The sequence below is a fragment of the Medicago truncatula genome, chromosome 2 (genome assembly GCF_003473485.1).
Source record: "Medicago truncatula cultivar Jemalong A17 chromosome 2, MtrunA17r5.0-ANR, whole genome shotgun sequence".
Classification (NCBI taxonomy): Eukaryota; Viridiplantae; Streptophyta; class Magnoliopsida; order Fabales; family Fabaceae; genus Medicago; species Medicago truncatula.
Window position 1 is genome coordinate 33,709,473 of NC_053043.1, and position 144,179 is coordinate 33,853,651.

The following is a 144,179-nucleotide window of genomic DNA, read 5'->3' on the forward strand; positions in this document are numbered from 1 at the left end:
ACCCTGTTTTTGGACCTAAAAATACTGGGCCCAATTTCATTTCAAACTTTGTCAATTATCAAATTTCAACTGCATAGTTCAAATTGTCTCTGCCTCGCAGTATTTTCAATCACAATTTTACCTGTGTTTTTCTTGCATAAAACCTTTTGAAATGTCTTTACTTGTCTTGTAAGTCATTCAAAAGTGTCTCTGAATCATTACATTGTTTTTACCTCAGTTTATTTCAAAATTTGCAAAAAAGTCATACAGAAGGGTATTTTGGTCATTTCCTGCAGTGGGACCCATTTTCATCCTTGTGACTGTCTCTGAGTCTTTTCAAATTCATTTTTAACATTTCATCTCAAGTTTGCATCTGAGTCAGTGTCAGAGTCTGTTTGAGTCAGTTTAGGTCATTTTTAGCCCTAGGGGCATTTTGGTCATTTCACCCAAAATTTTGGCATAGAGAGGTTACTTTGAAGTACCTCATTTAGGCCATTGGTTCGTTTTAGTCCGTTTGTTGATTTTATTTTAGGTTCACTTTACGTTTGGTCAAAATTACAAATTTTAATTCATTTTATTTTTACTTTGCATTTTAGTCCCTTAATTTTGTTAAAATTGCATTTAAGTCCAAATTGTCCAATTTTTATATTTTTTAGTTCTGTTTTTAAAATTGCAGTCCAGTTCCATATTTTACAAAATTGCAGGGAGGTCCTCAAAGTCCAAAATTACAAGGCAGCGCCCAAATCACAAGTCCAGGACATGTGTCAGTTTTCCATTGGCCAGACAGTACACTTGTCAGCTATAAAAGCAACACAGTGGCAATGAATTTCACACGTTTTCCAATCACACGCCAACTCATAAACACAATCAGATTCTCTCTCTCCATTCAGTTGGATCAGAAACAGAAAATTTCTCAGAATTTCTCAAGAACACCAAGAACAAAAAACCCTAACCGTTTTCCAGAAACTCAAAAATTCATCAGAATCAACAATTTTCGCATCAATCCTCAGAGATTCGTGTGAATCTTCATCACCGGATTGAAGAATTCTCCTACAATTCAAAGTGCGAGCTCACATTGAAGCAAGCTCAAGCACTGATCATAGGGATTTTTCACGCAGATTCAAGGAGTATTGAAGCAAGCTCAAACACGAAATCACAGAGAGAGAAGTAGAGGAAGAATCAGAGAAGATGAAGAAGCAGAACCGGTAAACCGATTTATTTTCGGTCCAAAAGCAAGCAAAATCATCAAAATCATCAAGAACAGAATCAAAGTTTTCCAAAGATTTCCTCCGTTAAAGGTTTCAACCAAAACCTTAGGTAAAACTCATAATCTCTTTTCAAGAAGTGTTAATCATAGTTTAAACCGGTAAAAAAATCACGCAAGCAAAACAGATCCAAAATTTCCAGAATTCAAAGAAAACCGTAACCGTAAGCACGAAACCTAGATCCGTAAGGATCTAAGTTTTGAAAACAAGAACAAGCACCAGAGAAGCAGTAAACAACGAAACGATGTAGATCCATGAAGATCTAAACCTTTTCTTTCAAAAAATCAAAGAAAATCAATTTTCAAAACCGTACGAAATTTTCAGATCTACATCGCATCAAGCTGTGTTTGGGAAAATGATTGCTGGATTCGTGTTTAGGGTTAAAGGACGAATCAAAAGACGTAAAAATCTTTAAGTTCTGGAAATTTTTCACCGGAAACTGCATGAACTCACCGGAAACTGCATGAACTCGCCGGAGAAGATGAAGTTTCCGGCGGACCTTCAAGGTCTCCGCCGTAGCTTCATCCTCGCCGACGGCGAGGTTAGAGAGAGGTGGGAGATGAGAGAAGAGAGAAGAATTTAGAGAGAGAAAGGAAAGTGGGAAATGATTTAAACCGGTCCCCCTTCACTTTTATAGCCAGTGAACCGGACCGGTCCAGAACCGGTCCATTCCCCTTTGATTCCTGGCCGTTTGATCTAGGGTTTCAGGATCCTGGATCAATCGTGTGGCTCCTGTGCATCCGGACCCCTTTGTGTGTTTGGGCCTTGGTTTGGGCCTCGTTCAGTTTATTTTCTTGTTTTTTTGCTACTTGCACCATACTTGCCTGCTGTTTGCACCCTTTGTTCATGTTAATTTTTATCAATAAATTCCAAGAAATTTACCATGTCATTTTACTATTTTTCTTGATAATTTTCAGTGGTATTTTGCTTGGAAAAGTTGGTAAAAATTTTAGTGTTGTTTTGTCAAGGGTTTTTACTATTTTAAGTCACTTTTCTCGCATTTTTACCTGTTACTTCATGTGCATAATGTTCGTGTTCGTCATGTTTGATTTGCATACTATTCCATATGAATTTTGCTACTGTTTGCTATGCATATGTCACTGTTTTGATGTGTTGAGTTTTGTTCTTGCATCATGTGCATTATTCATTACATGTTTCCGGCTTATTTTCATCGTCACTTTACCGTTTTATGCCGTACTTTCTTCCATCGCTTCATGCCATATTCTTTCTTTTTTTACCATTTTCTACTAACATTTCCTTTCATATTGATCACTTCATAGCACTTCACCATCTTCACTATTGTCTCCATTAGTTTAGTTTTCTTTTTTTGCAAATTGTAATTCATTCGGTGATGTAATATTTTACCATTGGTTTGTAGCTTGGCAAAGGGGCCATAGAATGTATTTAGGGAATTTTTGTAATATGGACTATGGACACTATGACGCACCGGCACGCACACACTCACCTTAGATGTATGCATAGGATTGTATGGTTAGATAAGCGCTTAGGCTTAAACACTTAGAAAAAAATCAACTTTTCCAAGACATGCAAATAACCTCACTTGAAAACTTTTTAAAAAAAATAAAATGGAGTCAAAACTCCTTATTTCCCTTTATTTTCTTAAGTAAATTTTCCAATAAATCTTAATCCTCCTTGGACTTTATTTTTGCAAGATGACTAATTCCACCTCACACTTTCTAAATCTTATGCCCTTGAGGCCTCTCATCTCTATTCTTCAAAATCTCTTTTCAAACTTAAAATCAACCAACAAAAACAAAAACCATTTTTGAGAATGAACTACGAACGGTTTTGATCCCTTAAAAGGGTACGTAGGCAATGAGTCAAAACTCATCCAAGCCGAAGTAAAAATCAAATTCTGCTTCTTCTCACCCCCATTCTTCACTAATCATACCTCCCCTTTTTTACAAATAAGCAATATAATTAAAGCGTAGAAATAAACTTAGGAGAGCGGTTCTTATTGAATACCATAATCGCTCCGGGTGCCTAACACCTTCCCGTAGCGAAAACGACCCCCGAATCTAGAACTTTTTAAGGGTTTTTCTCCTTTTACCCTTCCCAAGAAAAAAGAGAGATATCAACGGTCAAAAGGTTCAAGTCCAATTAATGGCTTGGCACCCAAAAACCATGATAACAGAAATGGCGACTTCACTGGGGATTCTTTTTAGCAGGTCGCGCCTAGTTTTCCTTAGTTTATATTTACGCTTTGTTTTATTGCTTACATATGTGAATGCTTGTTTACTTTCATTTAACGTGTGGGGTGAGAATATCAAAAGTCCTAACCCGGGCTGAGTGAACTTATGTTTAGGTAGAGATATAATCGACAATTCGATCCGGGGGTTGCCTCGTGTATTGGATTATGCGATCAATCTCACATAGCTGAGGCATTTTGAAGGTGATATTGTCGGCGTGTGTTGTCATGCTTAGGCACTTCACTTTCAATTGTTCGACGAAGCTATGAACCGTAGTTACCAAACCCATCCTAGCCTTTTTAGGACGTAGTGCGGTGGCTAAATTGAGTGTTGTCTCAAACTTTAGTCGTCACGCGATACTACACTCAAACTAGACCTTCTCACAAATAATCATGGAACGGGTGTCGTCCTGTACTACCATGATATATGTGAGAGAGGTTGCAGTTTGGGAACTGTGTTAGAACCTTGGTTGCTACTATCCAAAGCCTTAGTTCACCGGACGCCGTGTCCATCCGTGGCCCTGTTACTTTGAAACTCAACCCACTTTATTCTTTAACAACACAATCATGCATACATGCATTCATGCATAAACATTTTTTCATGCATTCATCGAAGGGCTTAAACAAATGGAAATTTTTGTAAATAACCACAGGTATGAAGAAGACTAAGTGCTACAAGTTCAAGGAGGTGGATTTGGTTAGTTTGAGAGAGTTGGCACTCAAGGTCAAGAGTCAAACAGGGTTCCGACTCCGGTATGGGGGATTGCTTACTTTGCTCCGAACCGATGTGGACGAGAAGCTAGTGCACACTCTAGTGCAATTTTATGATCCAAGCTTCCGTTGCTTCACTTTCCCGGACTTCCAGTTGGTTCCTACTCTCGAGGCTTACTCCAATCTAGTGGGTTTACCTATAGCCGAGAAGACGCCTTTCACCGGTCCCGGGACTTCTCTTACTCCTCTGGTTATTGCTAAGGATCTCTACCTCAAGACTTCCGACGTCTCCAACCATCTTATTACCAAGTCTCACATCCGGGGGTTCGCTTCGAAGTATCTTCTTGAGCAAGCTAATCTCAGTACTACTCGTCAGGATACACTCGAGGCTATTCTTGCTTTGCTTATCTACGGGCTCATTCTCTTTCCGAACCTCGACAACTTCGTGGACATGAATGCTATCGAGGTCTTCCATTCCAAGAACCCGGTTCCTACTTTGCTAGCAGATACCTACCACGCCATCCATGACAGGACTCTCAAGGGCCGTGGGTATATTCTTTGCTGCATACCTCTTTTGTATAGGTGGTTTATTTCGCACCTTCCGAGTTCCTTCCATGACAACTCGGAGAACTGGTCCTACTCGCAGCGGATTATGGCCCTCACTCCTAATGAGGTGGTCTGGATCACTCCCGTCGCTCAAGCCAAGGAAATTATCATGGGTTGTGGAGACTTTCTCAATGTACCTCTTCTTGGTACCCGTGGAGGAATCAACTACAACCCCGAGCTTGCCATGAGACAGTTTGGTTTTCCTATGAAATCGAAGCCCATCAATCTTGCTACATCTCCAGAGTTCTTCTTCTACACGAATGCTCCTACCGGACAAAGGAAAGCTTTCATGGATGCTTGGTCTAAGGTCCGAAGGAAGAGTGTGAAGCATCTAGGTGTGAGATCCGGTGTTGCTCATGAGGCCTACACTCAGTGGGTGATAGATCGAGCTGAGGAGATTGGTATGCCTTATCCAGCTATGAGATACGTGTCTTCGTCTACTCCATCTATGCCTCTACCTCTGCTCCCTGCGACTCAGGATATGTATCAGGAACACCTAGCCATGGAGAGTCGTGAGAAGCAAGTATGGAAAGCTCGGTACAATCAAGCCGAGAATCTAATCATGACTTTGGATGGTAGAGATGAGCAGAAGACTCATGAGAATCTAATGTTGAAGAAAGAACTAGCTAAGGCCCGGAGGGAATTGGAAGAGAAAGACGAGCTGCTTATGAGGGATTCCAAGAGAGCCCGAGGACGACGACACTTCTTTGCCAGATACTGTGATTCAGATTCCGAGTCCGACGATGCTCCGACTACTTCCTAGGCTTGAGGGCCTCATTCGTTTATCTTGTTGAAATTTCAAAGTCTTTCTTTTGAGAATACTATGTAGTTTTGATTATTTGTAAGATTTCTAATTTGTTTAAAAATCCTTCGATGAAAAAAAAAAAATATAATAAGTCTTTTGCATTTGCATTTGCATATCATGCATCATATGCATCATGCATTGGTCACAAAGACTTCCAAGTGCTCACTATCTCCTGGTTTCTCTGCCTCAGTGTGAAAAGTGGCTCGTGCTCAGAGAGTTTATGAACCTGATAGAACCGATCGAACCAGAGAATACAGAAGAAAGAAAAGGGCTATGGAAGAAGAGAACACGCAGCTTCGTACTGAATTGGCATCTTTAAGGGAGGAATTGGCCAAAGCTCATGATGCTATGACTGCTCTGTTGGCTGCTCAGGAACAACCAGTTCCTGTAGTTTCTACAGCTGCAAATGTGACTCCTACCGTAACAACTGATCCCCGCTCTATCATGCCATCCGGGTATCCTTACGGACTTCCGCTGTACTATACTGCTAATACAGGGGCAGGGACCTCTGGTACTACCAACAATGGCCCAATCCCAGGGGCAAACTTAACTCCTGTTAGTACCGCTTTGACTCAAGCTGCAACAACTGTTACCGAGCCCATTGTGAATGCGGTGCCTCTATTTGTCCATGCTAATGCGCACCACGGGAGTATTGCCACAACCGGAACTATGGAAGAGAGAATGGCAGAACTTGCCAAAGAGCTCCGACGGGAAATTAAGGCCAACAGGGGAAATGGAGACTCCATTAAAACCCAGGATCTCTGCTTAGTATCGAAGGTAGATGTTCCAAAAAAGTTCAAAGTCCCGGAGTTCGACAAGTATAACGGGCTGACTTGTCCTCAAAATCATATTGTCAAATACGTCCGGAAGATGGGCAACTACAAGGACAATGATTCCCTTATGATCCATTACTTCCAAGACAGTCTGATGGAAGATGCTGCGGAGTGGTATACTAGTCTGAGCAAGGACGATGTCCATACTTTTGATGAACTAGCCGCTGCTTTCAAGAGCCACTACGGGTTTAACACTCGATTGAAGCCGAATAGGGAGTTTCTTAGGTCCTTATCTCAGAAAAAGGAGGAAAGTTTCCGTGAATATGCGCAAAGGTGGAGAGGGGCAGCTGCCCGTATCACTCCTGCTTTAGATGAAGAAGAAATGACCCAGACATTCTTAAAGACCTTGAAGAAAGATTATGTTGAGAGGATGATCATCGCTGCCCCGAACAACTTTTCGGAGATGGTCACTATGGGAACCCGTCTTGAGGAAGCCGTCAGGGATGGAATCATTGTGTTTGAGAAAGCTGAATCCTCTGTGAATGCGTCGAAGAGATATGGTAATGGACACCACAAGAAGAAAGAAACGGAAGTGGGGATGGTGTCAGCTGGAGCCGGTCAATCAATGACTACTGTTGCTCCTATCAATGCAACTCAAATGCCTCCGTCATACCCATACATGCCGTATTCTCAGCATCCTTTCTTCCCACCGTTTTACCATCAGTACCCCCTGCCACCGGGTCAACCTCAAGTGCCCGTCAATGCAATTGCCCAACAGATGAAACAACAGTTGCCGGTTCAACAACAACAACAACAACAACAACAGCAGCAGCAATATACCAGACCAACTTTTCCTCCTATACCGATGTTATATGCTGAGTTGCTTCCAACTTTACTCCAGAGAGGACACTGCACGACTAGGCAGGGCAAGCCTCCACCGGACCCTTTACCTCCAAGGTTCCGCTCTGATCTTAAATGTGATTTTCATCAAGGTGCCTTAGGCCATGATGTCGAGGGGTGTTATGCTTTGAAGTATATCGTGAAGAAGCTCATTGATCAGGGAAAGCTGACTTTTGAGAATAATGTCCCACACGTCCTCGACAATCCTCTTCCAAATCATGCCGCTGTGAATATGATCGAAGTGTGTGAGGAAGCTCCTAGACTTGATGACCGCAACGTCGCAACTCCTCTGGTGCCTCTACACATCAAGCTGTGCAAAGCTTCTCTGTTCAGCCATGATCATGCCAAGTGTCTAGGATGCCTCCGTGATCCTTTGGGTTGCCATGCTGTTCAAGACGACATCCAAAGCTTGATGAATGATAATCTTCTGACTGTCAGTGATGTTTACGTGATTGTGCCAGTTTTTCACGATCCGCCTGTCAAGAGTGTACCTTTGAAGAAGAATGCTGAACCTTTGGTGATAAGGCTGCCAGGACCAATTCCTTATGTTTCGGACAAGGCAGTGCCATACAAGTACAATGCTACTATAATAGAAAATGGAGTAGAGGTGCCTCTAGCCTCCTTTGCCACAGTAAGCAATATTGCCGAAGGGACTTCTGCAGCGCTAAGAAGCGGGAAGGTTCGTCCGCCATTATTTCAGAAGAAGGTAGCTACGCCGACCATTCCACCAGTTGAAGAAGCAACTCCAACCGTGGTTTCACCGATTGCTACAGATGTGAACCAGCCAGGCAAATCTATAGAGGATTCGAATTTAGATGAGATTCTGAGAATAATAAAGAGGAGCGACTACAAGATCGTTGATCAATTGCTGCAGACTCCTTCGAAGATATCAGTCTTGTCATTACTCTTGAGCTCTGAGGCTCACAGGAATACCTTGTTGAAAGTGCTGGAGCAGGCGTATGTTGACCACGAAGTTACGGTAGATCGTTTCGGTGGCATAGTGGGAAATATTACGGCTTGTAACAACCTCTGGTTCAGTGAAGAAGAGCTGCCGGAAGTGGGAAAGAGTCACAATCTGGCTTTGCACATCTCGGTGAATTGTAAATCAGACTTGATATCAAATGTGTTGGTGGATACCGGTTCCTCTCTCAATGTAATGCCCAAGACAACTCTAGACCAGTTGAGCTACCGTGGGACCCCTTTGAGGAGAAGTACTTTCTTGGTCAAAGCTTTTGATGGATCTCGAAAGAATGTGCTGGGGGAGATAGACTTGCCAATAACCATTGGCCCTGAGAATTTCTTAATTACCTTCCAAGTGATGGACATTAATGCATCCTACAGTTGTTTGCTGGGAAGACCGTGGATACACGATGCGGGTGCGGTAACCTCCACCCTACATCAGAAGTTGAAGTTCATAAGGAATGGAAAGCTTGTTACCGTTCATGGAGAAGAAGCATATTTAGTCAGCCAGCTGACTTCTTTCTCTTGTATTGAAGCAGGGTCTGCTGAAGGGACTGCTTTCCAAGGTTTGACCATTGAAGGTGCAGAGCCTAAGAAAGCTGGGGCTGCTATGGCTTCATTGAAAGATGCTCAGAAGGTTATCCAGGAAGGTCAGACTGCCGGTTGGGGCAAGGTGATACAGCTCTGTGAGAACAAGCGTAAAGAAGGTCTCGGGTTCTCCCCGTCATCAAGGGTTTCCTCGGGAGTCTTCCACAGTGCTGGGTTTGTTAATGCTATCTCTGAAGAAGCCACTGGATCTGGTCTCAGGCCTGTATTTGTTACACCAGGAGGCATTGCGAGAGATTGGGATGCCATTGACATTCCTTCAATCATGCATGTTTCTGAGTAATGTGTCTTGTTGCTTTAATGCTTTGTTTTCAAAATAACGATCCTCTCGCTCTGCCCAAAGCGAGAGTGATATTTTCTGTAAGGGCATGTTTGTTTCGGCATTGTCGTTGATTAATAAAACTTTGTCGTTTCTTCCACGACTACTTTTTTTAGTGCTTTTTCCCTTGGAAATAATGGTAATGCCAGAAAAAACCAAAACGTCTGTATTTTCTTATTAATTTCAAAAATCTGCATGAAAAAAAAAAACTCTTTCTAAAATCATCCAATCATTATATGCAGGTTGAACCATAATAAACCCGTTGAACACAGTAATCCTACGGTTCCTCCAAATTTTGAATTCCCTGTGTATGAAGCCGAAGATGAAGAAGGTGATGACATACCATATGAGATCACTCGGCTACTTGAGCAGGAAAAGAAAGCCATTCAGCCTCACCAGGAAGAGATTGAGCTTATCAACATAGGTACCGAGGAAAACAAGCGAGAAATCAAGATTGGTGCTACTCTAGAGGAAGGGGTTAAACAGAAGATCATCCAGCTCCTCCGGGAATATCCGGATATTTTTGCATGGTCCTATGAAGATATGCCAGGTCTAGACCCTACGATTGTGGAGCATCGGATCCCCACCAAGCCTGAATGTCCTCCCGTCAGGCAGAAATTGAGAAGGACTCATCCTGATATGGCTCTCAAGATTAAGAGCGAGGTTCAAAAACAGATTGATGCAGGTTTCCTAATGACAGTTGAGTATCCTGAATGGGTTGCCAATATTGTGCCTGTGCCAAAGAAGGATGGTAAAGTCCGGATGTGTGTTGACTTCAGAGACCTGAATAAAGCCAGTTCAAAAGACAACTTTCCATTACCTCATATTGATGTGCTTGTTGATAATACTGCTCAGTCTAAGGTGTTCTCCTTCATGGACGGTTTCTCCGGTTATAATCAGATCAAAATGTCTCCTGAAGATAGAGAAAAGACATCTTTTATCACTCCATGGGGTACTTTCTGCTACAAAGTGATGCCATTCGGTCTAATTAATGCTGGTGCTACCTACCAAAGGGGAATGACTACTCTGTTTCATGACATGATTCACAAAAAAGTCGAGGTATATGTGGATGATATGATTGTGAAGTCAACAGACGAGGAGCAACATGTTGAATATTTGACGAAGATGTTTGAAAGATTGAGAAAATACAAGCTTCGATTGAATCCCAACAAGTGTACATTCGGCGTCAGATCCGGGAAGTTATTAGGCTTCGTTGTCAGCCAAAAGGGCATTGAAGTCGATCCTGATAAAGTCCGGGCCATCCGAGAAATGCCAGCTCCACGGACAGAGAAGCAAGTCAGAGGTTTCCTCGGGCGTTTGAATTACATCTCCCGATTCATATCTCATATGACCGCAACCTGCGGGCCGATTTTCAAGCTGCTTAGAAAGAACCAGCCTATTGTATGGAATGATGAATGCCAAGAAGCTTTTGATAGCATCAAGAATTACCTGCTGGAACCACCTATCCTTGTCCCACCCGTGGAAGGAAGGCCTTTGATCATGTATTTGGCAGTATTTGATGAATCCATGGGATGCGTGCTTGGTCAACAAGATGAAACTGGAAAGAAAGAGCATGCTATCTACTATCTAAGCAAGAAGTTCACCGACTGTGAAACTCGGTATACAATGCTTGAGAAGACTTGTTGTGCCCTAGCTTGGGCTGCTAAACGCCTGCGTCATTACTTGGTGAATCATACAACTTGGCTGATATCCAGAATGGATCCGATAAAGTATATCTTTGAGAAAGCGGCCGTTACTGGAAAGATTGCACGCTGGCAGATGCTTTTGTCTGAATATGATATTGTGTTCAAAACTCAAAAGGCAATCAAAGGTAGCATTCTTGCCGATCATCTTGCCTACCAACCTCTTGATGATTACCAACCAATTGAGTTTGATTTCCCCGATGAAGAGATCATGTATTTGAAATCCAAAGACTGCGAAGAACCGTTGATTGATGAAGGTCCAGATCCCAATAGCAAGTGGGGTTTAGTCTTTGATGGTGCTGTCAATGCTTATGGTAAAGGAATCGGGGCAGTCATTGTATCCCCGTAGGGGCATCACATTCCTTTTACCGCCAGAATTCTGTTCGAATGTACCAACAATATGGCTGAGTATGAAGCATGTATCTTTGGGATCGAGGAAGCAATTGACATGAGAATCAAACACCTCGACATCTATGGAGATTCTGCGCTCGTCATCAATCAGATAAAGGGTGAATGGGAGACCCACCATGCTAAGTTGATTCCTTATCGTGATTATGCGAGACGTTTGCTGACATATTTTACAAAGGTTGAGCTGCACCATATTCCTCGTGATGAGAACCAAATGGCTGATGCTCTTGCTACTCTATCCTCCATGTTTCGAGTAAACCATTGGAATGATGTGCCAATAATCAAAGTGCAACGCCTTGAAAGACCTTCGCATGTGTTTGCTATTGGGGATGTGATCGATCAGGCTGGTGAAAATGTGGTTGACTATAAACCCTGGTACTACGACATCAAACAGTTCTTGCTGAACCGTGAGTATCCGCCAGGTGCTTCCAAACAAGATAAGAAGACCCTGAGAAGATTGGCCAGTAGATTCCTGTTAGATGGAGATATTCTGTACAAGAGAAACTATGACATGGTATTGTTAAGATGTGTTGATGAACACGAAGCAGAGCAGTTAATGCATGATGTACATGACGGTACCTTCGGGACCCACGCTACAGGGCATACTATGTCAAGGAAGTTGTTACGAGCAGGTTACTACTGGATGGCCATGGAGCATGATTGCTACCAATACGCCAGAAAGTGCCACAAATGTCAAATCTATGCTGATAAGATTCATGTGCCTCCGCACACTCTCAATGTTATGTCATCCCCATGGCCGTTCTCAATGTGGGGCATCGACATGATCGGAAGGATTGAACCGAAGGCTTCAAATGGTCATCGTTTCATCTTAGTGGCAATTGACTACTTCACCAAATGGGTTGAAGCAGCATCTTATACCAATGTGACCAAGCAAGTGGTAGCTAAGTTCATCAAGAACAACATCATCTGTCGATATGGTGTTCCCAGCAAGATTATTACCGACAATGGTACCAACCTGAACAACAATGTGGTGCAAGCTCTTTGTGAAGAATTCAAAATTGAGCATCATAACTCTTCTCCTTATAGACCTCAGATGAATGGTGCAGTTGAGGCCGCCAACAAGAATATCAAGAGAATTGTCCAGAAGATGGTAACCACTTACAAGGACTGGCATGAGATGTTACCCTATGCTCTGCATGGCTACCGTACTACTGTGCGCAGTTCAACCGGGGCAACCCCTTTCTCTCTTGTATATGGTATGGAAGCAGTTCTTCCTTTGGAAGTGGAGATCCCGTCTCTCCGTGTGATCATGGAAGCAAAGTTATCAGAGGCTGAATGGTGCCAAAGCCGGTATGACCAGTTGAATTTGATTGAGGAAAAACGTATGGATGCCATGGCTCGTGGACATTCATATCAAGCAAGAATGAAGACTGCCTTTGATAAGAAAGTTCATCCTCGAGAATTCAAGGTAGGGGAACTTGTATTGAAAAGGAGGATAAGCCAGCAACCCGACCCAAGGGGCAAGTGGACGCCTAACTATGAAGGTCCTTACGTTGTCAAGAAGGCCTTCTCTGGTGGTGCTTTAATCCTTACACACATGGATGGTGTGGAACTTCCAAATCCAGTGAATGCCGATATAGTCAAGAAATACTTTGCCTAGAAATATGAAAAGAACAGCGTGGTAGGTCGAAAACCCGAAAGGGCGGCCTAGGCAAAAATGCGCTTCCCGGTGGATCGAAAACCCGAAAGGGCGGTCCAGGCAAAAATAAGGGACAAAAAAATATATGAAAAGCTCGCTGAGATTGTACACAACTCAGGCAAGAATGTGCGTCTCGATGAGCCGAAAACCCGAAAGGGCGGTTCATGCAAAAATGAGATTGAAACAAAAGGCAAGTAACTATATCTGGCCAACCACCGTCCCCCTTGGGGCATCTGCTGCTGTTAATGACCATCTTCATCAAAAGCTCTTATGCTTGCGAATTCAAAGTTTCTAGGAAATGTCATGATTACTGTGTTCAATGTACCACCAACCAATAAAATTACCATTTTCCAAGCTTTGTGAATCCGTGGAGTCATGCCTTTGGCTGACCACCACTCTTATACATCAATTTGAGCCTTTGCTTTTGTTTGAAAACTCTATTTTTTTCTTCTACTTTCAAAGCTATATACAAAACATTTTCTTTCTATTTTGATAATGACAATGCTTGAAACAAACATTTTGAAAATTGAAAACTTTTTGTCTATTTTGAAAAGCAAACCTGAGCAACAGGTTACATTCAAATGAAACATGCATGAGTGAGAGTATGTTGATGTCTATTTCAATATGTGTTACAAGCAGGTTCTCCTCCAGGATAGTCTGTGGTCAATGGCAAGAATGAAAAAACAGAATGAAAATGCATGAAAATGAAAAGGCTCGCTAAGTTGAAAACCCGGAAGGGCGGCTTAGGCAAGAATGAGCACCCCGCTGGATTGAAAACCCGAAAGGGCAGTTCAGGCAAAAATGGGGCATTGAAAAGAATTTATTTCCCCGGTGGATCGAAAACCCGAAAGGGCGATCCAGGCAAAAATGGGATGCAAAAAATGAATGAATGAAATTGAGAATATAACATGCAAAAAGCATTGACCACAGATGCAATGTCTACAACATACCCAGCACTGAAATGCCCAGCACAACGGCATTTTCCCCAGTCAGGTCTTCCAAGATTCTATCTCCAGCAAGTTGCATATCTACCTGCCCTCAGCTATGGTTCCGACACGTCTCCCAACGACGTCATCTCCAAAGAGGATTTCCAAGAATGTGTAATATAGCACGAGCCACTACGTGCCCAATACTCTAATGTCTTGTCTTCCCCGTGAAGCCGTGCCTACAAACTGCCAACAGTCATGCATTACAAGCATTCATACATGCATAATCATGCCTATTGCGTACCCATGCATTTAATGAAACTGTTATATCATCCATGCATATCGCATTTCCAATGTCAACATCAGTCTCAATTTCTACCTTTCAAATCAAATCGACGTCAAGTCAATCTCAATCTATATTTTGTCAAACAAACTAATCCCCAGTGAATATGTTTCTGTTTGGTCAAGTGGCTAGTTCAAGTCCAAGAACAGCTTGTACCTATCAATTTGCTTATGTTATCGGTCGAGTGCCCAGCTCAATCCAAGAGCAGCTTGTACCTGTCAATATGTTTCCGTTTGGTCAAGTGACTAGCTCAATCCAAGAGCAGCTTGTACCTGTCTATCTGTTTCTGTCCGGTGGAGTAACCAGTTCGCATCCAAGAACAAGCTCGCACCTGTCTATTTGCCTTGCTTTCAGTCGAGTCACCAGTTCGAATCCATAAGAACAACTCGTACTTGCCAATTTTCTCTTTTTTCCAGTCGGGTCACCAGTTCGAATCCATAAGAACAACTTGCACTTTCCAACATCCCCAAGTGAGTTACCAGTTCGAATCCATAAGAACAACTCATGTTTGTCCTGTAACCTCTATCCCCTGTGAGGTGACCAGTTCGAATCCATAAGAACAACTCGCAGTTGTCTGTTTGTTTCATTCCCGGTCAAGTGGCTAGTTTGAATCCAAGAACAGCTTGTACCTGTCCAACTTGTTTCTAGTTTCCCGTTACTCTGCTATTCACTATCTTTGTCAATGTCTACCAATCCCGCAATGGATACGACATATTTTGTTAATTCCAATCCCCATGAGGTCTTGCATTCATAATCCAAATGATGCATGGCATGCATATTTTTTGAAAATGGGTAGGCGTATTTTTACGTCCAAACACAGTGCAAATGCTAATATTTAAGTATCTTCGTCCTGTCAAGCCAAAGACTCCGTCTCTTGACTCTCCAGACAAAGAAACTTAAATAGGGGCAGCTGTTATACCCTGTTTTTGGACCTAAAAATACTGGGCCCAATTTCATTTCAAACTTTGTCAATTATCAAATTTCAACTGCATAGTTCAAATTGTCTCTGCCTCGCAGTATTTTCAATCACAATTTTACCTGTGTTTTTCTTGCATAAAACCTTTTGAAATGTCTTTACTTGTCTTGTAAGTCATTCAAAAGTGTCTCTGAATCATTACATTGTTTTTACCTCAGTTTATTTCAAAATTTGCAAAAAAGTCATACAGAAGGGTATTTTGGTCATTTCCTGCAGTGGGACCCATTTTCATCCTTGTGACTGTCTCTGAGTCTTTTCAAATTCATTTTTAACATTTCATCTCAAGTTTGCATCTGAGTCAGTGTCAGAGTCTGTTTGAGTCAGTTTAGGTCATTTTTAGCCCTAGGGGCATTTTGGTCATTTCACCCAAAATTTTGGCATAGAGAGGTTACTTTGAAGTACCTCATTTAGGCCATTGGTTCGTTTTAGTCCGTTTGTTGATTTTATTTTAGGTTCACTTTACGTTTGGTCAAAATTACAAATTTTAATTCATTTTATTTTTACTTTGCATTTTAGTCCCTTAATTTTGTTAAAATTGCATTTAAGTCCAAATTGTCCAATTTTTATATTTTTTAGTTCTGTTTTTAAAATTGCAGTCCAGTTCCATATTTTACAAAATTGCAGGGAGGTCCTCAAAGTCCAAAATTACAAGGCAGCGCCCAAATCACAAGTCCAGGACATGTGTCAGTTTTCCATTGGCCAGACAGTACACTTGTCAACTATAAAAGCAACACAGTGGCAATGAATTTCACACGTTTTCCAATCACACGCCAACTCATAAACACAATCAGATTCTCTCTCTCCATTCAGTTGGATCAGAAACAGAAAATTTCTCAGAATTTCTCAAGAACACCAAGAACAAAAAACCCTAACCGTTTTCCAGAAACTCAAAAATTCATCAGAATCAACAATTTTCGCATCAATCCTCAGAGATTCGTGTGAATCTTCATCACCGGATTGAAGAATTCTCCTACAATTCAAAGTGCGAGCTCACATTGAAGCAAGCTCAAGCACTGATCATAGGGATTTTTCACGCAGATTCAAGGAGTATTGAAGCAAGCTCAAACACGAAATCACAGAGAGAGAAGTAGAGGAAGAATCAGAGAAGATGAAGAAGCAGAACCGGTAAACCGATTTATTTTCGGTCCAAAAGCAAGCAAAATCATCAAAATCATCAAGAACAGAATCAAAGTTTTCCAAAGATTTCCTCCGTTAAAGGTTTCAACCAAAACCTTAGGTAAAACTCATAATCTCTTTTCAAGAAGTGTTAATCATAGTTTAAACCGGTAAAAAAATCACGCAAGCAAAACAGATCCAAAATTTCCAGAATTCAAAGAAAACCGTAACCGTAAGCACGAAACCTAGATCCGTAAGGATCTAAGTTTTGAAAACAAGAACAAGCACCAGAGAAGCAGTAAACAACGAAACGATGTAGATCCGTGAAGATCTAAACCTTTTCTTTCAAAAAATCAAAGAAAATCAATTTTCAAAACCGTACGAAATTTTCAGATCTACATCGCATCAAGCTGTGTTTGGGAAAATGATTGCTGGATTCGTGTTTAGGGTTAAAGGACGAATCAAAAGACGTAAAAATCTTTAAGTTCTGGAAATTTTTCACCGGAAACTGCATGAACTCACCGGAAACTGCATGAACTCGCCGGAGAAGATGAAGTTTCCGGCGGACCTTCAAGGTCTCCGCCGTAGCTTCATCCTCGCCGGCGGCGAGGTTAGAGAGAGGTGGGAGATGAGAGAAGAGAGAAGAATTTAGAGAGAGAAAGGAAAGTGGGAAATGATTTAAACCGGTCCCCCTTCACTTTTATAGCCAGTGAACCGGACCGGTCCAGAACCGGTCCATTCCCCTTTGATTCCTGGCCGTTTGATCTAGGGTTTCAGGATCCTGGATCAATCGTGTGGCTCCTGTGCATCCGGACCCCTTTGTGTGTTTGGGCCTTGGTTTGGGCCTCGTTCAGTTTATTTTCTTGTTTTTTTGCTACTTGCACCATACTTGCCTGCTGTTTGCACCCTTTGTTCATGTTAATTTTTATCAATAAATTCCAAGAAATTTACCATGTCATTTTACTATTTTTCTTGATAATTTTCAGTGGTATTTTGCTTGGAAAAGTTGGTAAAAATTTTAGTGTTGTTTTGTCAAGGGTTTTTACTATTTTAAGTCACTTTTCTCGCATTTTTACCTGTTACTTCATGTGCATAATGTTCGTGTTCGTCATGTTTGATTTGCATACTATTCCATATGAATTTTGCTACTGTTTGCTATGCATATGTCACTGTTTTGATGTGTTGAGTTTTGTTCTTGCATCATGTGCATTATTCATTACATGTTTCCGGCTTATTTTCATCGTCACTTTACCGTTTTATGCCGTACTTTCTTCCATCGCTTCATGCCATATTCTTTCTTTTTTTACCATTTTCTACTAACATTTCCTTTCATATTGATCACTTCATAGCACTTCACCATCTTCACTATTGTCTCCATTAGTTTAGTTTTCTTTTTTTGCAAATTGTAATTCATTCGGTGATGTAATATTTTACCATTGGTTTGTAGCTTGGCAAAGGGGCCATAGAATGTATTTAGGGAATTTTTGTAATATGGACTATGGACACTATGACGCACCGGCACGCACACACTCACCTTAGATGTATGCATAGGATTGTATGGTTAGATAAGCGCTTAGGCTTAAACACTTAGAAAAAAATCAACTTTTCCAAGACATGCAAATAACCTCACTTGAAAACTTTTTAAAAAAAATAAAATGGAGTCAAAACTCCTTATTTCCCTTTATTTTCTTAAGTAAATTTTTCAATAAATCTTAATCCTCCTTGGACTTTATTTTTGCAAGATGACTAATTCCACCTCACACTTTCTAAATCTTATGCCCTTGAGGCCTCTCATCTCTATTCTTCAAAATCTCTTTTCAAACTTAAAATCAACCAACAAAAACAAAAACCATTTTTGAGAATGAACTACGAACGGTTTTGATCCCTTAAAAGGGTACGTAGGCAATGAGTCAAAACTCATCCAAGCCGAAGTAAAAATCAAATTCTGCTTCTTCTCACCCCCATTCTTCACTAATCATACCTCCCCTTTTTTACAAATAAGCAATATAATTAAAGCGTAGAAATAAACTTAGGAGAGCGGTTCTTATGGAATACCATAATCGCTCCGGGTGCCTAACACCTTCCCGTAGCGAAAACGACCCCCGAATCTAGAACTTTTTAAGGGTTTTTCTCCTTTTACCCTTCCCAAGAAAAAAGAGAGATATCAACGGTCAAAAGGTTCAAGTCCAATTAATGGCTTGGCACCCAAAAACCATGATAACAACGTATCTTCATCCACTCCATCCATGCCTCTACCTTTACTCCCCGCGACTCAGGATATGTATCAGGAACATCTAGCTATGGAGAGTCGTGAGAAGCAAGTGTGGAAAGCTCGGTACAATCAAGCCGAGAATCTAATCATGACTTTGGATGGTAGAGATGAGCAGAAGACTCATGAGAACCTGATGTTGAAGAAGGAGCTAGCTAAAGTCCGGAGGGAATTGGAAGAGAAAGACGAGTTGCTTATGAGAGATTCCAAGAGAGCCAGAGGACGGCGAGACTTCTTTGCCAGATACTGCGATTCAGATTCCGAGTCCGATGATGCTCCGACTACTTCCTGTGCTTGAGGGCTTCATTTGTTTATCTTGTTGTAATTTCAAAGTCTTCCTTTTGAAAATGCTATGTAGTTTTGATTATTTGCAAGATTTCTAATTTGTTTAAAAATCCTTCGATGAAAAAATAAGTCTTTCGCATCTGCATTTGCATAGCATGCATCATATGCATCATGCATCGGTCACAAAGGCTTCCAAGTGCTCACTATCTCCTGGTTTCTCTGCCTCAGTGTGAAAAGTGGCTCGTGCTCAGAGGATTTACGAACCTGATAGAACCGATCGAACCAGAGAATACAGAAGGAAGAAAAGGGCTATGGAAGAAGAGAACACACAACTCCGTACCGAATTGGCATCTTTAAAGGAGGAATTGGCCAAAGCTCATGATGCTATGACTGCTCTGTTGGCTGCTCAGGAACAACCAGTTCCCGTAGTTTCTACAGCTGCAAATGTGACTCCTACAGTAACAACTGATCCCCGCTTTATCATGCCATCCGGGTATCCTTACGGACTTCCGCTGTACTATGCTGCTAATACGGGGGCAGGGACCTCTGGTACTACCAACAGTGGCCCAATCTCAGGGGCAAACTTAACTCCTGTTAGTACCACCTTGACTCAAGCTGCAACAACTGTTACCGAGCCCATTGTGAATACGGTGCCTCTATTTGTCCATGCTAATGCGCACCACGGGAGTATTGCCACAACCGGAACTATGGAAGAGAGAATGGCAGAACTTGCCGAAGAGCTCCGACGGGAAATTAAGGCCAACAGGGGAAATGGAGACTCCATTAAAACCCAGGATCTCTGCTTAGTATCGAAAGTGGATGTTCCTAAAAAGTTCAAAGTCCCAGAGTTCGACAAGTATAACGGGCTGACTTGTCCTCAAAATCATATTGTCAAATATGTCCGGAAGATGGGCAACTACAAGGACAATGATTCCCTTATGATCCATTACTTCCAAGACAGTCTGATGGAAGACGCTGCGGAGTGGTATACTAGTCTGAGCAAAGACGATGTCCATACTTTTGATGAGCTAGCCACTGCTTTCAAGAGCCACTACGGGTTTAACACTCGATTGAAGCCGAATAGGGAGTTTCTCAGGTCTCTATCTCAGAAAAAGGAGGAAAGTTTCCGGGAATATGCGCAAAGGTGGAGAGGGGCAGCTGCCCGTATCACTCCTGCTTTAGATGAAGAAGAAATGACCCAGACGTTCTTAAAGACCTTGAAGAAGGATTATGTTGAGAGAATGATCATCGCTGCCCCGAACAACTTTTCGGAGATGGTCACTATGGGAACCCGTCTTGAGGAAGCCGTCAGGGATGGAATCATTGTGTTTGAGAAAGCTGAATCCTCTGTGAATGCGTCGAAGAGATATGGTAATGGACACCACAAGAAGAAAGAAACGGAAGTGGGGATGGTGTCAGCTGGAGCCGGTCAATCAATGACTACTGTTGCTCCTATCAATGCAACTCAAATGCCTCCGTCATACCCATACATGCCGTATTCTCAGCATCCTTTCTTCCCACCGTTTTACCATCAGTACCCCCTGCCACCAGGTCAACCTCAAGTGCCCGTCAATGCAATTGCCCAACAGATGAAACAACAGTTGCCGGTTCAACAACAACAACAACAGCAGCAGCAATATACCAGACCAACTTTTCCTCCTATACCGATGTTATATGCTGAGTTGCTTCCAACTTTACTCCAGAGAGGACACTGCACGACTAGGCAGGGCAAGCCTCCACCGGACCCTTTACCTCCAAGGTTCCGCTCTGATCTTAAATGTGATTTTCATCAAGGTGCCTTAGGTCATGATGTCGAGGGGTGTTATGCTTTGAAGTATATCGTGAAGAAGCTCATTGATCAGGGAAAGCTGACTTTTGAGAATAATGTCCCACACGTCCTCGACAATCCTCTTCCAAATCATGCCGCTGTGAATATGATCGAAGTGTGTGAGGAAGCTCCTAGACTTGATGTCCGCAACGTCGCAACTCCTCTGGTGCCTCTACACATCAAGCTGTGCAAAGCTTCTCTGTTCAGCCATGATCATGCCAAGTGTCTAGGATGCCTCCGTGATCCTTTGGGTTGCCATGCTGTTCAAGACGACATCCAAAGCTTGATGAATGATAATCTTCTGACTGTCAGTGATGTTTGCGTGATTGTGCCAGTTTTTCACGATCCGCCTGTCAAGAGTGTACCTTTGAAGAAGAATGCTGAACCTTTGGTGATAAGGCTGCCAGGACCAATTCCTTATGTTTCGGACAAGGCAGTGCCATACAAGTACAATGCTACTATAATAGAAAATGGAGTAGAGGTGCCTCTAGCCTCCTTTGCCACAGTAAGCAATATTGCCGAAGGGACTTCTGCGGCGCTAAGAAGCGGGAAGGTTCGTCCACCATTATTTCAGAAAAAGGTAGTTACGCCGACCATTCCACCAGTTGAAGAAGCAACTCCAACCGTTGTTTCGCCCATTGCTACAGATGTGAACCAGCCAGGCAAATCTATAGAGGATTCGAATTTAGATGAGATTCTGAGAATAATAAAGAGGAGCGACTACAAGATCGTTGATCAATTGCTGCAGACTCCTTCGAAGATATCCGTCTTGTCATTACTCTTGAGCTCTGAGGCTCACAGGAATACCTTGTTGAAAGTGCTGGAGCAGGCGTATGTTGACCACGAAGTTACGGTAGATCGTTTCGGTGGCATAGTGGGAAATATTACGGCTTGTAACAACCTCTGGTTCAGTGAAGAAGAGCTGCCGGAAGTGGGAAAGAGTCACAATCTGGCTTTGCACATCTCGGTGAATTGTAAATCAGACTTGATATCAAATGTGTTGGTGGATACCGGTTCCTCTCTCAATGTAATGCCCAAGACAACTCTAGATCAGTTGAGCTACCGTGGGACCCCTTTGAGGAGAAGTACTTTCTTGGTCAAAGCTTTTGATGGATCTCGAAAGAATGTGCTGGGGGAGATAGACTTGCCAATAACCATTGGCCCTGAGAATTTCTTGATTACCTTCCAAGTGATGGACATTAATGCATCCTACAGTTGTCTGCTGGGAAGACCGTGGATACACGATGCGGGTGCGGTAACCTCCACCTTACATCAGAAGTTGAAGTTCATAAGGAATGGAAAGCTTGTTACCGTTCATGGAGAAGAAGCATATTTAGTCAGCCAGCTCACTTCTTTCTCTTGTATTGAAGCAGGGTCTGCTGAAGGGACTGCTTTCCAAGGTTTGACCATTGGAGGTGCAGAGCCTAAGAAAGCTGGGGCTGCTATGGCTTCATTGAAAGATGCTCAGAAGGTTATCCAGGAAGGTCAGACTGCCGGTTGGGGCAAGGTGATACAGCTCTGTGAGAACAAGCGTATAGAAGGTCTCGGGTTCTCCCCGTCATCAAGGGTTTCCTCGGGAGTCTTCCACAGTGCTGGGTTTGTTAATGCTATCTCTGAAGAAGCCACTGGATCTGGTCTCAGGCCTGTATTTGTTACACCAGAAGGCATTGCGAGAGATTGGGATGCCATTGACATTCCTTCAATCATGCATGTTTCTGAGTAATGTGTCTTGTTGCTTAAGTGTTTTGTTTTTCAAAAATAACCATCCTCTCGCTCTGCCCGAAGCGAAAGTGATATTTCTGGAAGGGCGTGTTTGTTTCGGCATCGCCGTTATTAACAAAAATCGTCGTTTCTTTCACGACTTTTATTTTTTAGTATTTTTTTTTTTTTTTTTCTTTTCTTTCTTTTTTTCTTGGAAATAATGGTAATACCAGAAAAAACCAAAACATCTTTATTTTTCTTATCAATTTCAAAGAACTGCATAAAAGAAAAAAAAAACCATTTTCTAAAATCATTCAACCATTCTATGCAGTTTGAACCATAATAAACCCGTTGAACACAGTAATCCTACGGTTCCTCCAAATTTTGAATTCCCTGTGTATGAAGCCGAAGATGAAGAGGATGATGATATACCATATGAGATCACTCGACTGCTTGAGCAAGAATCAGCCTATTGTATGGAACGATGAATGCCAGGAAGCTTTTGATAGCATCAAGAATTACCTGCTGGAACCACCTATCCTTGTCCCTCCCGTGGAAGGAAGGCCTTTGATTTTGTATTTGTCAGTGTTTGATGAATCCATGGGATGTGTACTTGGTCAACAAGATGAAACTGGAAAGAAAGAACATGCTATCTACTATCTGAGCAAGAAGTTCACCGACTGTGAAACTCGGTATACAATGCTTGAGAAGACTTGTTGTGCTCTAGCTTGGGCTGCCAAACGCCTGCGTCATTATTTGGTGAATCATACAACTTGGTTGATATCCAGAATGGATCCGATAAAGTATATCTTTGAGAAAGCTGTTGTTACTGGGAAGATTGCACGCTGGCAGATGCTTTTGTCTGAATATGATATTGTGTTCAAAACTCAAAAGGCAATCAAAGGTAGCATTCTTGCCGATCACCTTGCTTACCAACCTCTTGATGATTATCAACCAATTGAATTCGATTTCCCCGATGAAGAGATCATGTATTTAAAATCAAAAGACTGCGAAGAACCGTTGATTGATGAAGGTCCAGATCCCAATAGCAAGTGGGGTTTAGTCTTTGATGGTGCTGTCAATGCTTATGGTAAAGGAATTGGGGCAGTCATTGTATCCCCACAGGGGCATCACATTCCTTTTACCGCCCGAATTCTGTTCGAATGTACCAACAATATGGCTGAGTATGAAGCATGTATCTTTAGGATCGAGGAAGCAATTGACATGAGAATCAAACACCTCGACATCTATGGAGATTCTGCGCTCGTCATCAATCAGATAAAGGGTGAATGGGAGACCCATCATGCTAAGTTGATTCCTTATCGTGATTATGCGAGACGTTTGCTGACATATTTTACAAAGGTTGAGCTGCACCATATTCCTCGTGATGAGAACCAAATGGCTGATGCTCTTGCTACTCTATCCTCCATGTTTCGAGTAAACCATTCGAATGATGTGCCAATAATCAAAGTGCAACGCCTTGAAAGACCTTCGCATGTGTTTGCTATTGGGGATGTGATCGATCAGGCTGGCGAAAATGTGGTTGACTATAAACCCTGGTACTACGACATCAAACAGTTCTTGCTAAGCCGTGAGTATCCGCCGGGTGCTTCCAAACAAGACAAGAAGACCCTGAGAAGATTGGCCAGTAGATTCCTGTTAGATGGAGATATTCTGTACAAGAGAAACTATGACATGGTATTGTTAAGATGTGTTGATGAACACGAAGCAGAGCAGTTAATGCATGATGTACATGACGGTACCTTTGGGACCCATGCTACAGGGCATACTATGTCAAGGAAGTTGTTACGAGCAGGTTACTACTGGATGGCCATGGAGCATGATTGCTACCAGCACGTCAGAAAGTGCCACAAATGTCAAATCTATGCTGATAAGATTCATGTGCCTACGCACGCCCTCAATGTTATTTCATCCCCATGGCCGTTCTCAATGTGGGGCATCGACATGATTGGAAGAATTGAACCGAAAGCTTCAAATGGTCATCGTTTCATCTTAGTGGCAATTGACTACTTTACCAAGTGGGTTGAAGCAGCATCTTATACCAATGTGACCAAGCAAGTGGTAGCTAAGTTCATCAAGAACAACATCATTTGTCGATATGGTGTTCCCAGCAAGATTATTACCGACAATGGTACCAACCTGAATAACAATGTGGTGCAAGCTCTTTGTGAAGAATTCAAAATTGAGCATCATAACTCTTCTCCCTATAGACCTCAGATGAATGGTGCAGTTGAGGCCGCCAACAAGAATATCAAGAGAATTGTCCAGAAGATGGTAACCACTTACAAGGACTGGCATGAGATGTTACCCTATGCTCTGCATGGCTACCGTACTACAGTGCGCAGTTCAACCGGGGCAACCCCTTTCTCTCTTGTATATGGTATGGAAGCAGTTCTTCCTTTGGAAGTGGAGATCCCATCTCTCCGTGTGATCATGGAAGCAAAGTTATCTGAGGCTGAATGGTGCCAAAGCCGGTATGATCAGTTGAATTTGATTGAGGAAAAACGTATGGATGCCATGGCTCGTGGACAGTCATATCAAGTAAGAATGAAGACTGCTTTTGACAAGAAAGTCCATCCCCGAGAATTCAAGGTAGGGGAACTTGTATTGAAAAGGAGGATAAGCCAGCAACCCGACCCAAGGGGCAAGTGGACGCCTAACTATGAAGGTCCTTATGTTGTCAAGAAGGCCTTCTCCGGTGGTGCTTTAATCCTTACACACATGGATGGTGTAGAACTTCCAAATCCAGTGAATGCCGATATAGTCAAGAAATACTTTGCCTAGAAATATGAAAAGAACAGCGTGGTAGGTCGAAAACCCGAAAGGGCGGCCTAGGCAAAAATGCGCTTCCCGGTGGATCGAAAACCCGAAAGGGCGGTCCAGGCAAAAATAAGGGACAAAAAAATATATGAAAAGCTCGCTGAGATTGTACACAACTCAGGCAAGAATGAGCGTCTCGATGAATCGAAAACCCGGAAGGGCGGTTCATGCAAAAATGAGATTGAAACAAAAGGCAAGTAACTATATCTGGCCAACCACCGTCCCCCTTGGGGCATCTGCAGCTGTTAATGCCTATCTTCATCAAAAGCTTCTGTACTTGTGAATTCAAAGTTTCTAAGAACTGTAGTGGTTACCGTGTTCAATGTACCACCAACCAATAAAATTACCATTTTCCAAGCTTTGTGAATCCGTGGAGTCATGCCTTTGGCTGACCACCACTCTTATACATCAAGTTGAGCCGTTGCTTTTGTTTGAAAACTCTATTTTCTTCTATTTTCAAAGCTATATACAAAACATTTTCCTTCCATTTTGATAATGACAATGCTTGAAACAAACATTTTTGAAAATTGAAAACTTTTTGTTTATTTTGAAAAGCAAACCTGAGCAACAGGGTACAATCAAATGAAACATGCATGAGCGAGTGTATGTTGGTGTCTATTTCAATATATGTTACAAACAGGTTCTCCTCCAGGATAGTCTGTGGTCAATGGCAAGAATGAAAAAACAGAACAAAAATGCATGAAAACAAAATGAGCTCGCTAAGTTGAAAACCCAAAAGGGCGACTTAGGCAAAAATGAGCACCCCGCTGGATTGACAACTTGAAAAGGCAGTTCAGGCAAAAATGGGGCAATAAAAATTTATCTCCCCGGTGGATCGAAAACCCGAAAGGGCGATCCAGGCAAAAATGGGATGCAAAAAAATGAAAATGAGAATATGACATGCAAAAAGCATTGACCATAGATGCAATGTCTACAACATACCCAGTACTGAAATGCCCAGCACAACGGCGTTTTTCCCAGTGGAGTCTCTCAAGATTCTATCCCCAGCAAGTTACATACCTACCGGCCCTCGGCCATGGTTCCGATACGTCTACCAACGACATCATCTCCATAGAGGATTTCCAAGAATGTGTAATATAGCACGAGCCACTACGTGCCCAATACTCTAATGTCTTGTCTTCCCCGTGAAGTCGTGCCTACAAACTGCCAACAGTCATGCATTACAAGCATTCATACATGCATAATCATGCATATTGCGTACCCATGCATTTAATGAAACTGTTATATCATCCATGCATATCGCATTTCCAATGTCAACATCAGTCTCAATTTCTACCTTTCAAATCAAATCGATGTCAAGTCAATCTCAATCTATATTTTGTCAAACAAACTAATCCCCAGTGAATATGTTTCTGTTTGGTCAAGTGGCTAGTTCAAGTCCAAGAACAGCTTGTACCTATCAATTTGCTTATGTTATCGGTCGAGTGCCCAGCTCAATCCAAGAGCAGCTTGTACCTGTCAATATGTTTCCGTTTGGTCGAGTGCCCAGCTCAATCCAAGAGCAGCTTGTACCTGTCAATATGTTTCCGTTTGGTCAAGTGACTAGCTCAATCCAAGAGCAGCTTGTACCTATCTATCTGTTTGTCTCCGGTGGAGTAACCAGTTCGCATCCAAGAACAAGCTCGCACCTGTCTATTTGCCTTGCTTTCAGTCGAGTAACCAGTTCGAATCCGTAAGAACAACTCGTACTTGCCAATTTTCTCTTTTTCCCAGTCGGGTCACTAGTTCGAATCCATAAGAACAACTCGCACTTTCCAATATCCTCAAGTGAGTTACCAGTTCGAATCCATAAGAACAACTCATGTTTGTCCAGTAACCTCTATCCCCTGTGAAGTGACCAGTTCGAATCCATAAGAACAACTCACAGTTGTCTGTTTGTTTCATTCCCGGTCAAGTGGCTAGTTTGAATCCAAGAACAGCTTGTACCTATCCAACTTGTTTCTAGTTTCCCGTTACTCTGTTATTCACTATCTTTGTCAATGTCTACCAATCCCGCAATGGATATGACATATTTTGTTAATTCCAATCCCCATGAGGTCTCGCATTCATAATCCAAATGATGCACGACATGCATATTATTTGAAAATGGGTAGGCGTATTTTTACGTCCAAACACAGTGCAAATGCTAATATTTAAGTATCTTCGTCCTGTCAAGCCAAAGACTCCGTCTCTTGACTTTCCAGACAAAGAAACTTAAATAGGGGCAGCTGTTATACCCTGTTTTTGGACCTAAAAATACTGGGCCCAATTTCGTTTCAAACTTTGTCAATTATCAAATTTCAACTGCACAGTTCAAATTGTCTCTGCCTCGCAGTATTTTCAATCACAATTTTACCTATGTTTTTCTTGCATAAAACTTTTCGAAATGTCTTTACTTGTCTTGTAAGTCATTCAAAAGTGTCTCTGAATCATTACATTGCTTTTTCTACAGTTTATTTCAAAATTTGCAAAAGGTCGTACAGAGGGGTATTTTGGTCATTTCCTGCAGTGGGACCCATTTTCATCCTTGAGACTGTTTCTGAGTCTTTTTCAGATTGTTTTTTAGCATTTCATCAGTAAGCCTTGTTAAATTCATTTCAAACCTGCATCTGAGTCAGTGTCAAGTCAATTTGAATCTGTTTAGGTCAATTTTAGCCCTAGGGGCATTTTGGTCATTTCACACAAAATTTCGGCATAGAGAGGTTACTTTGAAGTACCTCATTTAAGCCATTTGTTCGTTTTAGTCCGTTTTGTCAATTTTATTTTTGTTTCGCTTTACGTTTGGTCAAATTGCGTTTTTTATTCAATTTTATCTTAATTGCATTTTGGTCCCTCAATTGAGGTCCCAAAATTGCATTTTTTGTCCAAAAAAGTTTTTAATTTCATTTCAGTCCTTATTTTCTTTTTTTTTCAGTCCAGTCCCTATTTCTTTCAAAATTGCAAACAGGTCCTTCAGGTCAAAAATTACAGGGCAGCGCCTCTTTTTTTTTCCAATGCCACATGTCAGCTTTCTAATGGTCCAATCACTCACACATGTCAGCTATAAATACTGTTCACAGTGCCACATGGATCAGATCCACTCATTACAATACACATCACCAAAAAACAAATTCCCATTTTCTCTCTCTTTTCTGTTAGATCAAAGCAGAAAATTCCTCAAGAACACAAAGAACCCTAACTGAAATTCATCATCAATTCTCAGAGATTCGTGTACGAATCTTCATCATCGAATCGATTCCACCGCAATACAAGGTGCGAATTCCTCACCGGAAGTGAAGAACTCAAGCACCGATCACGGTAGAGGCAGAAGAAGGAAAACCGAATCTGCACAGAGAAAGGGGAAGAAGACAGAGCCAGCAAACAAGCAAGCAAAACGCGCACGCAAGCAAGCACGCGCGCAAGCCAGCAAACAAGCAAGCAAAACGCGCACGCAAGCAAGCACGCGCGCAAGCCAGCAAGCAAGCAAGCAAACACGCGCGCAAGCAAGCGAAGACGCGAGCAAGCACGCGAAGCACAAGCAGCAAAGGCCGTAACAGAAAACAAGAAGAGGTAAGCATCCTCTTCGTTCGTTTCTCTTCCTTTTTTCCACCGTTTCTTTACAAAAATTTCATCAAGATTCAAACTCAGATCTACTCCGATTCAAGCTTTTTTCGAAAAATCTAAGTTCGGATTCGAGAAGTATATAAAAAAGGATATCTAAAAATGTGAAAATTTCTCGAATCGGAGCAGTTTGATCTTCCGGCACGGTGGCGCCGCCGCCATCCGCCGCGCCGGAACGGAGGAGCTGGCCGGAGAAGATGACCGGAATCTTAGAGAGAAGTGAGAACTTCTCTCACTAGAAGAGAGAAGGAAAAGAAAGAAAAATGAAAAAAACCGGACTGGACGCATTTATATAGAGCTTTGAACCGGTCCGGTTTATTTTCGGTTTTTTCCTTTCTTTCTCAGCCTCTAGATCAATCCAACGTCCCCTGCGCTTTCCTGTGTTTTGAATATGGGCCTTTGGTTTGGGCTTTGTTTTTTTACGTTTTTGTTTATTTTCCTGCTATTTGCACCATATTTCTTTGCTGTTTGAACCCCTGCATGCTTGAAATTTTCTCTAAAAAATCTCCAAAAATTATCACATGTTTCTTGACGTATTTTCATGACTTTTTTATACTTCTCAATGGTTTTAAAATGATAAAAAAAAAAAAGCATGTGATATTTCTTGGTTAACTAGTGTGTTTAGACCTAAACTTGTGCATTTTTTAGTAGCATATCCCTCATAAATTGTTGACATGTGATTTGAACCTTTGGAATGCAATTTTGTGATAAATTTGTTGCTGATTATATGTTTGATTTGCTGCTTGTATGTCTCAATTTCATCTCCATTCTTGGCTTGCAATTAGTATGCATTTTCGCTAGTAAATAAAGTGCCACAATATTTTGAAAGTGTGCTATAAACTTTAGCATCAAATATGTTCCATTTTTTTTCACATTATGGCACAAAACAAGACTTCTAAAAAATGCCATGATGAAGGGATTATGGGTCATATCTATGCTAGAGCCTTATGACCATTCTCATGCACATTTTGTCACTTTACTAGTTTCTTTTATGTCTTTCCTCTTAATGATTTTTTGTGCACTCCTTTTACTCTATGCTTTATTTTACTAACTATTTCATCTCATGTGCCATACATTTCATAGCATTTCACTACCTCCTCCACTTTCTTTAGCTTAGCATTTATTTTTGCAAGTATTAATTCATTTAGAGGTGTAATTTGTTATCATTGGTTTGTAGCTTGGCAAAGGGGCCATAGAATGTATTTAGGCAATTTTTGTAATATGGACTATGGACACTATGACGCACCGACACGCACACACTCACCCTAGATGTATGCTTAGGATTGTATGCATAGATGTATGGCTAGGATTGCATGATTAGATGAACGCTTAGTTTCGAACACTTAGAGAAAATCCAATTTTTTCCAAAATATGCAAATAAATTCACTTCAAATATTTTTATAAAAATGGAGTCAAAACTCCAATAACTTTTCCCTTTTATTTTCTTAAGTAAAACTTTTAATGAACTTTAACCATGCTTAGACTTCATTTAGCAAAACGATTAATTCCACCTCACATTTTCCAAATCTTATGCCCTTGAGGCCTCTCATCTCTATTCTTCAAAAGCTCTTTTCAAACTTAAAATCAAGCAACAAAAACAAAAAACCATTTTTTGAGAATGAACTACGAACGGTTTTGATCCCTTAAAAGGGTACGTAGGCAATGAGTCAAAACTCATCCAAGCCGAAATAAAAAATCAAATTCTACTTCTTCTCACCCCCATTCTTCACTAATCTTACCTTCTTTTTACAAATAAGCAATAAAACTAAGGCGTAGAAATAAACTTAGGAGAGCGGTTCTTATGGAATACCATAATCGCTCCGGGTGCCTAACACCTTCCCGTAGCGAAAACGACCCCCGAATCTAGAACTTTTTAAGGGTTTTTCTCCTTTTGCCCTTCCCAAGAAAAAAGAGAGATATCAACGGTCGAAAGGTTCAAGTCCAATTAATGGCTTGACACCCGAAACCATGATAACAGCTATGTTTCAGGTACACAGCAATAAAGGCCTTCATGCGCAAAAATGACGGAATTCAGTGAGAAAACAAAGAAGGAAAGAAGTCTTAAGGAATTCTGCTTCAGGGTGACGGCCGTCACACTCTGTGACGTGCTGATCGTCACCCTCCAACTCGACCTGGCTGTCATCAGCATCCCAGACCGTCACCACCCCGTGACGAGCAGATCGTCACACCCTGTGACGTCCGTCACGGGTTCGGAAGAAGCAGTCTCCCCCATTATCTGAAACGGTTTCCAGATTTCTCTCCCACTCGCTCCACCTGCAGAAGCACGATCAGAGCACGTTTCCAATGAAGCTTGGCCTATAAATAGACCCGGAGAGGAGTCCTGCAGGACGGACGCTTTCAGTTTTAGCTTTAGATTTTCAGAAAATAGCTTATTTTCCATTTTAGCTTAAGTTAGTTTTTCACAAGTTTTACAATTCCGATTTGAGCAAGAATTATATCCACAGATTTGTAAACAGATTTCGGTTCATTATGTGAAGAAATAACATCCAGACTTGTCTTCTAAATTTTGTGTAATTTAGTCCCTGAGCTCTTCTGTTTACGTTTCTTCACCATTGTTCCTGTTTCTCTTTTATTTCTTGTTTATAATTCTTTTTCTGTTTAACTACTGCATATGCAAGCTGCTGCATAGTATTGCTTGTTAGTAATTTGTGTTTTGCAGCGGAATGCTTATTCAGCAGTTTGCATAGAACCTGTTTGAACTTACACTCAGTTATAGTGGTGAATATTGCAGCTGCTCTTTTACTCGTTTTTAGTTGCCATCTGATAACAGGTTAGGTACTTTCAATATTTATTAGCTTCCTCTTTAGCATGAACTCAGTAGAAGGATATTTAGTGTTTAATTTAATTATGTCTGAGTAGATTTCCATAGAGTCCGGAATGTGATGAATGTCGTACCAATGGTGCTCTGTTAATTTGTATGATTAGAAATTGTAACAGGAATTATTTTTAAAGTCTAAAAATTCTGACTTTAAACAATTAACATTTACAATGAAAGTTGAAATACAGTGATACCGGTTTCATATCGAAAGAGTGAAACCTGTATCTGACCGTAGAATTTTTAGGAATTGATTTTGAAATACAGCGAAAGCGTTTTCTTTAATTAATTTAGAAATTTCAAATTTTCAAAAAGGCTATTTTAAACTTGCGGTCGTACATGCGAAAGCTGACGCTTGTGAGTTTAAAATACGGTATCGGACGTACGAAAGTCGACGGTGCCTTTAAATTTGTTCTTTTTACACGTGAAAATATTGTCATGTTACAATAATAAAATACAATTTAGCAAGCATCAACGGACGATACGAATTATATTCCGGGCTCTCGTCATTCAAAAGTAATTAAAAACAAGTTAATTTCCCAATTTGCAACCAAATTAATCTGCATCGCCTTAGATAAACAACGTAACAATTAATTACGATACTTGACATTGGTCTCTGTGGGTTCGACAATCTTTTATACTAAAACCGATATTTCCGTGCACTTGCGGACCTATCAAGTTTTTGGCGCCGCTGCCGGGGACCAAATAGGCAATATCGTAACACCGTTGTTACACCGTATAGACTAAGGCATTTATTTTCCTTTTTTTTTTTATCTTTATTCGTCTATTATATGCCAAGTACTCGATCCTCTGAGGACAATCTAGAGCGACCAATCGACGAAATCGAACGTTTTTTACATATCAGACGCCAAGTTGAACGAATTCACGCTGAAATGGAACTAGCTCATAACGCGAACCGTCCTCTTAAGGACTTTGCCGTCCCATCCCAGGACGAGCCTCACTCAAGTATTGTTAACCCGACGATTCAGGCTAACAACTTCGAGTTGAAACCTTCTCTGTTGCAAATCGTGCAACAAAACCAGTTTTCCGGTAATTCTACGGAAGACCCGAATTTGCACCTATCCGTGTTCGTGCAATTCGCTGATACGCTTAAGTGCAATGGCGTCGCTCCCGAAGCCATTCGCCTGCGTTTATTCCCTTTCTCCCTCAGAGACAGAGCCAGAGCTTGGCTGCAGTCTCTGCCGTCAAATTCCATTACGACATGGAATGAATTGAAAAAGGCGTTCCTAGCAAGATATTTCCCTTCTAGTAAAACTGCCCAGCTTAGGAATCAAATTACCTGCTTTAGGCAGACAGACGGCGAATCGCTTTTTGATGCGTGGGAGAGGTACAAAGAATTAATGAGAGCTTGTCCCCACCATGGACTAGAACAATGGTTGATCATTCACACATTTTATAATGGCGTTCTCTATAATACGAGGATGACCATTGATGCCGCAGCTGGCGGAGCCCTAATGGACAAGCCTTTCAAGGAGGCATACAAGCTTATTGAGAATATGGCGCAGAACCATTATCAATGGGGGAGCGAACGCACTCCTGTAGAGAAATCTCAATCCAAGGGAGGTATGCATGAAGTCAGTAACCTTGACCATATGAACGCCAAAGTGGATGCGTTGTTCCATAAGTTGGATAACCTAAAAATCGCTCCACCAGCTACTGTTGCTGCCGTAACTCCCAATTGTGAAATATGCGGAACCCCAGGACATGTTGCTGTCGATTGTCTGTTGTTAGCAGAAACTGATCAAGTGAATTACGCGCAAGGAAACCCGTACGCTAACACGTACAATCCAGGATTGAGAAACCACCCAAATTTCTCTTACAAAAATAACAATCCTACCTTTGCGCCAAGTCCTGCACCTACAACACCCCCCGGTTTCCAAGGACAAAGAGGAGCCCCTGTTGCTCCGAAAAAGTCTAACCTGGAGCTCATGATGGAAAACTTTGTTTTAACTCAAACTCAGCAAAACAAGGAGTTTATGAATCAAAACGTTCATACGAATGAATTGATTAAGCAGTTGGCGCACAAAGTTGACTCCATGGCCACTCATAATAAAATGCTTGAGACACAAATATCCCAAGTGGCCCAACAACAAGCAGCAACATCTGCCCCAACCGGAACATTTCCGGGCCAACCGCAACCAAATCCTAAGGGACATGTTAATGTTGTAACACTACGTAGTGGAACAGAATTAGACAACAGACCTGCTGCTGTGAGAGTTAAGAGCCGAGACGAAGGAAAGGCTAAAGACCCTATGAGTGAGCCAGTTGACATCGGAGAGACATCTAAGTCTCAGGAGGTAACAGAAACAGAAAAAGAAAAAGAAAAACCTTATGTACCTCCTCCACCTTATAAACCTTCAATCCCTTACCCTCAAAGACTCGCGAAGTCTAAAACTGAGGGCCAATTTAAGAAGTTTGTAGAACTTCTAAAATCTCTTCATCTCAGTATTCCATTTTCGGAGGCGATTACTCAAATGCCTTCGTATGCCAAATTCTTGAAGGAAATTCTAACTAACAAAAGGAAGATTGATGATAATGAGACCGTAGCACTTACTGAGGAGTGCAGCGCTATTATTCAAAATAAGATGCCACCCAAGTTAAAAGATCCAGGGAGTTTTTCAATTCCTTGCGTTATAGGCAGCCACATCATTGATAGAGCCTTGTGTGATTTAGGGGCTAGTGTGAGCCTGATATCACTATCCATTTGTAAAAAGCTAAACCTAGGGGAGTTGAAACCAACTAGAATGTCTCTGCAATTAGCTGACCGATCAATTAAACATCCAGTCGGGATTATTGAAGATGTCCCTCTTAGAATCGGTCAACTATATATCCCCACTGACTTTGTAGTCATGGACATTAGCGAAGACTCTCTTACTCCCATCCTCTTAGGAAGACCTTTTCTGGCTACCGCGGGTGCCATCATTGATGTAAAGAAAGGAAAACTCACATTTGAGGTTGGCGAAGAGAAGATTGAGTTCATTTTATCTCAATTCATGAAAAGCCCCTCCATAAACGATACATGCTGTTTTGTTGACATAATAGATGCATGTATCAAGGAGTTTTCAACTGAAGATGAACCATCTGAGGAAACAATTGAAGATCCGATCGAGGAAGTAAAAGAGATGGAAGAAGTAAGTGATGAGGAGGCCGAAATTTCTCGCATTCTTGAATGCCTCGACCAAACCACTAACCCATCTCCTGAGCCAGATCACCCCAAGATCGAGCTAAAGGAACTTCCTAAGAACCTCAGATATGAGTTCCTAGATAAAGAACGTAATCGCCCCGTGATAGTTAGCGCAGAGTTAGGGAAGGAAGAGACGGGTAAACTCCTCGATGTTTTGAAAAGATATCCTGATGCTATAGGGTATAAGATTAATGATCTCACCGGGATCAGCCCATCTATGTGCACACACAGAATTTTGCTCGAAGAAGACTCTAAAACCTCTAGAGAGCATCAGAGGAGGCTAAACCCCATTATGAGCGAAGTGGTCAAAAAGGAAGTTATGAAACTCCTTGATGCTGGGATCATATATCCTATATCCGATAGCAAGTGGGTAAGTCCAGTGCACGTAGTGCCAAAGAAAGGCGGGATGACTGTAGTTCAAAATGAGAAAGGTGATTCAGTCGCCAAGCGGACAGTTACGGGATGGAGGATGTGCATCGACTACAGAAAGTTGAACACAGCTACTAGAAAGGATCACTTTCCTCTCCCGTTTATTGATCAAATGCTCGAGCGTCTTGCAAGGCACTCATATTTCTGTTACCTTGACGGTTATTCGGGATTCTTTCAAATCCCCATCCACCCGGATGACCAAGAAAAGACCACATTCACATGTCCCTACGGAACATTTGCTTATCGGCGAATGCCATTCGGACTATGCAATGCACCCGCCACATTCCAAAGATGCGTGATGGCAATCTTCGCCGACTTCCTAGAAGATATTCTAGAAGTTTTCATGGACGATTTTTCTGTGTGTGGGTCTAGTTTTGAAGACTGTCTTGGTAATCTTGAGAAAGTTCTGGAGAGGTGTGTGAAGGTCAATCTAGTACTTAATTGGGAAAAGTGTCACTTTATGGTCAGGGAAGGCATAGTACTTGGACATGTGGTGTCCAATAGAGGAATTGAGGTTGACAAAGCAAAAATAGAAGTTATTGAGAATTTACACCCTCCCAAGTCTGTAAGAGAAGTTAGGAGTTTTCTTGGACACGCCGGTTTTTATCGACGATTCATCAAAGACTTCTCGAAAATTACCAAACCATTGACTGGCCTTCTGATGAAGGACGCTGAGTTCATTTTTAATGAACAATGCCTTAAGTCCTTTCAACAGTTAAAACACGCATTGATCTCAGCCCCAATAATGCAACCTCCAGACTGGAGTCAACCTTTTGAGATCATGTGTGATGCTAGTGACTACGCAGTAGGCGCTGTTTTAGGTCAGCGAAAAGATAAGAAACTCCATGTTATCTACTATGCGAGTAGGACCCTCGATGAAGCTCAAATAAACTATGCCACAACTGAAAAGGAGCTTCTAGCCATCGTCTTTGCAATTGATAAATTCCGTTCCTATCTAGTGGGATCGAAGATAATCATATACACAGACCATGCGGCTATCAGGTACCTGCTTAGCAAAAAGGATGCAAAGCCGAGGCTGATTCGGTGGATATTGTTACTGCAAGAATTTGACATGGAGATCCGCGATAAAAAAGGGACTGAGAATGTAGTCGCAGACCGCTTGTCAAGAATTCAGGATGGTCAGTTGGAGGAGGTACCCATAAATGATTGTTTTCCCTACGAAAGATTGGTGTCTTTTGTGAAAGCGGAGTCACCTAGATACGGTCACCTCATAGATTTTCTAGAAGAGCGGAGTTCAGGCATCAAAAAGATACCAGAAGAAGCAAGTGCTCTAAGCAATACAGCTACCCCATGGTACGCTGATATCATAAACTATTTGGTTGCTGGAATTCTACCTCCCGACATGACCTATCAACAAAAGAAGAAATTCTTCCACGATCTTAAGCAATACTACTGGGATGATCCCCTCTTATTCAAAAGAGGAGTGGACGGTATTTTCCGTCGATGTATCCCTGAAGAGGAAATTGAGAGTGTCATCACACATTGTCACTCCTCTCCCGTTGGAGGACACATGAGTAGATCGAAAACTGCAGCAAAAATTCTTCAAGCTGGGCTTTATTGGCCCACCATCTTTCGAGATGTTCATGTTTTCGTTTCAGAATGTGACCGGTGCCAGCGATCCGGAAACATCTCTAGCAGGAATGAAATGCCACAAAAGTTTATCCTAGAGGTGGAAGTTTTCGATGTCTGGGGAATTGACTTTATGGGTCCTTTTCCTTCATCTATGGGAAATAAATACATACTCATTGCTGTAGATTACGTGTCAAAATGGATCGAGGCCATTGCCTCTCCTACCTGTGATACAAAAGTAGTGGTAAAGATGTTTAAAAACATTATATTCCCAAGATTTGGTGTCCCCAGACTAGTCATCAGTGACGGAGGATCTCATTTTATTTCTAAAATATTTAAGAATCTCCTAACAAAGTATGGGGTACGTCACAGAGCAGTTACTCCCTATCACCCCCAAACGAATGGGCAGGCAGAAATCTCTAATCGAGAAATTAAGCAAATCCTAGAGAAAACTGTCTCTGTCTCAAGAAAGGACTGGTCCTTGAAGCTCAACGATGCATTATGGGCTTATCGGACCGCCTTTAAAACACCCATTGGCACTACTCCTTTCAAGCTCGTTTATGGAAAATCGTGCCATCTCCCGGTTGAGCTCGAGCATAAAGCTTATTGGGCCATCAAAGCCCTAAACATGAATCATAGCGAAGCTGGGGAGAAAAGGATGCTGGATCTTCATGAGTTAGAGGAGTTGCGGCTCGATGCGTATGAAAATGCCTTGATCTATAAAGAACGAACAAAGAAATGGCATGACAGACGCATTATAAGACGTGAATTTAATGAAGGTGAGGTAGTGTTGCTGTTTAATTCTAGGCTAAGGCTGTTTCCTGGAAAGCTTCGCTCTTGATGGAGTGGACCATTTGAAGTCACTAAAGTAAATCAATCAGGTGCCATTGAGGTCTGGAGCGAATCCACTGGTAAATTCCTAGTGAATGGCCAAAGATTAAAACACTACCACCCAGCAGCGAAAGTAGGACATGTCGCTACTCTTGTTATGTGTCCTCCTTGAATGTTGCCACTCTGAACTGTCGAGCTACCGACATAAAACGAAGCGCTGCATGGGAGGCAACCCATTCTTTTTCTTTTTTTTTTCTTCCAGCTTGTTTTTAGTTCAATAAGTTTCAATCGTTTGAATGAGGTTTAGCGTTTTTCCAAAGTCAACGACGGGTTGACCGTCATCGTTTGTGACGACCGTCATGAATTCCAACCGTTTGAATGAGGTTTGCTGGTCACTTTCGGTGACGCCCGTTACTCTGTTTGACGATTAGACCGTCACCCTTCGTGACGCCCGTCATCTTGTAAAGAATTTGAACAGCCCGTGGGTCCCACACCCTTCCCCCCACTTAACACCCTTTCATTTTCTTTTCTTCCCTCCTTCTCTCACAATCATACCCTTTTCTTTCTTTTCCCCTTTCATTTTCTCTTCTTCCCATTGCATGCAACATCCATTATCCAACTCTTTCACCTCTCATCAAATTCTTACCACAAAAATCCCAAATCCAGCACATAAAACTTGACCCATTTTCTTGTTGATTTTCGCAAAGTTTGTCTGAATGATGCGGTGAGTTCCTTAGTTCTGTTTGCATCAGAGTCTCTGTCTGTTGGGTTCGATTTCGCGTTGCTCCGGTCATGGCTGCTCGGAATCCGCGCATTGATTACATGGGAATTGAGTTTAAGGATGAAGCGCAGCAAAAATTGTTCGAAAAGCTGTCCAAACGCACAATCACGGCGACAAGGTATGCTGATGAAACTTGTCTCAGATCTTTAGGATTATTTGATAGCGTAAATTGGATGTTTAACCAAATCGGGTGGGGTCACTTTTTGACTCTGCGGCACCCGACGTATGAGCGCATAACTCTAGAAATTCTTAGTTCTCTTAAGTACACTTATGCTCAGAGAGTTCGTAAAGGTTTCGGAGGCACTAGTTTTAGACTGTTTGGCCAGGATTTCTTGCTTAGTCATAATGAAATAGGAAATTTGCTTCAATTCCAGACCTCCCTTCAATCCTTTGATGGGGTTCCATCTCAGGGACCTTGGACTACTGAGTACGGTCAGTTTTGGAAGAGACTTACGGGCGCTTTGGCCACTTCTGCAGAAGGCAATAAAGCGTCCCGCATCCATAACCCCGCCATTCGCTATTTTCATAGAGTACTCGCGCACACTATTTTTGGGAGAGGGGATAGCACAGGGGTAGTCAATTTAAGAGAACTCTACTTTATTCATTGTGTTTTTGCTCGCAAGCAAGTTAATTCAGCGGCTTTTATGCTCGCTCACATGTTCAAGATGGCCACCTCCGGTAATGGACCCATTGCTTTCGGTGGCTTCATCACCTCGATCGCTTATGCGTTAGGTTTTAGTGAGCGTATCGTACCGTTATCCCCTGTGCAGGGCAACACGTTGATTGACTTGAGCTCGTGCCTCGCACAAAATCTCGTCAAGAGAGAGGGTGAGATGTTCTGTTTAATGATCCGTAATGAGGTCGAGAACCGTATTAAGCTTCCAAATCCCACCATTACCGATGTTAGGGATGAGGAAAATTGGATTTATGTTTTCCCGGATGAGGAAGGAGAGGATACCGATGCGGAGATCGAGCGTCAAACTAGGCTTTCTCCCCCGCGCACACATGCACCTCATTCTCACATGTCCGGTGCACCTCACACACACACACACTCTGACCCACCCCCTCCCCCCCATTTCGACTCTGATTATTTTGCAGGTACCTCTACTTCCCATAGCAGCATTGAATATGAGCTTAACGCTCTACGTGATGAGGTAGCAGACCTACGTGCAGCCCAACAAGAGAGGAATGACCGTGAAGCAGAACGGGACCACCTTATGCGTGTCAACAGCCACATGATACGCCAGATGTACACTTGGATGACACAACAGGGTATGCCTCCAAACAGCCCCGAGGACGATTGAGCAGGTTATGTTTTCTTTTTCATACTATTATCAGACCATTGGGGACAATGTCTGGTTTAAGTGTGGGGGAGGAAACTTATTTTCTTTTCTTTAGTTATTTCAGTTAATTTAATTGCTTTCTAGTTTTAGTATTTTCCTTTGGTAATAAGAAGGGTTACTGTCAACTGCATGCACTGTCGAGTCACTATCTTTATGTATTTGCTATGAATTATTCGATTCTCCCACTCTTGAACCAATGAAATTTTTTTTTTTTTTCCAAAGTTTTAAAGAAGTGCTTAGTTCACATAGGAAGTAATTGGTTTGCGAAGTTAGAGAGATTGTGTGTTAAATAAATTTGGTAAAACTAACTTTGACTAAATTGATATTGTCCCCACACCCTTGGTCTCCCAATTATGTATGCAAATTCAGATACCTATTGTGCCATAGTCTCTAACTGTTGTTTCATAATCCTCAAGTAGTTCATTTAGCCAGTCAGACACCATCTAAATAAATCACACATTAAGTAGGTTGGTCGATGAATATAAGCGCAAATTTAATAAAGGGACCAATAATGGTTAACCTTGAGAAAAAAAAAGGGGCAAACTAGCTAACCTTGATTATCTATTTATAAATGCATCTATGTGCAAAATGTGCAAATTCAAAGAAAGATGTGTTAAAAAGACGCTAACCGGTTTTCCTACCATGTGTGTGATAAGATAAAGGGTCTTAATGTGATTGTCTAGAATGAAAGAGGATGAATGAAGCCCAGATTAGAGACTAAGGTACAATGGCATGATCTGAATTTGTATGTTAGGAGGGAGACCTTTGCCCGCTTAATGCGGTATGTGTTGTTACAATGTCTTTAGAGTTGATTTTAGTACCAAGAGTTTTAACACTCAATCATTCCGATTTCTTAAACCACTTGCAACCACTTATGATGCTATTTCTTCTTAAATTCTGTCTGTATGAATTGCTGCAATTTATTTGATAATGCAAGCTAAAATTTGCTTGAGGACAAGCAATGGTTCAAGTATAGGGGAGTTTGATAACATGGAAAATACAACATCATTTCAGCTCGTTTTGTGTGTAGTTTAGGCCTAAATTCTCTGGTTTTGTCTATGTTATGCTGGGTTGTATGGCTATGTTTCAGGTACACAGCAATAAAGGCCTTCATGCGCAAAAATGACGGAATTCAGTGAGAAAACAAAGAAGGAAAGAAGTCTTAAGGAATTCTGCTTCAGGGTGACGGCCGTCACACTCTGTGACGTGCTGATCGTCACCCTCCAACTCGACCTGGCTGTCATCAGCATCCCAGACCGTCACCACCCCGTGACGAGCAGATCGTCACACCCTGTGACGTCCGTCACGGGTTCGGAAGAAGCAGTCTCCCCCATTATCTGAAACGGTTTCCAGATTTCTCTCCCACTCGCTCCACCTGCAGAAGCACGATCAGAGCACGTTTCCAATGAAGCTTGGCCTATAAATAGACCCGGAGAGGAGTCCTGCAGGACGGACGCTTTCAGTTTTAGCTTTAGATTTTCAGAAAATAGCTTATTTTCCATTTTAGCTTAAGTTAGTTTTTCACAAGTTTTACAATTCCGATTTGAGCAAGAATTATATCCACAGATTTGTAAACAGATTTCGGTTCATTATGTGAAGAAATAACATCCAGACTTGTCTTCTAAATTTTGTGCAATTTAGTCCCTGAGCTCTTCTGTTTACGTTTCTTCACCATTGTTCCTGTTTCTCTTTTATTTCTTGTTTATAATTCTTTTTCTGTTTAACTACTGCATATGCAAGCTGCTGCATAGTATTGCTTGTTAGTAATTTGTGTTTTGCAGCGGAATGCTTATTCAGCAGTTTGCATAGAACCTGTTTGAACTTACACTCAGTTATAGTGGTGAATATTGCAGCTGCTCTTTTACTCGTTTTTAGTTGCCATCTGATAACAGGTTAGGTACTTTCAATATTTATTAGCTTCCTCTTTAGCATGAACTCAGTAGAAGGATATTTAGTGTTTAATTTAATTATGTCTGAGTAGATTTCCATAGAGTCCGGAATGTGATGAATGTCGTACCAATGGTGCTCTGTTAATTTGTATGATTAGAAATTGTAACAGGAATTATTTTTAAAGTCTAAAAATTCTGACTTTAAACAATTAACATTTACAATGAAAGTTGAAATACAGTGATACCGGTTTCATATCGAAAGAGTGAAACCTGTATCTGACCGTAGAATTTTTAGGAATTGATTTTGAAATACAGCGAAAGCGTTTTCTTTAATTAATTTAGAAATTTCAAATTTTCAAAAAGGCTATTTTAAACTTGCGGTCGTACATGCGAAAGCCGACGCTTGTGAGTTTAAAATACGGTATCGGACGTACGAAAGTCGACGGTGCCTTTAAATTTGTTCTTTTTACACGTGAAAATATTGTCATGTTACAATAATAAAATACAATTTAGCAAGCATCAACGAACGATACGAATTATATTTCGGGCTCTCGTCATTCAAAAGTAATTAAAAACAAGTTAATTTCCCAATTTGCAACCAAATTAATCTGCATCGCCTTAGATAAACAACGTAACAATTAATTACGATACTTGACATTGGTCTCTGTGGGTTCGACAATCTTTTATACTAAAACCGATATTTCCGTGTACTTGCGGACCTATCATTCATCCATGCCCATCTTGCATTTTCATTTGTTTCACCTTCATCATGGTCATGGTGCTCCTCATCATGGTGCATTTGTGCACCTTCCTCTTCTTCATTATGCTGTTCTATGTGCACCTGTTGGTCATCATTAACATACAACAAATTTTCTTCCACCTCGGTGTTAGTCCGAGATGGGTTAGGCAATAAAATCAAAGTGGGCACATTGAGCTTGAGTGTATAAACAAAGGGGATTCGAGTTTTTATGAAATTCATAGAGATAAGGGTTTCTATGTTTAGCCTATTGTTACCCTCGATCTTGTTTATCCCTTGGTCTTCACTCACGCCTAACCGCCTAGCTATGTATGTTATGATACCACCAACTACGATTTCTCCCCTACTATCGGACCTATTTCCTATAAGGGAAAGGTAGTCAAGCAAGTAAAAACAAGTGTTAACGGGGTGGTTGTGCAGCATAGCCCAAAGCATGAAGAGTTCATCACTCCTAGTGTTCCCTAATTCACTCCTTCCCCAAATAGTGCAAGCCATAACCCTTTGAAGGTACCTAAGTATGGGGTTGTGAATGTTGCTAGCTTTGTTGGCACGTGTGTTAAACTGGTCAAGACCTGTAATTCGCTCCCAAAAGGCGGCGGGTTGATAGTCAACCGGTTTTAAATTTTGATCCCAAGAGTCGTGGATGAACCCCGCATTTGCGAAGCCCATCTCATCACAGAAGTGTTGAAGAGACATCTCATAATCAATATTCATAAGCCGGAAAGAAACTCTATGGTTAGGGTTATCAAAATTCAACCTATCTTTCGTAAAAACAATATAACTTAAAAATTCATAGGTGAAATTCTCATACCCTCTCATAGGTCTCAACATATAAACCCATCCTAACCTTTCTAGCAGATTAAACACATTACCTTTAATTCCTAGCTTATTCAAGTCATGGTTATCAGGGTACCTGCATGGATGTAAAGGTTTAGAGATTAGAATTTTGTACCTATCCCTTTGCTTGTTGTCCCTGAAGGTGATGCCATGATTCTTGACTTGCGCTTTCTTCTTTGGGGGAGGTCCCCCTGATGAGCTTCCAACTTCTTTTCCACTTCTCTTTGAAGCCATTACCTTGTGATGAGTCATTTATATGCTATTTTAATATACTTTTTAGTTTAGTTTTATTTAGATTTTATATAATTTTATATTAGTATTATTTCCTTTTTAGGATAGTTTACTTTAAATTGCAATTTATTATATTTCAGGGAAGAATATTGGATGGATTGAGTCTTGGAGCAAAAGAAAGGGATTTGGAGCAAATTGGACACGAAAATACGAAGATTGGGAAACAAAATATATCTCCCACAAGTCAGAAGCCTGGCACGGCCCGTGCTAGCCTTGGCACGGCCGTGCCACCCTCCAGAAGACCTTTTGCTTGGACTCCAAGCTATTCTATTTTGGCGCACAATCTACCGAGGAATATTCTTGGAATATACTTGCTTAGATTTTAAGTCAATTGTGTACTATAAATAGAGTAGCTAGCCATCACAAATATTCATCTTTTCTTGGAATACAATATGTGACAATTGTCTTTCTAATAAAAGTTCATTTTACTTTATTGTTATTTACTTTTATGCTTTCTCTCTTCTTCCCCTTGTCTACGATGAACATTAGTGAGTAGACTTCTCTTGTCTTGGGATTGTTGGATAAGTCTAATGACATAATCCTAATCAAACCAAGCTTTAAACCTTAATCTTATGTAACCCTAATTCCTTATCTAAATTCACCGCTTTAACATGGATCAACCATTATCAAACTGTGGAAACGAAAGTGGAGGGTTTGATAATTGTTTATCCATCATCTCAAATATCAATTCATAAAACGAAAGTGGAGCTTTGATATTCGAACAAGTGAATTTAGACAAGGATTGCAAAGTCAGCGAAATAGGCTTTGCAATCTTTGAGACATATAGTTTCGATCTTCAAGGGAACTAATAACAATCAAGTCAGCGAAATAGGCTTGGTTGTTAGAGGAACCAAAATATAATAGTAATCAAGTCAGCGAAATAGGCTTGGTTGCTAGAGGAACAAAAGAGAAACTGTCTTGAGAAATTAGGTCTAACATAAAGTTATAAGTTTAATAGTTTGGTTTGAGAAGGACTTGTCGTTAGGATGAACCAATAACCCCAAGGCTTTTATCTTTTATTTTATTATTTACTTTCAATTAAAAACCCAAAACTTTCTCCCTTATAAAACTTTAATTCTAATCATTGTTAAAAGATAATTGAATTCATAACTCCCTGTCGGAACGATACTCTTATTTTACTACTTTGATAGGACCGTGCACTTGCGGTTTTATCCCATCACCTTGACCTTGGTGTGATGGCGGTGAGGGTTTGTGTATGGGTTGTGTTGGTGGAAAAAGGTTGGTTTAGTGGTTTGGTGAGGGTTTAAGTGAGTTTTAGGGGTTGGGTTATGGAGATTGGTGAAGAATTTCTGGTTTTTGGGTTAGGTTTATGAGGGTTACGAATTTGGGTGATGTTGTTTGGATGGATGAAATTGGTTTTTGAATTGTGGGTTATGATTGGAATGGTGTTTGTGATTGATTGGTTGGAAAAATTTTGGGAATTGGTGAGATTTGGAGGGGGGGTGTGGAGGTTTGAGGTTGTATGGTTATGGAGGTTTTAGAGAGAAGGGTGAAGGTAGAGAGATGTTTGTGTTGGAGAGTGAAGGAAGAAGAGGGCCAAAAGGTAAGATTAAACTTACCTGATATCGGGCACGGTCGTGCCAAGCTTAGCATGGGTCGTGCCAACATTCTGGAACAAAGGCTGGTTTTGGTTTGTCAAGGTCTGGCACGGCCGTGCCAATGTGAGCACGGGCCGTGCCAAGGTTCTGGAGGACGAGGCTTCAAAATTTTCTGTTTTCTTGAATTCTACTCGAACAATTACCTACAAAATAACTTAAAATAACAAAAACAAAACAAAACAAAAGCAGTTAAATGCGTGGGTTGCCTCCCACGAAGCGCTTCTTTATAGTCATTAGCTTGACGTTTAAAGAAAGTGTCCATTAGAAAGGGTCAAAGATGTTGTATTGTGTAGATGACGCTAAAAAGCGTTCTTTCACATCATGTTCTTTGACCATATTGCAATAATAAAGGGCACCTTCCTTGATGTTCTCAAACTCAAATCCTACCATGTCTTCACTCACTTGAAAAACTATCCTACCACTCTTAACATCAACTATAGCACCCGCAGTGGCGAGGAAGGGTCTTCCTAGTATCATAGGGCAATTGTGGTCTTCCTCGATGTCAACAACCACAAAGTCAGTTGGGATGTATATCCCTTCTATCTTAACGGGGATGTCTTCAACATATCCGGCTATTGGGATGACCGAATGGTCAGCCAATTTTAATATCATCTCGGTAGGTTTCAACTCTCCTATTCCCATCTTTTTAAAGAGGGATAGAGGCAAAAAACTAACACTGGCTCCTAAGTCACACAAGGCTTTGTCAACGGTCTCTTTCCCTATCACACAAGGGATGGCAAAACTACCTGGATCTCTAAGCTTTTGGGGTTGCTTCTTGACGATTGCACTACTTTCCCTAGTTAAAGCTATTGTCTCTTTATGATCTACAGCCCTTTTCTTTGAAAAAATTTCTTTTAAAAACTTGGCGTATAGAGGCATACGAGACAAAGCTTCAGCAAAGGGAATCTTAATGCAAATCTTTTTAAGTATGTTTAAGAATTTAGCGAATTGAGCCTCCAAGTTGAGCTTAGTAAGCCTTAATGGGTTAAGGTTTTTGTTCTTATCAAGCGGTTTCTTTATCGTATCCCTTTCACCTAGAAGCTTAACATTCTTTCCCTTGAGACTTTTGGCTTTAGTAACGGTCTCTTCTAACTTACTGCCCCCGAGAGAAATAGCATTGACATGGGCTTTGGGGTTTGTTTCAGGTTGACCAGGAAAGACTCCTGGTGTTTGAGAAGAGGTGGCCACTTGTTGGGCTACTTGGGAGATTTGGGTCTCAAGCATTTTGGTGTGTGTGGCGATAGAATCAACCTTGGTAGTGAGCTTGGAGAGAGAGTCGTTCAGAAATCCCGTTTGGTTTTTCAGTTCTTGAAGATTTTTATTTTGATTGGCTATGCAATTTTCCAACAAAATCTCCAAACTTGATTTCGGAGCCACTCTCTGGTTGTTTGTATAGCCAGGTGGTGCTGCTTGTCCACAGGAACCTTGAGGATTTTTGTAAAAATTTTGATTTGGCCTCATTCCTTGGTTATATTGAGCGTAATTCAGTTGCTCAATATTGGCAGCACTACCTAACTGACAATCAACACCGATATGACCGGATATACCACAGATTTCACAAGGAGGGGGTGCAGAAGAAGGTGTGACATCATTAACATTAAGTTTTTCAAATTTTTGGGTTAATGCCTCAACCTTAGCAGCAAGGTGATTATATTCAGAGACTTCGTGTATACCTGCCTCTTTCTTAGAGGGAGTAGGAGCGGTGACGGCTCTCTCGTTGGTCCATTGGTAATGATTCTGAGCCATGTCTTCAATCAAGGCATAAGCCTCCGTATAATTTTTGTTCATTAGAGCTCCCCCTGCAGCTGCATCAACAGACATCTTAGTGGTATATAACAAGCCATTATAAAACGTGTGGACTATAAGCCACTTTTCTAAGCCATGGTGGGGACAAAGTCTAAGCATTTCCTTGAAACGCTCCCACGCTTCATAGAGAGACTCCCCATCTTTTTGATTGAACCGCGTGATTTGATCTCTAAGTTTAGCGGTTTTTGATGGGGGGAAAAATCGGGCAAGGAATGCTCGCCTCATATCGTCCCATGAAGTGATGGAACCGACTTCTAGGGAATGGAACCAAGCGTTAGCTCTATCCCTTAAGGAAAAGGGAAAGAGATGAAGTCTTACGGCTTTTTGGTTCTCTTTTATGGTGCCACTGAGTCTAAGGAAGGAAGAAATATGGAGATTTGGATCCTCAGTGGGTGATCCAGAAAACTGATTTTGCTGCACCAAATTGAGTAGTGCAGGCTTAATCTCGAAGTTATTACCCTCAACCGTTGGGTACACGATAATAGCTTGTGGCTCTTCCGTTGAAGGAGTAGCATACTCTTTGAGAGTGCGTTCAGCCATAACGGTATTATTTTGTGCCTCTATCTTTTTCTTATGCAAAAATCTTTCGATCTCAGGAATAAATTCTCCGAGACTTTTACTTCTTCGCATAAGAAATCGAGAACCCAAGAAGTTAATTGGTAATATAAAGAAAGAAGTAGAAGAAAAAAGGAAGAGAAGAGGGTTCTAATCACAAAGAAAGAGTTAATCAAATTAGTTTACTCCCTGGCAGCGGCGCCCAAAACTTGATGAGATAAAACCGCAAGTGCACGGTCTTACCGAAGTAGTATTAAAAGAGTATCGTTTCAACAGGGAGTAGTTTAATTCAATTAACCTTTAGAGATGATTAGAAGAGAAGAGAATTGTTGTAACACCCCGTTTTCCCAATATTTAAAATTTCTTTAAAAACATAACATTTATCAGAGTAAACATCAAACAACGGGATATCACATATAACGTAATCCAACAGTTAAATAATAATTTAACCAATATCTTAAACATTTGCAGCGGAAAATCTTAACCATAATTCATGAAACGTTTTGGCACGCAAGCCCAACAAGTATCTCAAAAGAGTTAATCAAAACAGTAAATATTCATGGCAGTTCACGTAAGAGAATGAAGCATGTTATAGCATAAAACCCCATCCCGTTACGTATCAGAGCAACCTAGACGACACAGTGAAGGCAAGGCCACTCACGACGGCAATTGTACACTAAGCACGATCACCTGCAAGTTACCCATACGAAGGGCAACATTTTCAAGCAGAAGGGGTGAGATTTCATAATAAAATAACATTAATCAATGTAATTGCGAATCATAAATTAACATCATAATCATTCCATTATTAACTTTGCATAAATGCTAAACAGTTATCACGTAATCATATATCCAATTCATTATGAACAACGTAACATAATCAATAAACACTTATCACGTAATCACATATTCATTCATTATCAACAAGGCATCTTAATCATGACAATGTGACAATGCTCCTAGACTCCTTATATGCATGTGGTACCAATCGTCATCATAAGTATTAATATACTTTAATCGTGCGGAGGACAAAGCTCCTATAAAACGTGCGGAGGACAAAGCTCCTAATATTCGTGGTGAGGACTAAGCTCAATGATATGCTATGCATGGACACATATGAACAAAACATCGTAATCAACTTATCAACATGCATCCAATAATTTGGAGCTAAACTTCATCATATAATTATGCACTTAGTTAAATGACGGAAGCAGCATAAACAGGTCACATAACAAGATGATATCATTATATCAAAGCACATAATTTGTATCATTATCACATCTTCTTATCTTGCATGAATATACAATACAATAGTTCATATTCAATTAATATTAATATAACTTAAACAACTCTACAGTCTGCATTAAACGACATCACTAGGTCTCATTACCAGTTAGGGGTTCACTCTTGATCAACAAGTGCGACACAGATCGCATAAACACATAAACAAGTTCATCCTGGTTGTACTCGCGAGGCGAGAGTACTTACTCGCCATGGCGAGTACCACTCAACTCCCAAACTAAGGTTGTTCTGGGTTCCCTCTGATCCTACATTCATTCCTAATCAATACTAGGTATGTTCAGGTACTCAAAGGCATACAAGATTCAACTAAAAAGGTCGAAACACGAAATATGACATGCACTCTGCCTAAGCTCGCGAGGCGAGGAAGGGTTGCTCGCCATGACGAGTTGCACCAAACAACTCGCGAGGCGAAGGGAAGGGTCTCGCGTGGCGAGCGATGAAGTTCATCACTCGCGAGGCGAGGATCATCACTCGCCGTGGCGAGCGATGAACAGAAGCACGGGCAGACTAGGGTTTTTCTCAAAAATCCATCACACAACATGGTTCAAAGCGTGGTTTTGATTCCAGAATTCATCCTAAACATATTCTAAGGTTAAAGGACGGTTCTTTCATCAATCTAACAAGTTTTACCGTTTGATCATCAATTTTTAGGGTTTTGACCTAATTCCAAAACTTCTCTAAATCAATCCTAACTTTGTCAACTAATCATCAGAATTACAGTAAATAACATTATTGAATTATTAGTCTCACCCTTACCTTGTATGAAGAAATCGCAGCCCTCACTCTAGGTTCCTCTTCTCTTGGCTTTTTCTTCCTTTTCTCCAAAAACAGTCGTACGTACTTTATGTTTTTCTAAACTAGGTCTAACCTTTTATATCTCCTCTTAAAATACTTATCTTATCTCACTTTCTCCCCCAACACTATCTAAAATATCAAAACAGCCCTCAACTAAATATTTTATATTATTTTCAAATCTTTATTCTATTTAACAATAAAATAAATCTCATATCATAATCAAATCCTCCAAAACTCATAACTTATCACGTCATCAATCAAATCATCATAAATCATCAAAACATACCAAAATCATGCATATATTATATAATTATAATATAATCACCTAAACTCGATTAAATAAACGATTAAACGAAAGTGGGCGTTACAATTGTAAGTTAGGGTTTTTCAAACGGTTGAAAATTAATATAATAAAAAGAGCCTTGGGATCGTTGGTTTCATCTAAATAACAAGTCCTTCTCAAACCAAGACTATAAGCTTATAATGTTATGTTAGACCTAATTTCTCAAGACAGTTTCTCTTATGTTCCTCTAGCAACCAAGCCTATTTCGCTGACTTGATTACTATCAGATTTTGGTTCCTCTAACAACCAAGCCTATTTCGCTGACTTGATTGTTATTAGTTCCCTTGAAGATCGAAACTATATGTCTCAAAGATTGCAAAGCCTATTTCGCTGACTTTGCAATCCTTGTATGAATTCACTTGTTCGAATATCAAAGCTCCACTTTCGTTTTATGAATTGATATTTGGAATAATGGATAAACAATTATCAAACCCTCCACTTTCGTTTCCACAGTTTGATAATGGTTGATCCATGTTAAGACGGTGAATTCAGATAAGAAATTAGGGTTACATAAGATTAAGGCTTAGAGCTTGGTTTGGTTAGGATTATGTCATTTAGACTTATCCAACAATCCCAAGACAAGGAGAAGTCTACTCACTCATGTTCATCGTAGACATGGGGGAGAAGAGAGAAAGCATAAAAGTAAATGACAAGAAAATAAAGGAAAAGAAAAGAACTTTAATTAGAAAAGCAATTGTCACTTATTGAATTCCAAGTAAAGATGAATATTTGTGATGGATGGCTACTCTATTTATAGCATTTGTTCGACTTAAAATCTAAGCTATTACATTCGGGCTAAAAATAGAGTAGCTTAAAATCTAAGCAAAAGCAGCAAAAGTGACTCTAGAGGGTGGCACGGCCGTGCCAAGGCTAGCACGGGCCGTGCCAAGCTTCTGACATGGGGGAGACATATTTTTGTCTCTCAATCTTCATATTTTTGCATCCAATCGGCTCCAAGTCCCTTTCTTTTTCTCCAAGACTCAATTCATCCAATATTCATTCCTGAAATAAAATAAAATGCAATTTAAAGTAAACTATCCTAAAAAGGAAATAATACTAACATAAAATAAAATAAAATCTAAATAAAACTAAACTAAAAAGCATATTAAAATAGTCAATAAATGACTCATCAGTACATGTTCAACTTCCTATGTGAAAGCATCAAGGAACAGAAGAAAGTCATTCCATATGGTAGACTATTGTCTGATCTTTTCTACCAAATTAGACTGATTCAAGTTCTGGAAGATACTCAATCAAAGGAGGATTTAGGAATCACTAATGGAAAGGCCTTCGATAGTCAGACTCTGGTGAAGATGGGCGTCAGAAGCAATGTGATGTGATAGACTCTAAGATACCATTATGTGTCAGGAAGATCAATCTTATCTACAATGACAAATTTCATGTTATCTCTACTCTAGATAATGAGCAAGTTATCAAGAACTTCGTTTAGGGTAGAAAGAAATAAGGTATTGACATCTGAATGGAAGACATCCTAGACGCTCTAACAAAGTTGTACAGAGAGCCAAGATAAAGGAAAGCTTTAGCTCTGACAGTGCAAAATCCACTAAAGAGATCAACACATAAGAGAACCAAGCCCTTTGGTGAAGAAATAGATGAAATAGTTGATTCTGTAACCTTATAGGAAACCGAACCTGAAGTGATAAGGTTATCTAGAAAGTTGTTGTTGTTGAAACATCTAAGTCCAAATCTGATAAGAAGACAACTCTCTTATAACAGTGATATTAATGGTCATTTTACAACTCTCTTATATGAAATTTGAATTTTAACCCTTGAAATTAAAAAAGTCAACGGTTATATTAATTAGGGAAAATTACACAGACCTCCTCGAGATCTCTTAAAATAACACAAACATCCCCTTTAGTTTTATAATAGACATAAACCTCCCCTAAGTTCTTTTAAAATAGATAGGCACCTCCCTTTGGGACTTAACAGCAACTTAAAACCATTTGTTTTTTAATTTTTAAAATTAAAAGGGATAAAAATTCTCCCCTCTGAACAATATAAACAACAAACCTTCAATTGAAGGATTTCCTTCCCTTTCAATGCCCTTCAAAGTTGTAGCCAATGGGGTCAATAAAATTAAAATTGACATAACTTATATACCAAAGTTGTTGGCCTGCCTAATGGAGTTTATGAGTAGTGATATTTGAACAACTATAATGTGAGTATGAGAGAGAAAATTGTCACAAAATTATCAAAAAATGGTTATACAAATATCATTTCTCGGAATTTATGTTTCTCGTAGAAAACAAAACGATTAGGGTGTTTTCTAGGTTGTGGACTACGGTGCTAATGTTGATAGATGCAGCCCTATCTACAAATCCTAAAGACTAGAATCTACGGCAAATGGGTTATGTAAAAAATCGGTGTTGTCGTGAAATTGGGTGTAAATTCCAATGACAAATGCTATCATAAAAGTGAGTGACTTAGCACCCAAAGAAATTGTGCCGTCAGATTTTACCCGAATTCTATTATTTTGATGATGTCGTTTTTATGGGCAGCACCACTCTCTTTCACAAACAAAGTACAGGGAGTAGAACAAGTTTGAGTTTTCTTTTTATTTTCTAATAACGTCAGTTTAACACTGTTAAGTTAAAAAGGAGGTTAGTGTTATTTGTGAAAATACAGGGGTGTAAGTGAGATATTAACATACCTCAAGGGAGGTGAGTGTAATTTACCCTATTAATTAGGGAATTTCTACGGTACTCCTGCTTTATAATTTTATAAATTAACGATCATTTTTTATGTAATAAATAACTATTTATAGAACATCATTTCATAAGAAAAAACATCATTTCATTGTTTATAAGAATTATAGTAATTTTTATTACATATTATCATAAAAAATAATGAATGTTCTCGATTATGAGTGATAAAAATTCAAAAAATAATAATTTTATTTGGTTGACATTTTTTCTGAATAAGATTTAATTATTGTAATTATAAATGATAAAAAAAAATAATGTTTTTCCTCAAAAAATAACTTATTTAACTATTAATTTAAAGAGTGGATATACCGGTACACTCAAATATATTGGGTGTACCATAAAATTTTCCTATTAATTAACTATGTAATTGTTTAAATTAATTTTTTACTAGAGTTTAAATTGAAATATGTTTTTTGTTTCAAAAAAAATTAAAATACGTTTTTATATTACTCGTTTTACATTTATCATGTATTTAACCGCATTATTTTTTTTTAAATACTTCTATTAACTTATCCGTTGTCAACTATTTGTTTTTTTTTTTTTTGGCAGATAGACGAAATGAAAAAACCATTATGAATTCACACACAAATGAAGGGGCGGGGATTCGAACTCCCCTCAAAGCGTCTGGCCTAACAATTTTGGTATTTTAGAAGTATCTCAAAAAAAAACTATTTGCTTTAAGTTCCTTCAAAAAAAAAAAAAAAAACTACTCCATTTGCTTTAAGTTCCTTAAAAAAAAAAAAAAACTATTATTATTAGCTCATTCGTTATTTGTTATAAGTTCTTCGGCTATTATTTATCAGTTAGATTATCTTCTATAAAGAAAAATTTGTTTCGTGGGTAATTCCACATCGTTTTTTTTTTTTGAAGAGAAGAAGCTTAAAACATTTCATTAATCAATATGTGTTCGATACAATCAGGTATTACAAATAATAACTTAGAAACTAGCTGACAATAATTCCACATCGTTAAGTACCTCTTTTATTTGATTTGATTTACAAACACATGATTGAATCTCATAGTTCTTATAATTACAAAATATTTTGATTGAAAACTCAATCGTGAATGCATATACTTGTAATAAAATATTTATTTACTAAACAAATCTTCTACTAAAAAAAAAATCTTCTATTTATTTATTTTTTGAACTAATTCTTCTATTTGATATAATTGTGTTTGCACTAATTGATAGACGACATTCACTCAACTCGATTGTCATATTTTCCAAATAACTGAAAAAGAAAGCATAGAAGCAAATCTTTTAAAAAAATATAACCAAGCCAAAATCTTTTAACCAAAAATAAAAAGATATGTTTGTATAAAAAAAATCTCATTCAATAGATTAATAGAAATACCTAACCGTTCTTCATCCCAATAACAGTTATTTATTTGATGATATCAGCATTCTTTTCCGTCATCTCTTAAACTCTCTTTGTGATAATAATAACTATGGCACAAGAAACATCATCAAAGATGATCACGCTGAAAATCGCTAACGAGATTCTTTTCGAGGTAGAAGCTAACATCGCAAACGAGATGCAAACTCTGCACGACAAGCACGGAGACACTGCAGTGATTACTCTACCTAATGTATTGAGCAAGCATCTTGCTATGGTCATCAAGTACTGTAAAACACACGGTGCAGAAGAAGCCGAGATCCGCAAGGAGTTCTCATGGGCATATGATCACAACACTATGACACCGTCGAAAAAGATGAGGATTGTGTAGTCCCTGAAAAGGATATTACAAATTCTCCCATGTTATCTTTTTTATTTTTTTTATATAGAATCTGAGTTTGATTTTGTTATTTACTTTTTTTTATGGATGGACCAAATATTTCTTTGTTTAATTCTAATCTTGTTTGTTTACTTCATAGAATGTGATTTGTTACATAAAATTCTAACCTAGATTTATGTCTTCACCTGATAAGCCTATACGACATGCTGGTGAGTATTACTAAATATCAAGTTGTAGAGTAAAAATTATTAAAACTCAAAAAATTATTGAAACTCCTACCCTAAGAAATCATACATGTTGGTGTCGTGTGTCATCATCGGCTTGTATTCAAAATATTTGGATTTTCATGAATAATGGAACCAGTCATTAGATATTTAGCAGGTATAGTGTCTTTTCAATTCATCTGTCCATCAAGATTTACTATGAGATTGAAGTTGTATATTGAATGAATAGAAGATTTGTTTTTGATAAATCAACAAAAACTGGGTAGAGATTTGAAGATACCGACGCACACACCTGCATATCAGGTGCAAATACAAGAACCTAACAAATTTCATTCGAACCATACAATCATAATAGTTATTGTCATGCTTTCGAAGCACAGCAACATTGAAAACTTACGAGAGAGGACTTTGTCCTCCACTTGAGTGTTGACCTAAATGCATGCAACAGGTGGCTATTTTTTTCACTGTGACAGTCGGTAATATCCACCAAGAATTCTATACACGAGATCCCTGGAAATCAAAAGAAATGATTAGAAAGGGGTGATGTCTTTTGGTATGGTGGTGGGTTGCGTTGCGGCACTGCAAGAAACGCTGAGCAAGGCAAATTCACATCACCAAACAGGGGGGCAAGGAAAAAACACAGCTGGTATGTACTTAGCAGATGAGCTTTAACTCACCATTGCAATGACATTGAAAACTTTCAAACTGTCTTCATTACAAACATTTTCATCATTTCAAACGACCTAATCATCTACGCTAGCTAGTTATGGACAACTGCAAACTAATTTCACATGCACAACATTACCTGAAAAGTAAACAACGAACACTACGTAGTAACTCAGTAAAAGAGCTCATACAATCACAAATGAGTACAACAATCTCAAACAACCTTCGGTATTTTTCAACGCATCACACTAAACTACAGCAAACTGAAAGGCACCAAATTTTCATTAAGAGTCTGTTTGTTGCTGTTGTGGTGGCTGCTGTTGCTGAATGTGTGCATTTGACCACGGCATGAAAGCCACAGGAGGTCGAGGCTGCTGGTTAGAATATAGGGCTGCATGATCAACTGGGTTTCCCATGATCATCCCTGTAGGACCTAAAGGATGTTGTGGCGGGACATAATAATATGGCATATCAGCTGGAGCACCGATTATCGGAGTAGTAGCCTTTGCCATTCCAAGCCCATCTTCTTTGAATTCATCTCTTGGAATTATATCAACCAAGAAATCAAAAACATCATTTCTTGCAATAGCTGCTGCTACATCATTCTTTTGTAGTGTTCTCCTCTTGTTCTCTTCTGTGTGGATCCAAGATCGCAAAGTCAGCTCTAAGATAAACATTTCGCATGCTTTTGCAAATACGACTGGAGCTTCTGCTGAAATCATCCGGACATCTTCATCAGCTTTCATTATTTTCTTTATACGCGCAAGTGGGAGAGTATGGTTTTTAAAGTCAAATGTTTGCTCGATTTCTTGCATTTGGTTTGCCCAGAACATTTGAAGCTGCTGATGTTGATGTTGCTGCTGTTGATGGTGGAAATGCTGTGCTTGCTGGTATGCGAATTGGTGGGCGGAATTAGAGAAGGCGGCTGGAGGCTGTGTTGGGGTAGGAACAGCTACAGCAGGTGTGCCAGAAGCCAACATGGGAACAGTCTGGTAGTGAGAAGAATAGACCATTTGGCTAGTACCTGGTGCGACTCCGATCGCAGATTGTTGCTGCTGTTGAGTCTGATCCGAATTATCCATGACAAGTTAATGCTGTAAGAATCTATCTACTAATAGTTCTCTCCCTACAGTTCTGTAAAAAGGAAGGGATAAAAAACCTCATGTCATATAATATTCCAAACTCGAAGGATACTAGATTCTTACAGAGGCATAAACAATTATTAGAAAAATGAAATTATCTACAGAACAAGAACAGTCATCTAGAAGAAGAGATCAAGTCTTTTACGGAATCAATATTTCCCTATTTTTAAAATACTGAGACTCTTTTTTCAAAACCTTACCCACCACGATAACATGTGGTTTGTATAAGAACTCAAAAATAGAATATTATACAAAATTCAAGATATTCATAACTAACAACCGAAGTTCATTGTCAATAATTTTCAAACCAAAAATAAAGCAAAACAGAAAATATACAGAAGGAAGGGATGAATTCTGTTACAGAGATAGCTCAGTAAAACATAACAAATTTCTTGACCTCTCACTAGGATTAAGATGAATAAACACAAAATAAAGCAAATCCAACAAGTATTTCTTCTCCTTTTCTTGAAATTTTTCAAAAGAAATATCTATCAACTAGTCAAAGCTTGATATTTAAAGAATATTCCTCGCTTAAACAATAAACAATAAAACAACAGTAACAGCAACATTTTCCCTAAGAGAGGATTAAAGTTAAAACAATGTTAAACTCTGGTTCAAAGAGCACATGATTTCAACATAAGCTGCTGAAGTAGTGAACTAATGATCATTATCATAAGCATAAAATAGTTAAAAATTTGCAAGCATTTTTGAAGCAACAAAAAAAAAGCAGAACATACCCATAGAAATTGAGGTTGAAGACTTGAAGCTGTATTGTGAGAGAGAATGGTGAAGTGAGTGAGACTTTGAAATGAGAAAAGCAATTTTCTTTTGTTTTTGGGAGGGAGCATCAACGTAAAACTCGACACGTGGTGTTAGAACAAAGTTTTGACAATTGTGTGATGATGTTTTTGGCTTCCACGTGGCGATAAAGTACTGGTATGCCAGCGCCACTGTAATTGACACTGACGTTTCGAGGGGATAAAATAAACAGAGCACGTTGTTTGTTTTTTCCGGTTAAAAGAGAAAACGGAAAAAGCAAAAACAAAAACACAAAAAAGGTGGCTGCTGTGAAGATAAACAAAGACCATGGGGTCTTTTATAAACACCGATAGGGACCAAGATATCAAATATGATAAGAACATTTATACGCTCACATCATTAATAATTTAAAAAATTTACATAATTTAGTATTCCCTCCGTTTTTGTATATGATCATTCATTTGACTAAAAAATTATCTTTAAATTTAAACCTCTTTATAAATTAGTCGATGCATTTATTATTTTTTCCTAAATATACCCCTAATTAATACTGCTAACTTATCTTTTTTTTTTTAATAACAACATGAATTATTATTGATTATATTTGTCCAAATGGACATCAGTTACAATACAAGGGGGTGTATCCTCTATCCATACAATATTGGGTTCAATTAAAGCATGTTGGGCCAGCTTATGGGCTGCCTTATTGCCCTTTCTGCCTATATGCATGAAAGACACATGTCTGAACCAAGCCTTTCTAAGTTGAATACCTCTAACAATGTTACCCACATAAACGTTTGGTGTTTCCTCCTTCTTTGTAAGATAACGTACCAACTTCTCACTATCAGTTTCGAAAATCACATAAAAAAAAAAAAAAAAAACCATTATGAGCTGCGAATTCCATAGCTGAGTACATGGCAAAGGCTTCTGCTTCTGTTGGTTCGTTTGCTCCTTCGCGTTTCCAGGTGGTTGCAGCGAGAACATTGCCAAAGCTGTCGCGGCAAATGGCTCCCAAACCCCAGATACCTTCTTGTGAAAGGTTTGCATCTGTGTTAACTTCGTAGAGATTTAAGCTTGTTTTTTTCCATTTGATTGTTCTAGATCTACTATGATTGGATACAATAGGATGTTGTTGCATGGTTTCTAATTTGTTGTTGATTAGAGCGCATGACTTGTATTCTTGTAAGTTTTTGCTGATCTGTTGGATTACCTCCTCTTCAGTAGTTAATTTGTCTTCAAAAATGAGTTTATTCCGAGCAAACCATAAATTGTATATTGTAGAGGCTGCATATATAATGGTTTCTTCGTCTGTAGTAGCTATAAGATGGTGTAACCAGTCCTTGAATTCATATTCAGGATTCTTAGAAAAATTAATGTTTAAAATGGATCTAAACCAAACTTTTCTTGCAAAATTACAGTTCATGAAAGTATGATTTGGAGTTTCCAATTTGGTAGGGCATCTAGGACAGAGCATATCAGAGGTCATACCTTTTGAATTGAGAATACTCCTAGTTGTAATAGAATCATTGAGGACCCTTCATAAAAAATTTGTATGCCTTGGAATAGTATTGATGTTCCAAAAAGCTTTTAAAGCTTTATTAGTTGAAGTTCCTTGTTCCCTGCTGTGATGCCATTCTCTGATAATGTTATATCCTGATTTGACAGTATAATGTCCATCCTTAGTATACATCCACATGTAGCTATCAATAGTGGCTACTTTGATTAAAGGTAATTGATGCATATGTTCTCTTTCAAAACAATGAAAATGGGCATCTAGAAGTGGTTGTATCCAACCTTCATGGTGGTCTTCTAAGAGATCCTTTACATGTGAGATATTAGTTGAGTTGGGCTTTTGAGATAAGACTTTAAAGCCATTTTGATTGGGCAGCCAATTATCTTCCCAAACACTGATATTGTGCCCATTGCCAATCTTCCAACATCCACCTTTGGTAATAACCCATTGAGCATGATAAATGCTATTCCAAACAAAACTTGGTATGTGTCCCAATCTAGATTTTAAGATGTCTGTGTGAGTATAATATTGAGATTTTAGGCATTGAGGCAAAAGAGATGTAGGGTATTTATGAAGCCTCCAAACCTGCTTTGCTAGTAATGCTTCATTGAAGCTTCTCATAGTTCTAAACCCTTGTCCCCCATGGTACTTGGATCTTAAAAGAAAATCCTTGCTTTTCCAATGAATTTTCTCTTGATTTCATTGCCACACACACACACACACACACACACCAAAATCTACAAATAACCTGTTCTATTCTATTACAAATGCCCTGACGGATAAGGAAAATACTCATGACATAAGTGGGGATGGCTTGGATTACTGCCCTAATCAAAACACCTCTTCCTGAAAAGGACAAGCTCCTTTCCTTCCAACCTTTTAGTTTACTTCTGAATCTTTCCATAATGAAATTAAAAACTTGATTTTTAGATCTTCCTATTTGAGTAAGAAGGCCTAAATATTTGGAAATCTTGTCAGTTATCTGAATGGGCATAAAGGATTGAAACTCATCTTTGACATTTTGCATAATAGTAGGACTGAACACCATTTCTGACTTGCTTAAATTAATCTTTTGACCTGAGATCCTCTGGTATTCTGCAAAAATGTCCATTAGATGCTTTGCTTCAGTCCTATTTGCCCTACAAAAAACCATACTATCATCAGCAAAAAATAGATGGGAAATAGGAGGTGCATTTTTTGCAATAGATATACCATGAATTTTGCCCTGATCTTGATAAGAAAATATAAGACCAGACAACACTTCAGCACAAATTATGAATAGGTAAGGGGATAAGGGATCTCCCTGTCTAATACCTCTTTGAGGTTTAAAACTATTGGAGGGTTGTCCATTAATGAGGATAGAAAAGGATACACTTCTAACACATCTCATAATAGTGTTAACCAGCTTAGTAGGGAATCCCATAGTTAGTATAGTGGACTCAAGAAAATTCTATTCAACCCTATCATAGGCTTTTTCCATGTCAAGCTTTATTCCAACAACACCGTTCTTTTTGTTTTTATGATTTTTAAAAAAATGAAAAGCTTCATAAGCTAGAATTGTGTTGTCAGATATGAGCCTTTTTGGAATGAAAGCACTTTGTTGGGGACTAATAATGATAGGGAGAATTGGTTTAATTATGTTAGCAATAGTTTTGGTAACAATTTTAAGAATGACGTTACAAAGAGCTATAGGTCTATAATCAGAGGGAAGATTGGGATGTTTTATCTTAGGTATAATACATAAAAAAGTATGATTGATATTACCAAGGTCACCATGATTATTGAGAATATTTAGAACATAATGGATAACATCAGAACCAATTATACTCCAATAGGATTGATAGAAAAAAGCATGTAGACCATCAGGTCCTGGTGCAGAAGTACTTTTCATTTGCTTAATTGCTTCATAAACTTCTAAGGCACGAAAATCTTGTTGTAAATAGGTATGAAGCTCAGGGTTGATCCTATATTTTACAACATTGATGGTCTCCTGCATGCAATTAGGGTTAGAAGAAGTAAAAATGTTTTTAAAATAATCAATAAAAGTACTACTGATATTATTTGCATCAGTCCATCTTCTGTCATCATTGTGTTGAATGCTCTTTATAGTATTTTTCCTTTTTTCTTTGAGAAGCTTTGATGTGAAAAATTTTGGAGTTTTTATCACCAGCTTGAAGCCAATTGACTTTTGCCCTCTGTGCCCACCATAATTCTTCTCTCTTAATAGCATCATCCAACATTCCTTCATGTTCCTTAATTTTACTTAAGGTGTTAATATCAGGATAACTTTCCTTAATGTTTTGTAACTCTTTCTAAAGTTTTTGTATTGTCCTTGGAATATCACCAAACTGCTCCTTGCCCCAACTATGAAGATGGTGTAAAGTATCTTTGAGTTTTTCTTCTAAATTTCATGTGCTATAGTTTCAAGTAGTTCTTACAATATGATTGCTATCTTCATTCTCCAGCCATAACTGCTCAAATTTTGGAAGAGTATTGTGTTTCTTTGGCATTCTACATTCATTATTATACCAAAATTCTAAAAGAATAGGTGTGTGATCTGATGCATATCTAAGTAGGTGATTATTATAGTAATTTTGAAAATTTCCAATCCAATTTTAAGAGGCCAAAAACCTGTCAAGCCTTTCCTGTATATGATCTGCATCAGCCTGGTTACCTGCCAAGGTCATTGAGATTACAATCATTTATGATATTAAAAAACTTGTCAGACAAATGGAAATCAATAGTACTACCACCCTGTTTTTCATTACTATCTAATATCATATTAAAATCACCAAAAACAAGCCAATTATCATGTTGATGACTGTTCTTAGTAGTTTTAAGAAGGTTACAAGTTTTATGTTTTTCATTGTGTGTTGAGTATCCATAAACACCAGTGGCATACCAATTAAAATTAGTAATAGAACAGAACACATAGTAATCAATAAACCTTTCATTGAAATTTTGAATTGACAAATTTACATCATTATTCCAAAGCATAATAAGACCCCTAGACCTCTTACCCTTGCATTTTGCACAATTAAAAAGATGATAATTTGGCAAAATATCAAAACACAACTGAGACTTTAGGTTAAGATCAGACTCACAGAGCTTAGTTTCACTTAGGAAAACTATGTCAGAGCTATGGGTGGTGATGAGCTTTCTCAAAGCTCTAACTGCATTAGGTTTGCCCAGACCTCTGCAGTTCCATGATAAGATCTTCATGATCTTTGGCTAGCCTTGTCTTCAACGCTTGCCATTTGAGTTGGTGCTGAGCTGTTCTCACAATCCTCCATGAAACTACTGATAGGTAGAGTCTTCCTTTTCAAAGGATTTGATTGCTACATGTACTAATATTGCCTCCCTTGCATATTAGTTGTTTGGGTGGGAGTTTTCTCCTTAGTGTCCTGCTTTTCCTGAGCTTTCTTAATCTTTAAATTGGTCATCCTGTTTAACATAGCTTTTGGGATGGGGCTGAATTTACTCCCACTAACATATTTCATTGGATTACTATGAAACTTCTGATCTGACCTTTCATGTACTCTTTTCCCATAAACATTGGATCTAAGTCAAGGGCCCCTAGGATTGATTGTTCTTTCTTGTACTTCTGTTGTATTTTCTTCACAATTTCCTTCACTGTGCCCAATCAATCCATATTTAAAACAGAAAAGAGGAATATTTTCATAACGAAAATCTACCCAATTTATCCCATCATTTTCATTTTCAATATACATCCCTGCTTTGACTGGTGAAGCTAAATCATATTGAACCTTGATTTTTATGATTTTTGTACTGTTTGGATAGTCATATATTGCAGTTTCTTCCACCTTTCCAAGTTTGGCTCTAGTTGCATACCCATAGCTATAGTTTTGCAATGTAAGGGTAATCCCCATATTTGAATCCATAAAGGTGCATGTTGAAAATCCAATTCTTGAAGAATAGTAGTTCTGCTCTATAGATGTAGTTTAAGCCATACATTCCTGATTATCCAGAGCTCACTGTTAAGAATTCTGTTTATATCGGCCTCTTTTTCAAAGGAAAATTGAAACAGATTGTTTTCCAATTCAGTGATTTTAAACCCAGCTGGACTGCACCAGATTCCCATGAGGGAACTGTGTAAAACTGACTTAGGGATTTGTTTAGAGGCTAGGATTTTACCAATGATGTTGTTCTGGCATTGTTTGATACCATCACCAATGTGTTCTTCCTCATACATAAAGAAGTCACCTTCTACAAAAGGAATTGAGCTACCGAGTTCTGGAAAATTATCCTCTTGATGTGTTCTTGGAATCTCATCATTCCTCTCGTTCTAGTAACCACTGTACTTTTGTTGGCCTCCACTAGAAGATGCACCATAGTCTTGATATAATCCAGGCTCCATGTAAGGAATAACAATTTTCTGGATTTTTTGAGGTCTTTGGATGCTGTTGTTTATGGGGTCAGACTGATATGAGTTTGATTGTTGGATGATTTCTTGATTATTATTTGTTTCCATGATTGTAGGGTTGAAAACCAGGTGATGAAAAGAATGAGAAAAGAAGGAATAAACACCAGCAAGAAGCAGGTGTAGCAGCAAACCAGATGAAAGCAGAAGGATTCAACAGGAATCAAGATAAAAGAGAAAACAATGGAGTAAAGAAAAATCAAGAAACCCGGAAAGAATCTGGGGAGAATCCTATATTTAGAGACTGTGATGTTAAATCTTGACAAGGATTCTAGGGTTTGAGATTAAAATTAAGGGTTTTGTGTAAAGAGACAAATTGTAAGTTGATTGTAAAAAAGATTAAAGAAAAAATTGTTCAGGCCAAAAGAAACACACTCAAAGGGGAGGTAACAAGAAGAAATAGAAAGCACACAAAGTGTGAACAAAGAAAACAACTATCCAGAAACAGGGATTAACACTGTTTAAGGAAGGATAACAAGGTAATGATGAAGTGTATAACTAAAACACGATTGCTAGATACGATTAGGGTTTGCGATTAAGAAACCAAGGAGAGAAGGGTACTGCTAACTTATCTTGAAATATGAAAAGTCAAATTTAACACACATACAAACAAAGGATAATTTGGTAATATTAACACACAAAATAGACACATTAATTGCATGAACAACTTTTCTTAAGAAATGTGAAGAAAAAAAAAACAAAAGGGTGTTATATATAGGGACGGAGGGAGTATAATTATATGTGTTGGTATCGAACAGAGCATGTGTTTGACACAGGAACACATTTAATAAGTGTTTGTGCTTCATAGATCATTGATAGACCTCCTGTTCTAAAAATATGTATTTTGTAAGAAAAAATAAAAGAAAAATTTCTATTTCATTTTTTCTCCTTTATTTTTTGGCTATGTCTAGACTATCTAAAGTTATGGTTGTGATGGTGCAAACATTGCTCTTAAATCATCTAAAGATAAATCTGAGAAATTTTTATTTTTTTTGACTTAATTGAACATGTGGTCTCTTAGCTTAATTTCTTTTAAATTAGTCCCTTAACTATTAACAGTTTCAATTTGGTCCTTTATTTTGTTTTTGTCACTCAATTTAGTCTATTTCGTTAATTTTAACTTCCTCACAAAAGGAGATTGTTGGATAAAGGAGGTGTATCATATATAATGACCCAATTTAGTACTTTGTGATTGAATTGGGACTGATTGGCTAGAAATGGTCATGTGTTTATGTTTGTTGTCAAAGTGAATTGTTGGTGTTCGAATTTGTTATCATGTTGACAGTCAGACTTACTCTTCATTATCAAAAGATTCAAGTTTGGTGTTCGTCAGCTCACACAACTTTTTTTATTTTATTTTTGCAACTCAGTTTTGCACACTTATCACTTATGCAATTTCGTTGGATTGTGCAAGTTGTGCTGGGTTGATTAAAAAAAAAAAGGTTTTTGTTGTCATTCTAGAAACCAAAATGGATTTTATCAATTCGTATGATAAGACATAATTAAATATATTTTTCATCGTAATTTAAGATATGTTAGTTTTTGTCATTTCGGTTTCTACAATCCAAAGTGATTTGAGATATGCTAGCTTTTGTCTATTTTTTTCATTGTTTCGGTATGTTTGTCTTCAAGTTATATGATAAAACATAATTAAATATATTTTTCATTTTTACCTTTACAAAAACAAAAACAAAATAATACATTAACCGAATTTTATAATAAATAATAATAATAATATATGTACAATCATTTTGAGATATAGACGCAGCCATCTCTTTTACGCCTTATTTGACGAAAAAGTAGAGAAAACAACTCTCAAAACTCAACTCCTACAACACTCAGTCCAAGGGTGAACCTAAAGGTGGTTGAACTGCACATTTTCTTTTAGGGCCATTTTTCTGTTTTTTCTTATTTTTCTTCTTCTTTTTCTTGCTTTTTTGAGGGTTTTGGTTTGGCCCCGTCTTGTATATATATTTTCCCTTTTTTAATAATATATAATGAGCAGGCGGTATAGGATGTGGTATTTGATTCTATTCAAACTCATCTTGATGTCTTACCTATCTCTTGACTAATTGATTTTTTTTATAACTCTATTTCTCATACTCTTATTGTATTTTTACTCTCTCTTTCTTTCTCTCTCTATTGTTTTTGTCTAATAAGAAGAGAGAAGAAAAGATTGTCCTATAAGTTGTCACAAAGTAGTTCGAATTACAATGTTCAATTCCTGGCATCGCGTGTGTTAGAGTAAGCGGTATATTTAACTTAATTTTTTCCTGCGAAGAAAATTATCTTGTTTAGATTATAAAAATATATTGTTTTGTAGAGTATCAATGATCGACGAGAACTACATTTCGGCCTCTTGTTATTATTATTGATTAAAATCGTTATGTTATTTTTACACATGAAACAATAATTGTATTGTACTAGCTTTAGAAAAACAAAGAAACGACATATAACGATATTTATGAGTTGCTCTACATGGACTCGACAACCTTTTATACTAAAACGGATACGCCGCAACAAAAAAAAAAATTAACCAAGTGAATTAAGGATAAATGTTTTTATACTAATCGAACAGTTTTTTCAGATGTGTCTATACTTTTTTTATTTTGGCTTAAATATGTATTTCATCCTTGCAATTAGGGGTCGTTTAAAAATTGGTCCATGTATTCGCTAATCCTTGCAAACTAGTCTTGCAATCATTAATCATTTAAAATTTCGTCCTTTGACCAACTTAATCACTGCCACGTCACTAATTCGATGACGTGGCAATCACTACCACACATGAAATTCCAATTTTGCCCTTAAGAAGAGGACAAAATATTGAAGAAAGAATTGAAAACTCAGGGGTAAAATTGGAATTTCATGTATGGCAGGGAGTGATTGCCACGTCATTAAATTAGTGACATGGCAGTGATTAAGTGGGGAGAGGGACGAAATTTTAAATGATTAAACAATGCAAGGGTAAATTGCGAGGATTAGCGATTACAGGGACCAATTTTTAAACAACCCCTAATTACAAGGATGAAATAAATATTTAAGCCTTTTATTTTTTACAATATATGTCTATAGCGGGAGTCCTGGACCAAAGATTAGATGGAGAAAACATAAATTAATCTTGCAAACTGTGGTTGTGAAATAAGGACAATAAAAATTATAAGTAAAATCCCCGTGAGCTTAGTTGAGTTTGTAGGGATATAATATTGCATATTATATATAGGGGCCGGGGCTCGAACCCCGGACACTCCACTTCTCCACAATTTAATTGTGTGAGCTCTGGCCACTAGGCTACTTGACAAAAAAAAAAAATTATAAGTAAAAAAAAAACGGATAATCAAAATTGTTTAAGAGTGTGAAGTTTGTAGTTTTGTAACCTGGAGCAAAGATTAAATGGAGAAAATATAAAGTAATCTTCTAAACTTTGATTATGAAATAAGGACAATCAAAATTATGAGTTAAAAAAGGACAATCAAAGTTAGGTAAGAGTGAAGTTTGTAATTTTGTAAAATTGTGGCGTGCACAAGACCTTGTGATTATTAATAATTAGCACTAACATTAACAATTGTAGACATTAGTAACCCTTCTACTCTAGCACTTGTATATATAATTATTTTCAAATTAATTGTGAATTATATAATGTTTCAAATGTTGTCCTCCAGATCTAAAAGTGGTCAAGACACAAGCACAGGATATGATTGATATGCCTTGTGAAGTAGACATGGCTTGCGTTCAAGTATATCATTCCTTTTTCTATTAAAAATTGTATGGAATGCATTTAGATCTACATAATTGGTTCATAATACTAACTATATGTAGACATGTATGATAATTCTTTATAGAACTAAAAATGTATGTCTAGCACAGTTCAGCGACACAAACTAATAAAACGTAGACATGTATTGTTACGGGCGTACCAATTGGTAGGTTGCCATGAGCATACACCCAATTTAATAAAACTAAACTGAAATAGTTCCGTTCAGTTCGAAACAATTTAATTCGATTTGAAACAGTTTGATAATTAAAATTAGATTTTATTTGTATTTTTTTATATTTTTTCAACCGTATCAATAATAACAATTCGGTTCAGTTCAGAATAGTTCGGTTCAGTTTGAAATAATTTGGTTCAATTCGAAATACAACCAGTTTGATTTTCTGCATACCATTTCATAAAAAATATTCTTAATTTGCTAGATCACCACACTGTTAGAACTACTAGTAACAGGAAAGAAAATAAACTGAAATCGCAAAACAATGGAACATGTTTGGTTATAAAGTTCAGCCAAGTGTGTTTATGTCTGTGACTGCAGAGCAGCTATAATTTCGTGTTATTTATGTGAATGGAACTCGGGTTTATAGTGTTATAATTCTAATACTATGTAAACTGTACCACAAGAGGCTATCGCACTCCACACCCCAAACCGTCCTCCAACAACAAACCGTTGCACCAAACGAAACGGCAGGGGGTAGTTTGCTCTGCTCGCTTTCCCCCTACCTCCTACACTGCTTATGAGTCATACTCTACACACATTATATCTGAATGATTTCGCTACAATGATAGTATTATCCTGATTTATTTATATTTATGTGGTTGATTTACACCGGCCGGATGATTTCAGTGAAACATGCCTTGTTGATATTTCTGCTTGGAAAATGAAGGACAGAGAATGAAAGAGATATGCCTAATCATATATCATTTGCAGTTTATATGAAAAAGTAAAAGGAGGAAACCTGCAGTACAAAACACACTGTAGAATTAACATCATAAGTACAAATGTTGTTTGAACAATCCTATAATATATGGTTTCACACATATTGACATATATACTCTATACAATCAACAACAGAAAAAACAGGTCTGAGAGACCAAAAAATTACAATACAAACATATACTAGTGTCCCTCATATAGTTGTAACACATATACATTTTTATACCTCAATTGAATGTATTTAACTTATTTCATATAGAAATGTTTGCATCAGATCAAATCTGTTGATTATCATTTAGATGCCTTGTGTCCTTGTCCTTTGGTTTGAGCTGCAGCTGCAGACATCACGCGCAAGCGGCGCGCAATTTCTGTAAAGGATGGCCTTACTGCAGGGTTAGGTGCCCAACACTGCTCCATCAGTGTTCTCCATTCTAGATCGCAATAACTTGGGATTGTAGGTCTTAATGTGTTGTTCACAATACCTCCTGTATATATGAGTGTGCAAGAGAGTGAGGGAAAATATAGAAGCAGATAGAAAACAAGTCTGAGAAAGTAGATCATGCAAGGTCTTGAGAGGTTGAACATTATCACAGGAAAATTTTCAGAAATGCATGCTTCGGAAGTTACTTGTAAGAACAAATCTCAGTCATTCTTAAATATATACACAAAAGCAAAAGGCATTGATTCTCTGCAATTTTCTTATCCACTGAAATGAAGTGTCGTAGAAAACTTAACGAAGCAGCATATATCTTAGGAACTTCGAAAATTATCAACGAAGATGGGGTGTACAATGTTCAGATGCATTATTATAATAGATAAGTTCAGACGGTGTGGTGTATACTGATTATCATGAGATTTAGTTTAAATTCTATCAATGATGTGAAAGTGCGGTTGATGGAAAGGTTCAACGCAATTTGAGTCTAAGCTACTGTAAAGAGGTTTCAAAGAGAAGAGAAAATAACATTACCTATGATTGCACCGTAGTGCATATTAGCATATGGCTCCTCCCCAGTAAGAATCTCCCATAATACAATGCCAAAGGAGAATACGTCAACCTAAATATTTGGAAAGATAATCTTAGTCTCCAAGGCTTCATAGTCAATGAAATAAAAGAATTTAGAGGGACAGCAAAGGTCAATAATTCACCAAAAACCACAGAAAAAATTCAGTTATTTTTGTATAATAAAAAGATAGTCAATGTTGAATCTGTACAAGTTTGTTGGTAACAATTATGTATAAATAGAAGGTAAACATGAATTAACTTGTTGGCACTTGGCAATGGCCTTAATCCTCGTTACTAATTGGCTTCTCTGTTGGCAAATATTAGTATATTAGTTATGTTCGTATTTTTCTCCTTCACTAGAGTTTAAACTGTGGTCAGTTTAACTCTTTCAACCCTTAGCTCAAACCAGTTATGCTACCAAACTCTCCTTTATCTTAACTAATAGTGATTCTAAATTTTACCTTTTCTGAAACCTTATTGCTGCTCCCATTCAGTAGCTCTGGTGCCATCCAAGGTAGAGTTCCACGCACACCACCGGTCACCAGGGTATTCCGCTTAATTTTTGACAGGCCAAAATCTCCAACCTGATGAAAATCAAGTTTTTCAACATTGTCAAAATACTGAAGACAAAGTTTAATAGAATCAATAATCCCCAACACATGAATAAATACCTTGCATATTGGCCGTAAAGGATCCTTCATGTTCACAAGCAAATTGTCACATTTCAAGTCAAAATGAACAATATTTTTTGCATGTAAATACTCCATCCCAAAAGCTGCATCCATCGCAATTATGAGCCTCTTGCGGCGATCAAGATACCTGGATGGAACCATGGAAAGATCATGCAAAAATCCCTTCAACAATTTTCTTGATGATAAAATAGTTAATGGTATCCAAAGACTACAACAAGTAGCAAAATGGTCGGGCTTTCATTGAAGAATTTAATTCATATACACCATCAATGTAAAGATACTTTACAACGTTAATTAGTCATAATAGTAGGATCATCGAAAACAGTTGACTTTAATCATAACTACGTTTAAAGTCACACATAATTGCTTGTGATTCACTGAAAGTGTAAAGTTTTACACTGACAATGTATCAAAATTAAGCTCTTCATTGAATAATAAGCCTCTGAATAGAAATGCTGTAATTTAGCAGGATGGATGCTTACCTATCCTTACGTAGCAAAACATGTCGAAGAGAACCGTCAACCATGAACTCCGTAACCGTGGCCATTGTTCCTCCTGGTCCATCTTGAACTACACCATAAAAGGCCACCACATTTGGATGATGAAGCTTGGAAAGAATGTCAGCTTCCCGCCAGAACTCTATGGTCTAAAAGAGGACATGAATTTTCTCGATATAAGTCATTCTACTAAAAGGAAAATGGAATAAAAATCACCCCATGTGATTTATAAACAAGTTACCAGTCTCTCTTGTTCTGAAGACCGACCGGAGAAACAGCTTTTCTTTATTCTTTTGATTGCAACATCTGATCCCCTCCATTTTCCATGATACACAGTTCCAAAGGTACCAGATCCGAGTTCTCTCAGTTCTTCAAGATCCGCATTCATTATGATCTGTCAGAAATATTAACTTTAATTTTATAACATAACAAAGAATACACTGTTAAGCCTCCAAGCCATCATCTAGTACAGATATTTATGAAGCCGTTATCATAGAAACTAATTTGTACTGAATATGCTATAGTTATGCTTGCTAAGAGTGATATTATCATTTCAAAAAATTGTAATGATAATGAAAAATTTATTTACTTGGCTAACTAGTTGAACTAAAATTAGTAGATTTTGTAGAAAAGGCATATATAATGCACGAGAGATTCTTTCCATAACCATAGTTTTGAAAAAGAAAAAAAATACTCAATAAATGTCACCAATTGTGGAAATATGTGATTTTATGTCATTTATTCATGAAATTATAGTAATTTAATGTCCATTTCTTTTCAGAAATGGAGAAGATCGATACTCATAATGCATCAGCGCTGAAGAACTATGATACATCAAAGTATGATTTTACCTGCAAAGTACTAATGTCAAACTCCCCAAAACTAATATCTGGAGGAGCTGAAACCACATCCCTTGTCTCATCATTGCCATCCTACATTCAGTCCATCAAAGGAATTGTTAGCAAAAAAGAATCATATTGTCTGCATGTTCATAAGATAAAGAACCATTAAAAACGTACAAGATATTCAGGCTCCTGAGCTCTATCGTTTTCCACTGTGGCGTTGACGTTCTTATTTTCATTTCCCTTAAGTTCAGAAGGGTTATTTTCTGGTTGAAAAGCAACAGCCTCGGTTTTGGTGGTTACAGGTAAACTTTTCTGATTTTCCTCTACAAAATTTAGTTGGGAATGGGATTCCTTGGGTCCTGTCATAATAACACTCTCTGCTGGTAGAGGTGCAGAATGCTGTAACATACCATCCCCTTCTTTTACTTTACTAACAGCTGATGAATAACCGAGATTATCCTGATCAATTAGAGAAACGTTATCAAACCCTTCATGTGCCAACTTCTGAAAATATGACCAACTTTTAGGCTCGTGATTTTCCATTCTTAAGCTCAAACCTGCTCTATCAGTTGGTAATGGACTAATATTTGCGGAATCTTCAGAATGAACTGCTTTCGAGAACATGTCATAAAGGAAATCACGGGGAAACCTGTCTTCAATATCAATCAGAATATCACCTTGAGAAGGTTTAGATTTAGCATCAAGAGGCGGAGCGTGGACTTTAGCATCATTATTGGGATCCCTTGTAGGAACTGCAGACAAATTTTGCTCTTGAAGTTTAGATGCTAGATTATCATTATGTTCAACAGAAGGAACACGATGAAATGCAAGATGCTCACTGCCCTTGGTTTCATCGACTTGAGGAATTTTATGCCTATCTTTGGAGATATTTGTCTCATTTTCAGAAATTTTGTTATCTGATAATACCGGCTTCAAATCAGAATCCACGCGCTGATATAACTTTGAATTCACCTGACTTGTTGCATCAGGCAAATGTTTGCTGCTGATGCTATGGCCATCTGCATGCAAGGGCTTTGCTGATGTGTTGGACACTGTGTTCAGATTCGACATATTCTCGCTGTGCAACATGTCGCTGGATTCATTAACCGAATTCATATGGTTCAAATCGGAAAGTAAATCTGACATGAGTAAGTGAGAACCATATGCATCATCCGACTTTGCAGACCGGTTCAACAAATCTGCATGTTCCCTGGGAAAAACTCTCTCTGAATAATATACTCTATTAGGAAGCGGAGGTGGTTCAAGGCAACTGAAATCAATTACATTGGACTCGGCATCAACAAGAGCACGACTGAATGCGTCTGCGGATCCAGTATAGAAGTCATCTTCTCCAGATCTTGAAATCTGTGTAGGATTCAGCACTTCTGATACAGCAGCTGGGATCTTGTTTTCTAATGGAACTGCAGGATGGATTGCTTCTGATACAGCAGCTGGAACTGATGCCTCTGATAAATTACCTTGCAAACTTCCCTCAAATGGATTCAAAGGAAGAGAATATGGTGCTTCTGTTGATAAAGCGTTCACTCGGTCATTTGCTGCATGAATGACATTATCACCCTTTCTTTGTACTTGCAACTCACTGGATACTTGTCCTTTGCTAGTGATTCCTTGGTTCACAACACCATGAGTAGGCAAAGAAACAGGAACCTCTCCTAGATTGAGAGCCGAACTGTTAGAAGGAAAAGGACCAGTGTGTATTGGATATTGACCAGCTCCCCCTTGCTGAATGATCGGATCCTCGTAAAAGAACGGATAAGCTTCATAAGCACTTGAGGGTGTTGGTAAAATCGGTTGTGAAGACTGATTTGTCAATACCGAGTTAACATTGCCGGTTAAGGAAGAACTACCGACACCATATGATTCTACCGCAACTCTTTTAGTCTCCCTGTCAATACTTTGTCTGTCCAATTCATTTATATTATTAGAACTTCCTCCACGACGAAGGATAGAGTTGCTTCTTGATTCCATGTCCATACCATTAATAGCAACGACATACTGGATTTCAGAATCACCACCATCCATACTACCAAGACCAAACTGGGTATCCTCCAATTCATTTATTGAGAATAAGAACATCCTAAGCTTTAACGATCCTCTCCTTCTTTGTAGATCATGACATTCCTCCATCATATTCCGCAGATCCTCATCGGAAGATACCGAAACTAGGGCATCAAGATCTTCTCCAGGGAGCTGATACTTTATTACACGAGTTTCATTATAGATCGATAATATTTTCTGCATAAGCTCCGGCCAACTTATGTCCTTTCTTATACTAATAATCCGTGTTTCACCCCCAACATATCTAAGCTTTCCGTCACCCGGACGTGGTAATATTCTACCACCAAAGCTGCATAGAACCTTCATCTTCATAGATAAGTTGTCAGAAGATCCAGAGGAGGAAATTCCTTGAAAGACTCGGTTATTGTCTTGATTAGATGATGATCTTGGAATCGATCGAGCTGAGCCATAATTACTTCTTTCCTGATGTAGAACAGAATTCCTTCTGTCAAACTCTTTCGGAACTTTCTCAATATTTGTGAGGATAGAAATCTCGGAACCACTTTCAGATCCTGGATGACCTAAGATTCCTTTCAATTCCATATACCCTGTTGAATAATTAGGCTCGCCCACGACATTTGGAAACGCAGGCTTCTTGACATTCACCCTATCTCTCATAAACTCGAGAGCGAATTCCTCACCCGTCTGTATGGAGAAATTATGTACAGGTTTATTTTCTGACATGCTAAAGGCAGGAGGAGGCCTTGAATTGGTATGCATGCCATCCAGATGGTCTTGCCGGACCGGTTGCGGTGCAGAATGGAATTCCTCATTTCGAGGATCCATGGAATTGTATTGATGTTTCTGCATTTTTTATTGCCTGATCAATGCATCATTTGTAATGTTGAATGCAAGAGTTTACTACAATGCCACAGTACTCAGAAGAAACTCAACATCATGTAAAAATCATTTACCTATTATGTTAAATTCAATTTCCAAATCCCATTGATAAGACTACTAAGTTATTAAACAACACAATGTTTGAACTCTTAATCCATAGCAGTGAGCTGGAGAGAAGCTTCATTTATACAGCAGTTTATCTCACCATAATTGACGTATGAAGACTAACTACTTTATTTGATGACTAAAGTACCGTTAAAATGTCACCCTGTAAGAATGATGAAATTTATAAGCTTTTTAGCATGAGATTAAGATGGAACAACAGATACATTAAAGGAACAGATACAAAATAGAACAGATTGCAAGAACGAAAACCGATACAATCAAAATAATTTATATCAACGATCGAGCTACTAGAATTACAATCTCAAATAGATCATGGACCATCAATAGAACAGATTACAAGAACAATAACTGATACAATCAATAGAATTTATATCAACGATTGAGCTATTAAAATTACGATGTCAAATAGATCACAAACCATCACCAAATTCATAAATGAGAGAAAAAAATATAGTCTTAGCTTCCTAAAATAGCTTGAAGAGTACAAAGTCACATAAATTTCTCTAAAACCTATAAGGCTGAGAGGATACTATAAATCTAAGATTGTTCCTTCATGATCTTCATTTAGTTATTAATCAGATAGTTTAGTCTAGTCTTTGAATAAAATGAGTAATCCATCTTGTACAAGGACAAATCCTTCAGGAGAACCTGAGTTCGATTTCTGAGTGGAACAAATATCGGTCAGACTTTACTTACCTCCTGACCGAACTCTGAATTACTAGGGCCCCTTTCCCTAAGAACCAAAGGGTTAACAACAAAATATTTCTTTCAACCCCCAGCTCATTCCACAACAACTAATTAATTTTAAACCCTAAAGTACCATAAGAACAAGAAGAAAAAGATTTATAAAATGCACAATAGTGTTCTGAAAAAACAAAATTTTATCATTTAATTGTCATCTAGGGCAGTGAAGAAGTTAGGTCCAGGTTTCAACATGGAAAATAACATAACAAAAACCAAATCACATGCAAAGATTAAATGAAGTATAATTGAACAAATAATTAAAGTCAATTCTAGTCAATTTAACCACCTAAAAAAAGGATCCATACATAAAAAAATATCAATTCAAGTCAACTCTCATCAGAATCATGAAATCCAAAATTCATCAAACTTGAGGGGTCCTAATTTCAACCTTTCTCCATCAAAATTCAAAACACATGATAGATTATCATAATCTCATAAATCAAGTATAATTTAACAAACAAAAATACATATAATTCACAAAAGATCAAATAAAAACTAGATCAAGTAGAAAATCAAATAGAATTATCTATATACCTGATTGATGATATTCTTCAAGAGGGTTTCACAGTAACAGCCATGGAAAAAAAAAGTATATAAATATCTTGAAAAGTAAGCTAAAAGGAATCAAACTTTTTTTGTCTATCCCATGTTTTTGTTCTATATTGAGTTGTGAAAAATCTGAATCTACTTGTAACTGTAACTGAATGATGCTTTTGGAACAAAATGACAGCACAGCAGCACAACACACACAAAGACAGATACTTTCTCTCTCTTCTGTCTTCACAGACACACACAAACAGTTTTGTTTCTCTCTCTATATTATATCTATCTGTGGTGGAATGTAGAAGCTCTATATGTTTGTGTTTTGTGGAATGATTAAAAAAAAAAAGGTTGTTGTGTTGTGTCAGTGAAATAGTCAAAGAGTTAAGAACACAGTAAGACACAAAATTTTGTGAGTTTTTTTTATTTATTATTATATTCTTATTACTGCTACAGTTCGGTAATCGTTAAATCGTTAACTGCGCTTGTGTATGATACATGTAGTATGTAGGGTCTGTTTGGTTAAACAAAAAGAGCTTTTAGCTTCTAGTTTATAAGCTCGTTTGATAAAAAAAGCTTTGTTTGGTAACACTTTTTCACCATGAGCTTATAGTTTATTTTACGAGCTTATAAGCTATTTTTCAGAAGCTATTCCAAGTAGCGTTTGAGCTTATAGCTTATAGCTTCTCACTTGTTCTTCCAATTTTACCCTTATTATTTCATTTAAATTGTATTTTTATCCATTATAATTTTTATAATAAGCTACGTAATAAAGACTACTATTCCTTTATTCCAATTTTTGTATATATATCAGCTGGCCTTTTTTTTGAAAAAATATATACCTTCGTTTTTTTTTTTTACGAAACAAAATACTATTATTCTATTAGTGTTACTTTTTTTTTTTTGAGGTAAATGTTATTTTCTTTATTATCTGTTATTAGTATTACTTTATTAGTGCTACCTTTTTTTTTTATTTTTTTGAGGTAAATGTTATTTTTTTTATAAAGTGGAAACACTTAAATGATAATAAATATAATATAAAATTTTAGTGAATAAAATTTAATTTAATTTATAATACATAGGATATATTAAATTAATAAATTTAAAGTATTTTTTAAAAAAAAAATTAGTTTACAAAATTACAAATACTTAAATTAATGATATAATTTTTATTATGAATTAAGAATACCCTTTATGTCATTTTACATTTATCAGCTAGTTGAACCGCTATTTTTACCAAACATTTCAGTTAGCTTATCAGCTAAAAGCTATCAGTTAGCTTATCAGCTATCCGCTATTTTTACCAAACAGAGCTGTAGTGAAATTAATGCTACTATTAGTTTTCTCAACAATTAATATGTCAACACCTCTAACTTATATTATATACTTATTATCATTTTATTATTTTTTTATCTTTCTTTACTTTAAACGGATCTCCACCAAACATTATTCTAGATTTTTTTTAAATTAGCCAGTAGATTTTTAGTGGAATAGTGTTAGACGTGGGCATAGTAAAATTTAGTAAAAAATTGTTGTAAATAGAATTTGAACTCGAGTTATCTCAATAAATTTGTCATTAATTAAGGATAAAGTTTACGTGCTTTTTAAATGAAATTAACCATAATATTCTTGAATTTATATTTCTCTCAAAATTTGTTATAATAAAAATCATGGTTAATTTAGTTAATAACCATGTGAAAAACAACTAAAGAAAAGCACATAAGTTATGTCGTAAACTAAATTTTATTAACTATTTGACTTAAATCAATAAGTTAATTTTTGTTTAAGAAGATAAAATGAAATATATCAACTGAACTTTCTAATCGATTGCCGAACACGCAGAAAACGACCGAAAGAAAGATAAAATAGTTACATCAATAAAACACATTTATTAAAACAAAAAGAGTTGAAATACAAGCTCACGTAACACGGTCAAAAAGAGCCAACAAACGAGCTCACAAAAAGCAACTCCCAAACACAATCAAGGGCTAAGCCACCACATGTGATATATAGTACAAAGCAAAAGTAGGATGAGCCTTTAGCCACCAAAAAGATTGAGGTTTAGTTTTCTCAAAAAGATAATGAATGGAATCCCCATTTTGTTGAAAAACTCAAGCATTTCTTTCATGTCAAATGACTCAGACTCTAGACAGCCAAATCAAATGAAGAGCTGAATGAATATTTTTTGAGTAGCCATCTTGTGATCCAAATTGATGTAAGTGATATGTGTCAGCTAAACCGTAACGAAACCTAGCCAATTATAATTATCAAACCATTTTTTTACGAAGAAGTCACAAGACAAAAGGAGATGATCGATGTCCTCCTAGAAGCCACAACCGCCACATAATTGTGCATTTGGCATAAGCACTCGTCTCATGGTTAAATTATATGTTTTTGGTATCTGATTGTGCAACAGGCACCCAACAAAAGTTATGTGAATGATAGTCATAGTTAGGTTGTTGACCCATTGAAAATAGGTAATTATAAACACTTGTAACATTGTATTTTTTTGATAAATGAAGTTGCCAAATCTACATCACTTCCAACTAAGGATCCCACCAAAACAAAGTATGTTTACCATCTTCCACCTCTCCGCATAAATTATCTTCAAACCAACTTCCAACACTCACCCCACATTTGATGTTAATATAATTCTTCCACCAAACTAGTGCCACACCCTCCCTCCCCAATGATGTCACCTACCTCAACATACCTCGTAGATAAAACTCTAAATCACAAACTCGTTTACTCCTCCTTCAACCTCTAACATCATTCTAACCCCCAACCCGTCGTTCTCCCTTTTCAAACAAATAGTATCACAATTTATCCAAGGTATTTTTCTAGAATCCTTACACACCCCACCCCGAATGATATTTGTATGAGCCTTGAAGAAGGAAAGAAAATAGACCGAGAGAAATGACAGAACAAACTTCAGAAGAACCAATCGACTACCCAAAGACATATTTCTACTTTTTCCACCCCGACAATCTAGGCTTTATTCGATCAAGAAACGGATACCAAAAATTCAAAGTCGCCATCAATAGGTAAACCCAAATAAATGAAATGAATGTGACCGGTCTTGTAGTTTAAAACTGAAGAAGCCTCTAACAACCAAGAATCAAACACATTAACTCCGATTAGCATGCTCTTATGGAAATTGACCTTAAGACCAGATGAATAGTTAATGCTACTATAACTATTATTAGTTAATCGTTAAAAAAAAAAAATTGTCATGTACTCTAATCGCCAGAAATTCACCTTTTTAAGATGAATAAGCAAGTGTATATGGTTCGAACTCTAGTCTCTGCATATAAAATGCAATATGTCTCTATCATTTGAGTTAAGTTCACGAGAACATTCAATTTTAATTATAAGCAACAAAATAATTAATTATATCAAAAATTAATTGAATAATATTGTAATAAGGTATGTGTTATGAATACTCTTTTTCAAACACTCGCTTTAAAATTTGTTCTCTTATTAGATGAAATCAATGTTAGTCTCACTATCTTATGTGAAAACCATTTTTAAAGTATCAGACTCAGATCGATTACACCTAATATAAAATTAAGTGTTCATGTGAGTATTCCTTAAAAATAAGTGTTGATGTGAGTATTGAAAAGAGATTGTTTCTAACTTCATTTTCAAGAGACATATAATTAAATGGTGTAGGAGCTAATTGAAATTTGCTTATATATTATTAAATCAACATATATATTTTTTCTTTCTAAAAAAAACAAACATCAACTTTTTTATTATATTTAACATCAAATAATATATATCCTCTCAAAAAAAAAATCAAATAGTATATACATAATTTATTTATCTATTTTTATTGAAGCACTTTTTTAATTTTTATTTATTTTAAAAAAGTAAATGTGCGATTGCCACTTGTCATCTTTTCAATAACTCTCTTCATTCCTGTTTATCACAAAAATATGGTGGCTTGTCATGTTTTTAACATTTATTGTCAAAAGAAGAAAAAAAAATACTCGAACATTGTAAAAATTAAATCTAAATCGTCGGTATTTAAAAATTAAATTTGAAATTGTAAATTGTGATTGAATTCAAATCTAAACCGTCGGTATTTAAAAATAAAATTTGAAAGTTTATAATCAAGACAAATGTTTCCAACTCTCCTATTAAACCCATTTTTAAGAGCTATCTCGTATTTGTTTATTAATTTTTCTTTAACAGTTTTTTAATTAATTTTCTTCTCTATAGGGCGGCCTCCAGTCAACTGCCTTTAATTTAATTTATTCATAGCATAGTATTCTTTTTTTTTTCTTTTTCTGATCAAGCATAGCATAGTATTCTATTAAATTATTATATTTTTATTTAAAGATTTTATATTTAATTCCACCATATATTTGTATTCAGTATTGCTTGTGTACGAAAAGAAATAAAACAAAGGTCCAAGTTATGATTATTTTTTTGAATGATGTTCAAGTAGTGATGACGATATGGATTTGTGACTCCTTTGCACATTGGATGGCATTATTTTTTTATGACATTGATGATATTAGTGACATTGTTTACATCTATCTCTTAATCAATAAATTTCTTTCATGTAAATAATTTATTTTAATCAATAATCAATCATTCTCTCTCATCTAAAATGTATTAATGTCACCAAAAATTACGTCACTCAAGTGAAACCCCCTAATACTGCAATATCATTTACTTTTTTTTTTTCCTTCTGAAAAATGCATTGGATACTAAGTACTCTTTTGGAAATTGATGGGTACAATATCAACTTTAGCATGGTTCTAGAAATATGCTTCTGGATTTGGTGTGGAAGTAAATAGGATCTATACATTCACATTCTGTGTACTTAATTAAATTTAATATCCCAGATTAGACCAACTTAGCACAACCATGGTTTAATTCAACCTCAACATTCATGTCCAGTTTGTTTTTCATTTTGCTTTTTTAAAACCATATAGTTTGAATGAATTTTGCCAGCAAGAGAATGTAAATAATGGTGAAGATGGAAATGTTTAAAAAAAATGGTTCATTTGTTGAATATTCTTACGAACCTAGTGAGAATATTCTTGCAATAACATTAAATAATATCGTATTTTCTCTTACGAAACTTATAGTTTTATTCTGATGCATTATCACAATCCGACCTTAGCTCAGTTGGTAGAGCGGAGGACTGTAGTTGGTTCAACAGATATACTTAGGTCACTGGTTCGAATCCGGTAGGTCGGAATCTTTTTTTTTTATTTTTTGTAATAATTGTTTTTATTGCAGCTTAGAAGGTTTTTTCTTCGGTTTATCTTTTGATTCAAACTCTCATTTTTTGTAATATGAAATTCTTGAAGTTTAAATGCATTATTAATTAATTATATGGTGCTACTTTATTTTGATTTTAATTGGAGAAATGCAAAGTCTCTTTTATTTCTCTGTCACTGCAAATTTCATTATATACAGTTGCATGCTGCAACAAAAAGTGTTGTTATTTTCCAATTAAATGTTTTTCTAATCAGAGGATGGGAAATGAAAAAAAGAAAAAAATCATTTTGAGAGGAAAGGGAAACCAAAAAAATATTGCAAAATAAACATAAATAAATCATTATGAACTTCTTGAATAAAATATGTCCTTATGTATTTAAGTATGTCAAAATACATTAAGTTTGGTCAAAGATATCTCACCTATGGAAATGAAAAAATATCTCACAATATTTCAACTTGTATTCTCATCTTCCTTTCTTTTAGTATTTTTCTACAAAGTTTCTTCAAGTTATTTGTAGAACAAAAATAGGGTCCCTATTGAGAAATGTATAATACTCCCACTCTCTAAATACATAAATTATATTCCCCATCCCCTATTAGAAAAAAAAATACACTTATTTGTAACTTATTTTGTTTTTACTAACATATATATATTTGTAACTTGCTTACAGTTTCAATTCTTTTTTAATTATATGGTGCCACTTGCAAAGTATTTTTTATTTTATTTTTGTTTCATATGAAGTTTAGTAGAGCATCTTCAATGGACATGTTTAAGTGAATTTTATAGAATGATTAAACAGAAAATTATTCTGAACTTCTATGAATGTAAATTAGTGTATAACAATTTTTCAATCAGACATGTATTTTAATCAAAATAGTGACACAACAACAACAAAATACAAGGGACTCCTGTCATACAAAAACTGCAGAGACTCTTGATATCAAATACTTCCATGCCATCAGTATATGTTTCAATCATTTGGATGCCTTGTGACCCGGTGATTTGGTTGGGACGGCTGCAGTTGTCATAGTGCGTAGTCGACTTGCTATTTCTGTGAAGGATGGCCTAACTGCAGGATTTGGTGCCCAACATTGCTCCATCAGTGTTCTCCATTCAATATCACAATAATTTGGTATTGTTGGCCTTAGTGTGTTGTTGACAATTCCACCTGCATTCGAATATACAACTTCAGATTGCCCTTATGATACACAGCTGGCTAGTTGATTACATACAAACTTTAATAAGATCTTGTTTGGATAAACAACTATAAGTGCTTATCATACAAGTCCTTATGTATAAAAAAATTCTATAATAACAAAAGATCAAATAAACTCAAACAAATCTCATTAAAAAGTCTAAAAGTGTTATGTTTATATGTGGAGTCCACTTAAGCACCCATTAGACGGTGCTGCTTTGTGGCCGTGGATGGTCTAATACCTAACTTATTTTCATTCATAAAAGGTAGATCTAGAACAATACAATAAAACTAGAGACCTAATTCCCTCAAGAACACCATGACTGTTCAAAAAGGAAGGAACAGACACGAGCAATTGGACACAACACCGCAAAACTTTGATTATGTATATATCTTTTAATCAATTATATAAAGACAATAGACATAGTTTCCTAACACATCTTTCATACGTGAAGCCCAAGTCTTCGGAGTAAACCCCAACATAATCTGATTTATTAACCACATTTTCAAAAAGATGCAACAAGAACTAAGTGCATATGATTGCGTAAACAAGAGCATGAGAAAAAGATTGCGCACCTATGATTGCACCATAGTGCATATTGGCATATGGCTCCTCACCGGTAAGAATCTCCCATAGTACTATGCCAAACGAGAACACATCAACCTACAAATCATAAACTCAATATCAAAATCCAAAACTACAAGCAAGCAACAAGGCGAGTGAAAGGAGATCAGTATGGATTATAAACTGAAATAATTTCATTTCTAGAGATCATGTTCAAACATCACAGGTAAAATAAAGGCTCAAACAAATACAATTTTTCCACATAAATTTTTAGGATAAATGTTTAGTCCCTATATAATTTTCATCTTTTATTTTTAGTTTCTTTGTATCAACTTTATAGTCTCTATAAATTACAAAGCTAAATACTTTTAGAACCTAAAAAGTGAAAAAGCATGCAGTTTTATAAATTGTAGGGATTAAAAAAAAAACAAAACTCAATATAAATATAAATACTAAACATATTTAACCCTAAATTTTTGCTCCAAACAGCTATGATGACCAGAAGTCAGTCGTAAAATAAAAAGTAGTTAGTTTAGACATTTCAAAATTCTACCTTTTCGGAGACCTTGCTGCTGCTACCATTCAGCAGCTCTGGTGCCATCCAAGGTAGAGTGCCTCGCACCCCACCAGAAACTAATGTATTTCGTTTAATTTTTGACAAACCAAAATCACCAACCTGAAATATATAAATTTTTAGTCTTCTCAACCTTTGTATTAAATGAATATCATTTTAAGTTCATGGAAAATAGGAGAAAAGGTTTTCAGCTTCGATACCTTGCATATTGGCCGTAATGGATCTTTTAAGTTTACAAGTAAATTGTCACATTTTAAGTCGAAATGCACAATATTTTTGGAGTGCAAATATTCCATTCCAAAAGCTGCATCCATTGCAATTATCAGCCTCTTCCGCCGATCAAGATACCTACAATGAAAAATCATGCAAGGATTCTTAAATCCATCCGTAAAACATGATGAGAGATTCATCGTCATTCACTCTTTAAGACCTGATAAATTATACCAGTACCTTATTCAACGAGCTACAAATTATAAAAACTAAGAAATAGAACCGTTGAAAATAAGATTATGATCGATCCATGTATTTATTGTATAGGATAGACATATCGTATCATATCATATCTTGTAAACAGAGATAGAATATTCTGTAATTATTCTATTTATTGTTTTTAAACCTGTACAAAGAGACCATGTTGGGTAGTTTGAGACACAGTTTTAACTTCATCAGACAGAGATGGGAGGAAAATGTGTGTGGCGTGGGTTTGGGAGGAAGGAATACCAACAGAAATAGTGAATTTTTTTTCAGATTTTCCATTTTTTTGTTTGGATTTTCCTCCCCCCTTTATGGCATGGCTCAGTAGCATGCAATTTCGGCAATTTATTCTGCAACTTGGGGTCGCGAAGCGGCTGCTCCGACCGCACCATCCATTCGTGACGCACTGGGAGACACTGGCGGCAACTACCCACTCCGCCAGGATAGCGGCACTATTTATCAATACTGACAACCTAGAAATAAACATAAGAAAAGCTCTATCGAGGTATTTATTCGTTACCTATCCTTGCGAAGTAAGACATGCCTAAGAGAACCATCAACCATATACTCTGCAACAGTTGCCATTGTTCCTCCTGGTCCATTTTGAACTACACCATAAAACGCCACCACATTTGGATGATGAAGCTTTGAAAGAATGTCAGCTTCCCGCCAAAACTCAACAGTCTGAAAAAGAAGCAGATACAATTTTACAGCTCTCAGAGATTATCATTATCATGGAATCGCTTCCAAGAAAATACAATGAGATTATCGTTACCAGTCTCTCTTGCTCAGATGATCGACCAGTGAAGCAAGTCTTCTTTATTCTCTTAATTGCAACGTCTGTTCCTCGCCATTTTCCATGATATACAGTTCCAAAGGTACCGGAACCAAGTTCCTTCAGCTCTTCAAGATCTTCATTCATTATGACCTATAATTTGCATCAGAACAATTAAATAAATGAACAAATGAATGTGTTTAACCAGTGAAAGAATCAACAACTACTGATCCAGTGAAAGAATGAGAGATCTTGGTCCAGGATGTAGCAATTTGTAAGGAATTTTCTTACTGACATTCTTTAAAATTTAGGAGATACATAGTATCATATTAATGAAGTTAAGGATTATATATAAACGGAGGAGAGAAATAATTATAACTTTGAACATTATTGATAATGACTTAATATAAAAAAAATAAAAAAAATAAACACCGACCCCTATATAGAGGATAAGAACTCCTAATCCGAAATAAATAGGAAAAAAAGGTAACAAATCATGATATTAGCTAATTAATATGGAAACTAATCTTACGAGATAAGATACACTTAAGATTAAAAGTTGATACTGGAAAATAGAATAAGATAATCAAACATAATAGCGAAGATTTTCAGAGATATTCATACATTCTAACTTGTAGAGTATATTTCCCGTTGCAGCAACCAACACAACGTTTATGTGCTTTATATGAAATTAAGTGGGTGGGAATAGATTGACACGAAAATGCAAGCATCCCAATTATAACACAACAATACATTTACAGAAGACAGATTACCAGCAATGATCTTTCTTTTACAAAATCCGATCTAAACCCCTTCCTCCCCAAAATGAATATCACGGCAAAGAAGAAATATTGCACATGCAAAAATGAACATCTTACCTGCAAAGTACTCGTATCAAATTCTCCTAAAGAAGGATCAAGAGGAGGTAGACTGCTATTGTTCTTTTCAAACTTTTCAACCTAAGTTAAAGGGAAAAGAACTTTTGTCAGCATATAAGCATATTAGTAACTTTCTCGGAGAAAAAATAAAAAATACTACAATAGTACCTCATATTCTGACTCTTCTGCTCTTAGGTTTTCTATCATAGCACCAAATTGCATACTTTCAGTGTCATTAATTTGAGACTGATCATAATTTGATTTCAGAACAGTAGTTTCTACTTCATTTTCTCCATGCAAGTCCTTCTGAATTTCTTCGCCAAAATTGAGATGGAATTCCGCACGGTTTAGTGGATCTTCATCAGTTGTTAAAGGTGCAACATGTTGATCTCTATTATCTCCAACTACACCAGGTGAAAAACCAAGACGATCCTGGTCAATAAGAGATGCATTTTCGTTCCCTTCTTGCGCCAATTTTTGAAAATACGACCAACTTTTAGGTTCATGATTTTCCATGTTTATACTTAAACCCATTCCATCTGAAGCTAATGGATGTTGACTAGAGGAATCTTCTTCTTCTAGTATTGCTTTGGAGAACATATCATTAAGCAATTCGCGTGGAAATCGATCATTAATATCAATAAGAATGTCACCTTGCGCTTGCGGATCAACTTTCGCAGTTGTGTTCGCATTCAAAGGAACAGGTGGTGCTTGCATGTTAAAATCACCATTTGATTCTTTCACAGGGATGTCTGGTTTACCATCAAGCGGCGATTCTTTATGGTTATCGTTACGATCCGTTCCCAGCATAGCAACAGCATTCTCCTTATTTAAGATATCTTTGGTTCCTTCGCCATCTGCAGGTAAGGGCTTCGCCGTGATGTTCATTTCCTTGGCTAGATTAGACAGATTTCCATCATGCAAGTTGTTACCAGAGTCTATAGCTGAGTCCTGCAAATGGACGCCAGAAAGTAAATCTGAAACTTGAAACTGATTATTGTGCGCATCATCTGACTTTGTGGATCGATTCAGCGACTCTACTTGCTCCCTTGGAATTCTTTCTGAATAATAAACTCTTTTAGGAAGAGGAGGAGGGTGAAGACAACTCAAGTCAACTGCATTGTTGCGAGAATCAACATAAGGACCCGCAACAAAAGCACTGCTGGAAGTAGAAGAAGCCTCGTCGTTATCTGAGAGTTGGTTTGTTCTTGTCGGAGGCAATGAATTCCCCTCTGGAGCAGTAACTACGACGGATGCTTCTGGAAAATCATTTTTTATATAACCGTCAAACAGTTGAGAAGGAGACAGCGATAGTGTTTCTTGTTGAATTGAACTGTCAGCCATCATTCTCACCAAAGTTTCAGGTACTTCTGAATTTTGCACTTGTACTCCATTAGGAGGATATCCTTCATTAAAAATCCCTTGTTGAGTATTCGGCATATGAGGAAGCATGTTAATAGGAGACCCTTCAATAAAAGGTTTATAAGAAGGATCAACACCATGATTCATAAAATATTGACCATGAGCGTTAGGTTCACCGTGGCGTATCATTTGATCGCCATAAAATACTGGATACATTCCGTATGAATTCGAGGAAGTTGGTAGCATTGGTTGTGAAAAATGAGTAGCCAATGATGAGTCGAAATTGTTCGTCTGGGGACCATTGCCCTGTCTGTCAATATTTTCCCCCTCCAATTCATTTATATCGTTTGCAGAAAAGCTCAAACCAACCATATTTGAGTTTTTTCTCGACTCCAAGTCCATGCCATTAACAGCAATAACATACTGGACTTCAGAATCATCGCCCATGGAGGTGAGACCAAACTGAGCATCCTGCAAATCACTGATTGAGAACAAAAACATCCTAAGCTTTTGTGATCCTTCTCTATCTTCTAGATGATTACATTCTTCCATCATGTTCTGTATATCCTCATCAGATGATACAGATACCAAGGCATCGAGATCTTCCCCGGGAAGCTGGTACTTAACTGTCTGAACCTGGTTATAGATCATCAACGCTTTTTGAATGAGCTCGTGATAAGATATGTCCTTTCTTATACGGAGAATGCGTGTTTGGCCTCCAACATACCTTAGCTTTCCATCACTTGGCCGTGGCAATATTCTACCGCCGAAGCTACAAAGAAACTTCAACATAATTGACGAGTTATCATAACTTTCGGCAGAGCCATATCCATGCACAAATTGTCTGTTGTCCTGATGCAGCGAAGTTCTTGGTATCGATCGAATCGATCCGTAGTTGCTTCTATCGAACTCTTTAGGATATTTATCCATCATTGATAGCATGGACATGTCTGATCCAGTTTCAGATCCTCCATGACTGATTCCTAAAATGCCTTTCAGTTCCATATAACCAGTTGTATAATTAGGATCACTGACATTCGAAAATACAGGCTTCCCGATATTTGCCCTATCTCTCATAAACTCAAGAGAGAATTCCTCACCCGTCTGTATCGAGTAATGCTGTACAGGTTTAACTTCCGATGTATTGAGGTCATGTGGTCTTCTACTCATATAAATTCCATCCATGTGGTCATGCATTATTGACTGTGATCCAGGCTGATATTCATTTCTAGGATCCATGCTTACGTATAAAACGTTTTCTAGAGTCTTGATTGTTGCATCACAGCATCATTTGTCGTCTTTGTAGAAGAAGAATACATTAATGTTTGGGTCAAAAAAAAAAAATCTTAACTTTAGTAACTGACCGGTGAACTCGCTATATAGAAATTTGAAGCAAACATTGGCAATCTTGTAAGCTATCAACTCTCAAGAACGGTTGTACCTATAAAGAAACTGCCCTGCAAATAGAACAGAATCACGATCCTATTAGCAACAAATTAACAGCCAATAAGATATATGACATGAATGGGAACAAATACACATGATATTTATAAATGGAATAAAGAATAAATGTTAGTCACATGAAAATCAAGTATAAACGCCTACACAATGAAAGCACCATATTGTAATGTAATAAATTCTACATTGCATGACTTGAATGACTATATATGACTGAGATCGTGCAAGCTTGAGTGTGAATATCGCGGTAAGTTTTCAAATAAAATACACATCTAGTCCCGCCACTACAATTTTGGAAACTTGTAAGCTCTTCACTCAATTAGTCTATAAGTGCGGTTGGTTCAGTAGTGACAAAAATTGATTTTAAATGAATTGATTCTCTAAAATTGATTCCAACTAAAAATAAGTTGAATTTAAGTGATTTATGTGTAGAAACATTCATGTAAAAGTAAGTTGAACAATAAATTAGAGGCTAAAAAATTGTAGAGGTAAAAACTTCAAATTCTAGCTTCTAGTTAGAATCAATTATACTTAAGAATATCCAAACATGTCAAAATTAATTATAGAAGATTACAAGTATAGAATCAATTATACCACCAAAAGTGGAACCAAACACACACTAACTATTTTAAAGCCAAACATAACAAGCAGAATCCATTCAAGAGTAAATCAGGAAATTACAAACAAAGCTACAAATACAAAGTTAAGCAAAAAGACCATTACCAATCCTGAGCATAAAATATCATTGGAAAAACAAAAATGGTCAAACTCAAAATAGAGATACAACTAGAAACAAAATCAAAACCCTTCCATCTATATCTCTAAACCCAAGATTTATCAATCTAGGGTTCTTACTAATGTACTTGAACTTCACATCATCACAGTGAAGAAAATCAAAACACAAAAATACATAACAAAATATGACAAAATTAGCAACAAAATAAAAAGACAGAAAATGAAACTAAATCTAGGTACCCAATGAAGAAAAAAAGAAGAAAAAACAAAACTTTAACATACCCATTTGCTCAAAGTTGAAAAGATGCAGTTTGGATTCAACAATGGATGAAAAAACAAGAACTTGTATTAAGAGGAAAACAAAAGAAAATGGGAAAATGGTCCTAGCACACGTTGTTGTTGTTGTTGTTGTTGTTTTATTTGTTTGACATTGTTTGTATGTTACGTATTAACGTTGATGTTACTCCAAACAAAGTGTGAATAAATCAAGTTGTTGAACTCTTTCTTCTTTCTCTCTCTACTAGTTGCACTTGCATTTTGCACTTGCACCCACCGTCCTTTGAGTTTTTGTGCCGAAAGTGTGTTATTTTATTTGTTTTTATTTTTATTTTTAATTTCTAGATTTAGTCAAACGAGACAAATCCAATCTAGATCTTTATTAAGAAAGTATGGGTATGAAATTCAAATTGTTTACTACTTGTACAAAAGAGAGGAAGAAATACTTAGAAAAAAATTGAAACAAAACTATTTATCTATCTTTAAGAACATCCACAATAGGGACATCCTTTTTTTTTTTAAATGTGTCTCAGACGTACACATCACTTATTTATTTAATAGTAATAGCTAATAAGTATTCAATCCCTTAAACTTAGATCTCACACAAAGTTCTTAAATAGGATTCACTAATCAACTATTAATAACTTTATATCACTGAATTTCAATTTTTAATATTAAAAGTGTGCGGACCCCACTTAAAGTTGGGGGTCTTATAAGACCTTGAAAAAATTCATCTCAATAAGGGTACCTTATAGATACCGAGTCTAAAATGTTTAAGACCCTCACATTAGATATGTTCTAATATTCCTTGTTATAAAAGTTTTATTTTCTTTAAGGTTCCTTATTATAAAGTTTTGATTCCACTATTTTTCATAATTTTGTCTTTTTATTTTAAAATTTGACAGTTTCTATCTTACATCAAATATTTGATTTAAAATATAATAATATGATATATTTTAAATGTAGTTTTTAAGAAAATGTTTTTTTTAATTTCATCAATGTTAGATCTTTCCTTTAAAGAAAATCAATGTTATAATCGTACTTTATTTTAAATTTAAAACTAATGCAATCAATATTAATTTTAAGGTAGAATGAAATATCTAGTCTGTAGTTGTTTTGTTTTTCCCTTGGGGGTTACCCTTTCATTTCCACCAAAAAGAAGTATATTTATTAAGTTTTGGTAGAATTTTAAAAAGTTATTTAAATTGAATGCAACAACACATACAGTATAGCATAACTCAACAAATATAAATTTTAGTTATAAAAATACAACTTATAATTTTTCATATCAAATTTATTTATAATTTTTACAGAACCGTCTGATATTGCTAAAGTATGTCATGTCCTCTCTTCCAGTTTACTTTCTTTCCTTTTTTAAAGCTCCTGCAATTATAATTTCCTCTATTGAAACAATTTAAAAAAAATATTGAGAGGGTAGTAGGACACTAGGAAAATAGTTTGGGTAAATTGGGATTCTGTTTGTTTGCCAAAGGAGGACGGAGGGTTGGGGGTTAGGCAGTTGAGAGCTTTTAATTTTTCTTTATTAGGTAAATGGTGTTGGAGGATGGTGGTTGATAAGGAGGGGCTCTGTTATCGAGTGTTAAAAGAAAGATACGGAGAGGAGGGGGCGGTTGAAGGAGGGAGGGAGGCACTGTTCTTTATGGTGGAGGACGTTGTGTAATGTCTGTGGGGGGGATACGTGAGGGTGCGGGGAGTTGGTTTGACGAAAATTTATATTGTGATGTGGGGGACGGATGCAACACTTTATTCTAGCACGATACTTGGTTAGGGGGAATTCCATTACGTATCAAATTTCCCCGACTCTATGATTTGGCTGTGAATAAGGAGTGTTCGGTGGCGGAAATGGCGAGCTTAGGGTGGGATGAAGGAGGCTCGGCTTGGGTCTGGAGACGGCATTTATTAGCATGGGAGGAGGATAGTGTGAGGGAGTGTTCTGCTTTATTATCTAACATTGTTTTGCAGGAAAATGTTAATGATAAGTGGAAGTGGTTGCTAGACCCTATTCACGGTTACTTTGTTAAAGGAACTTAACGCTTTATTGCTACTTTTGATGACCTGGTGGATAGGAACCTTGTTGACAATGTCTGGCACAAACATATTCATTCAAAGGTGTCGGTGTTTGCTTGGCGCCTCCTGCGTAACATATTACCTACCAAAAACAAATTGCCTCGTAGGCGTGTTCTTCTTCCAAATGACACGGCTTGCGTGGTCGGTGCGACATTCAGGAAACGGCCAATCACCTATTTTTAGGCTGCGGCCTGTCAAATTCGGTTTGGCTTCTTGTGTGGAACTGGCTTTGCTTATCGTCGGCTGCACCCGGCGTACTTCGAGATCATTTTGTTCAATTTTCTAATATGGCAGGCATGCCGCGATTTTCACTTTCATTTTTATAGTTTGTTTGTTTTGCCTGTGTTTGGGCCTTAGGGAAGGAGATGAACAACCGTGTCTTTCAAAATACGCCTTCAGACCCTTTACTACTCATTGAGAAAGTTAAACTCAATTCATTCTTGTGGTTGAAATCTAAACGTCTGTCGTTTAGCTCATTTTCTTTTCATGACTGGTGGGAACATCCTCTCCTTTGTATGAGTGTCCACGTGTAATTATTTTACTATTTTTCGGATGGTGCCTTCTGTTTATTGGCATCGTTGACTTTGTAATTGTTTTCGGTATTCTCTTTCAGCACGCCTTGTGTGGGGAGAATTACCATTGTTAGTATTGCATTTCATTTTGGCTTCAACAACAACAAGAACCAAGCCTTATCCCATTAAATGGGGGTCGCCTACATGGATCAAATAACGTCATAGTGTTCTATTATAAACCAAATTTAGATCCAACTCATTGACCTCTAAATCCTTTCTAATGGTTTCTCTAATAGTTTTCCTATACCTCTTTTAACTTGATTCTCCTCCATTTGATCTACTCTTCTTACCACAGCTTCTACGAGTCTTCTTTCTACATGCCCAAACTATCTAAGCCTATTTTTTACCAACTTTTCTACTATAGGTGCCACCCCACTCTCTCTCTCTAATGGTGTCATTTATAATCCTATCATGTCTAGTCTTACCATTCATCCAACGCAACATCCTCATATCTGTTAAATTTACTTGATTCTCGTGTTGACTCATAACCGTCCAACACTCCGTACCTCATTTTGGCTTGTTAAAAAATATTTTTATGTATCATTTATATTTTATTTGATTATTTGTAAAAATTAATTTTATATTTCACTTATACTTATAGTTTTACACAAAAATTAATTTTATGAGTTATTTGATTATTCTTAAATGATTTAGATATTCTTAAATGAACGTAAGCTATTTGATTATTGAACATAATAAAATACAAACTGAATATCTAGATTTTCTAATATAATATTTTTGTGTATGCAGTGTTTGATTACTTATTTAGTATTTAGTTTTTTAAATCCCTTCAAAAAAAATCTAGTGCTTTAAACAAATAAAGTCAATAGCAAATATATAATAATACTATTCCACTTGTGTGTTGGAAATAGGTAAGCATGTGCTCATTCATTGGAGGATCCGTCCATTCTGCAATTTTTAATAATTTATATTATCTTCATTTTGGCTCTTTTTCATTTTTTAATTATCTTTCATATATTCGTGTATAGATTGAGGACGAACTTATTTAATAAGAAAGTGATTTGAACATATAAAAAGGAAAAAGAAAAAAAGGAACGTGATTTGATAATTAAGTACTGGTCCTTAAAAAAAAATATACTGGTTGTTTTTTCTTTTACCGACAAAACGTTTGTTAACAACTTATGTTCATTCCCAACCCAAAATATATAATCTTTTGGGCGGTGCCTTATAAGAAAAACTTATGTGTGGTGCATAATAAGAGTATTATAATATATTTTTACTAGAAAAGTACAAAGAGTACTTAATTCGTAAGCCAAAAAAAGTATAAGGGGCTTCACTTTGTTTTAAAGAGCATGATAGAAAAACTTACAAATCTAAACCCATAAAAGTGAAGAAGCGTGAGTTCAAATCCACGGTTAGAGAAAATTCGAGCATTACGCTTCTTCTAAATTATCCATTTGCTAGCCAGCCAAATAACCAGAATGCAAAAGTGAACTTCCTTCTCCGCCACCGATAAACAAATTACCAAATACTGCCAAAGAAATCACAACCAAGAACAAGATGAGTGATTGTTTTCTCCTTTCCGCAACCTAAACATAATAATGAACCTAAGGGCACTACTCCATGTCGATTTAAATTATCCTTTGTTGGAATCCTCTTTAACTTTATGCAAATAAAGATATTTTAGAGGGCCAACTTTGTTTCAAATTAAATTTGAGAAAATGTCAATATAGGGCTGCTTAACTTGAATGAGAATTCGATAAGCACCTTTTCACGGTATAACCTTCATCATAATAATGAAACCAAACTCATTTACCACAATATTGTCCTGCAAAAAAAAAATGTTAGCTAACAGAAACATAGTCAGTCAACTGTTCCTCCTCCCAGGAAAACAATCGTCTTCTCCACCGCCGTTCTTGCCCATCAGCACCCCAACCTTGCCTCTTCATCTCCACAACAGTAATACTACTATTAATACTTAGTCTCCGTTGAAGCTTTCTTGGAGCAAAGATGAAGCATGCACAAGTTGTGCAAAAATTATCAAGAGTAAGAGTACAAGCACCAAAGATGGATCATACAGCAGCATATACAACGGAACAAGAAAAAAACAGAACAAATATGACAGATGAATATAACAACATGCTTACTTACGACATACCAAATCCAATCAATAAAAGTGCTTCCTTATGGCAATGTGATGCACCAATTAGCTTTTTCAAAAAAAAAATGTGATGCACCAAATCCCACCTTATCCATATTGTTTTAGCATCAGTAACATAAATTGGGCAATGCAGCCCCTTAAAACCAAAGAGATGATTCTAAATTTCTAACCCCACCCCACAATTTCAAAGAATGATAGAAACATGTACAAAAGATATTCAGAAAAACTAGATAGGGACAATATCGGCATATCAATTATCTTGACAAAGGTTAAAGCCATACACACTGAATCAATAAATCACATAATTACCCATATTAGAATTAGAAAAGGCCTCCATTAAACTCAAATGTATTATGTTTGTATCATCTCTGAAATTGTCTCCAATAAGAATGTGGTCAAACATTTTTAATTTCAGATGTTACTTTAAAATTTTATCAACTTTAACAAAATTGTCAGACAACTACTATTTCAGATACTAAACTTGTGATTCATACTGTATACAACCTACTAAAAGAAGGCTTTGTATGTATTCTTCAAAAGAAAAATCATCCCTGCATCTATGTGGTGTTCATTGCCTTTAAGTTAGCGGTGGTAGGCCGCCTAATGACATCTGTTACTCAACCGCCATCACACCACCGGAACTAAATGGGTTGCCTAATATTTTCTGACGGAAAGAGAAGAACATGCTATCGACATTTCTACTCTTGATTTCCAGCTTCAATGACACGAGACTCCTCAATTCCACAGCCATTTCTACTCTCCGATTGTACTGATTTATACACCAAGAATGATCCAGTACCGGTGTAATTACATGCTAATGCCTTCCCAACTGAGGTTGGTGCAGAGAATGCTAGCTCAGCACGTTGAAGCTCCAAGTCGGTGCAGAAACTTTTCCTGCCACAAATTTAGTGCAGAGAAGAAAATGAATCAACAAGCCGGAAAGTTGATTGAAGAATAATTAAACACTAATTCAACATAGCTAGTATGAAATGCTTCAAAGATGTGGTATTACATAACACCATCCTCCATTATCTGTGTATACTAATTGAATCTATTTGTTGCTATTGACTCTCATTTGAACCTATGCACTATTCAGATATTGTAGAATCTCTGGTTGCATGATTTAGTTTTCCACGAATAACACAATTAAAGGAAGTAAAATTACCTCACAGTATCCAGCAACTGGCTAGCTATGTGTTTTCTTCTGTTGGATGGAGTGACCCAAATGGCTCTAATGCCACAAACAGCAGCAACAGGGTTGCTTTCGCAGAAGATTGCCCTACCATCCATCACCTCAGAATCATTCACATTCACAGCTTTTTTTTCAACTTCCCTTTGAAAAACAATATTCCCAAACTGGAGAGTGGTTGGACACGGCTTCTTTTCCCTTTTCCTCTTGCTATCAGAATGCTCATCAACCGAGCAAGACACGACTCTGAATGCTTCTTTGATTGGTTCTGCAACCACGCACCCAACAATCCTCTGGAGAGAAACAAACAAATAGACCTGCGCGTATATACTACGATGTCATACAATAATATCTAACACAATATTTTCATATAATAAAAACAGCATAGGTAGAGTATAGTTATGAAAGTACTTTCAGGAAAGAAGTGATAACAAATATTTATTACTTATAAGTAGAAATTAACATATGCATCCTAATTTTATTTATTTATTTAACAAGCTCTCCCATTTGATATTTCAATGAATATTTACAAGTTTAAAGTGTTTTTAAATATAAGAACAATCATAAACTTGTTATTACATCTACTCAAGAAACATATAAAATATAAAAGCTAATCTAATACCATAATAAAAATCTAAATTGCAAGTAAGGTTTTTGAGGTGAAGAACAATATGCACCTTACAGTGTTGATGACCTATCCATCCACTTCCCAACTCAATTTCCATCATCTTCACAACTTCTTCTGCCTGTTTAAACAACAATTTCATAAGAACTTGTTCAACACTAAAAAACCCGGAAAATCATAAGGGGGTTAAAAGGAATAAATAACCTTGTTTTTGTGAGAAGATGGGTCGGTCCCCAGCACCATAATAATTCGACCATCCTTGTGAGAAGAGATAACCCTTTCACTGGTCCAGCCCTGCAGAAAACAGAATCAATAATAGGAATAAGAAGAAATGGGCATAGGAATCAAATAAAAGAGACTAGAATTGGGAACTTACTCTGAATTGGATTCCTTGCATGTAACATTTGTGAAATTGTGTGTGGTTTTTCTCGTCATCTACATTGCCGGGAGTGAACTCAACACCACAAGTGGAACACGCGCGCAGCAAGAAATCGGATTGGCCGAATTCCAAATGGAACTGGGCGTAGCTCCTCTTCTTGTTCTTCACCACCGGCTTTCTGATTATGGAGGAAGGTGAAATAACAGGTTTAGGGTTCTTCCGGGTTCGGTGGTAAGTGTTGAAAATATGGTGTTGTTTGTTCTCCCATTGAGACAAGTCATCGTCGCGGTCGACCTCGGAGGCGAGGGATGTGGATGTGGATGCGGGAGTGGAATTGGAGGGACATTTGAAAAAATTGCTGATCTTTAACTGCATCTGCAATACAACATTTTGTTAAGTGGCGTATGCAAGCCCCGATCAATGAAAACAACAGTGTTTTATCAAAACTCAATGAGCAAATAAAAGATGAGTCAACTAAAACAAAAACCTCATTTTGATAATCACATAAAAAGGTTACAGGATATTGTACCATAAAAGAACTAGTTAACACTTATTATGACTGAAAATTTGTCAAGGAGCACACAACAAAATAGAACACTGTGAATTTCAACTTTAAGGTTCCTTCCAACTGCATTCATCATACAATGGTGCAATACACTAACCATTATAACAGGCTGGTTGGCCAACATAGAAAAGAAAGTCCATGTGATTTTTTTCTTCTGAAAATCAGTTATTGTTGTAAGGTGAAATAATTTTTTTAGTATTAATTGTTTTGTAACAATTAAATGATAATATTTCCTCATATACACTCATTAAGAAAAGAAAATGAATTCAGTTTTTTTGACAGAGAAAATGACTTCAATAACAATTAGACAAAGTATTATTGTGTATAAGCATGAGAATGTAGATGCATACTCAAGTGAAAATACTCCAACAGTATCCAATTTCTTAACAGATGGAATCAGTGTAATGTGTAACATGCTTCTAGTTAAACAAGAAAAAAATAACTTTGTGGAACGCCCCATCCCTACTGATTGAATTCTCATATTGTAGCAGACAATGTTTTACATACAAAAAATTATACACGGAAGAAACAATTAGCTTTTCTTATATGATAAGTACAATATACAATGAAGCACAAAAGCAGGTCTCCATGTACCTGAAATGAACCTACATTTTTCACATGAAGCACGGACACTCCTCGGATTATACGTGTCCCGATGTCAGACAAGTGTCGTGTCTGACACCAACACGACACCGACACATATAATTACACTGAATTAAGTGATTTTCTCAAATTATTAGTGGCGTCGGCATGTCTGTGTGTGTCCGTGCTTCATAGTTCACAATTTACAAAAAGAGGAAGCAAATGCTTCTGAGCTACTTTTCAACTTTACTATAACCGATAACCTACAAGATCTAGGTAGTAGCCATCACATTCAACCAAGCAACATTGAAATTCAATTAAGAACAAGGAGACCAGACACGACACAGACACATATACCGTTAGTAATTTGAGAAAATTATATAATTGAATGTAATGACATGTGTAGACACAGACACGCCTTCAATCAGAAGTATTGCTCCAGAGGAAATTAGTATTGTAATTAAAAGTACCTACGTCAGATAAAGAATCTCAGGTATTCAATTAAGGGTTATAAAGATGAAATGCTATCCAAGATTGATTGAAAATAAATCCTAATCACTTCAGATCCAAAATCCTAATTGCAATCTCAACTTAGCCAAGAATAATTAAAAATAAAAAATAAAAAATAAAGAAAACCTGAACGACTTTATAACTGTTTCTGGTGGCCGACGGCGAACTCCGGCGACGTTTTCCGAGCAGTCGAATTCAGTCTTCAGTGCGATTCCAACTCGCACAATTTAGCGCGAAACTGGATTTTTTTTTTTTGTGTGAAGCTGCTGATTTTTTTTTCTTTTGTTGTGTGATTGTTGCTTTTGGGCTTGATGAATGATGGGCCCTTCAAAAAAAGTGGAACGGGCTTCATATTAAACTCCATTTCTCGTGCACCTCCCAAATTTCTCATTTTGCCGCTTTTGAATTATATAATTTGTAACGTACATATACTGTTTCAAATTATATAATCAAAATCCTATAAAAATAATCAGATACATATCATCTCCACAAAAATCACATAGCAGTTTTTGTAGATGATATGAATCGTCAACGGTAACCATGACATCATAACCGTCTTCCAAAACCAAAACAGAAGTATGAAAAGAAGGAAACAAGATGTGAATTTCAATGAAAATGGAGAATAATGCAAGACTATTTATAGCCAAATTAGACTGTAACTACATTTAAGAAACGTGTAAAATTTATCAATTGACCTAACAAGTGTGATTTTTTTAGGGGCTAAAAACAAAATTATGGATATTTATAAGGACCATTTACTTAATTAAATTTTTTTTTCGTTTTCATTTTTCATCTTCTTTCCTTTTTCACGAACATCTTCCCCTTTTCAATCATATTTTTTTAGGCTTAAATATGCAAATGATCCTTGTAGATAGCAAGAGTTTTGGTTTTTATTCATATTTCATTGTAAATATATATATATATATATATATATATATATATATATATATATATATATAATTAATTTAGTCCTTGCAATTATCTTTTTTTTAACAAAAGTCCTTGCAATTATCTAATTTGTTTTATTCCTGTTTTTTTTTATTCTTTGCAAAATTGATTCATATTAGATTTAATCCTTGTAATATGTAGAATATTTAATTTTAATCCCTCAAAATAAAGACTAAAATAAATATTTGAGAGACCACTTTCAATATAAAATGGTTTAACATAAACTAAAATAAAAATTAAGGACCAAAACAAATTATTCTATATTTGCAAGGATTGATACCAAGAAATATTTTTAAATTGACCAAAAAAACATATAATATTTGTGGGACCATTTGCATATTTAATTTTTTTATTCTTATTATATATGCTGAATTTTAGTTCTCAACTTCACGTTCTATGTTTGAGTTTTCTAGATTTTTCATGATTTTTTATTTGATGAAAAGATTGATTGTCTTGTTTGACTTGCTTCACTTTCTTTTTCATTACTAAATTTACAAAAGTTATAATTTTTTTTAATTATTCCGCTGGATGAAATTAGAAGGGAGTGTGTGAGTAAAGATGATAATACAAGAGTGAAAAAGAATGAAGGTTTGATGTGCAGGTGGAAGGAGGAAGAAGATAGATGATTTGGGTGTAGTCGTCACATGATTCCCATTATTTTTTCTTTTGTTTTCTTAAAAAAATGTTAATTTTCACATTGACGAAAACATGAAAAATACTATATCGTAATTAAAATTAGTCACGTCAATGTTTTTTGGTCAAATGTACATAGATGATTAGTAAGCGCAAAATAGAGTAAAATTGAGGGGTTAAGTTGCTCATTTTAAATTGAGTAAATCAAAATCACACGATCTAAAACTTGAAAATCAAAAGTGTAATTAAGTCAAAAATCAATCTTCTATGTATGTGATGCTTATAAGAGCGGGTGGAGATTAACCGTAGAAAATTCCAATGGACTTAGACTATGTTTGGAATGGCTTTTACTTTTTCAAACCAGCGGTGGAAAATCACGTTCAGCTAAAAGCTTAGTTTTCTAACTTCTTCATTTTCACGTTGGGCATGTTTTGAAACGTGGTTTTGGCTACCCCCATTGCCAAACCAAACAGGCAATTAGACTTTCTCATTGGTTTTTTTTTGGTTTCTTCCATGATAGTTGTGACTGAAAAACACACTTCCACATATTGATTGAGTAAATAGTCAATTTCCCTCCTGAAATTGTAAGTTTCATCAATTACCCCCCTAAAATTAACAAAACTTCAATTACCCCCCTGAAATTTCACAACGTTAGTCAATTTACCCCCTCCGTCAAATTTTTTCTGTTACTGAACATGACGTTTTGCAAATACCCCCCCTGAAGTTTTGCACTTATATGCAAAACGCCCCCCAAACTTAAAAATTTATATTTTTTTTTCTTAAAAACAAACAATTAATAGTTAAATATTAAAGCTAACTATTAATTTTGGAGTTTGGAAAAACTACATACATATATACATCAAAATAGGGAAAAATGTGTATTTTTAAAGTGACAATAATGGTTATTTCTAATAGAAAAATTATTATTTTTAGAGGTTTATAAACAAATTAATAATCAGATTTAAATTTATATTTTCTCCTTCACCATCTTAATCTTTTAACTCCTCCAACTCCTTCAACAATTTGCTCAAACCATTTAAACTACACAACCCCCAATATTAATCCACAAATCATCTCATTATTGTCACTTTAAAAAATACATATTTTTCCCCATTTTGCAGTCTATTTTGATGTATATATGTATGCAGTTTTTCCAAACTCCAAAATTAATAGTTAGTTTTAATATTTAACTATTAATCGTTTGTTTTTAAGAAAAAAATAATATAAATTTTTAAGTTTGGGGGGCATTTTGCACATAAGTGCAAAACTTCAGGGGGAGTATTTGCAAAACGTCATGTTCACTAACAGAAAAATTTGACGGAGGGGGTAAATTGACTAACGTTGTGAAATTTCAGGGAGGTAATTGAAGTTTTGTTAATTTCAGGGGGGTAATTGATGAAACTTACAATTTCAGGGGGAAAATTGACTATTGTTCGTCTATATATTTCTAAAAATTGTTCAGTTAAATGTACAGGATGTGTTATTTGAGGGTATTGTTCGGTTAAACGTTGTGATTGAGATTCTAATTTCAACTCTTCCATTTAGGTAGTGATTGAAATATATAGACGTAAATGGAGGAGTTGAAATTAGAATCTCAATCAGAACGTTTAACCGAACAATTTTTATATTTTTGTCAATTGAATTAAGACATATGGACATATTTTTTTTGTTGAGAGATAAGACATATGGACATTAAATCTGTAACTTTAATTTAATCTCTATAATATATAAAAATTCTTAATATTTTTTTATTCAACTATATAAAAATTCTTATTCAATAGTAATATTGTTACAACTTACAACAAATACAATGCAAGGGAACAGGTACAATAAAATTCGAGGGAAAAAGAAAATACACATAAGACTGTTGAGATGGTCTTTTTTTTCAAGACTCATGGTCTTAACAATCAACATCACTAAAACACATTTAAAACCTTTATTTTATAAATTATTTAGAAAACACTTATTAGAAAGTTAATTCTTGGAACAATCACTTGGAGCAAAGGAAACTTTTTTCCCTTCGAGATCATATTCTACTAGAAAATCAACGTGTGCTATATTTCCAAAGATGGAAAGATCATTGGATGGTATGGCCAACAAGCAATACGAGTTGTTGCCAAGAACACCAAGTAATTTCTGAGGTTTAAGGGTAACATCGGCTCCCGTGAAATGAAACACGAAATTAGGGAACTTTGCTAGATCTCCAAAGGTGAAGCAAAAGGTAAATGGTGATGGAGGATCTTTTACTTCCTCTACACCAATAACTCCCTTCACCGAAGCTATGAAATCGTTATAAAATTTTGGTTCAAGATACGTCAATGTTGTACCTGAATCAATGATTATATTACCATCAGTTTGACCTGACTGAGCCGTTTTTTGTCCAACGGTGATACCTTCGAGATTGAGATAGTAATGATAAGGATCAGATGACTTGATCATAAGGGGAGTAGACACAACACCATTGCCTTTTATAATTGCTTGATCTCCAAATTTCAATTTGCTAGTCGAGTTTGAACCGAAAGGAACCAAACAATAAGAGAATTTTCGACCAATAGAATCGCCTAGTTGTGAAACTAGGGACAATGGCCCTAGTCCTAGACCAACAATACCTGTGGTTTTATGACTAGTTTCAGACCCTAGATCATTTTGAAGTCCACATCCAAAAACTGATTTTGGAAATGTAACATCTTTTTCTCCTTCACCATTCATTGAACCAAAACCAATGGAATCGGTACTCAATTCGCCAAAACTATAAGACTCATCACCATAAATAATTAAATACTCACACTTCTTTGATTTTCCACATCTATGTTTGCCTAGTGGTAGTGATGAGCAAGATTGTGAGTCACATGACAAACCCATGTAAGTGGAAGATTTGTTTGGATCAAAATAGGGTTTGTCTTGTGGAAAACATTTCTTACAAGGGGAACATTGTACCCAAATAAGATTACTACCTGTGTCTGCAACAGCAAGCCTTTCAACAGGTGGGGTGCCAATATAGATTTTCATGAGGTAATCACCACCATTTGGAATTATAATAGATTCTGGCGATTCGTTTAACTCATTATTTTGAAAAAGGGAAAGTCGTTTTGAACGTGAAATAGAGCGCAAGGCCGCATTTGTGATTAACTCCGATGAGGTAAGGGAAGAGTTGTAAAAGGGTGACAATGGTGAATCATGATGAATAAGTTCAACTTCGAAGCCACTAGGGTTTTTGGTGGATTCAACAAAGGATGGAGTATAAAGTGAACATAAGGCAGAAAACAAGAATATAAAAGCATGCATAGTTGATAAAAGTATAAATATAGGGGAGAAGTTGAATGAATGGTTTGTGGTCAAGTGCTTCTATTTATAGATTTCTTTTAGTACTATAATGAGACTTTTGATATGTGAGATATATTCCTCTCAAATATGCATGTGACTCACAAAATCATAAATCATTATGTAAAAAACTATTTTGACTTTTCATATATGTGAGATATATTCCTCTGAAATATGCATGTGACTCACAAAATTATAAATCATCATGCAAAAAAACTATTTTAAATATAGATTGTTTTATAATATCAATAAAACATCCATGTTTCTTTTCCTATCATGCATTTTAGTATTTATTAACGTGATCTTCTCTGTTTAGCATTATCTCCATTTTTTTCACTTTAAGAGAGGAAGACACAAAACAAATTTGGAAAATAATTAATGGTGTTGGTTCATTTTTTTTTTTTTGGAAGCAGTTGGTTCACTTATGATTTGCCATTTACTTTTTGTGACTATCTCTCGCTAAATGAAATATTTTATTTAATTTGAGAAATGAGGAGGATCCTAACTCAAAATATAATGCTTTGTCAAAAAAAAAAACCTCAAAATATAATGCATTATACTCTTTTAAACTTTGATATCGAAATATTAACTATGGTTAAAATAATAGTTATGGATTTAAAAAAATTTGTACTCTCTCAAAAGAATTGGTCTAGGAAAGATTGTGATGACTGATTGGTTTCTTCCAAGAAAATTGTGATTGAAAGACACATTTCCACAAAATTCCATATTGACTCATGAGATGACTTAGATATGAATGTGTCCCATTTTTCCATGGATTACAACGTGATTGGAGGTTGTAGTTGCCGTATGAGAAAAACTGTAAACTTGTGTTACACGGACAAAGGGCACTGTTGCTCTCAAAGGAGAATGGTTAGCATGTAGTACACGTTGAGATAGATCCTAACGAAGGCAGGGAGTGGTTGCCGGTACACGAGATATGATAATGAGCAGCTTCTAATAATTTTTTGGCGAACTAAATTTACATCAGAATGAGAGGGATCCTGATATCGTGCATAGGTATGAGATTGCATAGTTGAATGATGACTTGTAAGAATTGTTTGGTGCTATCTATATCAACATGATGCCTCTTTTTTTTTTTTTTTTTTGTAGCCCATTTTATAAAAACTTCATAGTTAAACGTGCTTGACTTGAAACAGTTTTAGGATGAGTGACCTTATATAAAGTTTTCCGGAAAGCTTGCAAGTGATGACAAAACATGCTGAAAGGCTCGTGTTGGTTTGTAGGGTCAGTCGGCAATCCCGAAATAAAACACATTGAAAGACTTGTGTTAGTTGGTAGGATCAATCGGCAATCCTAAAAATCATATGAGATGTTAAAGTGAAGGATCTAATTCATGTAGACATTAAGTTGTCCAAATTTATTTTTCTCATCATGGGCTAAAATACTTTTTTTTTTTCGGATACTGAGTTTCAAAGTGTTTCTTATTTTTTTTCTTTCATTATTCGGCTAGTGGTCGATACATACTCAAATCCATACACACGGATGATGTGTGGAGACCCAAAAATTAAGCTAAGATCTCACATAAAATATATTTATAATTTAAAAAAACAATGGAAATAATCCTTAAAATAACAATGTAAATGCCTTGTCAAAAAAAAATAAATCAATGTAAATGAATTTTAAAGACTAAAATGAGTCCACTTATCCAAAACAAAAGTGTCCCCACTCGTTAAATTAAATAAAATAGTATTAAGTGTAGCATTCCAAATTTAAATCTAAATCATAGTAGAATAAGGAGAAGTTCCAACCATTAAATTAAGTTTAAATATGTCTTTAGTCCTTACACTTTTATCAGATTTTGACATTGGTCTCTACATTTTTTTTTTTTTGGAATTGATCCCTGCACTTTGTAAAAATATTGGTATTGGTCCCTCTATTAACTTTCTGTTAAAAAAAAACACAAAACTATTGGTATTTGTCCCTGCACTTTGTAAAAATATTGGTATTGGTCCCTACACTTTGTAAAAATATTGATATTGGTGCCACGTGGCGTGAAATGATTGGGTCACGTGGCACTCCGTTGGTTTTGTGTTTTTTTTTTAACAGAAATTTAACAGATGGACTAATACCAATATTTTTACAAAGTGCAGGGACCAATGTCAAACAAAAAAAAGTGCAGGGACCAATGCCAAAATCTAATGAAAGTGCAGGGACCAATAACACATTTAAACCTTAAATTAAATATGTTTTTGGTCCCTATAAAATTGAGAATTTCTAAGTTTAATCCTTACTTAATTTTAATAGTTTTTTTAGTCCCTACAAAAATAAATTACTTTTAATTTTAGTCCCTACTAAAATAAAGTTTGTTTAATTATCCTTAAACTCTTAAATTTTTGAAAGATTTTTTTGAGACAAGTTTAGAACACCATGATAGATTCATTTACTAAAATTTAGAATTTTTAACATGAAACGAATTAAATATGATTTTTTTAAAACAACAAAAGTTAAAGATAAAAGTAATAAAATCTGGACTTAAAAATCAAATTTTGCAATAATTTTTTACGGAGGAACTTTTAGTAATGTTCTTAACACGTCTACAAAAAATTGTTCAAAAACTTAAGAGTTTAACTATAAATTAAACAAATTTGAATTCAGCAGGGACTAATACTGAGTGCATAACTTTTTTTGTAGGGATTAAAAGAACTATTAAAATTAAGTAAAGACTAAACTTAAAAGCTCTCAATTTTATAAGGACTAAAAACATATTTAACCCTACTTTTTTCAATGATGTTATTTATGAACAAGTGTATTTGAAACAACCTAATGAGTTTGAAGATTTAAAATATCCAGAATATGTTTCTAAACTTAAAAAAGTCATTGTATAGTAAGAAACAAGCCTCCCTGACAAACTCAATAATTTTATTTGAAAAATGGTTTTTCACGACATCAAGTTGACACTCCATTATTTATGAAGTCATTAAAAAAAGAGAAATGATATTTGGACAATTATTTTTTGACAACTTTGTGACAATTTTCTCTCTCATACTTACATTATACTCTTATTCTCTCTCTTCATTTTTATCTCTCCATTGTTTTTAACCAATGAAAAGAGAGAAAAAAAAGTTGTCATAAAAGTTGTATCAAATAGTTGTTCAAATATCACTACTCTTAAAAAAATGAAAGTTTTAATGTTCAGATATATGTTGATGATATCACATTTGCATATACGAGATTGCATGATTGAAGAATGACTTATATAAAAAATAGAGAAAAATCTTCTTTAAAAAGAAAAATAAAAAAATAGTACAAGTCGTACTTTGTTGAGATATTTATGATAAATAAAAAAAATAAAAATATTAAGAATAAACATGAAAGCGACACGTGGCTATAAAAATCTTATTTTATACACACATACTATTGATTGATAATATTTTATCATAATTTTGTTCTCCTATCCAGCTGGATTCTAACTTAGCTCATATTTGGAATAAGAATATCATGCCTAAAAATCACTAAACTATTATATAAGATGAGTTCATGATGAGGTGAGATAAGATAAGTTTCATGATGAATTTATCATATCATTGTCATCAAACTATGGATTGAGATAAAATATGATATAAGATGAGTTCTAGTCACAACGGGAAACCTAGCCAATTTTGTCCTGGGTGGCTAAACATAAGAATATTTTTTTGAAGTTTTTTTTTTGACAATTATTTTAAGGAAATATATTAAATATAATCATAAGAAAAAATATCCCAATCATTTTACTTATATAAAATGTAAATTAAAGTAACACAAAATACTAACAATAGCTATTTATAAATAAAAAAGTGAGTTGGACAACACTTCATAAAGTTAGACTCATTTGTCCTTGTGAGCATAGCTCAATTGGTATGGACAATGCATAAAATAAACAAGGTTAGGGGTTCGAATCTCGGCCACCATAAAAAAAAAAAAAAAAAACTCATCTATAATTAAGGTTGTCTATATTTACAATGTAAAATACTAAGTAATTTATTTTTCCAGTTTTATCTATACAATTTTCATTGTTAATAATATTCTCTTTTTAATTGCTTATGATATCGAGAATGTCAACATAAGACAAAATAAATCTTTAAACAAGTGGTAATCTTTTGAGTAGTTTATTTCTCATAACCTTGCATAAATAAACTTATTTTGGAGTAGTTAAATATATTTTATTGGGTAAATAAACATAAAATACACTTACTAATACAAATAAAAAATAATAATTTTTAGGATAGCCAAAGCTACTCCTCTCTACAATATAGCTTCGCCCTTGGCTATATATATCCTATTTCTAACATTCTATCTAACAGTCACTGCCACATTGGGTGAAATTAATATGGATACCACACTTGGATGATGGGTCTCATATAAAGTGGTGAAATTCATATGAACTTCACCTAACATGATAGCGAATATTAGAGAAATTGTTAGAAATAAAGTATTTATAGCATTTCTATACGATACAATTATCCTATTCTGTTTCCCATCCTGAGCAACAAACGAGTCCAAAGAGTTTAGTATGGGGAACCTCCTTCTTTGTTTCTCTTTTCTAAAAATTGAATTAAAAAATTGAATTAAATCTCAATTCTTGATACTTTAGTTATCACTTAACAAATGAACTTGCAAACAAATGGAGAAGTTCTATAGGATTGTAGGAGACAGGAACATATGTCTAGATGATGAACGAAGACCGTGAGATCAGAGCGTGATTAACGGCTGAGATGATTCTCATGTTAAGACATCATCTTGTGCTGTAGATAATCGTTCTCAGACAAACGCTATCTGGGGTGGCCGCACGGTGCTCTTACATACCCAACACTTTTTTGAGGAACCGACGTAGAGAGAGAAGCTCTCTTCTCTCTCTTCACCCTCACCTGAACTTCCGGTCAACCACCACCTTATCTCCTCCTCTCTTTGCTCCTTCAACATCCAAACTATTATGCCTAGATGTAGCTGTTCGCGTCGGTGGTGTGATCGGCCGAGTTGCGTCTAATTTTGGGGTTGTTTAAGTAACCGTCGATGACCCCTTTGCCGTCGGTATGCTTCGTTTCTCATAGAAATATGAGGCTTCTTTTTTGGCCTATCAGTTGGTAGTTCTTCAAATGGCGGTGGTTGGCTGTTCACCACCATCGTCGTTGTTCTTGGCTGATTTTAAACGGCGGTAGTTGTAGGCTACCGTCGAGTTACAGGAAAATTACAGATATGTTGGTTGTTTCACCGGTACAGTGGATTTGTGATGTGTGATTCAAAATCCAGATCTAGATCGGGTCTGTTTAGGTTGTTCTCATTGGGTGTTAAAACCCGGGTCTATTCGTTTACTATCGTCTTCCCTGACAGACTGAATAGTGACATCAGATTGATTGGATATTTTGGCTCGAAAGGGCGTTGAAGCTTGTTGCAGTTGAGGTTTTGATGCAGGAAGCTATGGTTGATTGTGGACCTGATTCGTGTTGGCAGTCGGTTTTTTTCACCGTTTTGAAAATCATAGTATGGGGCTATTCAATCCACACGTGACATTTCTTTTGCAATTCGGTTTCGGTTCCGTAAGCGGTTCTGCTGGATTGTGCAAGCATTGTGCAGTTGTTTGCTTTTGACTTAGATTTGTGCTATTTACCTTTTAGTTGTTACCCTTTAGGGTTTGTTTTTATCACCGGGGTCAGGTTTTATGCCCCTAGTTCTTCTTTGTACTCTTTATTTTATTTTAATCTTCTTTGGACGTCACAGATGTATCTGCACCCCATTTGCCTAAAAAAATGGCGAAGTGCATTACCTCTATAGGGTGAGGATGCATACTCAAAAAATAGAGTATGTTTGTTTAGATGAGTTTCGGTAATTGAACTGGTTTGAATTAAGAGATAAGAAGTTGAAGGTTCTCGGTTTAAACATGGACAGAGGAGAAAAACTAATCTAATAACTACACTTACTAACATTTGCCATTAAAAAAAGTGTATATATGTTTAAAATATAGAACTATAAGATAATAAGTATTTGTTGTTTAAATATTTAATTTTATAAATTTACATAAATAATTATATAAATAAACACCTAAAATAGAGTAATTAATCTTTAAAAAAAGGTTATACTAACAAGTGCCCTAAAACAAGTTAAGAAGATAAAAATAGAAATAATTGTTGAATTTAATGATGCTAAAGTCAATTTAAAAAGTTTCAATGTAATAAATTGCACTATTCTCAAGATAAAGTTTTTACATTATACTTTGGGTTTTGTTAACGAGTGTCCTAATGACACTCTTTAAGGTTTTCCAATTAAGAAATTATTCCTTAAATTTTCGATGCATTGAATGCACAATTTTTCAAAAGTGTCCTTAGGGCACTCGTTAACATTTCCTTTAGTCTTTTTATAAGTGTCTTTAGAATACTTGTCAGTATTTCCCTTAAAAAACACCTAAAATAGAATAGTCAGATCAATAAAAATCATATAAAACTAATACAATCCTATATTGATATTAATTGATCCAAAATATTGTATGTATAATGTCCACGTGCTATATCAAGTTATCTTCAAAAACCTTTTGGTTCAATTATTCAATACTGTTACAACTTACAATAACGATGCCAAAGAAAAAAGTACATAGAAGACGGTTGTGATGGTCTCTATTTTTTGGACTCATGCTCATTACAATCACCATCGATAAACCACATTTAATAGCTTTATTTCAAAAAATAGTAATTGGAAACTTAGGTCTTGGAACAATCAGTTGGAGAAAAGGAAACTGTTTTTCCTTTGAGATCGTACCCAACTAAAAAATTAAATTGTGCTCTATTTCCAAAGATGGAAATACCTTTATTTGGTACGACAAACAAGCAATACGAGTGGTTGCCAAGCTCAACAACTAAGTTCTGAGGTTTAAGGGTAACATCAGCTCTCGTAAAATGAAACACAAAATTAGGGAACTTTGTTATATCTCCAAAGGTGAAGCAAAAGGTATATGGGGATGGAGGATCTTTCACTTCCTCAACACCAATAACTCCCTTTAAGGAAGCTACCAAATCATTGTAAAAGTTTTGTTCAAGATACGTCAATGTTGTCCCTGAATCAATGATTATGTTACCATCGGTTCGACCTGTCTCAACAGTTTTTTGTCCGATGGTGATGCCTTCGAGATTGAGGAAGTAATAAGAAGGATTTGAAGATTTGATTATGAGGGGAGTAGACACAACGCCATTATCTTTTATAATTGCTTCATCTCCAAATTTCATTTTGCTAATTGAGTTTAAACTTGGAGGAACCAAACAATAGGAGAATTTGTGACCAATTGAGTCACCTAGTTGTGAAACTAGTGATAGTGGTCCTGCTCCAAGACCAACAAGACCCGTAGCTTTTCGGCTTCTTTTAAATGTGACATCATTTTGATGTCCACATCCAAAAATTGATTTAGGAAATGTAACATCTTTTTCTCCAAAGTTGATGGAATCAGTACCCAAATCTCCAATGGTGTAAGATTTATCACCATAAGTGTAAAAATACTCACACTTATTTGATTCTCCACATCTATGTGGGAGTAATGAGCAAGATTGTGAGTCACATGACAAACCCATGAAAGTGGAAGATTTATTTGGATCATAATAAGGAGTGTCTTGTGGAAAACAATTTTGACAAGGGGAACATTGTACCCAAATAAGGTCACTCCCTGTGTCTGCAACAGCAAGCCTTTCAACAGGTGGGGTTCCTATATAGATTTTCATGAGGTAATCACCACCATTTGGAATTATAATAGATTCTGGCGATTCGTTTAACTCGTTATTTTGAAAAAGGGAAAGTCGTTTGGAACGTGAAATAGAGCGCAAGGCCGCATTTGTGATTAGCTCGGATGAGGTTAGGGAAGAGTTGTAAAAGGGTGACAATGGTGAATCATGATGAATAAGTTCAACTTCAAAGCCACTAGGGTTTTTAGTGGATTCAACAAAGGATGGTGAATAAAGTGAACATAGGGCGGAAAACAAGAATATAAAAGAATGCATATTTGGCAAAAGTATAAATATTGGGGAGAAGTGGAATGAATGGGTTGTGGTCATTAAATTGCTCTATTTATAGATTTCTTTTAGTACTACCTCTGTGTCTTTTTAATTGTCATTTTTGAAGAAAATTTTTGTTTCTAATTAAGTGTCACTTTCAAAGTTCAATACAACATTAAATGTTGTTTTGTCATTATTACCCTTGGTTATTTATTGCCGAGAGAAAAATATATAAAATGAGATATTAAATGATAAAGGTTATTATAGGAAGAAGATAAATTGTTGTATCAAAAGTAGTAAAATGTATTTGTTGTCTTAGTTTGTGTAAAAAAACTCAAAAGTGACAATTAAAAAGGAACGGAGGGAGTACTAATTAATGAGACTTTTCAAATGTGAAATATATTCCTCCAACGAATATACCACTCATCTGTCCCAAATTATAATATAAATCATTATGTAAAATATTGTTCTAGATCATCTTTTAATATCAAATAAACATTTCTTTGATTCACCATCTACTTTTTATGACTATCTTTGATTCACCATCGAGAATGTCCGGTAGCTGATATGGCGGTGTTAGGATGGGAGGATGGAGGGAGTGTGTGGGTGGGGAAGAGAGGTCTCTTGGCGTGGGAGGAGGAGAGCGTGAGGGAGTGCTTTGTTTGTTACATAACGTTGTTTTGCAGGAACATGTTAATGATAGATGGAGGTGGTTGCTTGAACCTAACCAAGGCTATTCAGTGCGCGGAACCTTTCATTTTATGACTGCACCTGATGAAGTCTTGGGTGGCAACTTCATTCATCATGTGTGGCATCAACTAGTTTCTTCAAAGATATATGTTTTTGCTTGGTGTTTACTCCGTAACATAATTCCTACTAAAACTAATTTGTTGCGTCGAAGAGTTCTTCATCAAGATAACATTATGTGCATGGGCTGTTGTGGTTGTTCTGAAACAGCGGTCCGTCTTTTTTTAGATTGTACGACTTTTGGCAGCACATGGTACTTGCTGTGGCGATGTCTTGGTATTGATTTTGTTCCATCAGGTGGACTCGGTGATCATTTTCATCAGTTTTCTCAGGTGGCGGGTTTGTCGCGTTCATCTTATTTATTTTTCAGATTAATTTGGCTTGCTTGTGTGTGTGTAATTTGGAAAGAAAGAAACAACCGCATATTCAAGAATATGGCCTCTGGTATGTTTACTCTATCTGACAAAGTGAAGCTGAACACGTTTTTGTGGTTGAAATCAAATCAACCATTTTTTGGTTTTAGTTATGGTGTCGGCACCCGCTCATTTGTATGGATTTTCACACTTAATAGTATTTTTTGATTTTTGCTGGTCCATCTTTTAAGAGGCACCACTCTCATGACTTTGTAAATTGTTGTGCAGAGAGAATCACTCTTGGTTTATATTAAATCCCATTTTAATTTGTTCAAAAAAAATAATACTTCATTTATTTTGAAAAATTAAGATGATCCTAATTCGAATAATAACGGATTGTACTCTTTTAAATTAAGCTCTCTGAATTTACACTAAACATGTACAACGGCGATATTTGTTATCACAATAACTTTGATATTGAAATAAAACTTTGATATTAATTATAGTTAAAATAATAGTTATGGATTTAAAAAAATTTGTACTCTCTCAAAAGAATTTGGTCTAGGAAAGATTGTGATGACTGATTGGTTTCTTCCATGAAAATTGTGATTGAAAGACCCATTTCCACAAAATTCCATATTGACTCGTAGGAAGACTTAATCAAAGTCACATGAATTGGGCTTTTTCCTAAATAATTTGCCCCTTGATTGTGTTAACCTAGATATGAATGCCGTATGAGAAAAACTGTAAACTTGTGTTACACGGACAAAGGGCACTGTTGCTCTCAAAGGAGAATGGTTAGCTTGTAGTGCACGTTGAGATACTTCAAGATTCTTTTTTTAAAATAAAAATAGAAAAATTTAGACTAGAAAGACACATATAAATTAAATAGGGTCCCCGTGAGCATAGCTCAGTTGGCAGGGACAATGCATTATTATATGCAGGGGCTGGGGTTCGAACCCCGGACACCCCACTTATTCATTATCTACCAAAAAAAAAAAAAAAAAAAGGAATGAAGATTAATTTTAGTACTCGATAAAAACTTGAGTTTTGATATAGTCTTTACAGAAATAAATTCACATTTTTAATTAGAGTAAATTACACTCCCCTCTCTTAAAAGAAGTTTAAATTACACCATCTCCTCTCTTATGTTAAAACTTATATTTTCCTCCCTTGAAAAGTAAAATTTATACTCCCCTCCCCTATAAGATGTTTGAAATACGACTCTCACTTAATAATTAAATATGCACCACACTTAATCTATTTTAACATAAATAAATATTTTTATGATATATACTAATTTTGAACCACCATTTATGAAAAATAAAGTCATTCTTTATAATTTAAATGTCAATTATAATTAAATTTAAATATTTTGCTATTAATTTTATAATTTAGAGAATAAAATTAACTTTTAAACAACCAAACCTTGTTGTCTTTAGTAATTTTTCACATATTTTAATTTTATTTTGGGTTGTTTCATATTTTATAACATGATTTAAAACTATTTGTTAATGAAATTGTGAATAAAAAATAACGAAAAATATGTATTCAAAATTTCATTATATTAAAATAGACCCACAATATTTTTTCTCGAAGTGTGTAAGATTATTATTTTTTTGCTAGATTATTAGAAATAAAAAAAATGATTGAGGGAGTAAAATGTAGATTTTAGCATAAGAGAGGAGAGAAATGTAATTTAAGCTTCTCTTTGGGGAGGGGAGTGAAATGCTTTCTAATGTATTTTGAATAAGAGGATAGAAGAGTGTATATTTTAACATAAGAGAGGAGATGAATGTAATTCAGCATCTTTGAGGGAAGGAGAGTGTAATTTATTTTTTTAATTATCGTCAATGTAACGTATGAGGCTAACGAGGATGGTGAATAGTAGTCGGTACACAATACATGACAATGAGCGGCTCCTGACAGCTTATAGGCGAACCGAATTTACATCAGAAAGAGAGGGATCCTAAGGCCGTGCAGGTGTGAGACTTCATGGTTGCATAATGGCTTATACAAATTTTTTGGTACTACATATATCAACATGATGCATCTTCTTTTTGGTAGCTCATTTTATAAGAACTCCAGTTAAGTGTGCTTGACTTGGAGTATTTTTAGGATGAGTGAGCTTATAGAAAGTTTCTCGAAAAGCTTGCGAGGGAGAACATAACACGCTGAAAAGACTCGTGTTGATTTGTAGGATCAATCGGCAATCCAAAGATAAAACACATTGAAAAGACGGATGAAGTGTGGAGAACCAAAAATGACCTACATAAAATATCTTTATAATTAAACCACTAGACAATACCAATGGAAATAAATTTTAAAGACTAAAATGAGTCCACTTACCCAAAAAAGGATCCCCACTCATTAGCATTTTCCATTATATAAAATAGTATTAAGTGTGGCATTCCAAATTTAAATATAAACCATAATAGAATAAGGAGAAGTTCCAACCATTATATCACATAGATGTTAAAAGTACATTTTTCAATGATGTCATTTATGAAGAAGTGATGTGAAAAAACCTCATGAGTTTGAAGATTTAAAACAATGAGAACATGTTTTTAAACTTTAAAAGTCATTGTATGATATGAAACAAGCCTTCCGAGCTTGGTATGACAAACTTGGTAACTTTCTTTGATAAATGGTTTTGACGACGTCAAGTTGACACTATACTATTGAATGTTCAGAGATATATTGATGATATCACATTTGTTTATACTAATGCTACTCTCTATCTCTCTCAAGAGTTTTCCAAGATGATGCAGGCTGAATTTGAACTAAACATAATGAGAGAATTGAAATTCTTTCTCATATCCAAATTAATCAATGTAAGGATAGTGTTTATGTTTATTAATCCAAGTAAACAAAAAAACTGCTCAAGAAGTTATATTTGATAGAATGCAAACCAAATAAAAAAAATACAAAATAAATAACTAAACTAAGAGATAAAACTAAAAAAAAAAGTTACTACGTAAAAATAAAACTACAACAAAAAAAGTTAAAATCTTTTTATGTTTTTGATAAAAGCAAATAAAATATAATATAAAAAGCAAATAATTTATACCCTAGAAAAATAAAAAAACAAACATAATCTAATAAAACTAAACGTAATCTAAAACAGAAAAATAAACCTAATATTTACAAAATAAGTAAAGCAAGTTCTCTTGTTGAATATCAACAATCCTCGGCTACAACGTCAAAAACTTGATAACAAATTTGATCAGGGCACCAAACTGTAACAAGTAATAAGGTAGTAAGTTTATCATCTCCACATACATGGATTGTCATTAACTTATAAGTTCACTTAACTTATTTAAATTTAAACATTAACTTATAAGTTCACTTAACTTATTTAAATTTAAAATAAATAAAGGGTTTTAAGAGGTTGAACTTTTGAATTGTATGCTTAATGCAAGTAGTAGTCGTTTGCTTGGAAGTAAATGTTTTGCTTTAGAGTAGAGCTGTCAAAACGGGCCGGTCCGTATGGGCCGGCCCGTTTAGCCCGAATAAATATAGGATTTGGGTCTAAAATATTGAGCCCGAATTTTAATAGGGCTTTTTCGCCCGGCCCTTAAAAGCCCGGTACCCGTTAGGGCTAGCCCGAATGGGCCGCGGATAGCCCGTTAGCCCGCATAACAAAAAAAAATTCTATAAATTATATATATTTTTCAAATAATTATTTACTTAGTTGATTATCAAAGTAAAAAACAAAAGTGAAAATTCAATGAATTAACACAAATATAAATGTAATATAAAATTATATTTATTCATTTCGTTATTTATAGTTTTAAAGATCGAATATATAAATATCTATAACCATAACATATCTAATTTATTTAAAATTATTTTCCTCGTCGTTTTAGTTTACGACGTTTGTACGAAAATGTTTACAATTTACTTTTGTGCTAGACATTATTTAAACATATTAAAAATATTATTTATAAAAAAATTATAGCAGTGTTTTATAGTACATTTTTAAAATAAAATATATATAATTTTTAATACGGGCCGGCCCGTTTAGCCCGCGGCCCGTGTAGGGCCGGGCTCGGGGTAGTATATTTCAAGCCCGTTTTGTCAACCGGGCTTTTTGGCCCGGCCCGCTAAAGGCCGAAGCCCGCCAGGGCCGGCCCGTTTAGGGCCGGGCGGCCTGTTTTGACAGCTCTACTTTAGAGATTAGGCTGCGATTAGGATTCTTTAAATTCCCAGTATATTATTTTACGGATTAATGCAATATTCAATATCAATTATGACTGGGTACTTGAAAAACAATGATTTGATTATGAAACCATTATAGATATTTAGAGTTACTTTTGGTAACTATGTTGAACTAGAGCGGTAGGAAGTAAATTCTCAATTTATGATTCATAATCTAACAATACTACTTAAAAGCCCTAATTCAATTAAGGTGATTAAGAAACTTTCAATTTTATTTCTTGCTTAGGTTAAAGCAAGATAAGTCAACCATATACTATAACCTAAGGATCATGCATAAGTCCTTGACCTTACATCTGCCTACAATTAGAGCTTATTTGTGCCTTGGGGTCTAAAAGCATTACATTTAGAACAATTGAAAATTATATAAGATTTAAATCATAAATGAATAAAGAAATTGCATTAATAGATTTTACCAAATAAATAAAGGTTCATCTTAGAACCCTATAGAGGGTGTTTAGTTTCGCATGACAACAAATGAAAAAAACCAAGAACGAAAAACAATGCATACTTAAGGAGAGGTTGGAAACCCTTGTTGCTCCTTGATGCTTACCTTCACCTTGGAACGTAAAGTTTTTGAATGAATAAAAATGTGTTCAATGCTCTTTATTTATAGGCAAGTTTCCATCTAGGCTAGAATCGGTTTTCTATACTTTTTCCATTGATCCTGCTTGCAATTTAAGCAAGAGAGAAAACATTACCAGAACCATGCACATGAGGCGTATGTAGGCGCCTGTTGGAGCGTATATGGTAGGGATTTTTTCCCTTCTGCAGGTGCCATGCACCTGAGGTGCATGAAAGAAAAATGTGGAGAAATTGCCAGTTTTCTTCATTCTTTGAGTGGTCTTCTTCCATGCTTTCATCTTGGGACATTAATTTCCCTCATTATATTGCTTTCAAAAACCTTCTTGAACTGCATGGATCTTCATTCTCTTGCCTCCAAAACTCCATGTGATGTCTTGATATGTCAATTTACATGATTTTTGACTAAAATACTCAAAACACCTATGGAGTTGCTGGTTTTAGGAAGAAATAAAATTACATGGACTCAAATGATAACAATATGAAATGTCTCTTAAACCATAATAAAATTCTCTTAGAAATATCTAAAATGACCCTAGACTCTACTAAAACGACTAAAAAACATAGGTGAAATATCATCATTATGTTTAGTGAAACAATTCATTTTCTAATGGCTAATACCTTCCATGAGTTAAGGTTATGAACATTCTCCCTAAATGTCATTATTAACATCTGTTTTAAATAATAAATGACCCTCTTGAAAATCTATTTAAACTCCACACCATTGACTTCACAAACTAACTCCACTATCCATCTCACATTTTCTGTTTCTCCATCCTTCACCGAAAAACTCCCAACTTCTAGTTAACCTTTACCATACCCTTAAACTTCATCCATTCATGGTATCATATTCTTCTACTCAACCTGAAAATGTTTCAATCGTGAACGAAGCACAAAAGGATATGGTTTGGACTTCCAAGATGTTAAACACTTATGAAGATGCTCTCATGGTTCTTTGCAAGAAAACTGTGAATTTCAAGAATCTTTCTAAAAATGGGTATGCTCTTCTACCTACTATGGTTTTTCAAGGCTAGGAGCACTTCCTCAACAAGTTGGGATAACAACCTTATGTATGCTTTGATTTTAGCTTTCTTACCAGCCCTAGCTTTGGCCTTAACTGATGTCGACAGAACAATTGTTGGAAGTTTCACAGTTGAAGTAGTGGTGGAAACAATAGTAGTCTTAGGATTTTCAAGAAATGAAGACAGCATGAACTCAAACTTTGGAGATTTGATATTAAATAAAGATTATTTAACTTAGAAAGTTGCAGAGATGCACGGATTTGTGGATTCTATCTAAGATATCATTAAGAACCCTTAGATATCTTCCTAATGTATGTTATGTTCTTCGGTGTATGCCATTTTCGTGTTTTCTCTAAGTCTTAGTTGCTAGGAACCCTCAGGAGTTTGTAATTGTTTTTCTGTTGCAGATGTATTTTATCAATATCTTTTATTAAATATAAAAGTTTTTTATTGATAACAAAAGGGGAGTAAGAGTAATAGCTTTCATCTTAAGTTATTATTTGTTTGCTTACTTTCTGCACTTTAAATATCATTATTTTAACATAAATTTAGGGGAAGCTTACGACCCTCATTCTCGGTTGAGTCAAGTAATTATAAAAGAAAAATTGTTCATCAAAACCTGTGTTTGTCATCATTAAAAGGGGGAGATCATTAGTCCAAAATTGCTTATTATTATTATTATTATTATTATTATTTTATAATAAAGCATATGAGAAAAATTGGGTACACTAATGTGCGTTTAAATGTGTAGGAAATTCTAAATAAATGAAGTTCTATTTATGAAACTGGCTCTGGAACCAAGTCAACACTCTGGACCTTGAAGATAATCTCTATGTCATAGATAAACACAATACTTTATATCAAGATCAAGGTCAAGCTCTACGATACGAAAGTTAATAGTTTGTGGTTAAATCCTCTCGATCTTGAGATCCTTTGTACAAAGTGTTAGCTCTAAACATGTCACTGATGCAACGACTATTTCTAAAGAATGGAAACAAAGTTTTGACTTACAGATTTGAATAAAACAACATTGAAGTGCATCATTGATGGAAATGAATGATTGATTCACTGAGCATTTTATACGAGAAGATTACAACATTCAATCAGGTAATTAAAGATAAGGATTTCTTCAGCAACGATCATTATCTCACATCTCCTATATAATTGATTTTCTTTAACTGAAGAAAAGTTACACAACACACATATACAATATTATACTCTGATTATATTCATTATATTGTATACCTATTCTAAGAAACATAAAGAGATACACATGTAGTGTATTGAGCTAAAATCTATTTACTACTCTTAGTGTCCGCGTAAACACAATCTTTTTGTAAAACTTTGTAATCATCTAGTTTGAGGTTAATAAATCGTCAAGGTTGAGGAAAGGAAATCTAGGCCTAGGTTATCTTAGTAGGTTCTTGTAATATGTTGATTATAGTGAAAACTCTCTCGAAAGTGCAAAGGGACTGAAAGTAACACGAGATTGTGGAGTAAACCTAGATAATTGCCCGTATGTTTTTCTCTTCCCTAATCTCTTTACTTTCATCTATTCATTCATAAATTTAAAGATAATTCAAGTAGTTAAAAAGAAACCAACATAATTCAAACCTCCTTTTCTTTTGTTTTTGTCACCTTGAGAGCCTTATGTCAAAGAGGCCTACCAAAAGAGCAATGTTGTTGAAATTTTGACCTTGCTAGCAACTTGCTACTTAGCTAATTGTGAATCTAGAAAAAAAAAAAGATGAAAGGCTGAGTTACAAGGACTTAGTGCGGAGACAACAACCACCAAATAGAAGGGAAACATACAAGGGCACAAATAGTTATCTTTCTCAAATATAATATCAATTTACATAACTAATAACCGTGTAATATATATAATTTATCACAATCAAATAAGAATATTTCAAAAATCCAATGTCATAAAGAGGCAAACATTAAAATGAAACCTATAACGAAGTATATAAAACTCAATTTAGTGAAAATAAATCACACAGAGAGAATCGAGAGACAAATCTATCTTATTCATAGCTCTTTGCTTCTATGAGCAACCTTCCCCTATGCGGTTGCTCCATCTAACGAATAACTTTTTTCTCTCGCCTAAAAAAAAGTAAGATATTTCTTAATTAGAGAGTGTACATCTTGTTAATATCCCTATCCTCCTAATGACAGCCTTTCCATAAGATGCCTCCATCTAATAGGCAACTCTCCCTAATTGTCATCACATAACTATGTGCAAATAGGTCGTCACAATTTTAACCTTATTTCTCAAAACACACATTTCTAAAATTATGATTCATAAAATATCAAACTTTGTGTCAAATACATACAATCAAACCTCAATTTGCAATCCTTTACTTGTAAAATACCAATTACTTAGTAATGACAATGACTTTTAAATAAATAATGACTAGAAAATGTTCAAATATGTAAAATGCTTTAACATGGAAAATATGTAAAATACCTCAAATGTTCAAACATGTTTCTCCATTTATCTATTTTAGTAAATCCTTTAACATGGAAAATATGTAAAATACCAATTATAATAAGGGTTAATTAAGTTTTTAGTCCTATAAATATTCACAGTTTTGTTTTTAGTCCATACAAAATAAAATCACACTTTTTAATCCCTGTGACATTTTCCTTAAGCATTTTAGGGACCAAAAATGTTGATGGAAATTTTTGATAGGGATTAAAAATACTGACAGAAAATTTTATAGGGACTAAAAACACTAACGAAAAATTTTATAGGGACTAAAAAATGTGATTTATTTTTGTAGAGACTAAAAACAAAACTGTATATATTTATAGGGACCAAAAACTTAATTAACCTTTATAATAATAACAAAAATATGTGATAATGATCGTCATCTAGTAATGCAAATCAACTAAGTTTGCTCTCCAACTTCTCTTATAGAAGCTGCGAAGCGTGTCATATTTGAGCATCAATAATATTTAGTCAAGATTTAGAAACTCACTCTACAACTTCTCTAACTATAGTAATTATAAAATCCCAATTTTATCTATTATTACCTCTAAAATAATTTCTAAACAACCTACACATTAGGCATGGCAATGGGGCGGGGTGGGGACAGGTTTTACATTCCCCGTCCCCATACCTGATTCTCATATACTTACCCGTTACCCTACCCATACCCAACGGGAATGAGAAATTGAATCTCATCCCCGTCCCCGACGGATTCGGGTATCCCCACCACATCCCCATCCCCGCATTGAATAATTTTTTTAATAAAAATAGAAGTTTTTTTGCAACCCGTAGAGAAATATTGTAATGCATTATCCAACAATATGTTTACTTTAACAATTGTTAGACCGATTGATTTAGTTGTTCCTTTAAATATCAATCGTAGTTTTTATAACACAACAATTACCAAACAAAATAACATGGCATGTCAACATAAAGTAGTTTTCTGCATTCGGGACGAGTTTGGGTATGGGTTCGGGGTGGGTACATATATACCCGTTACCCGTCCCATACCCGTGTTTTGAAATCGGGGAAAACCCAAACCCATACCCAAACCCAAACCCGATCAAAACGGGTAAAACCCGTCAAATTGAGTTTAGTTCAGGTGGGTAACCACGGATATAGGTTTTGTTGCCATGCCTACTACACATGTCTAAATTTGCATTATTTGAATTTTAAGTTGATATATATTATATATATGTTTCAAAGAGTCGCAATGTAGAACGTTCAAGAGATGGATAATCTTCTCCTTCCTTAGAGTACTAACCCTAACCCCAAAGTTCTACCAAAAATGCACTTTTAGAACTATACAATAGCTTAAAGAGAGAATGGCATATGGAAGAAATTGATGATTGAAAAGGTGAAGAAGAATGAGACACGGATAAACAACATGGAACAAAGGAGAGGAAAGGTAAAGTGAAATGAATAAGGGAAAAAAATAGATGGGAGAAAAATGTCTTGAGTTTTCTAGTGTGAAGTTTATATTTTATTTATTGATTTATTTTTTTGGTTGTGTTTTATTGATTTATTTTTATATAAATGAAAAGGTGCGTTTCAATTTTCATTACACATCCAAGTGTGTCTTTATGATATTGTTTAAGGAATCAAAAGATATAATTTTATATAAAAGAATGTGTATTTTTGACTTTAACAAGTAGTATTTTTAAGAGATATTTCATTTTAAAATTTCTTAATCAATGTCCTTATGACACATGTTAGTCTGACCCATTGAAAAAAAATAGTATTAAGCTATTTACAATCTAATTCATTAATGCATTTATTTTCCTTCCAAATCATCCATTTGGATATGGTAGATTTCAGCATTTAACAATGAGTTTGCTCGTTCAATGTCCTTGATCCCTTGCTCCCTCCTATTATACTGATCCACCGCTAATTGGACGTTGAAATTCTGCCATTTGGAGGTTTTCTCAATTATTTCAGCATAAAGTTTTCCCAGATCTCTATCCTTCATCTTCTTCTAAACATATTAAAAATGAAAAAAAAATGGAAAATATATGATATATAATTAATATTGATATGAAAATTTTAGGTACAAAGTAATAATTCAATAATAATATACAAAAAAAATCCCTAAAAAATAAATAATTATATACAAAAAAAATAAAAATATTTAACCTGAGTGCAACTGCATGCAGTGCTCACTCCTGAGGTATTGTCCATGTTCGCTTTGTGGATAACCTATAAGTCTAAGCAAGTAAGAGCAGTTTCCTAGTTCTATCAAAGAAAAAAGCTTGAAATAAAGTTGTAACGAGCATAACATAGTTCAATAGAAAAACTGGTTTTCAATTATAAGTAACTACCATTATTGTGTGACATGTATGGTAACAATTGACAATTTCCAATTGCAGCTATAACATTAAAGTTTAATAGATATGCACCAACAATGTAAAAATATAGTTTTTAACCAATCATCCAATAAGAAACCATCATATTGTCATGTATGTCTATTTTACAACCCGTTATTAAAAATAGGGCGGTGCTATATGGCACGACACAAGCTCACACACGATAGCGCACAACAAGTTAATCTGCAGATGATTTTCTATGTAAATGGGTGCTAGCTTATAAAAAAAAGGCAACCCGGTGCGCCGAATACGCAAGATCCAGGAAAGGGTCCCACCATTTGGTGTATTGTACGCAGCCTTACCCTGTTTTCACACACAAGAGACTGTTTTCAGGACTTGAACCCGTGACCTTACAGTCACATGACAATAAACTTTACCAGTTGCACCAAAGTTATCCCTCCGGGTGCTAGCTTATAATTTTTTAAATAAATTCTAGACCAAGATAAATAAAACATCTAGAGAAACGATGCCCCAGTGGTAACATCTTGGGTTTGGGTACTACAACTGATCTTCATCTTTTGACAAATAAGCAATATTGAGTTGGAAAAACACCACCAAAACATAAAGATGTTTGTCATTTCTCGTAAACAAACATGTGTGAACTAAACTGGTCATTTAGAGTAGAATCAAATTTAAAAGAGAAATTAAATGAAAGTTTATAACTCATTCGTGTGCTTTGTACGAACATTTTTGTTGTACATTTACGCATTTTCCTTAAAAATAACTAGGAAATGTTATTTTTTACTAGACGTCAATGTAAGACATCCCCTTTTCTCATAATATTATCTGAAATTTAAAAACTGAAATCATATTAAAAATATGAGGATACTTGGAACACAGTCAACATATGATCCTTTCAACTATTTAGGTGTCGGAGTCGGACACCAACGCGTGTCTGACACCGAAACACACCTACTCTGAAGAGTGTCTGTGCTTCATAGACATTAAATCAATTCCCACACAGAAGAGTAAAAAATATTAAGTAAGGATAAACTCACTTTTGCTTGGTTTGGTGCAGCAGCATCATCTGATTGATTTGTTGCAGCATTATCTGATTGATTTTCTGCAGCAGCATCTGGTTTGAGTATGGCTAGCTGCTCTTTGAGACAAGCATTGAAGCGTTTTACTTGTGCTAGCTTGAATTTCTGTTTGGAAGTTGCGTCAGAAAGAGCAATAGTAGCTTCGTGGAGTTTTTGGATAGAATTTACTAAATTTTCACCCAATTCCCTGTAGGTAGCAGATGTAGCCTTGAAACAAATTCAGGAAAAAAAAAATTAGTGAAACATAATAAATATTAATGGGTAAACATACATCCATTTTGGTTCTAAATTTATCGAGCGTTGTCATTATAGTTTTTGAATATATCAAAATTGAAAATACATCTATAAGAGTCTCCTCTTTTATTAGCTAATCATCTTAATCTTCAAATTTGGTTTTAAATAGTCAATTTAATCCTCGATTCTGTTTTTTTTTTTTTGATTGACTTAGTCCATAAAATTACAAACAAAATAGACATTAGAATTGTGTTTACAATTTTCGATGCATTAAAAGATTGGAGAATATTAACCAGTGTCATAAGGGCATTGGTTAAACATCCAAAATAAGTACTCCCTCCGTTTCAAAATATAAGCAAAATTCACTTTTTAGGTTCATTCATATAATGATGTATGTAGTCCATATTATGAACCACATACATCATTAAATGAATGAACCTAAAAAGTGAATTTTGCTTATATTTTAGAACGGAGGGAGTAAGCTTTTAAAAAAAAGTTGTATAATCATTATTTAATCAAAAGTAACATCTTATATTTTCAAAACAAAATTTTTATTTGAAGATTCTTTAATCATTACCTTAAAGGCACCGGTTAGCACTTAAAAAGATCCTAAAAGATTATATTGACAATGTCTCACACATCCGCCTACCAAAATTGATGTTTCGTAGAAAGTAATTAAAGGAAATAGGGGACATAAACCTGTTTTCTCTTTCTCTTTTCCTTTCCTGAGTTGGTAACTTTTACCATCTTTTGACTATTGATAACCAAAACAAAATCAAAATCAGAATAAAAATAAAAATATTGACTTATATAGTGATAGCAAATAGCAAATGAGCAAGGCTTTCAAAATTGGAATTTTTCATCTGGACAAAAGGGAATAACAAAATTGAAAATTATAAAATTGCAATCAAAATTAAAGAATTTTGCTCAAACCAAGATATAAAAAATGGTAAAATCGCAATCAAAATCGATGAATTGTATATATATAGTCATAAATGACTCCGTTTAAAGTACACAAAATACTTATACGAATGAACAAAGTCCTTCAAAACCCTTTAAAATCATGCATTTTGCATAGATTTCACGATTTTGTGTGATTTTGATGCGATTTTACTAGGATTTTACCTATTTTAAGATTCTGCTATGGATTTGAGTTGTTGAAGGTGAATAAAATTGCAAAATTCTGAATTTTAAAATTTAAGTCGGCATTTTGACAACAATGCAAATGAGTATTAATTAAAATCAAAATATTGAAAATGAAATCAAATATACTATAATTAGGTTTACTAATATTATGACGATTAACTAGCAAGGAATAAACTCACTCTTCCTTCATGGATGAACCGAAACGACTGCTATGGCGGAGGACGAGCCGGATTGGAGATGATGTTAATTAGATTAATTTGAATTGCAACTTTTTAACTACAATTAGGTTTACTAGTTTCACACTTACTTTGATTTTTATTGGGCCCATTGCTATTCTTTGTTGAAATTATAGGATCGACATTGTGATCATGATTTGAACTCGACTCCTCCACTTATGAGTGAGTTTCCAATGATTATTGACATTTTATATATCTATTAAAAAATAAAATATCTCGACTCTATTATATTAAAAATGACACAACATTAATACACTCGTTATAGGATCATAAGTATGAAAAGTTTTTTGGCAAGTAACTGGTATCTTATTTACTCATTTAGGGTGAGTTTGAATTGAGGATTTAGGAGGGGATGCGAGGGAGGAGTAAGGATTTACTTTTCATTTTTAAATTGTGGAGAATATAATTTTTTTTTTTTGGACAAAAATGTTTTGTTTTTAAATAAACTAACTCTCATTGAAGTATTATATAATTATTTATCATGTTGTTATTCACAATCTTTCAAAAAATCAAATTCTTATATAATCATAAAGAAATCAAATTTGAATAAAACTCGTTGAGTCCTATTGCCCTTTTCACCTCAAAAACCTTTACGTTACTCTCATGGTTCAAAACCTTTGTCTAACCTTATATTTCCATCAACATTTTTCTATTTGAACGAGAATGTTGCGTTGATTTAGCTTAAAGACAATAATGCTAGATTAGGGTTTTAACAATAAAAAAGAAAGGGATTATCAAAACTTCATCCTAGGACTACTTTTCATGATCTCAAGATAATGTCGGGGTTTACTTACTCATCCTAACGATGAGCATGCTACAAAAAATAAAAGAAATAAAGAGATATATGCATATGTAGTGAAAAATGGTCATAAATCAAGGCAATGCTAAGCCTATTTATAGCCTAAACACTTTGAAATCGCGCTCTACTCATTGATTACAAGCCTTAGAATGATATTTACAAATGATCATCCAAGTTCTAAAAAAACAACAAAATTAAATTCATCAGGTTGTTGCATGTAGCTGTAAAAACCCTTGTTTTTATGGCATACTGCAAAATTTTGCAGGTCCAGAATGTGCATAATGTGTGACACTATTTTCGAAGATATTGAATTGGAAGGTCCCCAAGAGATTGCAATGTTTGTTATGGAAGTTGGCACACTAAGTACTTCTCACTAACACGGAGCGTGCAAGACGAAAACTAACAGATAGTGATTTATGTCCAGCTTGTAATAATTATTCTCAATCATTATTGCATATGTTTCGTGACCGTGTATTTACCAAAACGATTTGGAATACGTTGGGAGCCGATCAATTACTACAGTTTTTTTTATCTCAAACCGCGATTAGTCTTATTGAGAGTGATTGTTCGAGAACGCATCCTTGTTATGGATTGGTCGGTGATATTAAGAACCTTGCAACGCAAGTTGCTTCAATTAAATTCTCCCAATCTTCGAGAAGAAAATCAAGTGACGGACTGACGGATCGGATGCTATGGATAAGCTTGATCTATCCCAAGCATCCGCCACTTGATTTGCTTCTCATCAAGAAATATTTTGACATAATTATTTTGGAAAATAGCCCCAACTCATCAAGAAACTCACTGTAGAGATTTTATATTTTTATTTTGCCGTTCGAAATAGCAAAGAGGACAGAATACCATATCAAATAAATCATCTCCTAATCAACTGAACAATTGAGGCCATAGTGTTAATGAAGAGCCACAAATCTAATATTAGAAAACTCAAACAATTAGTTACGATTAGACATAATTATTTTATTTTGTGTACAATAGAGGCACACAGCCAGCCATGATTCTTTATTTTGTTGTTGTTGAAAGAAAGACAATACTCTATTTTTAATAAACTATGTTCATTCGTTAAAAATAAATGAGGTTTAATCGATTTTTTTGAGTCCAAAAAATATTCCATTTTTTTCTTATCAATGAGAATCAAATATTTTGCAATTATTTTAAAATTAGGGATACAAAGTGAGCTTGCATGAGATTTATTGGATGTCATTTAAAAATATTTTAGATCCACGGTGCAACAATTTACACTCAAACTAACTTAGTAGTTAGTACCAATAGACTAAAGAATCTCGTAATTTTGTTCATTATGCAACTCTTCGTTGCTTTCTAAATATACTATTTTCTATTTCTATGCCTTTTGATCTGTGTTTAAAGACCTGCCTCCACCATCCCCGTGAACTTGGTAGGGATATTGCATATTATATGCAGGGGTTGGGGTTCGAGCCCCAGATACCCCACTTCTTCACAATTAAATTGTGTGAGCTCTAACTACTAAACTACTTGACAAAAAAAAAAAACTGCCTCCACCAAAAGAACATTTGAATGACATGTGATGATTCTCTTATACACCTTAATCAGAGGTTATGAATTCAAATAGTGTTGAGAATGTAACATTGTTAAATCTCTTGAGGGAGATCTTTGCCACAATTGTCATACCCGTATAATGAATTAGTCTTTTCAATTATGCATAAAGAGTACCCGATTCACAAAGAAACTACCTTTTAAAAAGGAGTTTTATGTTTAATATTTGAAGTGGCTTTTGATATACCAAATAACATAGTTTACCTTTTCTTTTATGATTTTTTTGGTGCATAAAAATTATTTGGCCGTTTTGCTTTATAAATATTTCAGGTAAACATCATAATTTAGGAAAGGAGAAGGGAGTTACCGGTTAGGGAAAAATATAACGAAAGTCCAATTAAAATGTAATTTTTTTTTAGGGAAAATTAAAATGTAACTTATTAATTACTTTATGTTTCTTTTTAATTGTCACTTTTGTAGAAAAATTGTTATATTTTCTTAATGTTTTCAAAGATCAATACATTTTTTATTTTGAGAAAAAAGATCAATGCATTATCAACTATATTGTTTTGTCAGTGATATTCTTAAATGTTTTTTGTAGAGAGATAAATAAGTGGAATAAAATAATAAATATTTCCATCAATTTTTTTACAAAATTTATTGGTTTCTTGGAGCAAAATAAATAAATAGTATTATATGAACTAAATACATTTCTTAATTAACGATAAATCTTTAGTACTAACTGAAAAATGCATAAATAGAAGCACATTATAACGTGCTTCCTTGGATATGTTTTTAGTCTAAACTTTCTAAAACATGGATGCATTAGTATTCTTCATTTTAGCACTATTTTCACTTTCTTCTACATTATTTATAATTGAAGCAAGTAAAATCCAAAGTGGGTTTAGTGTTGATCTTATTCACCGTGATTCACCTATGTCACCTTTTTATAACCCTTCAATGTCCAAATTAGATCTCATAAGAAATGCAGCATTTCGTTCAAAAACTAGACTAACTAGATTTTCTCATTCCCTTTCTCTATTATCAAATGAAAATTTCCAATCAACTGAATCTATTATAAAACCAAATAATGGTGATTATCTTATGAGAATTTATATAGGAACACCCCCTGTTGAAAAACTTGCTATTTTTGATACAGGTAGTGATCTTACTTGGGTACAATGTTCCCCTTGTATCAATTGTTTTGCACAAGACACACCATTATATGATAGAACCAAATCTTCATCTCATACAAATCTAACATGTGACACACAATCTTGCACATTACTCCCTAAAAAACAACAATTTTGTGGAAAATCACAAGAATGTTTATACTCATACCATTATGGTGATAAATCATTTTCTGTTGGTGAATTAGTTGTGGATTCCATTAGTTTTGGTTCTAATAGTGGTGTTGATGTTAATAATGTTGACATGACATTTCCCAAGTCTATTTTTGGATGTGGATATTACAATATTTTCACAGCTGATAATAGTGGTAAAACATCAGGACTTGTTGGTTTAGGAGCAGGACCATTGTCACTAGTTTCGCAACTAGGTCATTCTATCGGTCGAAAATTCTCGTATTGTTTGGTTCCTTTTGGTTCAAACTCGACTAGTAAATTGACGTTTGGGAATCAATCAACTATAACGGGTAATGAAGTTGTGTCTACTCCCCTCATAATCAAATCTCTTGAACCAACTTTTTACTTCGTTAACCTCGAAGGTATTACTATTGGACAAAAAACAATTCAGACAGGTCAAATCGATGGCAACATAATCATTGATTCAGGGACAACGTTGACGTATCTTGAACAACCCTTTTTCGATGATTTTGTAACTTCCGTGAAGGAAGCTATTGGTCTTGAGGAAGCGGTAGATATTCCATCTCCGTTCCACTACTGTTTTGAAGATCCAAATTCGATGTTTCCTTCTATTGTGTTGCATTTTACAGGAGCAAACGTTCCCTTGCAGCCGAAGAATGTGCTTTTATTGGAAGAGAATAACTTGGTATGCTTAGCAATAGTACCTTCAAATATTGCAGGAATTTCCATCCTTGGAAATTTGGCTCAGATTGATTTTCAAGTAGAGTACGATCTTGATGGGAAAAAACTTTCTTTTGCCCCTAGTGATTGTACAAAGAATTAATTTATCGTTAAGCCTTATAAGGCTATGCTTTTTTTATTTGACAAAATAATTTATGGTTATTTAGTTTGTCTTTGGTTTTCTGTTAACAAAGCTATTAGTATCAATCAACTCTGTTAAGTTCTATTTTGTTAATTTTCTTTGTCAACATGCTTATATATTTCTTTACAATGAGCTGATGGATTAGCAGTTTTCTCTGAGTTGGATTCAAATCAAATTTGACCCTTTCTTTCACTATGTTGGATTCAAACCAATCCAAGGTTTATCGAATGAAAGAGTCGTTGATCCCTATCGAACGTGTACTTCCTAAGTTTGATAGAACATCTGCTCTTGTATTTTGTTTTCTGGGGGACATGGATGATTTCATAAGAATCGAAAGAGTGAGATTTTTCCTAACCACGAGAAGGTACTTCTGGACCAATGGTTCCTTTGCATGGCTTCTCTCTTCACCTGAGAAACTACTAGTTGAGAATATGTTTGAATCCTCGCCTCGTGCGCCTAGATCAAGGGTGAGGGTGTAGCCTGCAATGCAATAATAATATTGAGATTTCGACCACCAGACCTTCATCGTTCTCAAGGACAAGCCTTGCCCGACCCCCTCTTGAGTTCGAGGATCCGTTCATGAAAACTATTCATTTTGTGCTAGGCTCATTTGTGGCCGGAGTAAATTTGACGAGGAAGATGGCCAAAATCCGCGCTTTTAGTGCTTTGCGCGACTCAATAGTGATGTCAAATTCTGACATTTCCACAGACCACTTGGTCATTCTTTCCACTAATTTTAGGCAAAAAAGGAGTTGTTTGAGCTGTTGGTCTGTGTGAACTACAATGGGATGGGCTATAAAGCATATCCTGAGCTTCCTTGTTGCAATTTTCAATGCATGAGCTTCCTTGGGATTGATAGCTAGTTGTCATACCCCATTTTCTGACCGTTTTTAAAAAAATTTCCTTGTCTTTTAAAGGTCGAGAAATTCCATCCTCTGAGACGAAATTTAAGCAAAGATGTATTTTAAAATACGTCATTTTCATTACCGAAAGGGACAGTTTTTAATTAATTTTTTTAATTATTATTTATTTCTCTTATTTCTTTTCTTTTCTTAATTAATTCATGTTTTCTTGTATTTTTATTTTTATTTTCGTTTTTATTTTGTTTTTATTAATTATTTCATTTTCATTTTATAAGTCTTTTGGTCAAAGAGTCTTTAGTCCTGTCCAAGTGTCTTATGCTTATTGGTCCATTTTTGTTTTAGTTAGTTCAATTTAGTTTATACTAATAGAACAAGTATTTACCTCTCAAAAAAAAAAAAAAAACAAGTATTTACCCAATTCGTACTATTATATAGTAAAATTTCGTACGAATTACTACATACCCAGTTTACATCTTTATTTTCACTTCATTAATTTTCTCCAACACTCTTACTATTTCTAGTACAAAAATGAGAGTTGACGTAAAAATGCATAGGTTGAATAGTAAAATGTTACATCTTATGAATTGAGATATAAAGAAGTGATGGTGAAATATTTATGTGAATAATGTTAATACATATTGTAGATTAATTTTTTCTACAATTTTACCTCATATATTAAAAAAAACAACGAGAATAGCCAGGTTGACGAAGGATGACACTTGATATATATATACACTGCCAGTAGCAGAAAGTATATGCACGCAATTAAGCATTACAACTTGGTAATTGAAATATTTGTTGATAGAGTAATTGGTAACAAAAGGAATGTAATAAGAATAAGAACAATAGAAGTGAGGGACTAGAGAATCAGAGAGAAGAAGAAGAAGTTACATCACATATTTTATGCCTTAATTCTTTGGCCTTCTCTTATTTATAAGAGTCCACATTCAAATTTCCTATGATGTGTGGCAGTGGCAACCGGATCCTAGTCAAGGTTACACTGTTTATAGGGCATATGTTATGCTTACCAATCATGAAGTGCAGCAGGCAGTGGTGTAGCCAGGATCCTAGATCAGGGGGTTCAAACTTTTGAACCATTGGCAAATTGAGGACCCTGGGTCACAAGATAAAAGAAAAATTATTCGTCAATTATTCTAGTGGTCGTAATTTCACCCTTAAGATGAATAAACGAGGAATGTCAAGTTTGAACTAGACTTCTCTATATTGTGTATCATAGGGACAGAGTGCAGATATTTTTAACCTGGATTAATGTTTAATACAAAAGCCTAAATTAACAATATATATACTCTCTTTTTGTCCTTAAATATATGACTTTTTCGGAGATTTTGTTTCTCCCTAAATAAGACATATGCAAATTTCTAGATACATTTATTACTCCTTTATTAATTAGATATATCCATTATAATAATATCAATTTATTTTTGAAGATGAAAAATCAACATAAACATATCTATAAATAAAAGATAATTTAGTAATTGTCACACACAAAAAACATAAACATTCTTAGCTAGTCCCCGTATTTTTAATGTTGTACCTCTTTGTATTTCGACTTTGATTATTAATGAAAAACTATAAATTACTTTTTTAAAAAAATAAATATGTATAAACATTCATTACAACATATGTCATATGGTTTTATAAATACAATGTATAAATTGCAATTCAAAATTATCAGTTGGTTCACTTGTTTACTTGTTTTAAGATTCTTCAAGTAATAATCTTATAATCCTCTTAAAAAAAGGTAATAATAACTGGATAAAACAAAACTAGTAATAATAAGTAGATAAAAGGTAGGTGTATTTGGTGCTGGTGCATATCCGTAAGAAGGAAAAAACCGAGGTGCAGAAGTAAGGTGCAAGAATTAAAACTCAGGAGGTTCATAGAGGAATTATATATGATTTGTAAGAGAAATTCTTAATACTCAGGGGATTCATGTGCATCCCCTCACTTGAGAGTGGCTCCGCCCCTGGCAGCAGGATGGTTTTTGCGAAGAATTGGTTTGGCACAAACATGTTCCCCTTAAGGTGTCTATTTTTGCTTGGAAGCTGATTCGAGACAGACTTCCTACAATGTCTAATTTAGCATATCGTGGTATATTGAATTCAGAGGCATTTTATGTGTGTCAGGATGTGGTTTCGTGGAAGATGCACGACATTTATTTTTGTCTTGCAGTTTTTTTGGTTCTTTATGGTTTTTGGTGCGGTCTTGGATAGGCTTTGATGGTGTTGATCATTGTGATATCTCAAATCATGGCGCTCATTTTGCATTCTACACAGGCGGGTTGAAATCAAGGAGATCTTTTCTTCGGCTTATTTGGTTACTTACGATGTGAGTTATATGGAATGAAAGAAATAACAGGCTTTTTAAGCAAAAAGAAAGTTCCTTAGTTCAATTATTAGACAAAGTAAAATATTATTCGTTGTGGTGGCTGAAAGCCATTGGGGTTGTATTTATGTTTGGTGATCAGATGTGGTTGTCGAATCCATTGTCGTGTTTAGGCATTGGTTGACAACTTGTTGTATTTTTTAAACTGCTTGTATCGTTTTAAGTAGTCTTTTCGATACATCTTGTGCTGAGGGGACTGCTTTAGCAGTGGTAATATAATCCATTTTTGTTTTTTTAAAAAAAAAACTCTTTGACTCATTACAAGTTCACAGTTAACACATGAGCTTCCTCCTTATGTTCCTGCAACACATCCACTTGCAACAAATATAAGTTTCACTTCAAGCATAGAAAATAGATAAAAATTTGTAGTAGTTTCCAATATAAGGATATACACATTTGTAGCTTTAATGCATATTGACAATAGATAGGTAATAGACATTGTAAAATATTTTACAAATATTGACATGATAAAATCAGATTAATTAGATGTTCATGTAAACTAATTTCCACCATTATTGCATAGTACGAAAATGCTACAACAAATGTAAGATGAGATATGAAAGTAAAGAATATAAGAAAATCATAATGTTTTGCAAAAATAATAATTTTTGAAAACTTAACCTCCTTGAAGGTATGAAATCATGGACACTTCACACCTACTTCAAAATCAAACATAATTTATAGGCTTAATTGCATGTTTGATCCCTTATGTTTATTTTAGTTTTTAAATAGGTCCTTCATGTTTTAAAAGTTTTAAATTGGTCCCTTACGTTTTAAAAGTTTCAAGTTGGTCCAAAATATTACCCACGTTGGAATAAGTTAGTTTCTTCCGACACTTAAATTTAAAGATCCAGGTTGACAATATGGGTAATGAAACTTAACTTATTTAAAAAATCAGTTTAAAAATATTTTTAATTTTTTTTTTTATTAAACTCAATATCATGTGGTGGAAGGGACAAACTTACTTAAACATGAGTAACGTTTTGGACCAACTTGAAACATTTAAAGCGTAACGGACCAAGTTAAAACTTTTAAAATATAAGAGACCTACTTGAAACCTAAAATAAACATAAGAGATCAAACATGCGGTACTGAATCATGAATTATTTATTTATTTTTCCAATTCAGTCAATTTCGTCCCTGTAATTTTTTTTCACTTTCGATCAAATTAGTCTTTAAACATGTGACATATGACTTGACAAACCACATCATCGGTTAATGTTCCACGTCATCACTGTTAACGACCCAACTTAACATATAACTCAATTGATGACATTCGTAAAATTCAAGGACCTAATGATCTGTATTTAAAAATTTGAGGATGAAATTGATAGGTACATATAAATTAGTCTTTACTTAATAAAGACCACTCTCTCTTAAGGACCTCTTATTGGAGGAAGAAAAAATGAGTCATTATTAAGTAAGAGACAATTATATAATGACTCTAACGGCCCCACATGTAAAAGAAGTAATAAAATATATACTGGTTAGTCCCAATTGCAAAAGAAATAATAAATTATTTTTGTAAAATGATGTAAAGTTAAGATAAGATATTTTCATTAAAATAAAAAAATAAAAAAAAATAAAAAATATGTATACACTAAGTTCTCTATTAATAGACTAACATTGTGATGCTCTAAAACCCTCCACATACCCTACAACGTCTTCGCACACTCTCTAAAAATGGTTGTTTCACGCAGACTAGTATCCTCTCTGATTCGATTATGGAAACCCTCCGTTTCTTGCTCAACATTAATACGCTCTTCTACATCCTGTGCTTCTCGCCATACCTACGGCGGTATTTCCCAATATGCTTCGTCTGCTTCAACTCCATTGTCACGTCAGGCGAAGATAGAAGTACCCGGAGGTCCTCAAATCAGTGATGAGTTCACCGGTCAGGATGCAATCGGTCATGTTTGCCAAGTTGTCGATACTTTAGTGGATGTAAAATTCAAGGAAGGTTTGCCTCTGCCCCAGATACGGACTGCCCTCGAGGTTTTGGATCATTCTTCTCGATTGGTCTTGGAGGTTGCAGATCATTTGGGTGAGGGCGTGGTGCGAACAATTGCTATGAGTCCAACTGAAGGAGTTGCTAGAGGGTGGCGAGTGCTCAACACCGGCTCCCCTATCACTGTAAATAACACTCAATCCCTTAAAAATATTATTGTTGTTGTTGCTGCTGCTGCTGCTGCTTTTGTTGTTGTTGTTGTTAAGAAAGAATCAATTAGCACTGAATAGTCTTTATTAATATTAGTATTCGGTGAAGTCGGCCTATTTGGCTCTTCAGAGGGGTTTAGTAGGGGGTTTCCCGCCTTCTTTTTAGTGTGGAAGTCGTGGACCCCTCTTAAGGTGAAGGTTTTTTCTTCTTGACCGAGTGCCGCCTCGTCAGAATCTCTTTATTAGGAGGGTTATTGTGGTTCCTAGGGACACTATCTGATGCTTTTGTGGGGAGTTCACTTAGTCGTCTAGTCATCTGTTTGTTTCGCGTCATTTCTTTAATTCGGCGTGGTATAGGTTCTTCAGGTGTTTAAGCTGGGAGTTTGTTCTTCCCTCTTAGTTGGGTGAGATTCTTCGTTTTGTCATAGCGCTTGGGGCAGTAGAAAGATTAGATTAGGTTTCTAGGCCGGTATTACTATTCTGGCCATTCCTGTTCCTTCTGTGACTGGGAGGCGTGATCTTTTAGGAACTTATGTCTCAGAGTGCCCCTATGCCTACTCCTTCCCTCACCCATCTGGGTTTGGCTCCTATTGCTCTGCATTGTGGAGGTGGTTATGTGAGTTTTGTGGGTTAGGGAGCTGTTTTTTTTTCTTCAGTTGTTTGCCTCCGAGAAGTGGTTAGATGTTCGTGCTCTTTGTGGCTTAAACGGCCGTTTTTTTCTCAGTTGTTTGTCTCACGTTTTTTTTGTGTTGGAGTACTTCTTGCACCCACCTTATCTTGTATACTGATGTACTTTCTTTCTCTTCTCTTATCTTTTGCCTTCAAAAAAATAATAATAATAATTAGACACACAAGCATTCACACAGAACTTATTAGTGAATTTAACAGAAAAAAAAAACTACATTAGACGAACGAGGCATCACAACAGCTTCTTCCACAAGGCCCACACTGTCTACACACACCTAACCTTAAACTAAATATATATAATGTATCATGATATAAAATAGTAAAGTTAGCGGTAATGTTAGTTTTTGGGATCAAACCCAAGACCTCCTCCTTGTAACTCTTTCAACGTCCATTAGCTCACCAACCGAGCTGCTTATGCGGGACTTTTATGGATCATATTACCAATGAATCATGTGCATGGTATTTTGATCAGACCCTGCTGCTCCAGTTCTCCATTATCTTTTAGACTTACATTTCAATTTTGGTTTTAGTGAGTGTTTATGCATGTCTGGCACTAGCAATTACCTAATTAATATTATATAATAATTCTTCTGTATCCCATTTAGGTTCCTGTTGGTAGGGTTACCCTTGGCCGTGTTATGAATGTTATTGGGGAAACCATTGATGACTATGGTGAATTGAGTAAGTAATTTATGAAGTGTTAAGATTATTGTATTTTCTATTGTTTCCTTGGCGTTTTTTTTTTAACTCATGATAGTTATTGTCAATTGACTTAGAAGCGGAGAAAATGTTACCAATATATAGAAAAGCTCCTTCCTTTTACGAACGTAATAAGACTCCGGTCATACTTCAAACCGGCATTAAGGTATTTATTTATTTTTTTATTGTTTCTTAGTGTCTTTTGTTTATTTGTGAATGTATTATTTCTCACTTACGTCAATATTTGCTTGCTTGGATATCTAATGGCTTTTGCATAAATTTTTTCCATATAGGTTATTGACATGCTTGCACCATACCAAAGAGGAGGAAATATTGGGTTGATTGGTTGCGCTGGGGTAGGCAAAAGTATACTTATGATGGAACTGATGAATATTGTTGCTGACATTTATGGTATATGCTAGCTTAATGCACTTATTTATTCTTGTTGAGATGTCATTTTTCCTGTAATATATACTATAATTTAATTATTTCCCATTTATTAGGTGGTTTGTCTGTTTTTGCCGGAATTAAAGAACAATCCCAAGAGGGTGAGGACTTGTACAGAAGAATGGTTAGCGATGGTATCATTAAGCTAGGTGATAAGCAGGCAAGTGAAGTCAATGATACTATTATTCATGATATACATTCAATATATTATTTGAAATATTTGCATTTATAATAGTCAATCATGAATGCTTCATGGATTTCAGAGTCAAAGCAAATGTGCGTTTGTGTGTGGTCAAATAAATGACCCCCCTGGTGCTCGTAGCCGTGTTGTTTATACTGGACTTACAGTTGCGGAAGGTTTCCGTGATGAAGGACGAAAAGTGCTTCTTTTTGTTGACAACCATTTCAGATTTACTCAAGTATTACAACTTATCTATGATAATTTTTCTTCATATATCAATTGACATTCTGCTTATTTTTTCATTTGATAATAATATAATATATGATGCAATTGAAGGCTGATTCGGAGTTATCTACTTTGCTTGGTCGTATCCCATCGGCTGTTGGTTATCAACCAACACTGTCCATTGATATCCATAGTCTTCAAGAACGTATCGCAGCCACATCTAAGAGTTTTATTACCTCTTTCCATACTATCTATCCTGGTGATGACGTTGATGTTCACTTGGATGCTGCAACCGTCTTCTCAAAAGAGGTTTGATTATGTTTGTTAAAGTGGATATTGCTTTGATATTTTTGGTTATCATCAGCTAAATTATTTGATTTTTAATACTTATTGTATAGATCTTTGATCGTGGAATCTATCCGGCTATTGACCCTTTGAAATCAACATCTAGTTTACTATCTCCACACTGTCTGCATGAAGATCACTTTGAAGTTGCTGATGGTGTAATACGAAATCTCCAACACTACAAGAATCTTCAAGATATCATTGCTATTTTAGGAGTGGATGAGCTTAGTGAAGATGATCAACTGATTATTACTCGTGCTCGTAAAATTGAGCTATTTTTAGGTCAGCCTTTGTCTGTGGTAGCCTATCCTAGATCTCAGGAAACATATGTTCATTTGGATGATACCCTTAAGGGTTTCCAGGTATTTTTTTCTTTTTTCTCCATTAGTCTCATTTTATCCAACCAGACAAAGATTCGGTTGTTGGTTATTGTAACTGTAATCTCATCCTGTTGCTATTAGTGCTTTGGTAACCTAGAGTTTTGTTGAGTATTGTTATCATGTGGCCAAAGTTAATTGAAAATAGTTAAATTTAAAAAATAACATGACATTAAATGATTGTATATTATTGAGTAACATACCCAACAAAACTCCTTGCCTTTTTATTTTTTCAGAAGCTATGCATGTTTTTCGTTTTTGTTTTTGTCTGTTGCATGTCATTGTACTAGAAACTAAGTTTGGAAATTTCATTTAAATTTCCAATAATCTACATTTGAATATTTTTATATCTTAAAAATTTTCAATTGCTTTATTTATTTATTTATTATTATTTAAAAACGTGTATTATGGTGAGTTCAATATAGTACAAACTATCCAATCTGGTACTATTCCATATATACGTTATTAAAAGAATATGTTTAGTGATTATCTTTGAATTTACTCATAATGTTATTTGCTAGGATGGCTGCAAACCAACCGCTCTCTTATTGTGTAACTTGCAGGGTTTGTTGGATGGCGAATACGATTACATTCCTGATGCCTATTTTCACATGACTTGTGGCATTAAAGATGTCATTGCAGCGTATGAAAACCATCTCTTGGCTGGAATGCAATGCAACTAATTCTTCTCTATCATGCTATGTGCTTTTGTGGATATCATTAGCATGGGTAGTTTCTTCAACAAAAAATTCAAAGTGATCTATCTGTTCTCCTCGAATTGTTGATTTTGATAGTTAATTGACCGCCAACGCTTGTACACATAACCAAATCAAACACGATCTATCTGTTCTTCTACCTTGTCAACAACCAAATTCTACATTTTCCCAATCTCACTATGTTGTGGTTAATGAAGAAGAACTCAAAGTTAATGGCGCAAAGAGTATTTTTATTTTGCTATACTGTAGAGAAAAATTGTGTACCCATACTCGAACGGGTGTTCAAAATCGAAACCAATCCAAACCAAAACCGCAAAAAACCACATTTGGCTTGGATATATTCGGATAACTTTTTTATTCAACCGCATGGTTTGGTTTGGTTTGGGTTGCAGTTTTTATTTTATCAACCAAACCAAACTAAACTGCAACATAAGAAAACATTAATTAAATCTATGTCACATAAATTAATTAATACTCATAGAAATATAATGGAAATAATTATACAATGACATACTTTTCTCTTATTAAGTTTCTTCTTTGCTTTTTATTTCAAAAACTTAAAATTTTAGAGAACGATGAAATCTCAATCTTTTACATTACTTACCTAATAGAAATACTTTGTCCACATTTTTAATTTGGTGTATGTTTTTTGATGAAAATAAAATTGTAACGTTGGATGAAATTAAAAACATTGTTAAAAATATGTGGAAAACAAACAGCATCAACCGATCCAACTCAAATTTCATTGGTTTGGTTTGGTTCGAATTTTATTTTAAAACTAAACTTATTATTCTATGAGCTCTTTTCTCCTGCCAACTATTTTATGAGATTAGATTCAACTATGCTAAACTCTTATCGGTGGGGTTCAAACAAAAATAGTGGAAGAGGAATCAGTTAAGCTAGGAGAAATAAGTTATGAGGAAGGAATATGGAAGGTATGGGTTCATCGCCAAAGTTTTAATTTAGCCATACTGGAGACGCAAGGTTGGAATATAGTTACCAACCATGACATTACTGTTGCAAGAGTCTTCGAAGCTAGATATTACCTTAAAGGGGATTTTTTTGGGAGCCTAGTCAAGTCATAACCCAAGTTTCATATGGGGCGTAGTATCCACGCTACACATGTAGTGATTAGATGAGGATGGGATTGTGTGTGCGAGATGGGTACGAGATTAAGGTGTTGGTTAATTCTTGGTTGAGAGAGCAGGAGAATTGTTGTGCTACAAGCCCAATAATTTCGGATTTGAACGAGAGTTTTTATCGAGGAGCAGTTTATTGAGAGGATGCCTCGAGTATTCTTTATATTCCTTAACTATTTATTATTTCTCTCTCTAAAGCAACAGTCAAGCCTTATCTCCATAAATTAGGCCTCCTTATTAATTAGATGGGAGATAACTAAAGTTACATAGGAAACCAAAAGTAAAAATCTTTTTGGGCAATTATTACAGGACAGTGTAATTTAACGTTTGAGTAATCCAGAGATACTTTTCATCAATACCAATCGTCCTTTGCCTCCATAAACCTTGACAAATGGTAAATACGCATCGCCTTTACCCTGATAAGCACATCAAATTTGTCACAGATGAGAAAGGTAAAATGAATAAACTACAGCCTTCCCGGTCCCCAAACCAACTCGTAAAGTAGGATCCGGTCCTTGGAAGGCATTCAGTAAAAGCAATACACAAGAAGAAAATACAAAAAAGGAGAAACTACTTACTTGCACGTCAGAATCTCTTGAGACCGACTCAGAAACATCAATGGAAGTCATTGTATAACTTACTAACCCATCAGTAAAGCCTGATTAAATAATTAATACAAAAAAAAAGATTGTCATATAAACATTTGTTTCACATAGGAGCAGTTTCTCTAAACACATTACGACGGCTATGGCAAGAATAAGAACCTGGTGCATTAAAGACAGCAACTATTTCCCCAGCATTAGCCTCTTCAATTACCTTCCAATTTCATAGAAGTATCCCAGTTAGAATTTTAAAAGAGATATGGCAGAACAATTCTAAAAAAGTTCTCCAAAGACATTCGATTGAATAGGAAGATCAAATAATCATGGTGAAAATCTTAAAACTAACCTTAAACACATCATTACACTTCCGAAACAAATGAGGAACCTGCATTTGCATAAAACAAAGGCTTCAGCCACGAAATCACTAATCTCAAAGTGCAATAAATGAAAGCAGAGACATGAAAATGATCTTATGAGCTAAAACTAGTACTTGTCTTTGTCATAGCAATATTTTTAGAAAATAGTACTCCCTCCATTTCAAATTGAATGTTGTTTAAGATTTTACACACATAAAGAAATGCATTAATTAAAAGAAAGAAAGATGTTATTTTACCAAATTATTTTAATCAACTATTGGTTTGTTTTTCATTAAAGAAAAAATAATACTCCCTCCGGTCACTTTTATAAGCAAAAATTGACTTTTTAGGTTCATTCAATAAATTATGTATGTGGTCTATATATGGTCTAGATACATCATTTATTAAATGAATCTAAAATGATTTTTTGTTTATAATAGTGACCGGAGGGAGTACTTTGGAAGTAGTGTGTATAGTATTAATTGAAGGGTACAATTGAAAAGAAAAAGTTATTATTGCATTGGAAACTAAAAGTGACATTCATTTCGAAACATATTTTTTTTGTTGCTAAAACGACACTCATTTTGAAACGGAGGGAGTATAAATTGATGTGACAAGACTAGAATATGCAAGAGGATAATAACATTAGAAGTATGGTTAAATGGATACTATTCTGTAGGATAAGTTTCTTGAAAAAATGATGTGACAAGACTTGAATCCATGCACTTAGTGTTAAGACTTGAATCCATGGACTAGTAAGAAATAGATAATCTGAGGTCTGAGGGTAAATTAACATAAAAAGATCGCATAATTTTGTATATCTTTGTAACTTATTCTTCCCATGACAGAAATTAATTTCAACAGAGTTTGAAAAACATATCATAAATGCAATCTTGAATTGAGTCATATATTCATAAAAAATGAACAAATTGTGCAAAATATAAAAGCAGAATCACAACGCAAAACACCATGTGCACAAGACCAACGCAATTAAACGAGAACAGTGAGGAGCCTTAGACTTACCTCAAACGTCTTGTCAGTGTTAACGTTTGTAATAAAATCCCCCTTCCGAATGACGCCCTCGTAGATTCTTCACCCAATAAAAAAAAAGATCAACATATACATAAGACAACAATTTGAAGTAAGATTTAACCATATTTAAAGGCCAGGGTACCTTAGATATGTTACTTGACCATACTCCCTCTTCATTGTGATAGACAATGCCACAAGGGTATGCTGTTAAAATAGCCCAATAATATTCTTTTTAGTAGATTAAAAGATAGCATAACAACCATGTTTATCAAGATTATGCGGAACACTGCAGTATTTGCTATATTGTGGTGCATAAGAATAAAGAGTGTAGAAGTGTGCATTCTTTTATACATAGAACCCTAAGTTTGTCTCGGAGATTACAAAACTGAACATTGGGAATGGCTTTGTGAGAACGTCAGCAAGAACATGTATCACAACTAGAGAATTGACACAACTTTTCTCAAACAAAGAACAAATCAAGTTCCATATGTTTGGTTCTTGAATGCGGAATCAGGTTATGACTCAAAGCAACAGTATTTTGTTTGTCGCAGTAAATGATTAATGTGGAGATGGGAACTTGCAACTCATTAAATAAAGATAAGATAGGGATGAACCACCAACATTGACAAAGACTTAAGATTGACCCAGAAGTAGGTCACACTTTATCTTACATCAGAGGTCCAATCAACATCACAATAGGCTTGCAAACTTGTGGAAGACAAAGGAGAAGCATTACCCACAACTAAACCATGATCCAGAACCCTTTATTTGAGATATCTATCAAATGATTCTTCAGGGGTTGAACCACAAACGGGCACACTTTATAAAAAGCATATCCAACTTCTAGTCTAGTTGTGGTCACGTGCTGCAGTGCACCAACTATGGACCTGTTGGTGGCAAGATCTTCCATGTAGTCTAAACCAAACTGAGACAGCTTAGGTTTTTCTTAGAAAGGAGGTAGAGATACCCTTGGTAGAGACCATATCTTCTTTTGGAAGGAACCTCTGACATACATGGCCGGAGAAATAAAGAGATGTGATTAACCTCTATACCAAGAAAGTATCATTCGTCATGACCAAGCTATTTTAGAGCAAAGACAACATTATCATGACATACTTATATTGATGCATTTAATTTGGATTTTGTTTTTTTGGGACGAACAATAAGCTTATAATGTTATTGCAAATGTATTAATAAGTCATATATTGATATTTCCCGATTCTAATGAATCAAATCTAACTATTCAAGATTCAAGAAACTGATGTCAAGAAGGAAAAAAAAACAAGAAACTGGCTGCCAAATTAAAACCTCAAATTGCAATTTCTGATAATTAAGATAACAAAGGATGAAGTTTCTTTAAATCTGGTACCTTTTCCCCGTGCTTAGATTGGTCAAGAGTATAATTACTAGCTTCAATTGGACACGGCAAATAATTAATTACACCATCCAAAAGTAGTTGTAGCCCCTGCACCAGCAACATCAAAAAAATGAAAAATAAAGAACTGATAAAACATTATAGTACAAGCTGGCTTGTATGCATTATTCAAGTCAAAATCAATTTTATCAAATAGTCTTATAAAATCTAAATCCAATGAGAATGCATTGAATATAGAATGTTCGTTTAATTATATTGATAATCAATTAGTGTCCGGAAATGCCTAAGTGTGTATGCATGTGAGAGAATATTATGGGGGGTTTGAAACTTGAAAGCAAGGATCATATCCTAGAGGAATGGAAAAGCTTAAAAATAGCTAGTTTTTAAAAACAGCAGGACTCTTAAGTAGATTTTATCTGACAGAGATTGCTCTTTTATCATTTATGGTTTAACAAACAACAGGAGTATGTATGGCTAGATTTATGACACAGATTTCCCTTTAATCATTTATTGCATAAGTCTATAAAGCTCCTTGTAGGCTTGTACTATGTTCTGGGTAAGATTTGACCAGAGTGACCTACAGTTATGATTGGTCATGAACCACTAGTGGCCATCATCGCACTAAGAATGATATAAGTGAATTCAATTTCCAAAGTGAACTCTCTGGAAGACCCAAACTAAATTACATCATAATATAGATCATGATTAAAGAAAAAGGATTTTTTTTTTTTTTGAAGCCAAACTAACCCACCAAAATTGCCACCGGGGAGAATCTAAACTGAGACCTTGAGGGGAGCACAATCCAAGGTCTTGAGCCAACAAGAAGAAAGAAAAGGTAGACAGTGCACATATGAATTTAAAGTTAAAGAAAAAGAGAACATAAAACACAAAATGCAAATATGAATTCAAGGTAATTCAACTATTACCTTATTATATTGGAAAGAATTACCCATGAATGCTGGTATAAACTTGTGTGCTATGGTGGCCCTACGAACTGCGTTCTACACACAAAATAATAGCAATAAAAAACTATTTAAAAAAAAAATTGGGGGTGGGAGAGAGAAGCAACTATGTAACAGGATTTAAGTAGTATTGAACTAGAAGTATTAATGAATTAAATTATTTTAAATATTAGTTTTATTTTATGTCGGTTTACTATTTTACCCCTAATGGTTGTACTTAAGCTTGCCTTTGTGGCTCATATGAAATCAATCAAACATTTCAACAAAATTATCTTCTCTCTAAAACCCAAAAACTCTTACTCTCAAATGTTCATAACAATTTATCCTTTGTATCGGATCAGTGGCGGAG

General features: G+C 35.8%; 9 protein-coding genes, 3 non-coding genes and 1 pseudogene across 14 annotated transcripts; 5 read left to right on the top strand and 8 right to left on the bottom strand.

Annotated features, from left to right (window-relative positions):
• Window positions 1-32,518: 32,518 nt before the first annotated feature.
• LOC120578376 (uncharacterized) lies at window positions 32,519-37,852 on the top strand (annotated as a pseudogene).
• LOC120578806 (small nucleolar RNA R71) lies at window positions 32,907-33,012 on the bottom strand. The gene has a single exon (XR_005644617.1). It is a non-coding gene; the product is annotated as a small nucleolar RNA R71 (small nucleolar RNA).
• Window positions 37,853-47,073: 9,221 nt separating the features above from the next.
• LOC120578743 (small nucleolar RNA R71) lies at window positions 47,074-47,180 on the top strand. The gene has a single exon (XR_005644554.1). It is a non-coding gene; the product is annotated as a small nucleolar RNA R71 (small nucleolar RNA).
• Window positions 47,181-55,337: 8,157 nt separating this feature from the next.
• On the bottom strand, window positions 55,338-57,389 carry LOC120578221 (nuclear transcription factor Y subunit C-2). The gene is made up of 2 exons (XM_039830633.1): window positions 57,234-57,389; window positions 55,338-56,488 (listed from the first exon to the last, which is right to left on the bottom strand). The coding sequence occupies exon 2, from the start codon at window positions 56,434-56,436 to the stop codon at window positions 55,639-55,641; it is 798 nt and encodes a 265-aa protein (XP_039686567.1). The 5' UTR covers window positions 56,437-56,488; window positions 57,234-57,389; the 3' UTR covers window positions 55,338-55,638.
• Window positions 57,390-67,938: 10,549 nt separating this feature from the next.
• On the bottom strand, window positions 67,939-75,597 carry LOC120578222 (uncharacterized). The gene is made up of 9 exons (XM_039830634.1): window positions 75,276-75,597; window positions 71,127-74,139; window positions 70,959-71,039; window positions 70,349-70,501; window positions 70,093-70,256; window positions 69,590-69,737; window positions 69,380-69,502; window positions 68,883-68,970; window positions 67,939-68,400 (listed from the first exon to the last, which is right to left on the bottom strand). Exons 2-9 carry the CDS (start codon window positions 73,839-73,841, stop codon window positions 68,207-68,209), a joined length of 3,666 nt encoding a protein of 1,221 aa, XP_039686568.1. The 5' UTR covers window positions 73,842-74,139; window positions 75,276-75,597; the 3' UTR covers window positions 67,939-68,206.
• A 4,811-nt stretch (window positions 75,598-80,408) lies between these two features.
• On the top strand, window positions 80,409-80,495 carry TRNAY-GUA (transfer RNA tyrosine (anticodon GUA)). Its single transcript is given in 2 exon segments — window positions 80,409-80,445; window positions 80,460-80,495. It is a non-coding gene; the product is annotated as a tRNA-Tyr (tRNA).
• Window positions 80,496-81,294: 799 nt separating this feature from the next.
• On the bottom strand, window positions 81,295-89,079 carry LOC25479862 (probable serine/threonine-protein kinase DDB_G0267686). Its single transcript, XM_039830635.1, has 9 exons — window positions 88,819-89,079; window positions 85,150-87,800; window positions 84,982-85,062; window positions 84,104-84,256; window positions 83,849-84,012; window positions 83,055-83,202; window positions 82,834-82,956; window positions 82,292-82,379; window positions 81,295-81,688 (listed from the first exon to the last, which is right to left on the bottom strand). The coding sequence occupies exons 2-9, from the start codon at window positions 87,580-87,582 to the stop codon at window positions 81,495-81,497; spliced, it is 3,384 nt and encodes a 1,127-aa protein (XP_039686569.1). The 5' UTR covers window positions 87,583-87,800; window positions 88,819-89,079; the 3' UTR covers window positions 81,295-81,494.
• Window positions 89,080-93,871: 4,792 nt separating this feature from the next.
• Window positions 93,872-97,726, bottom strand: LOC25479864 (protein CHROMOSOME TRANSMISSION FIDELITY 7). 3 transcript variants are annotated; one of them, XM_013587685.3, is made up of 6 exons: window positions 97,571-97,726; window positions 95,785-96,162; window positions 95,613-95,702; window positions 95,461-95,529; window positions 94,760-95,100; window positions 93,872-94,488 (listed from the first exon to the last, which is right to left on the bottom strand). In XM_013587685.3, exons 2-6 carry the CDS (start codon window positions 96,160-96,162, stop codon window positions 94,293-94,295), a joined length of 1,074 nt encoding a protein of 357 aa, XP_013443139.1. In that variant the 5' UTR covers window positions 97,571-97,726; the 3' UTR covers window positions 93,872-94,292. The 3 variants fall into 3 exon arrangements, with proteins under 3 accessions (XP_013443139.1, XP_024630452.1, XP_039686570.1); XM_024774684.2 differs by having other exon boundaries at window positions 97,588-97,707; XM_039830636.1 differs by lacking the exon at window positions 97,571-97,726 and adding an exon at window positions 96,962-97,525.
• Window positions 97,727-100,768: 3,042 nt separating this feature from the next.
• Window positions 100,769-102,356, bottom strand: LOC25479865 (aspartic proteinase CDR1). Its single transcript, XM_013587686.3, has one exon. It carries the CDS (start codon window positions 102,308-102,310, stop codon window positions 101,000-101,002), a length of 1,311 nt encoding a protein of 436 aa, XP_013443140.1. The 5' UTR covers window positions 102,311-102,356; the 3' UTR covers window positions 100,769-100,999.
• A 6,420-nt stretch (window positions 102,357-108,776) lies between these two features.
• LOC25479866 (aspartic proteinase CDR1) lies at window positions 108,777-110,339 on the bottom strand. Its single transcript, XM_013587687.3, has one exon. The coding sequence runs from the start codon at window positions 110,317-110,319 to the stop codon at window positions 109,036-109,038; it is 1,284 nt and encodes a 427-aa protein (XP_013443141.1). The 5' UTR covers window positions 110,320-110,339; the 3' UTR covers window positions 108,777-109,035.
• Window positions 110,340-127,863: 17,524 nt separating this feature from the next.
• On the top strand, window positions 127,864-129,354 carry LOC25479868 (aspartic proteinase CDR1). The gene has a single exon (XM_013587689.3). The coding sequence runs from the start codon at window positions 127,891-127,893 to the stop codon at window positions 129,220-129,222; it is 1,332 nt and encodes a 443-aa protein (XP_013443143.1). The 5' UTR covers window positions 127,864-127,890; the 3' UTR covers window positions 129,223-129,354.
• A 4,859-nt stretch (window positions 129,355-134,213) lies between these two features.
• Window positions 134,214-138,331, top strand: LOC120578377 (ATP synthase subunit beta, mitochondrial). The gene is made up of 9 exons (XM_039831062.1): window positions 134,214-134,663; window positions 135,980-136,055; window positions 136,151-136,239; window positions 136,367-136,484; window positions 136,577-136,680; window positions 136,784-136,939; window positions 137,038-137,235; window positions 137,325-137,633; window positions 138,212-138,331. The coding sequence occupies exons 1-9, from the start codon at window positions 134,214-134,216 to the stop codon at window positions 138,329-138,331; spliced, it is 1,620 nt and encodes a 539-aa protein (XP_039686996.1).
• A 1,309-nt stretch (window positions 138,332-139,640) lies between these two features.
• Window positions 139,641-142,972, bottom strand: LOC25486944 (elongation factor G, mitochondrial). Its single transcript, XM_024777067.2, has 7 exons — window positions 142,863-142,972; window positions 141,636-141,697; window positions 141,485-141,551; window positions 140,452-140,490; window positions 140,268-140,319; window positions 140,082-140,161; window positions 139,641-139,919 (listed from the first exon to the last, which is right to left on the bottom strand). The coding sequence occupies exons 2-7, from the start codon at window positions 141,668-141,670 to the stop codon at window positions 139,824-139,826; spliced, it is 369 nt and encodes a 122-aa protein (XP_024632835.2). The 5' UTR covers window positions 141,671-141,697; window positions 142,863-142,972; the 3' UTR covers window positions 139,641-139,823.
• Between the last annotated feature and the right edge of the window lie 1,207 nt (window positions 142,973-144,179).

What these genes read in the sequence shown, in the direction of transcription:
- LOC25479862 (XM_039830635.1), bottom strand. Translation starts at nt 87,582, where the DNA reads ATGGATCCTAGAAATGAATATCAGCCTGGATCACAGTCAATAATGCAT. An exon ending in CAGAAGAGTCAGAATATGAG is followed by an intron (nt 85,063 to 85,149) that starts GTACTATTGTAG and finishes CCTTTAACTTAG; the next exon opens with GTTGAAAAGTTTGAAAAGAA. An exon ending in GTCTTACTTCGCAAGGATAG is followed by an intron (nt 83,203 to 83,848) that starts GTAACGAATAAA and finishes TTTTCATTGTAG; the next exon opens with GTATCTTGATCGGCGGAAGA.
- LOC25479865 (XM_013587686.3), bottom strand. Translation starts at nt 102,310, where the DNA reads ATGCATGCTTTTATATTCTTGTTTTCTGCCTTATGTTCACTTTATACT.
- LOC25479866 (XM_013587687.3), bottom strand. Translation starts at nt 110,319, where the DNA reads ATGCATTCTTTTATATTCTTGTTTTCCGCCCTATGTTCACTTTATTCA.
- LOC25479868 (XM_013587689.3), top strand. Translation starts at nt 127,891, where the DNA reads ATGGATGCATTAGTATTCTTCATTTTAGCACTATTTTCACTTTCTTCT.
- LOC120578221 (XM_039830633.1), bottom strand. Translation starts at nt 56,436, where the DNA reads ATGGATAATTCGGATCAGACTCAACAGCAGCAACAATCTGCGATCGGA.
- LOC120578222 (XM_039830634.1), bottom strand. Translation starts at nt 73,841, where the DNA reads ATGCAGAAACATCAATACAATTCCATGGATCCTCGAAATGAGGAATTC. An exon ending in TTGACATTAGTACTTTGCAG is followed by an intron (nt 70,502 to 70,958) that starts GTAAAATCATAC and finishes TATTTCTGACAG; the next exon opens with ATCATAATGAATGCGGATCT. An exon ending in GCACTACGGTGCAATCATAG is followed by an intron (nt 68,401 to 68,882) that starts GTAATGTTATTT and finishes TCATATATACAG; the next exon opens with GAGGTATTGTGAACAACACA.
- LOC25486944 (XM_024777067.2), bottom strand. Translation starts at nt 141,670, where the DNA reads ATGAAGAGGGAGTATGGTCAAGTAACATATCTAAG. An exon ending in GGTCAAGTAACATATCTAAG is followed by an intron (nt 141,552 to 141,635) that starts GTACCCTGGCCT and finishes TATTGGGTGAAG; the next exon opens with AATCTACGAGGGCGTCATTC. An exon ending in AGTGTAATGATGTGTTTAAG is followed by an intron (nt 140,320 to 140,451) that starts GTTAGTTTTAAG and finishes TGAAATTGGAAG; the next exon opens with GTAATTGAAGAGGCTAATGC.
- LOC120578377 (XM_039831062.1), top strand. Translation starts at nt 134,214, where the DNA reads ATGGTTGTTTCACGCAGACTAGTATCCTCTCTGATTCGATTATGGAAA. An exon ending in TATTGTTGCTGACATTTATG is followed by an intron (nt 136,485 to 136,576) that starts GTATATGCTAGC and finishes CCCATTTATTAG; the next exon opens with GTGGTTTGTCTGTTTTTGCC. An exon ending in ATACCCTTAAGGGTTTCCAG is followed by an intron (nt 137,634 to 138,211) that starts GTATTTTTTTCT and finishes TGTAACTTGCAG; the next exon opens with GGTTTGTTGGATGGCGAATA.
- LOC25479864 (XM_013587685.3), bottom strand. Translation starts at nt 96,162, where the DNA reads ATGCAGTTAAAGATCAGCAATTTTTTCAAATGTCCCTCCAATTCCACT. An exon ending in TGCAAGGAATCCAATTCAGA is followed by an intron (nt 95,703 to 95,784) that starts GTAAGTTCCCAA and finishes TGTTTTCTGCAG; the next exon opens with GGCTGGACCAGTGAAAGGGT. An exon ending in CAGTTGCTGGATACTGTGAG is followed by an intron (nt 94,489 to 94,759) that starts GTAATTTTACTT and finishes AATTTGTGGCAG; the next exon opens with GAAAAGTTTCTGCACCGACT.